The sequence below is a fragment of the Onychostruthus taczanowskii genome, unplaced genomic scaffold, assembly GCF_017590055.1.
Source record: "Onychostruthus taczanowskii isolate IOZ18803 unplaced genomic scaffold, ASM1759005v1 scaffold47, whole genome shotgun sequence".
Taxonomy (NCBI): Eukaryota; Metazoa; Chordata; class Aves; order Passeriformes; family Passeridae; genus Onychostruthus; species Onychostruthus taczanowskii.
In genome coordinates, this window is record NW_024502236.1 from 3,876,583 (window position 1) to 4,006,029 (window position 129,447).

At 38.9% G+C, this 129,447-nt stretch overlaps 1 protein-coding gene across 3 annotated transcripts; it reads right to left on the bottom strand.

The window, feature by feature from the left end:
* Window positions 1-30,806: 30,806 nt before the first annotated feature.
* On the bottom strand, window positions 30,807-116,268 carry USP25 (ubiquitin specific peptidase 25). 3 transcript variants are annotated; one of them, XM_041414775.1, is made up of 26 exons: window positions 116,203-116,252; window positions 98,342-98,419; window positions 97,096-97,240; window positions 88,018-88,141; window positions 81,834-81,996; window positions 70,207-70,293; window positions 65,513-65,650; window positions 64,571-64,647; window positions 63,776-63,849; window positions 62,174-62,322; window positions 59,814-59,941; window positions 58,947-59,042; window positions 58,494-58,655; window positions 55,227-55,435; window positions 54,945-55,015; window positions 51,308-51,536; window positions 49,873-50,070; window positions 48,290-48,429; window positions 45,416-45,529; window positions 43,546-43,641; window positions 40,094-40,272; window positions 39,270-39,348; window positions 37,403-37,482; window positions 32,742-32,865; window positions 31,850-32,045; window positions 30,807-31,405 (listed from the first exon to the last, which is right to left on the bottom strand). In XM_041414775.1, exons 7-26 carry the CDS (start codon window positions 65,627-65,629, stop codon window positions 31,233-31,235), a joined length of 2,691 nt encoding a protein of 896 aa, XP_041270709.1. In that variant the 5' UTR covers window positions 65,630-65,650; window positions 70,207-70,293; window positions 81,834-81,996; window positions 88,018-88,141; window positions 97,096-97,240; window positions 98,342-98,419; window positions 116,203-116,252; the 3' UTR covers window positions 30,807-31,232. The 3 variants fall into 3 exon arrangements, with proteins under 3 accessions (XP_041270709.1, XP_041270710.1, XP_041270711.1); XM_041414776.1 differs by lacking the exons at window positions 43,546-43,641; window positions 45,416-45,529 and having other exon boundaries at window positions 116,203-116,268; XM_041414777.1 differs by lacking the exons at window positions 64,571-64,647; window positions 65,513-65,650; window positions 70,207-70,293; ... (3 more) ...; window positions 98,342-98,419; window positions 116,203-116,252 and having other exon boundaries at window positions 62,174-62,320; window positions 63,773-63,849.
* Between the last annotated feature and the right edge of the window lie 13,179 nt (window positions 116,269-129,447).

Sequence of the window (129,447 nt, forward strand, 5' to 3'; positions counted from 1 at the left end):
TTCCCACCTCTGCCAAAGATTTCTTATATTACCTTTTTAAAATCAAAAACAAGCAGATTTCCCAATATCCAAAACTCAAAATCTTCAGCCAGCATCTTCAATTCTTTTCAGTAATTATTTGGTAATTGAAATACAGAGAAGATATATATATAAGGAGCCTACTGTGATGGGGAAACTTAAGTATGAGTGTTCAGAATCTGAAACTCTAAAATTTTAATCATCTGAACTCCTTGTGTTGAGGCCATGAAAATCTCCCTGCATGTATTTTCTATTTTTTTTTCTGAGTTTGATTCTACTCTCTCTGCAAAATAAGCAGTACTATTCTTTTTTCATCTCAGAGTCTTGTGTAATGATACAATAAAAAAATCAAGTTTTGCCTCTTTCCACATAAAGTGAATCAGCAGAACCATAGCTGTAGGTGGAGTTTTCAAGCACAACTACAATAAAAATAGCACTCTAGTAATTTCTGTTTATAACTTTTTCTTAAGTGTCTCTAAGTTTGAAGGAAGTCATATAAGGCATGTAGTAAGCCAAAATGTTTTGACAGTAGTCATTGATAAACTCCATCTAAGCACAAAAGATGAATAATTTGTAACTGACTACAGAATATATCTTTTAGACAATACCTATACAAGGAACTGCCTTGCAGAGGAGAACAAAAGGCTTTCTAAATATAGCTGAACTTAGATGTAGATCACAGGAGAGAGCATATGATAAGCTGTAAGAGCATTCAAGGTAAGCACAAAATGGTCCTAAGAGCAAATCTGTGAGCAACACAACACTGTCAGTGCTCAAATTGTTTCAAGTGGACAGTCTTGCCTATTATTTCTACATAATGCTATTACACACATAATAGCCACCCTTCCCTGATGTATATTATATTTAAACATGTGCTACTGTATTTGCAGCACCTGCTTCCTCCTCAGGAGGAATAAGGATAGGTAGCTTCTAATAAAATTGACTACAGGAAAATGATTCAATCTTTCTAATTTTTTCATAAAAATAATAAAAAAACAAAATCATATGCAAAATCATACTTATACATAACACCAAGTTACGCAACTATGGAAGAAACAAAACAAACAAAAAGAAAACAAACAAAAAGACCCAAAATCAGCTGCACCATAACTAGATTTTCCTTTTTTTTTTTCCTCTTGAGTCAGCATCTCCTCCTCACAACTTTCCACATAAAAGCTGTAGGATCATTTTTGCAGTATCATTATGCTTCTTCCCCTTGCTCTCCTACAATAAGGAACTCAAGGAAATATCAATCAAGATACCACCTTTCAAAATATATTTTCATGTCTGAATTTGCATGTACTGTAATCTTCAGAAACAGAGACCTGCCAAAAATGAATCTTCAATATGTACACATAAATCCAAGCAGGGAAACCATCATCAAATCTGAAACTGCAAGCCAGCTCTGGAAGAAAGCAATCTCTCCCAAGCCTTTTTGAACACTCAGGTGCATGATTTTTTTTTTTTTTTTCAGACCATTCTGATCATCTTTCAGAAGTTCAGCTCGCTTTGGCTCACGAGTGCTATCAAGTGGGACCTTAAGGCATTTTCAGTGGGGTTGAAAGTACATGGGAAGCAAACAGATCAGAGAGCACTGTACAGAGAATGTTAAGGGTAAATTGCATTCATGTCACAAAGCGTTTTCACTTTTTTAAGGAATCTAAGCTCCAGGCATTTTGCTGTCACTAAAATAAAAGATTTTTTCCTGAACATCACATTTGAAGAACAGGATGTTAAAAAAGCACATTACAAAACAGCATCAACAGCCACTACAATTTTTTTTCAAATCTGAGGGTGAGGGGCAATACTATCTATTGCAGATCACATAAACCATATGAAAAAAAAAACATACAAAAAACCCTCTTTAAATTGTGTGGAGCTGCAGAAACAAGGGTAAGTTTGGTGAATTATAAGTTGGGTTTTACGACTGTGCAGTTTGTGCTTGTGTCTCCTTTCCCACCTGCCCTTTCAGTTCCTGGACAACTGAGCAAACACATTTTATTTACCGTCTAAATTGTCCTCCTACTGAGAAGGACAACATTGCACCTCTCAGCACAGCAAGATCAGTATATTATTTATAGTCCAATTTTAATTATTTAATTTTTCATAAACCACTAAGAAAAAACACTAACCAAAAATACAAGCAACTTAATTGTCCCAATTTCTCCTTGTGCACACTTGGGAGGGAAATTCCCTGAGGTCTACCACCTGAGGAATAAAAAAAGTTAATGCTACTCCCCAAAAAGAAGAGCTTGTGTGGAGGCTATCTGAAAAGCATGATGTTATATCACTGTCACAGACTAGTACTCAATGGTCTCTGAACTGTTTAGGATAAACTAAAATTCACTTCACCCAGATAGCTCTAAAATGCATGCACCTACTACTAGACGGACAATAATTTTTTGTTACAGAAGTAGAGTTATGCAATCAGCTCTGTTGTGGAGAGCCACCTTTTATGTAACTAAATCAAATCCTCAATCAATCATCCACAAAAATAAATTAAGACCCCTTTTCCAAACTCCAGAAGAATATTCATTTTCTTCTGTTTTGTTTTTATGAGAGCACAGAGCGTCTTAATGTATAGATAAGAGGAGTAATACTAACCCTGTTTTACCCATAAGCTCCAAAATAAATCTATTAAAGCTTCAACAAAAATGTTTGTCTCAATCTTTGTGAAATAGAAATTAAAAATATATTAACTAAATACTGCTGAACAATACTTAAGAAAGCAAGCAGAGAAGCTTCCAGTAAATAATGAAAGCATCAAACAATTGACAAGTTTTTCTACATTTAAACCAGAATAACGTCCCCTTTCTTCTGTGTCTCTGCTTCAGTATAGTTTTAAAACTAAATGGAGTATTTTAAATGACACTAAAATCCAACTGATTTATGAAACACAGTATAAACAACATCATCTTGAACAGGCCAGCACTAAAACATCTCATGGTGACTGGTTTGTGTCATTTACATTTTCCCCTTTCAGGGGAACAAAGATTTACAGGGCTTCATTTGAGTACTAACTTTGAGTACAGAGACAAAGTGGCTTAAGTGCCTTGTCCTGAATGGATGAATATTGAAACCCTTTCAACACAGCAAAGGCTTGCAGTACGTACAACATTTACAATTACGAATGACCAATTATCTGCTAATTAAACATAAATGGCATTGCATACTAACCAATGGCTGTATTGGGGTACCACAACATTTCTTTATTCTTAATGTTAATTACTGCAAGCTTAATGTAAGGCTGAGGAGGCAAAGTTTGAATATTGGTGTGTAACTACTTACAACTGAGTAACAGGAAGTGCTGAGACTGAAGGAAAAAACACAGCTCTCCAATCTTATGTCTCACCTGGACATTAGATATTTTAATCAGAATTTCAAGAAAGTATGTATATTCTCTGGGGATCCAAAGCCGAAAAATTACGTCCACAACTTTTCCTTGAGTTTTTTCTTGTGGCTTTCCGGCTAATTGGTCCTTTTGATATCTCATCTCTTATCTCTTGCTTTTTCCTTCTAACAAACTTGGAAATTTCCATGAAATTTATAGTAAAACCAAGATAGACCAGAGAGGGTGCAACAGGTAGATAATATAGTTACTATAGAACTCTACACATTCTATAGTAAAGAGAAAGATGGATTTGAAAATGCAAGGAAAGCTGCCAGATGCCTTGGCACAGTTTTATTGTGAAATTTGACATATATCTCAAACTATTTTGTTTTATTAATTTTCTGGCATAAAATGAAATTTTTGCAAGAACTTAACATTTCTCTGTCCTAAAAAAAGTACACTGAATACAGGCAGTAGGAAAAGGGCTGAGGCACCTGTGCAGCCTTCCTTCCATTCTACATCATAACACAGCACAGGAATGTTGTGTTCATGAAGGGATGGAATGGCAGGAGACACCATCCAACTAGGAAGTCTGGACACGGGAGGCAAAATGAAGCATAAGGAGGAATAGTGAATAAACTTTGTGATTCTTACGTAGAAGTGGAAATTTTCTTACATAGAAGTGGGGTGAAATAATTATTCTAATCATTCTCCTGAGTGGTTCATATTGTAGTGACAAAATAAATAAACATTTCTCTCATTTCAAAGAAAACTATTTTTTTTCCCCATGGTATAAAATTCCAAACCCTGATATAATATCCTGATCTCTTTATCCTAACAGGAGAGTTATTCTCAGAAGAAGAAAGTTCTTCCTAAAGTTTTGGAGCTATTCATCTGTCTGAACTCTTCCCTTACCTAGTTTCCTCCCTCATATGAATTGTGAAAAGATCTCTCAGCCATATGCATAACTTCATACTTTGATGGAGTTTTAAATTCCTAATTTATTCTACACAAGGGCAAATCACTCTAAAAATAAGCATTCTTTGGCCAAAATCACATTAAAGCACAACATACTCAGCAGTTTCTCTTGTAGGTGATGGGAAAATGTACAAGAAAAGGCAGAGCGAGGAAGAAACGACAAAAAAAATCAGATAAAAGAAAGACACGAAGAAAAGCTAAAGGGGAAGCCATAGTTTCCTAGGGGCACAGGAACAGTATGTGTGTGTGTGCAAACAGCAGAAGGTGTACAGGGAGAGAGTAACATAAAAGAATAAGGAGTCAGTTTGTTTTGCTTGTAAAATATACAATGATTTCTTTCCAGAAATGATACTTCAGGCTAATCAGTTACTCTGAGTTTTACATGCTACTTGTTTGTTTGCGCTTTTTTTTCTCAGAGCACAAAACCAATAAAATGCTGAAGAAGTTCTCATTCAAATTGATATCCCAAGACCTTCTTAGCAGTCAGTACAGAGAATTCCTCTGTAGCATGGAAAAATAAATATTTCTGTCTTTTTGTAACAAATCTGTTTAATGTCATGCTATAGTTTAACTATTAACAGGACTCTGAGACGATTAATTCAACAGCAAGTCTCCTAACTCAGAAAATACTCTATATTTTATACTTGGGTTGCACAAAAACTGTCTTCTAAAACAGATACTGACAGAGACTAATAGTAAATGCTGTAACTTAATCTCAGAACCCCAATGATGTCAAACCTCTTGAGCATCATATACAGTTTATGGTAGGGTATTATCACAATCCTTCAATGGAATTACAGTTTTGTAACTAATCTCTGCCTATCAGTTACACCACACAGAAACTGTGAAGTCCAAATACAAAGAGGCCATAGGTGTGAATGATTGCACTTGAGTCTTTCCCCCAAACCATATTTCTAAGCCCCAGAGTGATAAATGGCACAGCAGTTATAAATGGGCCATAGGGTCAGTGAAACTAAAAGCTGAGAGTTCAAAGAAAAGTCACAATTCTTCAGAGTTCAGCAAAAGGCCAGAGACTGATGTTGCAATGCTTAATGATAAATGGCCAGGGTTGTTATGCTCCAATTAGAGAAGATAGGAGATTGGCAAACAACCATGGCAATGGGAACGTTACAGCCTCAGACCATCCACATCACCTTGCAGGTCTCTAAGTGTTATGGCTTTCCTGCATTAGTCTAAAATTCTTCATTGACAGAAGCTTAAAAGTCACAAATAAACCAGCCACAAGACGGAAATTAACCACACAAATTTAGCATAAATCGATCACATCTACACAAGTCCACAAAACAACTCTGAAGTGTGAGGAGAGGGACTTTGTCATGAACAAGAATTATCACAGTAGACTGAAGGCCAAATCTACTGACAATTTAGGTACCTAAAGGGAGAAAAAAAAATCAGGAACTAGAATTGAGGCACACATGAGTTCAAAAGGTTGATTCAGGAATAAACCTGAACAGACACCTGAATCTCTACCTGTACTACTCAGAGAAGTGAAGGCCAACAGCATCTTTCTTTCGTGGAAAGGGAACCACATTTAGACCATTTTCTTAGGCACTGAAACTACCAGATTCCAGACACATGCACATCTTACAATATACTCTTACAATTCAAGTGAACACCCTTTCCACCAGGAGTGTTTTCCTTCCTGCACTAGTGTGCAGTTGGGAGATGAAAACTGGTGGATCTGTAAGGATTGCTGGCAGTAGGACCTGGCCTTTTGCCATTCCTGTGCAGGAAAGAAAGATAATTTAAATTCATTTAAACTCCAATGTTACTTCTACTTTTTAGACAACAGACTAATGTATAAATAGTTGCCATTGAAATGAGGCCTGGAACAAATCTCCTTCCTGATAGATAAGATTCAGATTCCAGATAGGCTAAGTTGGAAAGATCTCCAGGCATCTCTAAAAAAGATTTTTTGAACAGACTTTCCAAGTGTTTGTTCATTGCTGAAAGCACCAGATTCCCAGAATATTCTTACTATGATCTTTCATGGTAGAATTTTAAGGACCATGGTCTAAAACTGGATCACAAAAGTGATCACACACTGATATACAGAAATATTTGCAATTACACATTTAGGAAATCATCACTATACAGAAAGATTTCCATTAGGAATTAAATTACATGCATTTTCTACATCCTGCTCTCCAATAAAAAAACACCGAATTAATCTTCCCCTATTACTTTTCATTGCAACTCTGCAATAACAACAAAGAAATAGTTTTATGTTGAATATTTTTACATAAAATCTTGAACAGCAATGAGCCAAAAATAGATACCTATTTGTCAGAAGATTCTTGGAGACAGCATATGAGGAAATTTTGCGTGAAACAGCTATCCAGACTGCCTGAAAGTATTCTCCAGAGATGTGTATCAGTGCCTACAATGAAATCACATAAACAGAATAATTGGTCATCATCACTTTTGTATTATTGTCTTACACAATGGATTAAATGTCCTACTAATGCTAAATTATTCACCTATAAATGAATGATCAGGCCCCAAGATTTAAAAGAATTTACTCACCTTTAAATACTAGAGTTGCAACAGGAATGGAAAACACTGTTCACAATATCCAGAACACTTCTTAATGTTTTTTGAAATATGACTCTTTGATTTCCCCTATCAAATCACTTTTTACCATCGGACTTCACCCTTGTTTTCAGAACTTAACTAAAAATAGTACAAATGTTCTTAAGTAAAACATTCATAAGGCAGGAAATGGGAAAATTAATTCCCCATCTCATTGGTATATACAAACTGAACAGACTTTCTTTATGTGCTCATATAACATTTGCTAAATGAGAGTTGACTCCCTTGCTACAAATACTCAATGTGTAGCTATTTAGTTTTTCACTGCAGAGTGAAAAACTAAATGAACCCCTGGTTCATAAAGTTCCTGAACCACAAATTGTTGAAGGTTAGGAAAATATTCCTGGGAAGTTTTACTGTTAGCTGATAAGTTCTGCCTTCAGCAGCCAGTGCTGGTAACTATCAGGGATGGAACACGGGGCTCTGTGGTCCCAGTAACCTTGGATGGGTTAAGGTCCTGCAATCACACACACTGCACGTGCAGTTAACACTGCTGCCTTTATTTGCTTATGTCAGAAAACTGCATTTACTGCACCAAGTTTTTTTTTCAGCATGTTCTGGGTGCTTACCTGAGAGCAAGAAATTTGTCTTCATCTAGGTGAATATTTTGACATTTAAAAATATTTAGAGGTAATTTTCAAAATAGGCCTTTCTCAGGAAGACAGAAAGCCCAATGGATCTGCAAATTCTCTGCAGCTTAAAGTGCAATAATTTAATTTTATATTATTGAAATCATTGAAGCATGCCTGAACACACACCTGGGTACAGCATGGGCAAATCTTGCTCAGCCTGATTTCATGGTTTGGGTGGGAAGGGACTTTAAAGCTCATCTTGTTCCAATACCCCTGCCAGGGAGAAGGACCTGTCACTAGACCAGAACTCCAGGCTCAGAGACCCATCCAACTGGGCCTTGAGCACTTCCAGGAATGGGGCATCCACAAGTCCCCTGGACAACCTGTTCCAGTGCTTCACACAGCAAAGAATTATTTCCTAATATCTGGTCTAAACCTACTTTCTGTCAGTTTAAATCTATTCCCACCTTGTGCGGTCACCACATACTCTTGTAAATGGTCCTCATGCATTCTGCAGGTTCCCTTCAGACAACATAAGTCTGAAATTAGATCACCTCAGAGCCTTCCCAGGCTGAACAATCCCAATTCACTCAGCATTTCTGCACAGGAGAGGTGCTGCATTCCTCTGATCAACTTGGTGGCCCTTGACAGCAGTAGCACAGGCAGGGCAGACAAGGAGGCAAGGAGCAGGTGGCAGCTGTTTGATTAGAGGCCTGGAGTGGACAGTGAGGGAATAAAGCAAGGAGGATGCGATGAAGGAGACAAGAGAACACGGCTAAAGTCACATGGATGTCTCCCAACAGATTGATCTATAGGAGGAAAGTGGATCCCATTTACTGAAATAAGAATCAGTTCACAGAAGTCCATTATCATGCAGTCATCCTCTATTTAGCCAGCCAACATGTGCCTCACTTAGTGGGGACCACCCTTATTTTAGGCAGGAATTTTTAATTCACTGTGAGTGGGATAATATTTAATTTATCTATATTTCTTTGCCTTCTTTTCACTTCCATCCTTTTCCAGTTCCCTCATTACCTCCATACCTTTCAGGGCAAAGCTGGGATTTCACAGACAGTCTAAGACCCTCCACAACTGTGATTCACTCCTAGCAGGTGATGGCAGCAGCGCCTGGCATTTAGCAAGCATTCTGCAAGAGCTAGGAGGGAGAAGGTCGTGTGGTCACATGCCCGTTTCATCCTGTCAGCAATACCCATGTGGTGTTATTACAGACTGCCCTACAGACTAACAGAGAAATCCTGTAGTAGGTAGATCAACAGTTGAACAACAAGAGTCTCGTCAGGACAGAAATCAAGGAGATCAAATTTTGCCATTCGCTCACAATTATAGTCCCAGATTCAGAACACCCTGGTTTTCAGGGCTCATCTGGCCTTCTGAGACAGAGGCACAGAGACACATCTGATTTGCTCAGAGTGCGCTTTTACATGACAGAGAAACATTGTGCTCAAGCTGTTCCAAAAGGGAATTCTTCTCAGTGATTCAGAAGGAGGTTTTGAACTCTGATCTCCAAGATCCCAAAGCTGTAACCTGATCACCAGTTATTTTGGAGAAAGTACCTCTGGCTCTGCTGGAGCTATCCCGCTTTGTATAAACAGTGCAAGAAGACTCTGCCTGAATAGCTGGTGCCTGGGGAGTCTCTCCACTCATGCAGGCAAGGCAGAAACCTCAACATGAACCTCAGCTTCCATTTTCACAATGGTGTCTGTCACTTGCTACTCCACAGCCCAACCTTTCTCTCTTCTCCTCTTCCACTCACCCAAAGGGTAGTCAGGAAGATTTCTTATGAATCAGATCATGTTTCTTTAACTGGAAAATTTCCCATCATATCCACTTGTACAAAGCAGAGCTGCGCAAGCATCCTGACAATTCCTACCTGGAAGCAGTCTGCTGAAATGAAAGCTAGAATTCAGCTTAAAGAGGGTCTGGCTTCTCTCTGACAATTTCAACCTCTGAGACAAAATGAATAATTTTGAGAACAAAGATCAACCTCACTTCAGACTCTGGACGACAGAAACTGGCAATTGTTACAAGGCAAACACTGAACTTTGAAGTCCTGCTCTTTCATTTAGTACAGCAAAAAGTCCTTACCAGTCACACTTAAACCACAGTGACTTTCCTCCAAAGTGCACATTGCACTGAAGCTCTCCTGCAAAAGACTCTGAACTCTTATCTTCCATTTTGAGAACACTGCTTGAAAAAATACAATTTGACACTTCAAAAGAGACATTTGACTTTTCCTTGTCTCAAATGATTGCCCCTTATAGCCCTTGAGCAACTGCAGCTTTGGGAGCATTTCAAAGATAAATGCTCTAGCATTTGGTATCAGAAAAAGCAGTTTGAGCTACTGTAATTCCCCATTATCATATTCTTTAAGAATGTACTATTACTTAGCGAGACACAGCTTTTTCTCAGTCCTGTTTTTAAGCTGTGGTACCTAACAAGGCTGATACTTAAGATGAAGAAAAGGTAGTGTAATGTATTTCTTTTCATTAAATCCGAAGAAAATAATAGCTACATCCATTTGGGGTAGGAATGGATAAAAAACATTATTAAGCTGCTAAAATTTGTGTTAAAATGCAATTGGTTATCCTTAAGAAAACAATAATTATCTTCCATCTCAATGAAATATAACGTGTGTACACTGATACATATGTATGCCAGTGCACAAAAACATGGGTTTTTATTTTTTAAATTTAAGTGACAGCATATAAAAACAAACACACTCTGATGTACACACTTATGCTCTAAAATCATTTACCATACTTGAAGGGCCAAAAACCCCAACAACAAGAATAAAATCCCATCCCCAAACTGAAAGATACCAATATTTCTCTGCTTTTCATTTAAAAAACTTCATTATCTATTTTCCTTTCTATTATATTCTCAGATATGCTCCATCTGACTTAAAACCTTATAGCAAGGTTACCAGGAGGAACAGAATCAGGTCAGCACATTAAACTAGATTTTTCTTTTACAACACCTTCCAGGCAAATCTTCAGATTTTCCATGTTATTTACAAGGACATTAAGAAGGTCTTGTGCTTTCTACCTCAGTGATTTATTCTTCCCATATGCAGATGCAGTAATTCTTTAGAAGCTAGTTAATTAAAAGTTCTAGCAATAACAGTAGGATCTTGACAGACTAACTTTGATTTACCAGCCTTATAAAAAGTCTGTCCTTACCTTTCAGAATCTGACTTTACCAGGGGATGTGCTAAATGAGAGTAATAATTCTTAAAATAAATTAGCTAAAAAAGTTAGTGTATTACACCCCAAGATATGGCTGCAAATACAGTAAATGCTTTCACATAAGGATTTGACAATTTCTTATAAAATATTTATGAAAATTATTTGTAATATCAGGAGTATCAAAAGTTAAGCTACTATTAGAAATTACTTGGTGATAAGACATGCTCTTAAACAGACACCTACTGCTTTTGTCAAATACAATTGGCATAGCAGCAGTACTCCCACACAGTTCTGTTAAGAGAGAAGGGAAAACAAAATCTTCATTCAGATAAACCTTTTTTTTTTAAAAAATATTTAAATCCATTTTGTATTCAAAGTAGGTCTAAGTGGTTTTCTAAACACCATTATACTTAACCCCAATTTTGAGGAATCAGTATTAAGGTCCAAATGACAAATTTTCTTCTATTCTCACTTGGACGATGTGGGCTCTCTTCATAACCTTGATTTGTATCAAATCACAGAACATCTGGAACCACATGTGTTTTCCTGACTTCCTTCATGCTGGATTTAAATATTTTTATTTTAACTGATACACAGTACATAATGTAACACATTATTACCACTAGAAAAATTGTCAGAAACCATCTCCTGTGTATCCTGCCTCTCCTTTCCAACTTCTTCCCCACATCCCCTCTGCGGCAAAAGACTGATTGATTCACCAGGATTATTAAATGTTAGATGTAGTGATGTAGTGTGAACCACGATGCCCCTCTTGCAGAGTTGTAGGTTGGTTGGTTGAAAGTTTTCAATAATTACTGGGGGGGTTGTATCATAACTAAACGATAAATCTGGAGTTACCCATTCTCATTCAGTTTATTGACAGAGGCAATAGTGTTACGGATCTAGACAGTGAATTCACAAGAGAATTAATTGCTTGCAAAACCTTTTAGACAAGAAGAATTCCTCTAGAAAAAAATATCTGGCTAACATCAGATTTCCATGAGAAGAAGAGCAAGTGGCAAATGCACCAAAGTGCTCTGAAAGATATTTTGGTAGAGGTATCTTCTTCAAGAGGCTATTTCCTGGGAGTGTGATATTTCTGTATTTACATATTCCATCAGGCCCAGCAAAAAGTTCAAACCTTATCTACATTGTAACAGCCTATGCAATCAAGGAGCATGTTCTATAGCAAAGATGCTAATATTTGTTTCCTTAAATGCAAATTGGAAAGCTGCAATTTTTCACATTAGATAATGTCACACCACCAGTCAGTCATACCTACAATCAGATTTTATCTATCAGCTTTATCACCAGACTGGCAGTAACCAGAATACAAGTACTGGGGTCCTGTAATTAATGATGAGATATAAATCCCACCACTCTTGCTGCTACCTAAAGGTGCTCAGCAACTTCCACAACTGGATACTAACCACAAGACCAAAATGGGACAGAGTCTTCCCTAGGCTGCTTTTGTTTAATTTTAGGAAAAATAATGTTCTTCAGTTACTCTAAGTTATATAGCTCAAAAAAAAAAAAAAATTAACATTCTTCCTACAAAACTTAATAGTACATTTATATCAAAGACACCATTAGCTTGTCTGGAAAACCCCTTAGGAAAAGTCTTAAAAGTCTTACCTTACATGGAGGAGACAAATTAAACCCAAGTTTGCAGTATGAGACTTCCTTTTTTCTTCTAAAGATGAATTTATCTCTTTTCAGTTCAGTACCTCTGCGCTCTCTTCTGACCCAATTTTGTCTGTGATATATGCCAGAGTTTCAGTGGAGTCACTTGAGCTTCTGTAAGAAAAGAACTGAAGTAAAAAATGAATGCTCTCAACATTCCTGCTCTGACAGATTGCTTGACAGGACACTAAAAGCCTTGCAAGGCTATATGTGAGGTAAAGCCTCAGAACTGCCCAGAAAAATTGCATTTTGGTTTTCTGATAATTATTCTGTACTAACATAACAAAGTTAAAGCTCACGCAGATTAATCAGGTCTACAATTTGTACAGGCCTGATACAGGCTATTTTGTAAGATTCATTCCCAGGGTACTGCATGACAAGAAGACATTCAAATTAAATTTAAGCCTTAGTTTAGACAGGAGAAAGACAAAAAAATGCTTTCTGCTGAGAGGCACTGCAAAGCACAGCTGGCATAGAAGTTTCTCAATTTAATTACTTTCTGTTCCTCCCTTTTCCAAGCACCTTGCTAGGATTGGTTTTTCACTTGTTGATGGAGGGTCAGCAAATTGCATGGAAGACTGAGCACAGGTGCACCTGCTCTTGCAGAAATGGGCGGAGAACAGCCACAGAAGGTGCAGGGAGGTTTTCCATCCCAGCCCTTCTGGGGGGATCCCAAGGTGTGTCAGAGAACCCACCACAAAAGTCCACATTGCAGGACAAGGCAGGCAAGATGGCTCAGACCCATCAAGTAACAACAACATTTAAAGGACTCTACTGGCCAGAGTCAAAAGCTTTTCTAGCCCCATATCCTGTTCCAAATGCTGTACTAGGGGTAACACAGGCAAGCACACCATGATTTTTACTCTACTGTTTGCTCCCAGCTTCCAGCACCCTGCAGCCTTGGGGCTTACCGAGCCAGCAGGCATTTCTTTCCAGGGCTAGAGCAGGGCTAAACCCCTCCTGGATTTATAGGACCCATTTATCTCCACCTCAGCAAGAAAACTCCCTCACAGAGCAATGAATTCAGCTGGAGGGGAAAACTGAAGAAATTAGATCAGATAATCTCACCACCACCTGACACATTTAGGAAGAGGAGTCTTTTTCTGGAAACTGAACCGAAGCATGTGACACTTTATGAAGTAGTTGCTGGGGAACCAACAATTAAACAATTGTGGCTATATGTTATATAATCTTAAGCCTTAAGATGATGTAATAAAAACATTTTCAAATGTTTGTTTATAACAGAAACTTTAAATGTTTGCTTATAGCAGAAACCAAGTTGGGCTATTTTAATACCACGATCAGTTTCACTGATTCACTGCAAATGCTCTGAAGTAGTTTTACTTCATGCAGGTATATTCTGAAGTCTTAGTCTGTTGAACAGTCAAATGTTTTGTTATGTAGGATCAAGGAATGCCCAGTTCCACCTTCTATTAGCAAAAAAATTCCACAAGATACTTTACCTGAAGCATAAGAGAACAAAAACTGGCTGTTTACACTGCTAATGAACACTGGCTTCATATCAGATGAGCAAGAAAACATATTTATCACAAGAGCAAGCCTTCCTTTACTCAAACTACTCCATTTTTTCCTAGTGTCTCCTCAGTCCTCTGGGGCAAAAAAAAAAAAAAAACCCAAAAAAAAAAAAAAAACCCAAAAAAAAAAAAAAAACCCAAAAAAAAAAAAAAAACCCAAAAAAAAAAAAAAAACCCAAAAAAAAAAAAAAAACCCAAAAAAAAAAAAAAAACCCAAAAAAAAAAAAAAAACCCAAAAAAAAAAAAAAAACCCAAAAAAAAAAAAAAAACCCAAAAAAAAAAAAAAAACCCAAAAAAAAAAAAAAAACCCAAAAAAAAAAAAAAAACCCAAAAAAAAAAAAAAAACCAACCAAAACCAAACAACAATCCAAGAACACCCCAAACCCTTTTTTTTAAGGAATAGGATTATCAGATCTTTGACCTAGTAGTAAAACACAGTATTGTACACATATTAAGAGTACAGTGTTTCTCAAGCCTATGCAGTAAAATTCCTCAATGTCTTTAAACAATTGACTGAGGCTCTGAAAAGTCAATGTTTAAAAGTCTGACTTTTAGATGCCCAAGTGATCAGGAAAAAAAAAAAAAAATCAGTATTTAAAACAGTACAGCCAGAGCTTCTCCACACTCCATTATTGTTAGAAGATTGGTACATTCACATGAACACCATAAAACAGGACACCCACATTGTTTAGGTATTGTCAAAACTTGCAGATCTATGCAAGAGGAACAAATTTATGAAAGCATTTGTAGATTACATTCTTGTTTTTAAAGGAAGAGAAGAGAGTTTTCATGCATCCTACTGCTTAAACACTCCTTCAATTCATAGAAAACATTTTGATTTTTAAAGTTTTAAGGAAACTTAGTGTTGTTCCCCAATGTCAATGATGCTAAGGTGTTTACTGAAATAGTGTCGCTTTTGAAAGCTCACCTTAAATTAAAAAGAAAATGTGAAAGGTATAGACAGATGCAGCAATCATTAGTACTCATTCTTCACCATTCTTCTCCATCTTTTTCACAGTACTTAGATGTCTAGATGAAACAAAAGCAATCTGATCACGTAAAAATTTACATTTAGGACACAGACAGCTGTAAAAACCAAAAACAAACCAAACAAACAAACTCCCCCCAAAAGCAAACAAAACCCCCACCCAAACAAAACAAACAAAAAAGGTGGGGTATGACTGGGCATCAGAACTGTTTTGCAGAAATGAGAGTTAAAAACCTCGTTGTTTAATTCACTTCTAACAGCAAAGTAAGAGCATTTCTTTTCTAATGTACTTTTCTTACAGTGAGAAATAGAAAATATAATCTTGTATAAATAATAAGTAACAGTAATCAGAGTACCAGCTATAGGAAACACAGCAACAATATATCCATCGTTTCATATTGCTGCTGTATCAGTTTTCCAGTTTTGGCACTCCTTTTATAAACACTTTTTACCCTGTGCTTGAATTTTTCAGGCATTTAAAACTTTTCCTCAAAGTGCTGAAAGGATTTTAGAAAACGCAGTTGGGACTGCACCAGAGAAAGGAAAATAAGGTCATGTTGTACACATGTGTCTAATGTTGCTCTCTGCCTTCCACAATTATAGAAAGGACAGAATTTTCAAAACTAGTATTCAAAAACTACTTGTTTCCTCCACTTCCACATCAAGCAGAGCATTTAGCTCTGAAAACAGGAGGAGAGGTTTAAAGGAGTACATTCAGCACTGGTTTTGTAAAGCAAAATGGTAATAACTTCTGTCAATATCACTATTCTTATTTTAGAAGGAGCACTTTGTGATGCCTCAGGTTTTAGCTTTTATGTTTTTCACATCCTAGTCTGCTTTAGTGTGTAAGTCTAGGCTTCATATTAGGGGATAGTAAGCTCTCTTCACAGAAGAGGTAGACAAAACAATTCCTTCTCTAGCTGGGGACCCATGGACTGATCCAGATCTCAGGCCCAAGAGCATAAACAACGGTGGACTAAAGAGAGAAAACAAGAAGGACGGGACTTCATGTGTTAATGCAGTAATTGCACAATTAGCTCCAATATGCTAATGAACCAAAACTTATAAAAGTGTGAGACGCTGTGATCTGTTGTCCATTTGGTGCCATTTTGTGTTGTGCTGCTCAAGGCAGATCTATTTGAGGCCTCTTAATAAATACCTACTTTATACTTTAGCTACATCTAGTCTCTGTTCTAGGTCAGCCTTCACAAGGCATCATTGGCACCAAAAACTATCAGGGCTAAAGATTGCTAAGGCCCGTCCTGCTAACTCATCAGTCCCTGTAGTCCTGGTGGGACAATGGGCCTTACTATTAATTGCAATTACTATTACTATGATTGTATCACTGCTATCAGCAGCACAGTGTTGAAGATTTTTTGCAAGGAAGCATTCCCTATGTGAAAGCATCTGCTGTGAGCCTCTCTGTTTTCTGCAGCACCATCAGTACCATGCCAGCAACTCTCCATTCAATTCTGTTTCCACTCAACTTCCTGAGGATCATGGGATGGGAGTTGTTTATTGTGGACTTCTTTATTCCACCTGCTCCCAGGAGTCAGCACAGTGGTTTGATTTACTGTGAGACGCTGAGAGTAGCTCAGCTGGGCAGAGCACTGTGTCAGTAATGCCCAGGCTGTGGTTTTGATCCCTGCCCAGGCCATGAACATAAGAGCTGGAATTGCTGATTGATCGTTGTGAGTCCCTTCCAGCTCACAATATTCTGTGCAATCTGAAACAGGACTGAAAGGACTGGAAAGCAGCTCATTCTGACATGAGTGATGACAGAAAGCCTCTTCCCCTCTTCTTCCTTCAGGAGAAGTACAACTAAATAAGGACTAAAAGCTGGGTCCTAGGACGAGTTGTCACTAAATGGTCATTTGAGCAAGGGTGTTTTGCATTGGTATCCAAGTGGCTGCTGCTGTTTGTGCAAACAGTGATCCATGGTAGCCATGCAAAAAGCCACACACAAAACACTTCTGACCTCTGGAATCTTACAGTTCACTTGGAACACCAAGGCTTTAACAGAGAGAAAAAAGGTACAAATTAGAAGCTGAAAATGACAGCTTAAGTACACTTTTATCTTTAGCATTTACCCCCCCCCCCCCCCCCCCCCCCCCTCAAAATAGCTTTTTTGAAGTTCCATTTAGCACAGAACTGGCTAATAGGTAAACAATTCCCTGTGGTGCACTCACTTCAATAGTTTTAATATCAGCATAATAAACCTGAATTTTAATTTACTTTGACATTACAGTTACCCTAAAATTACTTATTCTGCTTTCAACTAAATCATAAGTAACATTTTCTTTATAAAGTGACAACATTATTCAAGACTTGTGATGTGAACATTTCAGATACCCATGATACCTAACATTCTGGAGAGTGTTGGCTCCACACAGCACTCTAAAATCTGGACACTTGTATTTGACCTATGATCTCTATAGATTTTTTCAGGTTTTTTTATGCTTTTTATATGGTTCATTACTTTTGAAAGAGATTTTTTTAAAGTATTAATTTTTCAGAAGTCAAAACAAAAAAACAATCTTTAAGGTTATTTTTAGGCTGTGTGCTTGCAGAAGTTTGAGTTGCTTTGAACTAAAATATTGATTATCAGCTTTCAAAGTAGAACTATCAAGCCCTTGCAAGCAAATCTGCTGGAGTGGCAGCCTACAGCCATCCAGGACTGTTAAAATGCTAGTCTGAAGGGTTTTGCCTTTTTCTGAACACACAGCATATTCCGTTTTCTCCTTTGTGGAGGAAGAAATAAGCACACAAACACATGCATGCATATGTGTCTATTCATACACACTCATTTGTGCCAATCCCAGATTACAGACAGCAACTGTTCTGTCTGATCTATAAGAGAAGCAGATGAAGACTGACTTGATAGCACATATTCAAGACTTTTTGGTTTTAAACATATTTTCAGTTTTCCTGAGTGGGAAAGAAGGATCATTCAACCAGCCTCACTAGAAGCTTGCAGTTCTAGAAGGAAGACAGCACCCCAAATGGAAATATAGTCCTCAAACACATAGCCCAACCTTACCCTTCTTTTATTTCTGCTCAACTTCCTTTCCCTACACTGGGGAGGACACATCTTTCTCCACTGTGTCTTTTAAAATTTAAAGATGTTCAAGATCATTATTCACTCTTACCATCACTGCTTTTACTACGCTAACAGCAGAACTTTTCTCTCAGCTGGGGTTTCAAGAACATATTCTAACACAAACCAGAAGGTGATGGTGAGACTACACATCCCCAAGTCTTGTGTCCCTCCCCACCTCAAGTGAGTGTCAGGTCCAATTGCAGGGTTGGGTTTGCTCTGGGGTACCTGCTCATAAACCACAACTTGGCTCTCCAAAATTGAAACCACATTTCCAAGAAGCATATAATCAATCTTTCAGAGGAGGAATAGGGCAGCAATCTATTTTTCATGCTTTTATAACCCCTCATGACAACATATCACATTAAGATTTTTTCCAAGTGTGCGTCATTTCAGACTGTACAGGTCACAACTACATATTCCCAGTGAACGTTTCCATTACAGCACAAACTCTGCTGAATGAAGCACACAGAAGACTTACAAGCCTTGATACGTGAGGGGGGAATAGCACTGCACTATGTTACTTATAACACATAGGACAACTAATCAGTGCAGAATTCTCCCAATATATTCTAAAAAGAGTTTAGCAACTGCAAGAACAAGGACTATAATGGAAAAAAAAAAAAAAAAAAAAAAAAAAAAAAAGCAATTTACTGCATGTTTTGGTTCTGCAACAAAACACCAATGTAGCTGGAAATAACATAAGGGAAGGCAAAGTACTGGGGGGTTTGAGTTTATATTAAGAAAACTGTCCTTTTTATTTTACTTTTTCCACCAGTGTAGGTGCTCCATTAAGAAAAATTCCATATCTCATCCTGCAATTCCATAGCTACAGGTTTCTCACTCGGGGTGGAACTAGACTGCATTAAAAAAACAATGATAAAAGAACTGTTATCAAGGAGTGCTACTACAGCACACATCAACTCCATCCTTGACTTTTGGCACTCTTCTCTCTGAATATTTCACAGTGAGTACATATAATGTGCAGCTGAAGAAAGTTCCTGATGCTTCTCAGCAAAGCATTTGGAAGTGAAACCATGGAAAAAGCTCAGCACCAGAAGCATGACATATTTCCTCCTGTTCTGTGCTAGAGAGCAGGCTGGCAGCTGGGGTCTGCTGTCAGCCCTGGAGCTTTGAGCACTGACAGAAGTCCATTGTCACCAGGCTGGCAGCCCTGTGACGTGCTGCCAGCAAGGCACGGTGTGACATGGCTGGGAAAGTCAGGCTGAGCTCTCTGGAGCAGGTAGAGCATGAGCAGCATGAACAGCAGGAAGGGGAGCAGCAAGCATGGAGCAGCTGCTAATTAAATCCATCAAACAGCAGCCTTTAGCATGAACACAAATGGCTCAGTGCTGGCCTCAGGTCCCCAGCTCTCGCAGAGTAACTTACAAGCCATGGAAAATTATGATGGCAAGAAAGAAAAATGCAATAGGTCGTGAGAGTTGGGGGGGGGGGGGGGGGGGGGGTGGGTTAAACTCCTTGTTATATGAAAACTGAATATCAGAAAGACTTTCTTCTGTAAGTTGGCTTCTATTTCATAGGGGAACTTTGAGTAAACACATGTCCATCTTCTTTCTTGCCCATACACTGCACACTGGGAAAAAAAGAAAATTTCACAAGTCCTGAAGCACGCTGGGTAAGGAGAACTGCCTGCAGGAAAGCTCTTGTAGACATCCTACAGCAACACAAATTCATCCCTCTCTATAACTTTGACCATGAGTCATGATATCTAAACATCTCAGGTTATCTCTGACATGTTCATGTAGGGCTATTTTGGTCTTTCACACGTGGGACTGAATGGCACAGAATCACAAAGACTGAAGGACCCTTAAATTCATCAAGAATTAAAAAGTTGCTCACAGAGCTGGTCCAAAAATTGTAGAAGACTAATCATACCTTCCAATATGCCCAGAAAATAATATTATTCTATTTTTTAGCTTCTCACACACACACACCCCTTCCAGTCTGGCCAGCCATTCTCAGTACTGTGTAATGTGCATCTCAGGGAGAACCCCTTTTATAGTTTGTGGGATGAAGAAATGCAATATATGCCACAAGAGGAGCAAACACAAAGGCAAGACAGCATCAAAGGAGAGAAAAAAAAAAAAACCACTTTCTTTGTGAGAAAGATTTTCCTTGTAAAATCTCAGCTGGTTCCATGAGCAGGAAGTGATGGAGAATGTAAGGCAGCAACTACTTGGGCACACTGAGAACCTGCACCACCTTCCTCTCCTGCACGCCTGCCACTGCAGAGCAGGGACACAGTTTTCCCTGCTCTCCCTTCCCCAAGGAGCAACTCAACCCTGCCTGCCCTCTGCTTGTCAGCCCTGCAAGTGGAACCAATAGCTGGCTGCGCATTAGCTCAGAACATGCTGACATGCCACTCTGGAGAGCCTGTTTGAAAGGTTAATAACTTTTAAAATCCAATTAGAGGGCTTAATTAGCTAAAGCAATCTTTGGTCTGCCTACTGAATCTCAAACTAGGTGAGCACAATAAAGATTAATCTGTTCTTCATTCTTTTGCAGGCAGCAAAGAGGTTGCTGGAGCTCCCGAATGCCTCAGCACCGGAATGACCTCAGCAAGCTCAGGTCTGAACTTCAGAGCAAGTTCAAACCCAGCAGCAAAGCTCAAGCCACAAACTTTGTGTTCCATTGTCATGACATCGTGATGCTGATACTTTGATTGTGACAAGCACTGCCACACATGCTATTTTTCCATTCTTGAGCACACAAGGTCAAAATTATCTGATTTGTTAAGAGGAGTAAAAAAAAATCCAGCATTTTTATTTCTCACTCAAGTAACTCTGGAACTTTGATGTCAACTATGCCAGATCATCTGGTATGCACTATTGCTTCTTCACATGTACACATTTCCAAATACACAAGAAATCCATCAGTTAGTTACTAACCCACTAATTACTAGTTAACCTGTTCTAGGCACCCAGCTGAAACCTTATTGCATTATTTCACAAGCTATGCTTTCTTTCAGAGGAAGAAGACCGGTTGCTAAGAGCACCACCCCAGGCTGTTTTAAATTCAGAACGCAGCTTAGTATGCATCTGCCACAGGAACTGCAGCCATTAGAACAAACTACTGAAAAAAAGCTGCCTGTCCTAAAATAGTCCCTAATCACTTCAGGCTTTCCCTGGTAAAATCTACATCTCATTTCCAGCCCAAGGGAAGAAAGGAATCGTTCTGATTCACGCGAAAACACCATTAAGTGTAAAGGTCTGAAGGGTTGCGGCAGGTCTGAAGCGCCGAGAGAGCAAAAACAGCTCCGACCTCTCCGGAGCCCTTCAGCCCAGCGGAGCTTTCACTGCGGGACACACCAAGTGTCCGAGTTTATTTACACAGCCCGCCCGGGCCCCGTCGGGCTCGCAGGGCTCTGGTTCTCCCGCGGGAACCATCCCGGAGCTCGGCCCCTCATGGAGCGCGGGATGCCGCCCGCAGTGCCGGCCGCGGCCCGGCAGGTGCCGCTGCGGCCCCGCGGGAGGCCCCCGTGCCCGGGCTGCCAGGGACCTGGAACTGAGCCCGGTTCCAGCCCCTGCCATGGACATGGAACCGGAATGGCCTGACTTGGAAGGGACCTGGAACTGCACCCAGCTCCAACCCTGCTACGGGTATGGAACGTTCTGGAACGGCCTGGGCTGGAAGGGCCCTGGAACTGCACGCAGCTCCAACCCTGCTACGGGAATGGAACGTTCTGGAACGGCCTGGGCTGGAACGGACCTGGAACTGCAACCAGTTCCTATCCCTGTCGCAAGCAGGGACCCCTCCCACTGTCCCAGGGTGCCCAGAGCCCCATCCAGCCTGGCCCTGAATGCTGCCAGCGATGGGGAGTGCACAAGCTGCCTGGGCAGCCCGCAGTTCTCACCACCCAAATCCAGGCTTCAATACTCTCGGTAAATACATACAGACTGAAGAAATTCAGAGTGTTCCAGAATCCTTTTACCCTGGAGGTGGCCACAGCCTTCCCAGATGGCAGCTGTGTCCATGGTTGAGGGCAGCATTGATGTTTTTCATGGAGCACAGCAGAGATACAATTCTGCCCTCGGCAGCTCCTATTCCCCGGGACAGTGCAGCATCAGAGGATCTGAAGGTATCACTGTCAGCATTAGGCTCTTCAGAAAACATAAAAAGGCATAAAGGCAAACTAACCCCAAGCCAGACAAAGCCCCAGGTTCTGAAAAAAACACAGCATAAAAGTATTGTCAATAGCACACATATTCTGTATATTTACAGAAGAAATGCTGTCCAAATTAATGCATTCATTTTAAACTATTTCCTATTCAGGTCAGACGAAAAGCTCAACAAGTTTAAAAAAAAAGATCAAAAAGTATCTACGTTGCCACTGAGCACTCCAGTGAAAACTTCCAGATTTTTAGTTTAACTAGATGGGCATATAAGAAATAGAAACTTTTAAAATATCAAAATACAAATTGAACTTCAGGTCAAAACTGAAGTTCAAGTATTTTAGCTGCATTCCACATCATTAGGCTGTCACCATGTAAGATTTTCAGACAGCAAAGGTTTCAGTTTCATCACATCTGTGTTCATTTGCAGTGTGTTTGATGTCATATTAACCTTTTTATTCTTCTCCAGTGAAGGAGGCCTGAATCAGTAGGACTGATGCTGAAATTTGTTAACTCAGGCTTAACATGTAAAAGTAGATTCCTATATGCAGTCCTGCTGCACGTGCTGTTGGAACATTTGCTATCACTGCAGACCTGTGCGCACTGTGCTGGTGTCAAAGAAAGCCTAGTGCCAAGTCCAGCCCTACCAGGTGCTACATGGAGCTCCATCATTCCCTTCAGGGAGACCACTAATTGCCAGAGGAGTTTTCCCATTACATTCTCATAGTTTTTAATGCTGAGATGGCTGCAAGATGAAAATTTATGATTTACTGCAGAATCACAGACTGGGTAGGGTTGGAAGGGACCACAGTGGCTCATCTGGTCCAACTTCCCTGCTCAAGCAAGATCAAACCAGAGCTCATGGCACACAATTGCATCCAGATGGTTCTGGAATATCTCCAGTGATACACACCCTCTCTGGGTGATATGTTCCAGTGTTTGGTCACTGCACAGTGAAGAATTTCTTCCTCATGTTCAGGTGAAACTTCCTGTGCATCAATTCCTGCCCATTGCCTCTTGTCCCATTGCCAGGCACCAGTGAGCAGAGCCTGGTCCCTGCTCTGACCCCTCCCTGCAGGCACTGACAGACGTGGATGAATTTCCCTCTCACTTGTCTCTGCTTGAGGCAGAACAGCCCCAGCTCCCTCAGCCTTTCCTCATAAGAGAGACACTCCATCCCTTCATCCTCTCTGTAACCTTCACTGGAGCTGCTCCAGGAGCTCCCTGTCCCTCTTGTCTTGGGTAGCCCAGGACTGGACACAGCACTCCAATGTGCCTCACCAGGGCTGAGCAGAGGGGCAGGATCACTCCCCTAAGCTGCTGGCAATGCTCTTCCTAATGAACCCCAGGATGCCATTTGCCTTCTTGGCCACGGGGCACACAACTTTTTTGTTTATTCCATAGACATTTTTGTGATGTCATGACAGGAGGGGTTTCTTCTTACTAAGAACTTCTTTCCAGAGGAAGCATTACTAGTGAAGGGAAGGAGTCACATCCTGCAGACCTCTTCATCAGGGAGCTGAAATATAAGCAATGACTATAGATATCTGGAAAACCTGAAGGATGCATTTTGCCATGAGTCAGTCAGCGAATCACAAAATGTAGCTGAGTACTCAGTGAGCTGAATTCAGTTGAGTGCAGGTTTAAAACAGGATATGCCCCTTCACTATTTAGAAAGTAAGGCCATCCTTTCCTTATCCATCAGGGCTTGTACGCTAGAAAGGAGAGGTTCAGAAGGGACTTGAAGTAAAAATGACCTCACAGGTGTGACACTAAACAGGAGTGTGGCAAAGCTGGCACTGAGCTGAGACAGCAGACTGAGAGACTCAGCTGGTGACAAGGAGGGGAATAGCCAGTGTGCAGACAGTGACTCTGGTGGAAAAGATGGGGTTTTGCCAAACTGTTTTCAGCTGTCCCTATTCCAAGAAAAGGCATGCCTATCCCCTTAAGGTTACTGTCCGAAATACACCTGTTTCCCCTCTCCTACAGCAGGGAGCCCCACTCCATCATTTCTCACGAACAAACCCAGCTTTGCCTACATTATTGAGAGGCACTGAGTCTCCTCTGGGCAAAGAGCCTGTGGTTAATCAAACACAGGAAGAGGAAATGAAGCCACCTGCAGAAATCCTGACACATATCTCTGTCTACTCACACCTCTGAGTGTCTCTGTAGTTGACACCCCCGTCATGTCTTTTCTGAACTCTGCAGGGATCAAACTCCACAATTCCCTCCCTCTGGAAAGAGGTGTTAGACTACAGTACTTAGAAGCCCTCAACATTTACTCATCGTCCAGCACTTCCCTGTAGACATTCTTTGCACAGCACCCTTTTATAGACGGCTTGTGAACAGCATTTGCAACCACTCCAAATTATTCAGTCTTAATAGCAGAAATAGGACAGGTAAGTTTAAATCTGGCTGTGTTACCTGGCTGTGTCTCTTCCTCTCTTAGCCAGAGCTTACCAGTATTTGGTATCTATCTTAAAACTCTTGTAGCTCTCTTTGCCACACAACTGGTCTTTTCCTTGAAAAAAAAGAAACAAAAAAGACCCCTAGCAATCAACAAAATTATAGTTTGCCCTGAGCCCACTACTTAGTTTTAGAAGTGGCTTGATTGGGGACAGTAGGGAGTTAACCAGGTAATAGCACAGACATAACTGAGAATAATTACTGCAAATTTTCACAGCTTCACTGAAGTGACAGAAAATTCCCACTGGAATGCATCATACTTTCTTGCTCAACACCAAGAACTGGCATTAGGCACTTACAAAACAAGTCTATCCAAAGAAAATATATAAAATTACTACCAAATAAGCCAAATAAAAATCCATCATAAATACTTTTAAATCAGTGTGTTTAGAACAAAGACAGGAGGACAAGCACATTATCTATGCAAGCACTCTCCTGAAGGGATTGTGACCAGTTTGAACACATACCAGATCTTACCCAGAAACTTCTACTTTCCTAGAAAAGATACACAGCTTTCCTAATCTTGTGGGAATATGTGTCAAGGGAGAAATTATTTCATTTTACTTTATTATTAAATAGAAAACAATGTTATGGCTCTTCTCTGTCAACTGCAACCAACAGGCAATTAACTCCATTGCCATCCATTTGAAACAAATTCACAGAGCACAAAGCACCATAAAATCTCCTAAGAAGTCCAAGTAGCACAGAGATGTCACTGTCTCCAGTGGAGTAGAACACTGGCAAACGGAATCAGTGCTGTTTCACTTGCTCAATGCAAAGCATTTGAATAACGTCCTTGAACTGACCCAAGATAAGGAGGGAGTAAATTCCTAAAACACAGCAGTATAAACCTTAGTATGCAAAGAATGTTGAGGATTACATACTACAGAAGGAAGCTGAAGTAACATCATCTCTTCAAGCTTCTTGCAACAACCACATAACTAAAGATCACCATCAGCTGAGGGTGGAACAAGTGCCAGTAGTGCCAAATACAATGACAGGTCTTGATCTCACATTGAAAAGTATCGGAGATGACAAATTTTCCTTCAGAAATTCAAAGAGAACTTATATGCATTCCAAAACATAATGTACATGTTCAAACAGACTGAGCAAGGGAGGGAGGACAAAAGTTTTTTGAATATCCAAACTAATCTTGGACTTTTCAGAAGACTATTATCTTCCTGGAGGAATGGGGGGTGGGGGGTGGTTATTTGATTTTATGGAAACAGTTGGTTTTTTGGTTTTTTTACTTTCCAGACAAAAGAGCTTCATAAGCAGATTACAAGAATGTATTACCTTGAGCCATTAAAGGTTACAAGTTTTTCAGTTTCACCAGTCAAGGTTCCTTACAAAAGCCAAACACTCCAACCTCTTCCCTAAGAACACAGGAGGTTTTCTTCAAATTGCATTATGTAACACTGACTTCTTGGCTTAAAACTTATTTCAACTAATGATTTTTTTCCTAATCCACATAAAAGTTTACTATGTTTACACAGCAATTCCCTCCATGTCATGATCCTGTATTATCAATATTTTGTTAAAAAAGCAACCCCTCTCCAAACTTCCACAGGTTTCCCAAGCCCTTAGTCCACATTCAATTGAAAGTTCTACTGTTACAGATTAAAGGTCACAGACAAATGTAATTTTTGTTTCTTAAGAGTATATACAGAATTAGTGTCCTTCCCCTTTTGTCTGTATAAGCACAAAGTACAAAGGGGTCCAGGGAACTTCAGCACAGATAACAAAGCAGATACAGTTCCGAACACTGATAGGCAACACCGAGACACAGAACACAGACATGGGTAAGGACTGCAGAGTTACTGACTGAAATCAGCATAGCAGGAAAAGCTGCTTTTTGCCAGAAGTTGTTTGAATGCAGTTTTAATAATTCAAGACAAAGTATAAAGATCGGGGTAAACTGAAAACTATTACACAAGAGGAACAGCCTCTATGACCTCCATAAACCAGGACAGTGCTGAGATACAATGCACAAGACACCACCCACACTCCTTAAGAGCTCAGTTAAGTCAAGCTCCAACAAATTATTTTTTTTCTTGACATGCCAAGACATGGTACAGAAAAACTCTGAAATTTAGTTAGCTTTGGCTAACTATCCATAACTTCCCTCTTTCAGGCTTTCAGATGCTGAGCTGCCAAACAGTATGTGTGTGGATGGTGTTATATGACCTGCACATGCATTCCCAGGAAAAGCAAGACAGAAACTGAAGACCACACTAATCAGTGGAAGCAGAGGAATCCTGGTTCTCTGTCTGGTGGTGAAGGTACAGTTCACACTGATGGTGAATCAAAGACTTGATCAACTACAAAGACTGAAAAGTCAATATTTACGTGACCTTCACTTGAGAACAACAGGGGAGGCGGAAATAAAAAGTGAAAGAATGAACCATGGAACTCAAACTTTATTTAAGAGGTACTTCAGTTTAGATATGAAGAGAGTGATGAAGAATTACTATATCCTTAACATTCATGATGAATCCATCATGTGACCATCATCCTGAAAACCAGCCTTTCCCACTATGCATTTCCCAGCCTGTGAGAAGGGGATTTGGGTTGATCCCAACCGTCAGAAAGCAAGCCAAGCTGTTCTTTCAAACTGCTACTTCAAACAGTTTTTGAGAAGTATGAGTCCTTTCCTGCTATTTACAGCAAAGATCTGAAATTCGTAACTGAAAACATTCCATGGCCAAGGCCAAGTTTTTTAGGGCATGACAATAAAGCTGGAGCAAACATGTGTACAGCAGTGACAGACATGTCTGCAAAAGTTCAGAGACTTTGCTCCCATATGGATCAGAACTGAACTAGAAATGCTGAACCAAGCAGGAATGTTCTGCTGATTCTTACCTATAAAGATACTCTTTAGGAGTTAAAAGTGTTTCCAGTTAATAACTTATCCACCAAGACCAGGACCTCAAAAGATCTTCAAGGACACAGTACATAAAGAAAAACTGGATCTCAAGCACATGAAAAATAGTTGTTTCACTTGAATCACTCCTCTTTGGAATTCTACCTACTGCATTTTTAAAATACCTCTTTAAATAAGAGCTTTTTCATATCCATATTACTGTCCTCTCCTGAAAAGAACAATGGAAAGAAGCAACCACTTTCCTCTCACTGCCAAGACTGATACTCACTTTTCTTGCATTCTTATAGGCTCAAACCTAGAATATGTGGTTTTTTTTAAAAACACACATTTATGTTGAAAAATGCTGCACAGATGAGGTGACTCATTGCAGACCTAGAGTGGTGCATTGTTCCACCAAAATTCTTTACCTTGTGCTTATATAAGGCCTCCCACAGACATCTGGAGTCACTGGAGATTGAGAGAAGGAAACGTGACAATATGAAGAATATGGGCAGCAACCATTGTCTCCCTTTATGAAACTTTATGTTTGTTGGACAGTATCCAGCTGTGTCCTGTGTGCTATTGGTGGTGTCCAGTTCCTTTCGGGAGCTGCAATCTTCACAGGAGTAGCCTGAAAATAACCTGAAAGATACTTAATGTAGATATTATGAAATTGTGGCATGTTAATGCTTGAACACAAAGCATGTGCTTTTGACTCTGCTCATACTTCAGGTTTTCTCAAGCAAACCTGCTCCCTGCAGTAAAGCACAGACTGCCCACAAAGCAACACTGACTCACTAGCACAGGTCAAGTTCTTGGTGTCTGGTGTGATTCCAAATGTCCCACATCTAAGTAGTACAATCTGACTCCATCCACCCATCTTCTTCATTTGTTCAGCTCAATTCTGTTGCTGCTCATGGTCGTCTGCTAGGCTGAGACTGACAGACCTGCTATGGTATACTACCAAAATATCACTGCAAGTAAAGCAATAGGATCAGGCAGCTAAAATGAAGACACGTGTTCAGGAGAGATTAAAAGAGAGGCATTTAACTGAAAAAGGGTAAGTTCAGGCTTTTTCTCACTATGAAGCAACATCTGGAAAAACCCACACCTTTCACTTGATGGTACATACAGGTGATTTTTTGGCTAAATTTCCTTAATCTTTCTGTGTTCTATTGAGAAAAACTATGATAAAACCCTTCATAATCCCCATGCTGAAGAGACCATACCTCCTTACATAATTAAGCCACAAATGTTCAGGTAGCCAAATGGACTGTATTCTTTACTACCTTACAGTTACTTGCAGAGTTACTTGTACACTTGCTTGTGCTGGGCATTGTGAATCCAAGCTATCTACTGCCTTACTGCAGTGACATAAGCAAGGCAAAGTTAATGTAACCATTAATGATTTCACATTAATGTAATCATTAATGATTTCATTGAAGGTTTAAACTCGGATATTAAAAATATATTAAATATATTAAAAAATATATTAAAATAGCAAAATACATATTTATTTCTGCTCTTCTACCTTCTCAATTCAACTCAAAAATTTGTCTTTGCAAAGGAATACACATTTATCTTCACTACTATGAACTTCAAATGATTACTTTCATACTTTCAGAAACTGAATACAAAAAAAATCCAAAACAAAAATCAAGTCTCATCCTTCTTGTCTTCCTTTTAATTTAAAAATCTTAGGTATTTTTCCCAAATGAAATAAATTATTTCTCTTTTTTAGAAAGAGTGCCTTTCTTTATGTGTTTTTTTGTGAAAGATTAAACAGATACGGGTAACTGGTTCCTTTGGGGTAAGAGGGGAGCTTTCCTTAAAAGCTTCCACAAACACTCAAACTCAAAAGCTGTTAGCCATAATGAAATAAAGTTGCCCTTTCACATCTAATTCTTTTTACTATTATTAAAAAAGTAGGATCTGCTCAAAACCTTGTTTAAAAATACAGTGTTAAGTAGGCATATTCTTCAGCTCCAAATCAAAGTGGAACAGGTGCAAAATGTAAAAGCTTTTAAAATATATCCTCTCCCACTTCATAGTAAGCATACCTTTTTCTTTAAGAGGGATATTTCACACATCAACAGTCTCAGTAAAATAATGCTCCTTTGAAGTATTTCACTTCTAAAAGGTCAATGTTCTTTTTAAAAAAAGAATTTGATAAAATAAATGGGTGGTTTGAAAAAGCATGAAGCACTGCAATACTGAAAAAAGGAGTGAAGAACAGCCCTGAACAGATTTGGAATTGAAGGCCACATTGTATTCCCTGTACATTGTGATCCAGTGTCTCTCCAGAGCAAACACATTCTGAGACTGATCTGTGCTAAGACTGAACTCTGCTGCCTCTTGCATATGATGTCCACATTTCTGCCCACTGCATTTCTAGGTGATCTGAACTTCATCACTCCGTGCCTTCCCTTCCCTCTGTGGCTTTTTATTAGCAGATATTCAAACACCACTTGAAAACCTGTAAGAAAAAGTTGTGTCGCTCCAATAAAAACATACAAATAAATATTCACATATTTTACTGATCTAACACAAAACGTTCTCTAAAAAGAGAAGGAATCAAAATAGTGTCAGGTAACAGGATTACCTAAGGACACATTAAATCTTTTTCCACAAAATAATTACGTTTCTTCATTAAAACCAGACAGTATTTCAATTCTACAAAACAAAACCGATAGATATGTTCTTTTACTTCCCACAGAAATTTAATTAGGACAGATAAAAGATTTTTGAGATATTTTGTTGCAACAATAGCAACCCATTTCAAGTAAAGAATTAAAATTAAGATTTTATTTCTGGTCATTTACATGACTCAAATACCAATTAAAAATTGATTAATTCTTAAGCTTCATAAATTCAGTTTTTTAAAATCTTTATTTTCTCTACTTACATTAATTTTAAGAAGTTTTACTTAAAAGGTGTAATATATTTATACTGAAAATATTTTAATTTTTTTACTTCAATTTTTTTCTAAGAATAGAAGGAAGGTGCCATTATTGTTTTGCTTCAGAAGCCAGTCCCTACCATTAGAAAAGGCTTGGCATGGCCATTCACATGCACACTAAAGTGCTCAGGTGCAGTATCAAACAGACCAGTGAAGAATATACAAAACACCATTGTGTATAATACTGTGACAGTTTTTCAATATATTCACATACAGTAATCTCTGAGTACCTGAAAGGAAACTGGCCATAAATCCTAAAGAACCTTGTCTATAAAATTGAGTAACCCATCAATATACTGTATCTCTTCTAAAAGTACCCGTATTTTACAATAATATACAAGGTATCTGCTTGCAAACACAGAAGTAGCCATAAATAAAACTTTATTCTTTCTTTTCATTTACAAGCTACCAAGTACCATGTATTTACACAGCACTGGACACTTAAAGTAGTTGCAGTCACAAAATGATCCAGACAGCTGTTGGTAAAGTAAAGGATCTTAAGATAAAAAGCAAAGTAATACTGTAACAGATAAATGGCAAAAAAAGCAGTTTTGCCATAATGATCAGACTTGCATGTTGCATCAATTCTGGTTGAAACGACTGAGCGCCATGCGATTCTCAGCTTTAATCGTTTGCAGTCTGGCTAAAGTTTGTACAGTCATTTCTCTTTTGCAGTTATTAAAATAAAAAAGTTAAAAACTATAGCAGCAACAAGCAAACCCTGTGACAGGAAGGCAAGGTTTAAGAACTAAAAAAGTTTATACAATGTGCTTAGGAAGGTCTGCAGAATTTATCTTCCATCGGCTGGAGTTCGACTGAGTGACAACATGATTCGGGCATATCTTTCACACAGTTCATGTGTGGAGTAGGAGGGTAACTTTGGCGGGTCATTGAAACCTTTAATCTCTGTAGAACAATCTAGCAGTTTTGGCAGGAAATCTGTCAGTTTTTCTTGCAAGTTGGCTGCAAATCAAACCAGAAAAACAAACATAAGCATTTATGTCTGCATATAGAATTGTCCTTTTTCTGCCCAATGCTGACTTTTTTTTTTTTTTTAATTAGTGGGTAAGAGTTTCATTTGGAATAATTCCGATTCTTTAGACTTACCAAGCAACAACTGGGACAAACCAATTCTTAGTAAGACGTCGATGTAAATTCTCCTTTAGATAGTCTAACACCACAAATGTTTTCCCATTCAAAAAGTGTGTTTCCTTTACAGCCTGATACCCCAGTGCAATATACGGAAAAACTTTTTGTTTAAATGTGTACAGAATTATTCAAAAGTCACGGCAGCTAAAAAAACATTACCGAGGCACAAAAGATACAGGTTTAATTCCAGATATTGGAAACATGACACTTATAAAAAAGGCGCACAAGGTCCTTTTACCTTAATAAAAAATTACTTACGTTCCATTTCTTGTCCAAGATAGGAACACCAACGGTTTCTCATATCTTCCACAGCAACAATATCTTTCTCTTCCATTTCATCCACCAGTAGTAATGGCAAACATGGGACAATAAGTTCGTTCATTATGATCAGGCCATTATTTACTTCCTGATCATCTCCCGATTCAAACAGTGCTGCAGCATGTTCGTTTAGTTTCTTCAGAAACCACCATAAAAAAGGAAAGCCTTTAAGTACACAGCATTTCATTCTACCATTCAGTCTACCATGCATCATTATCAGTTTGTTTTAAAGCATAGTTTTCCTACAGAATTACCCGGCAGTTTGTATTAACCACAGCTGTATTTTTAACATTTACTCCATGATGTATATGCTGTACTAATCCACTTGAACTTGTGCTGTTCCTTAAGCCACTTCTTTGCACACCTGCCAACTCCAATTTTGCAGCTATTTTATTAAGACTGAGATTCTATCACTGGCTTTTATTTTTTCACTATAGTTAAAAGTGACATAACAAGGAAAAAAAATCTCTTGTTTCAGGCAAGGCATCATTGCTGATGCCTTTGCCAATATTTGTCTCCCCGTCAAACCATGGCAGCAAGGTGAGTCTGCTCACCAGCACTGACAACCAATGCTCCCACCTAGCCCAGACATGACCGCAGTGAGCCCACTATTACAAAGAAAATGATTGGCTATTCACAAAAAAATGGGGGGAATAATGTTTTCTTTTTAAATTTTCCTTTTTTTTCCTCCTACAGCCTCAGTATTAAATAACTAATGCAGGGAGGTTTGATGTTTGTTGTATGTGATAACAACACTTTTTTATTAATTAATTTTATTAGAGCTATGCAGCAAACTCAACATTTTGAGACATATGGTTCCCCCTTCACTTACTAGCAAACACTCCCGTCTGTAGTGAGATATCAGCTCTTCGTCGTGCCCTCTGTAGGGGCCTTTGGACAAGAGTTCTTTGTTATTCTGGTAAGCATAGATAAGGTAGAGCAAGGCTTCCATGTAACTGAAGTGAAGAAACAAAAGCATTAGGTGCAACATCCACATACCACCTGCTTCAAGGTAACTACTGTGTTCCTCCAAGGACAGGTAACTCCACTTGCTGGATAGCAAGTCCACCCCTTCCCACCAATCACTTCATAATTTTTTTTTAACTATACAATTTTGTCTTTTACATACACTAGAACAAATTGCTTTATTATTAGGTTACATCATTACACACGATGTCTGATCGCAAGTTCACTGAAACCAACAGGTATCATTTCACTCACTTCAAAAACAACTTTAGATTGGTCTTGAGTATCTATGAAAATTTAATTTTTCCTGACTGCATTTATGTCACATTGGGTTTGAGTTTCCATTGCCATGAATATCTTGATAACATTCTACACCTCAGCATAAATAAGATTTAAAGCTGTCACCTTATTCCTAAAACAAAAACTGTGAATTTTTAAGCTTTACTAATTGAAAGTTCTTCCAAGTTACTTGAAACCTAATGTGATGGAAGAAGCCATCACAGCATTTTAACAGCAGAAGTGCTGTCAGGCTGTTGATATTTCCGTCTTTTATCTGAATGCAGAAGACAAATGCAAGTCCAATTGGTAGAGAAGGAGTAAGAGAGCACCCAAGAACCTATCAGTTAGTAATTGACAGAGATCCCTTCACGCACAGATGAACAATCTCCCTCATGCTGCTGCACATCATCTCCTGCAAACACCTGAAATGGTTAATTCTCTGATTTACAAAGACAGTTATGACAGAAAAGCACTGAAAGCAGTTCTGGTAGCTACCCTAAAAACAGACAGTTTGATATCTCATTTTTACTCAATTAATAACAAAAAAAAAACTAGGAAGAGAAATTTCCTAAGGGAGTGGTTAAAGGAACATGAAATTGTGCACTCACTCATGATGAGAGTATGAGCTCATGTGTTAAGGTGAAGCTACCAAAACCAAGTACCAAGCTACTGAGAAAGGCTAAAAATTATGTGCACACAAGGAGCATATTTGAATACAAGTCAAGAGTTTTCTGAAGTAAATAACTCAAGACCTAAGGTAATACATCCCAATGAGACAATATAAAAATAAGGGAAAAGGCTACTTGAAGTCCATTTCTCCTAGCCATGAAAACTCTTCATACCACTGGTCACCAGTAAAACTGACCAGACAGCTGGAAATTTAATGTAGGAGGAAAGGCAGAGAAAAGATGATTACAAGAACTGAAACTGCTGGTTATAAAGCCAGAAGAGGAGGACATTCTCTCATTCTTAGTTCAGCTATTTGTGAAACTGCAGGTTGAAGCTACAGTGTCAATAGCACTGTTGATGCAAATTAAAACTCCGTGGTGGTAGTGGCCTTATTTCCAGTCACCCTCTTCCTGTTCCTTCCCACCTATGTGTGACCCTTTCCTGAAACAACTGTGGTGCCATTTAACACCCAGGTAAGTTATTTTAGATTATCATGACTGTATATCCAAGCTGAGACTCCTTATATATCTTGGGTCTGAGGAATGGGACTACAGTAAAATTAGCAAACAGATCCATAGAATCATAGGGTGGCCTGGGTTGAAGGTCATTTGGTTCCAACCGCTGTGTCATGGGCAGGGGGACACCTTCCACTAGACTAGGCTGCACAAAGCCCCATCCAACCTGGCCTGGAACGCTTCCAGGGATGGGGAAGCCACAGCTTCTCCAGGCATCCAGTTGCAGTGCCTCACCACCCTGAGTGTAAGGAATTTCTTCCTGATAACTAATCCAAAGCTCCTCTCTGTCAGTTTGAAGCCATTCCCCCTTATCCTGTCACTCCATGCTCTTGTAAAATGTCTCTCTTCATCTTTCTTGTAGGCTCCTTTCAGATATTCAAAGGTTGCTTTCAGGTTTCCATGCAAACTTCTGTTCCTTCAGGCTGAACAGCCCCAAACTTTCTCATCCTGTCTTGACTGGGCAAGTGATCACCTTGGTGCCTGCTCTGGCCTGGCTCCAGCAGCTCCCTGTCCTTGCTGTGCTGGGAGCCCAGAGCTGGATGCAGCCCTGCAGGTGGGGTCTCAGCAGAGCGGGGCAGAGGGGCAGAATCCCCTCCCTGCCCTGCTGCCCACGGGGCTTTGGATGAGCCCAGGACATGGTTGGCTTTCTGCCTTCTCACAGCTGAACTGCACAAAGTTCAAGCGTGTGCAGCCTAAACCTAAAATCACTGAAACTGCTCACAAAATTCTGGAGCTCACTAGGTTGAGGATTTGGAAAAGACACAGAAAGGCAAAATTTTAGCACTGCTTTGAAAAAGGCGTTTCAGTAAAAACTGAAAAGCTGTAGTGGCTTTGCAAGAAACTTAAAAGGTAACTGGTAAAGCATACAGTTTGTTCACTTTTAAGTTGCTGCCACAAGAGTGAGCTGCAGGCAAAACTCCTACCAAGGCTCATTAGCTGCCTGGGCTCATCTCAGCCAAAGCAGGTTACTACTTCACACTAAAGTCAGAGATCTGCCTGAAAGAACCCTTAATTCTCCACCTGCGGTGAAAAGTGGACCTTGTCACCCATCATCAGGGATGACAAGTGACCCCTGAAAGCAGGCATGAAAAAGATACACCAAACTACTTTAATGTTGATTTCTGTGTTTTATTCAACACATTACAATTAAAGAAACAAATACTGCTTGAATAAAGGTTCAATTTTGGCTCCATCAAGACATCAAATGCTGCTCGGTTATCACTTAGTGTTATTGAAGCTAAGAAAAGTCTGTCAACAGAGAAGTGGGTTTACAGGGGAAAAAATCCTCAAAACAGTCCTACTAATGAAGATCGTATTTCTATTATGAAAATCTATCCTTTTATGAATATTTTTGAAGTTATGTTTTTATGATTTTTTATTTTTATGTTAAAGGAACTGACAGGGATCAGTAGTTTAGTCTTGTTTCCAGCATAAGGATGGTACCCGTTGCTCTCTCAAGTGTGCAAGGTGGGAATCTCTGTAAATCTCTGAAACCTCTGGGAAGCTGAAACACAGATATGTATTTGCACAAGATGCCTTTGGAGCAGGTCACTGGATAGCCAGATCTCATTCATCCACTAACTATACTTTAGTCCTACTATCTTTGTATCAGAAACAACATGAAGCACTTCTGAAATTATACCTCTTATTTCTGACCCATATTAGAGTGTATTATCACATTGGTGATAATAGGCTTGTTTTCTAAATTATGAAGGTGCTTTCGAACAAACACCTCACCCTAATTCTGCAAGTTATTGTAAATAGTGGAGAACATCATTTAGCACATAGCAGAAACCTGTGCTTCCCTCTCTCCTCCATGGCATAACCAGAATATGTTATGGCAAGAAGGAATTTATTGAAAACATTGGTATTTTACAATTGAAGGTGCCACTCTGGAGTCCCAGTGCCAAAGAACTTGAAGATGTTTCACCCTGCCTGTAATATTAGAGAATGCATAAAGAGGTTCCCATAAAGCACACCAATGCCTGTGACATTTTTGCCTCTTTAAGGAATGAAGCAACACCAGACGTCAAATAAGCCAGGCAATCTTCTGACTAACCTTAGTACACAAACTTTTAAAGACCAATAGTGTAGCATATTTCAATTTAGATTATTAGTAAATGTACTATTTATTACATGGTGCTAACCCACACACAACGCAAGAGTCTGGGCTCATTGTTAGTCAGTATAAAAAGATGTATCATGTCACAAAGGCAAGGCTGTGTCTTTTGCAATCAATTTTCTTGTATTGTTTGGGGCCTTTCTTTTTTGGGAAGATACAAGATGAGAAATATGGAGCAATTTACTACTCAACAAAGAGACAAAGAATTAAATTTGACTCCCGCTAGAAATTTCCCTACCTATTGTTTTATACATGAAAAATCAATGACTGACTACATTTATACTGTAATCACCATTCTTGTTGCATTTGTAGATCAGAATAAATATGAGCTGTTCTGAATTAAGTACATAAATGTCACCCATTTTATACAGCCACAGTTTCTGACTTGGTTCAAAAAGAGAAGGGAATGAATCACCATAGAGTTAAGGACAATCAGCTGCAACTATGACAGCTTTGCATGACAGTTTTTCTCAAATATGTTCTGTTTTCCTGACCTTTAAAGCCCATCATAGGTGGAGTTTTGGCTCAGACTAATGCAGAACTGCTTCAGTGGGAAGACTCAGCCAAAAAGCAGGAAAGACACAGACATGACTAATTGTTTCTGCTGATGAAAGCAGATAAATGTATGTGCACAGGTGGTGCCAGAGAAGGAGGATTTTCATGGCTGAGTGACACCCAGAGCACTTAAGAATAGAAGAGAAGGAAGAATAGAGGTGCATGTGTAGGGTGCTCTGAAAAGAACACATGGATTGATAAAAGATTGGAAATGGAAATTAAAAATAGGAAGATTCAAGACTGAAGACAATAGTAGACTGAATAAATGCTTATCTGAAATGAAGACTACATTAAACACTTCTTAATTTAGAAAACAGCTTTACTTATCAATATTACATTTTGCCTTCACATTGTTCCACTGTATTTGAGTTCTATACTACCACTTACCTCTTTTTTTGGAAAAACTCCAATCCTACCATGAGAAACATGGTTGTTTCCCTGAAATGTCTATAGTCTTGATGCCATCTCTGCATGTAAGAAAGGGTAAATAGAACTTCATCCACAAAAATGAAATATAATTTTTTTAAACACAAACCCCCCTCCAGTTATATTTAGTGTCCAACAGTCACCAGGTAAGTATTAAGGATGCCAGTAGGCTTGTATATGAGGAAAGTTCACCAGAATCCTCCCTCAATTAAAAGAAAATTCTTAAATGTCTTAAACATTTCTAGATGAGATTATTCTTACAGAACCTGTTACCATTTGAAAGGAACACAAAGCATCTTTGGAGAACCACAGTTAAAATTATATAAGATCTTTTTTTTTTCTTCCCTACATTACTCAGGAAGTGTTGGAAAGCTTTTTCATATGCCAGATATTAAGCTTAATTTTCAATACAAGAATGACATAGAAAAAGCCTTAACACTTTACATGGGAAGTGCTAAAAAAACCCAAATGCAACACTGATGAGATATTGGTGCTGAAGCAGAACATTTATCCTACTGCATCACCATTTATACCAAGTGATTCCTGGTTCACTTTACAGGTAAATTATCCAGGTGAGAAAGGCACTTTCTCTACAGAGGGTTAAGTGCTGACTTCCAATTGTGTATTAAAGATAAAATAGGGGACAGCACACCATAAGCCACAGATACTAGCAGATTCAACAGAAAGAGCTTGAAAAAGCATCCATAAAATGCCAACTCACTATACCAGACTGACACAATCTATGGAGAAACCCCCAACTACCTATTGCAGGAGCTAAAAAAGGGGCACTTTTCTGCAGAGGAACAGAAGATAGCTCTAAGAGTAGGGAGCGGGGCTAAGTCCAGAATTGTTTGTTCTCTCTGTGCAGTATCTTTCATAAAATGGTAAAACACTGAGCCCTGCACAGCCAAGAAAATGCAACTAAAATGCCACTCTGAGGGTCCCTCCCTATCAGTGACTAGGGAGGCACACTGTAATGCAGTAGCATCAACTGTAGGTCCTAAACCTGGTAGGTGAAGTGGAAATTAAAATATTTTTCATTGGATTTGTGAGGGAGAGATTACTCCCATTGCCCTCCTGATCAAGTTGTTGGGATCTATCAACACAACAAGGAGGTATAGAGATATAGGTGGTGCACTGGAATCCGCCCAGGACATAAGTACCCACTGCTAATAGGTCTTAATGAACAGTATTACTCAGACTTGAAACTGATGCTGGAAAATCAGCTAAAGGCTTAGCTTTGAATGTGAGATAAATTATTTTAGCAACTATTAGTCACGATTATTTCATGTCCAATATTCACTCTCACTTTCTCTCCAAGTTTTTCTAAACAACACAGGAGGAAAAATTAAATGCATAAGCTGGTTATGCATGGTCTCAGCAAAGAAAATAATCTGCTGCTCATGAAAATGGGAATAGCTGCAGAGGTAGCTGGAGGAGAAGCACAAAGACTGTGCCTGCTATGCAGCTTTCAAGATGAGCAAGGCTGGGCACAGACCACTCTCCTCCTTCCTTGCCAGCTGCCTAGAAAAAGCCATGTGGCTCATGTGGTGATAAATTACAAAATATTGTTAGTGACGTCAAGACTCGTTAACAAAGTAAGGACAGATTCCAACCTGACACTTATTAATGGCTCAAACAGTGGAATTACAGATGTAAAAAAACCAGCTTGAGCTCAAGAGCAGCCTTTAGACAAATAAGGGCTTCAAATAAATAGTCAGTTTTAACATTTCAGTCTGAGACAAGAAGAAATTTGTGAAGACAAAATTCAGCTTTAGTGATAACAATTCCACATTACAACTTAAACTAATATATAAGAAATACTGACCTCATATTCCTCCATGTTTACTTCATCTGGCTTTATCATTTCAAGTTTGGCTTGAGCAACCTTCATTATGTTACGGCACCTTACAAAAAAAAAAAAAAAAAGAAATATTACTGGAAATTCACAGAGGGTATTATCCTTACAAAGACAGGAGCATCAAACAGTATGAGCTACAGCCTTATGCAAACCAGTATGAAAATGCCTTGGAAAATGTACATTTTATTATGCATGGTATAATCAGCAGGAGAGAGCACACTTTTGAAGTATGCGTGATGGAGGCCTGTGCTACTTAAAGGATTATTTCTTTTATTTCACTATATTGCCACATTGCTCAGTTTTTCCTTTAATTTTAAATTTCAGATAGTCTGAAACTCCCTGGAAATTACTTTGCAGAAGTTTAGAAGATTATTCCCTACACAGAAATCGGGCTGTTTCCTAACTTTTAATTTACCTATTTATGTAAGTAAGTAGATGAAATTTTGAGGGGAAGAGAGACATTGTCTTGCTTTCGAGTCAGTCACTCACCCAGTTGGAAAGGCTTTGCTCTCTACTACTGGCTTTCAGGGCAGTGAGAAAACAAAGTGAAAGAAGGTACAGAAAACTATGTGCAAAATTATGAACAACACTGAGCATTTCTACTTATTTTCCATGAGTAGAAACTCAACTTCTGAATTAGTCTTTTAACAGGGATTTTTACAAAGATGATTTGTTTTACAAAGTAAGCGTGCAAGCTATTAACTAGAAGATAAAGCCAAACATGAAGGGGTGTTTCCACACCTCAGAGAACATTCATGAATACAGGAAATGAGATGTGCAGATCTTATTACCTCTCATCAAAGCTGAGATTGTGATCTCCAAACTGCTCCAGTAATGTCCTCTCAATTATCTTCTTTGGTGCCTGGTTTTGGATGAAGTAAACAATTGCATGACGCAAACGATAATCACATTCAGGTGGCGGATCTTCCTGGGCTAATTTTAGCAGACGCGTGTATTCCAATTTAATTGCCTATATAATTTTAAAAAAATAGACATTATTCCTTCTGGCTTTCAACTCAAACACTACAGATACAAAATACTTTATGTGCCACAGCATTTTGCCTATAAAATTTTTTAATAGTTCCACAGACCACCCTTCTAAGAAGTCTAAACTATGTTTTTAGAAAGAAAACAAACAAAACCACAGGTAAATTATCAAGTTGATACTTTCTCTCACCAGTTAAGCCTGACAAAATCTCAAGTAAACCTTCCCTTCAAGAGTAGTTCCAATCCTGTGCTATGTCTCCCTGAGAGGAGATTTATCCAATCCTTAGAGAGGCTGCTTTAAGTCCAAGACAAGTATAAGATTTCAGACACTTGACCTTAAGAAATTTTCTGAAGTCTCATAAGGTAAAAAAGTACCTCTAATACATGGTTAAATGCAAAGTTTAGTGAACATGTATGATTTGGAAAATACTAAATGGGAATGAAATATGTCCTTCAATGAAAAATAAATGATAGGATTCTGAAGAAAATAGTAATTCCATATGAACAGTACTGCCCTATAGGGGAGGATGCAGCCCTCCCTGAATATTTTAGAGACATTTTAGAGGCCATCAGAATCATTTACTTTTCCAGCTTTGCCAGCGCATTAGGTTTTAATGAACATCATTTGGTATGTTCATTAGATTTTATTCACCGACACTACACAGCATGAAAAGGAACAACAAGAAAAAGAATTAGAAAAATGGTGACAAATGTTAACACACATTCCATAAATTCCCTCTGAAAATGGGGAGGTTATCAGATGGTTTCCTAACACATTAGCAAAGTTTCAATACAACGTATGCACAAAATAAAGCACCAAAGCAGCCATGAAAAAAAAAAACCCTGCTCAGTATTTCAAGTGTCTTCATGCTGTAATACCTGACATTTAGCTATCAGAAATTTGGGCTCCCATCCTCTGCTAATAACACATTTTGTTTCAGGACTAAACATGTAGGGTAATAATCATACAGGTTGAAACACAGAGCATGTGGAGACCTTGAAAACTTAGGAGAATGTTCTGCATCAATACTTTTAAATACCTATGATTTGCAGTACCATTGAAAAGGATGTTTAGGACAACATTATAAATGCCAAAAGCCACAGAGTTTCGATTATCTTATATCAGAAGTTCTGCCATTAGAAAGTCAACACGGCTAACAATTAAACCTTGTTTATTGAGGAAGCAAAAATAAACTGCTTTAGACATTAATTTTTCATATAATTACTTAGAAGTAGGAAAAATGCAACACAAACCCTATATTTTTATAATAATTTTAAAATAATGTGGTATTCTACAGATTCAGAAATCTTTAACAAAATGAAAAAAAAAACTATTTCTCTACACAAAAAAGGGACAGTAGAAAAAAGTATTATATGCTTTCATTTTCTCACTAAGGATAACAAAGATCTTAAAGGAAACATTCTGCAAGGAGCTGTCTATAAAGGTTAAAGAATAATGATTAGAAGAGATTACTGACCAAGAAATATCTAAATGTTAGTCATGTCTTAAACCTGAGGTCGAGAGGGGGAGTGGAACCTTGGCTGTAACAATGTCCCACACCAAAGGAGTTTCACCGAGTAACATTAAAACAAAGATATAGAACCCCCCCAGTTTTTTGAAAACACGAATTTCATCAAAAACAAGTATATAAAGGAACACAGAAACAGTATTAAAAGACACCACAGAAGCTTTTATATGTACTTATATATGCATATAAGTCACGGGAAAAAGTGAGATTTCATCTGATGCATCCCAAAACAAAAATTTTGTTCCCAAAACAACCCCACTTTATCTGCATCCATTCATACTAATGTATTCCTTCAAAATGAACCATGTTTCACCTCTTCTAAGCTATTGTAAACATTATTCAGCAGAAAAAGAGTAAGGAAAGTTTTCTACTTTATGTCAAAACATTTTCTCAAAGACATTCTGCCCCTGTGAAGCCTAAACATTTAAGGACTCAAAATTAAAGACTGAAAATCATTTCAACAGAGCATTGTTTTGATAACTCTAAAGCATTAAATAGAATTTTATTTTGAAGTAATTTTCTGTTTTAAAATTATTAAAACACCCTTCATATTAAAAAATATAATTAGATATAATTGAACTTTCTGGTTCCAATCAAGGAGTGATTTGATCAAATGAGGATTTTTTTTCAACTTGAAAAACACTTTACATATTTTCATTAACAAATTGGAAAAAGGAAAAAAAAAGCAACCAACACTGAATCCCAAAACAAGCCCAGTTACACTGAGCAGAGGCTGTGGCAGGTGTCCCTCCCTTCCCTGAGACAGGCACAGTTAACAGAGACAGCCCCGCACACACATTATGGTTATAACCCTTCTCTAAGTATCCATGTCAAACACCCACACAGACAAACCAACCAACCAACCCACGAGGTTTCAACTTCCTTACCAAGGGGTTGCTGAGCTTTTTGTTGGTGATTTTAGGGTTGTTTGTTGCTTGTATGGGGGTTTTGTGGCTTTTAGAATTTCTTCTAGAAGTACACCATAACAATAAAGAAGAAATCAGACCGCTACTCAATGACAAACAAGAAACTTCTTTCTCCTCTCCAAATCACATTTGAGAGGATTTTACACTTTACATCATGTCAAAGCAACTCCCTTTCTAATACCCTGAAAATTCAAAAGGCCATGAGCTAAGGGTGCTCAGAAGTTTGTGTATTTAAGAAAATGAACACATTCTTAAATCTGGTGTCATAGTGAAGACTAATCACCATAAAAAGCCTAACGTCTAACTCCCAGTAATAAAATACTGCTTAAATAAGTAGTATTGACACCCATGCAGTTACACAAAAGCAAGCAATTTAAATTTATTAAAAATATTTTAAGGAGTACAAACCAAGAACATCTCTTTGAAATAAACAACAAATGACCAAAAGTCCCGGGTAAAAAAATCCTGATGTTCCACAGTCTAGCAAAGGCATGGGTTTTATTACTAACAGGAGAAAAAAACCCCATATACCATTATTGTGTAATCACATATCTAGGTTTCATGTTACTATTTTGTTACTACTATTATTAAAAAGCTAAAATGCAGAAAGGTATATGAGCTGCTGATATCAACAGGGCAAGTATCTGTGTTTTTCAAGGGATAAATATCTAAATGAGGGATTGATATAGACAAGTATGTATAAATACTGGAAAAGACTTTATAAAACAGAAAGGGATAGAGGGAGTAGCATATCTTACAGGAAAAGTCAGAGGAGAAAAAGTTTGAAAATGTTAGTTGTACCTTAAAGAACCCTGCTTCTGGCCCACACCTGTCATAAACATTCCTGGCTTTACCTATAGCCATGATAATACCTTGCATGTTCGGGGTCAGCATGACCTGCCACAAGGGATTTAAGGTAAAAGTTTCGAATGATTAATATTTTAATGACTAAATTCAATATGCCTTTAATCTCATGCAAGATGAAAAAGCAACTTAATGCATGCATACATTGATATGGCACATTTCAATACAGATCTGGTGAGCATATTCTGCAAATCAAATCATGGCACGTGTATATACAGTTTTACTGTAACAACATTAAAGAAATCTTACAACAACAACAACAACAACAACAAAAAAAAAAAAAAAAAAAAAAAAAAATCTGTGTCAAAAAAGTTACATGGACCAAACTTCCCAGGAAAGGAACATGCACAGTTCAGCATTAGTACCAAGCAGAAACTGCACACTGAATGAGTGCTACCCATGGCCATCAAAGGATTAAAAAAAAAAGTTTCAAGTAGAAAAATTATCTAATCACATTTGAGATATACTCCACTAAAGCAGCCTGTATTTTATGCATATTTCAAGGTCAAAATAAGAGACTCACTGCTGCAAATGCAATCAATCCCTGAAACAGCTGCAGACAATTTCTTAAACATCAAACCCAAAACAATTAACAAACACCAAGCCAAACACAAGACATCTCTCACTGTAATTCACATAAATTACATACTATTTGATACATCCAAGCTACTCAGAAAAGCCTTTCTCCTTTTTCATCTGTAAGCAAAGGAAAACACTCCAAACCTGCCCAAAGTATTGCTGGTGCAGCAACAAATGATGAAGGATATTAAACTCCCTGTGAGTCTCCCACACATAAAAACGTTTTAGAAAAGTGAATACACTCATGAAATGAATAGGGAAATAGGCAAGAAAGTTATCCTCTGGAAAGACAAAAGTAAAAACAAATGAGCAGGTCAATCTACGAGGTTAAATCCTCATTTCTTTCAAGTTGGAGATTACATATCTGTGAGAAGCTAAACTCATTCTGATGATGTCAATTAAACCATTTTATTCCCCACCCCATCCTTCCAGTTGTAACTGCTCACACTTCCAGGGCAGAATGACCTGAAATATGCATTTGCCTAGGGAAGCTAAAGCTGCCCAAGAATCCACGTTCAGAGCCCTGAGAATATGGGCTGCACCAACTCTACTGCCAACCAAAACAAATGTGAGGTAAGTGGTGACAAGGCAGGGCAGTTTGATGACCGGCACTGTTGCCTTCTACTGCTGAAACTGGGCAGCGAAAAATGTCCCTCAGAAAAACAACAGGCCCCTCAATTAGTCCTCAAGTAGTAGCAGGTACATGTACCACCATGAGTCTGAATTATTTTTAAGATTTGCAAGATTCAGTTATACCAGCTTATCAGTTTCAGGTTATTTTCTTGGCTAATTTAATCCCCAGTGCCTGAAAAGCTTAACCTTGGCAAATAAGAGATCAGACTTTACTGGACTGACAAGAAAGCATGAACATTAAGAACATTTCTCAGTGTCCTGTCACCTTTTAAATAATGCAGCAGTGTGCAGTCTATCACCAGCATTTTAAAGGCTACCTGGCCTAACACAAACAGTCAGCCTCCACAGCTGAAGAGACAGATACACGTCCAGTGTAAACGGCAGCATGCAAACCGTGCCCAATTAAGAGTTTGTAGTGCTCGCCTTCCATATTTCACAACAAACTATGACATTGTTAAAGATCACATATCGCTAAGCACTTAGTTTTGCAGAAGTCTGTTAGGTGTCACAGTGTGCAAACATGCCAAAAATTCTCATCAGGCAGCACAAGGAAGCACCGAGGAGGAGCGGCGCACACAACTGCAATCCGAGGTACCTCATCGTCATAACCCCCCTCCTCTGACTCAATCACAAAAGTCCCTACATCGGGGATCGCCACCTCTACCACTCGCTGGGTAGGAGCTGCTTGAGCTGGGGCATTATCAGAGCTCTGCAGAAGAAAACCATTATCAGTACATGTTTGGGGAAAAAAAAAATAATACTCATAATAAGTATCAAAAATACAATAAAATTATAGAGAGAAGCAAACTGACAGGCTGATCTAGTACAATGATGTCCACTGCTGAAATTCTGAGAAAATTCAGAAATTGCATCTAGATAGAGAATATAAGGGATATTTATATTTTTTTAAGCAGTACATTTAAAAATTAAGCCATAATTACTAAAATTATTTCATTTGTTCTTTATTCGCTAATTCTGTCTTTACAAGTTCGTATACCAGTATTACAGCTCTTAATATCCATTACAAATCTAAGTCACTTAGCAAAGGATGAGTCTGTGAACCACCATTTTTTGTACATTTCACCCCAAAATTACTAAGTATATCAAAAAATATCAGAATAGTTTAGGAGGGATCTCAAAGATCATCTAGTCCTAAAGATGCCACCCACTAGATCAGGTTGCTCAGGGACCTTGAAGAAGGCCTGGTCAGATACTTCACATCTGAAATATCTAATGAAGTCACACTAAAGGATAGAAACAAACTGAAAGCTAACATTTCCCGATGCTCTGGGAGAGAAAAAAATACCAAAAAAAAGCCTCTAACAATCAAGATGTTTTGAAGAATATTTAAAGGAGCATTACATTAAACTGATTAATTTTTTAGAAGAGTAATTAAACAGAATATCAGAAGACTATCCTAGTTACTAAAATTCTTGATATGCTAAACTAAGTTTTAAACAACAGAGACAAATATTGGCTCCTACGGTCTATCCCTGAATAGGAGCCAGTTTGCAACATTTGCAGAACTTAAACCTTGACTCTAATCCAAGCACTGGCCAAGTGCTATGCCACTTATTCTGCAACTGTAACAATAGCCTCAACTTTTAACAAAGATTCCAAAAACACAGTATCTATTTACACTCAACTCTGTACAAATACAAAGGAGGGCTGCGTAATCAGAAGGCAGAAAACAAAAGGCATAAAATGGATAGAATTAATATGTGGTGAATAACCTGCAATCCTGTTACATGTGCTGATGTTGGCTTTCCTTCTTTTATAAATGGACAAACAAAAATGGAAGTAATGGAATTTATGCCTGCATGTCTGAATGCATATGGAAGCAGAGTAACTAAAAAGCATGCTGATACACTGAGAAGGAAGCACAATTCTGCCTAAGTAAAATTTGGGGATACAGAGAACAGCTTATCAATGTTAACAGTTTGTTAACACTGAAAAGACATGGAAATCTGTTAACACTGAACTCTGTTAACAAGAGTACCTTCAGATTAACTAGAAATTTACTTTACATTTTAACAGCTGAAGTACATTTGTTTCTAAATAATGTTTGCACTGTTTGTTTTCTTTCTTTTATCTCATTAAACAGATTGTGGTGCTCTCCACAGTCTTGTGAAGTCCCAAGGCTGACCATTGTGCCAAGTGCCATTATCCTGAACTACAACACTTGATCCATTGAAAAAAGTCTAAGATTCTTTCATATCCTACTGGGATGGTGTCCACAAACCTGGAAGAGGACAGCATTATGAAAAACCTTTTATCATGTATTTTATTATCTTCACAAGCCACCTCTTCAGCTGGAGCAATACGTATTAAACAGCCTCCCACTAAGCTGTTCTGAGAACTCAAAAAAGGCCAATATGCAGCAGCCTAAGGTTTTAGTGGCTGAGTTAATGTGCTTCCCTGTTAGCTTCAATTTCAGTTTAGCAGAGGAAGTGTGCTTTCCTGCCTTTCTGACAGAACAGGAGGGGTGGAAAACACAGCAGGTCAACAGGGTGCCAACAAGCTACCACATAATTTTCAAAGATTGTAAGGTAGCTGGGGCCAGACTGCTTCTGTTTAATGAGGATTCACACCTGATCTTAGGAAGCACTTTGCACAGATCTAAACTGTTCATATCCACAGTGGTTACTAGGGATGCCTAAGGAAGCCATACTGTACATTTATGGATATAGTTCCAAGACAGATGCATGTATCGTTTTAATGGCACATAGTTTTGTGGCAAACACATTTGTCATTTATCTACATGCTTATAGGGAAGGAAGGAAGTATTTGCTGAAAGGAGAAAATGTCAAATATTAGTTTCATTAATAACCCATAAAACAGTTAATGTCCCATTCCTCTTAGTATACTTTGTACAAAATGAAAACAAACACCCAACACTGATTTTCATAGAAATTTTAAATTAATATAGGCATCCGATGAATCACAAAACATTATTTTTGTCAAGTTGTAAATCCGCATTAAAGCTACAGAACACTGTTGAAAAACCCCTTATTTTTGAAAGTTACATTAACTTCCACAGGTCTGTCAAAGGAACTCAATCATATTCTTACATTTCCCAGAAAAAAACCTGAATGTCTAAAGCAATGTTTTTCAAGTCTTTTACATGGACTGTCAATGTTTACCCCTCAAGAATACATGGATTCATCTAACATTTTTAAAAGATGGTGGGCACAAACATCTGATTGTAATTTGAACAATATGCTGTACTCCTGACAAGCACTTTAATCCCATAGAGAACACCTATCTTAGTTTTTTTTTTCTTTTTTTGCACTACACCCATTACTGTGGTACACAGTTTCTGGATGGACTTTAGTGTTGGACAGTCCTTGAAGAAAAAGCAATTGTCAGTTCAAAGTTTCCAGACTCATACCCTTTTATCAGTTTTTGTATCATTTTTACTTGCAAAATAAAAGCAAAATAAGCATTTCAAGCTTCAAAATGTCCTCACCGTATCCATTATAGCTTCTGGACCTTTATCTTCTTGTTCAGCTAAAGCTTTATTGATTGCTTGTACAGAATCTTCTTTTAAGTGCTTTGAAATATCAGTTCTTGATGGCTGCTCTAAATACTCTGGTTCTCCTGCTTGAACTTAGTGACAAAAATAAGACAACAATTTTGTGTGTTAACATAAGCATGAATTTTAAATTGATTAGTTTTATTTGGATCACTGCCTAATAGATAATTAAGCACACAGAAAATGCAGGATAGGTCACACAATTCACAAATACAACTTTACACCAGTCTGTGCCTCATGTAATTTCAAACACTTCCCTACAAATGGATGCCTGATTTTATATTAGGAACAATACACCTGTCCTGTCTATAGACCCATTAAGGCTCTTGAGTGAGGGGTGTTCATCAAGCAATAATCAGGGATGACTGAGAAAAAAGGTGAGATTCCAGCTGGAGTTTCTGTGGGATACAGACTCACCACATGGAATGACCTCCAGCCACTTGAGTGCAAGATCTATTTTTGCTTTGTAAAATAATAAACACATTCTATTTTTCTGCCTTAAGGGAGATCTCAGTCTCCTCCACTTGAGAGCAAGAAATTGATTAGTATAAATAGAGTCTTATATTCCTTATGTGATAAAACCAAATTTTGGCATACTAATTCATTTTGTACTTTCCATTACTAACAGAAGAAATAGCATGAATCTCAAAGTGTTTGTGAACTCAAAACATAACAAAAGATGAAGCAACTCTGCATAGAGTTTGCAAAACAAACAATCCCATTAAATCACTGCACTTCTTACACTCATTTTGCAGTCACACATAGCTATGAGAAATGTACGCTTAATCTGTAGGACTCAAATACAGCAATAAGAACATCTGGACAGAAAATTCATCATGTCATCTTTCACATAATATACACAGCCTACTGCAATGGAGCAAAAGGTGAATGTTACCAAAAACCTGGCAGCTCTGGTTTATAATTAGATTGGTCCAGTGGTCCTTATTAGCTGGGTTCCAACAAGCATTGGCCTCACAGTTGCTGGTCAGAATCTTTTCCACAATTTTAACACCCTAATTGCCACACAGTACTTTCTTAAGCAGGCCCTACTCTCATTATTGTTAAATCTGTTCAATGCACTGCACCGAATATATTATTCTGCTCTTCAGCTCTAAATGCTATTCTAATTTAAAATGTGAATGTAGGTCTCATACTAAATCATCTTGAATAGAAGAAATACATCATTTACAGGCTAACAAGTCCTCAAAACAGATTGGTGAGACCTATCTTAAAAAGACTCAGTTTCTATGGGGAGAAAAAAAAAAGCAGCTCAGGACAACTGGGAGGAAAAAGGCACAAGCACCAATGAATAATTATTTTCCTTAAATAAAAAATGAAATGCAAAAACACAGCCCAACAGGCTAAACTTGAAGCATAGTTACCTTGGCCAAGTAAATAGCTGTAATTCAAGATTAGACAAATTAACCTTTTCTTCCTTCTTAATGTTCCAAAATATATATATAAGCCCCCGTGAATTTTGGTCCTACTCCCTTTCCAAACAGGTAGAAGCAGCTAACCTGGAGCAGGTGAGGGTGCTGGTGCCCTGGGTATCTGAGATAACAATTTCTCCTGCTGTGCTTTCTGAGCAAGTTCTGCATCCCACTCTTCAAGTTCTTTTTCAAAACGTTTATTGTCTTCCTTGACATAATCCCTTAGATCAGAAGGCAGCGTGTCCATTCCAACAAGCATCTGTCCCGTTTCTTTGTTAAACTCCTCTGCGGTAACATGAAACAGAAGTTTCAGGAAAAGAAAGAATAGGACAAAAGAAAGTAGAAAGTATATTCAACAGATATCCTCAAGTGAATTACCAGGAATGTACAGTGTAACACTAAACCCCTAAAACTATATTAGTTTTAACTGGTTTTACTATCTGTTGAGTATTCTATGTGAATATTCAGAGAATACTCACAAAATCCCCACCATTGCTTGACTGTATTACTGCCACAGAGAGCTGGACACAACTAAACTTCCCAAGAGAAAAAGGGAAGGAGAGCAGGAGAGTGGACCTACCAGAATTCAGAAATCTAGCTGATAAGAATACTAGCTAAATTGAGTAATCTTTCTTTTGCATTGAGAATGGTCTCTGCAGGGGTATCCCACATCCCAGGGCATCCACCAGCAGCAACTGCCCCGCAGTGAGCAAGCCTCAGATTGAACTGGAATGGCACAGGGCCCAAACACCCTATGGATGCAAGTGGACCACCAACCTGGCTGCCTAGGGTAATATTGCATTTAAAAACTGAACAAATGAGCACTTGAGCCTTCTGCCCTATGAAAAAACAGGAACCTGAATATTTTCCATGACCTTCTACTGAATATCTGGACACTTTCACAGACAGCTCTCTGTCTACCATTATCCAAAACTTTGTGTTAAGGGATCGCTGTCCTCTCTTTAATCACTTCCATACAAAGCCTTATAGCTGCATACTCCTATATGACCTGAAAAAAATTTCCCAATCCATGTATTACTTAGGTTTGATGTGTGGTTGGTAGGTCTAAGTTATTCATATTCCAATTTACTGTATAAGCTTTCAAGTTTTCATGCTCCAGCAGAGTGTATCAGGGCTCTGAAGCTTTTGGGGAAAAAAGCAGTTACATGAGGATTTTAATGTCAAAAGGCTCATTTCTCTATTTCCATACTTCTCTCCTAATCTTGAGATAAACCCTCCAAAATTCTGCAATCCCTTCTCTAAAATATTTACAAATTAGCAAACAGGGTTGGTTTTTTTTGTAAATCTGAATAATGCTGAAACACAGGCATTCTCTTTGCTGATCTGTAAGCTGAACAGCAATTGTTCCACCCACAAAAACAAACTAACAGTTAAGAGCAGGAATAAAACTTCCAATAACTATCAAAAAAATCAAAAATATAGAAATCCATCTGAAAGAAGTTTGTTTAATCAATGTATTCAGCTATTCTATATCATGCAGAATCTGTGTAGATAACATTACCTTGTATCAAGTACTGCTCCTTGTCATTGATATACATTAAACAATATGCACTGGCATTCCTGTAACCACCAAAAGAGTCCCGTTCCAGCTCTTCCCAAGTTGACTTTGTCACAGAAATATCATTATATTTCATCCATCTGTTCTGGTGGTGGTCATAAATATATGCCCAGTAGTGTCCTGCATTTGCTTGACCCTCATGAACTAGGACAGCATGCAACCTATAAGGAACCTTAAAAAAAACAAAACAGGAAATAAAACAAACGTCAAACCCTCCCTGACAGCATTTAGTTCCTATTGTATGTCACCAATAATTGCTACATAAAATAAAGATAACTGAAATAAAGTTAATCAGAATCAAAACACAACACAGAGGAAAAACAAGTAAAACTAGCAACCCACTAAGCATAAGGACTTGGAACTATGTTACTTACCACTACTAGTTACAGGAGATCTTAAAATATTAGTATATGACATATATGTCTACTCTGCTGCCTTTACTGCCATTCTTCCTCTTTTCTTAATTCCTTAATATTCCTACCTTCATTGTATCTACCAAAACAACCCTCAAATAAGTCAGCCTTGACAGTCTCTGATTTGCTTCAGTTTCAACCTGGCAAACCTGTCAAGAAGTCTGGAAAGGCACATGCAAATTCAAGGTAAATTCAGTGTTTTCTGTACGACAGTAAAAGAATTTATTTAAATTAGTATCTGCTTCAGTTACCCAAAAATAGAAACCTCACAGTAAAATAGGAATACAACTGTTTTCCAGTGTTTTAACTGTGTCAGGAAAAGCTAAATAAAGCATGGAAGACCTGAAAAGGTCCTCTCCTCATCCTGAGGCAAAGGACAATAGCAGTTTCTAGGATCACTGGAAAATGAATTCCAGGCTACATCTGTAAACCAAAGTGTAAGAACAATGGGAAACTTAGTTTCTACCTAAATAATTGGGAGTTTGAAGGAGAGAGAGAAGCAGAATGAATGAGTGCTTTCTTACTTAAGTCTTTTGAGAACATCTTAGTGATTGACTCATTTTAACCTGCTGGAATAGCACATGCAACATAAAAGGGAAAGCTAAGATTCTCTGCTATGCACAGTGTGTCTCAATGACAACAGCTCAGCTGGGATGAAAAACGCCAAAACCAGCTTGTGCTGGTGTGACAATCTGGACTGCAGATAAACAGTCTCTTTAACTCAAGGTGTACTCTATTTTTCACATCATCTGAGTACTGCAACAATCATAAATACACACATATCTGTGACTGGAGAAACTCCTTGAAGTTATTTTTAACCTGATCATTCTCTTCCAGGCGATATGCAAGTGCTGCAGATTTTGCAACTCCCCTTGAACTGTAAAGCAGAGTGACTGCACAGCAGCTGGAATCAAACGGCCTGTCTTTCCAGAGACAAACCACACTCTAAATCTCCCAAACACAAGAAGTATACACAGAAGAAATCCTGGCAGGTCCTTAAATCTGAATGCTCTAGGCTTTTTAACATCTGTTATTAAACCAGTGTGAAAGCCTCCTTAACATGACTGCAAGCCTCTGTATATGCACAAAAATGCATGCAGATCCTGATTTAATAAAAAAGGTGTCTCTTTAGACTTTGTCAAAACAAAATTTTCTTACCCTAAGGTCAGGAACTGAAAATCCCCATTGAATTTAAATTGTTTTACTTAAAATCATGCAAACTGGGTCAGCTTGAGCATCCCCACCCTTTCCTCCAAGCCAGGAGTAGCAGCTATCAGTCATGCACACTAAGCTTTCAGGAAGGTGCCCCACAGAGGTCTGTGACCAGGGGACAAGTGAGTTCAGTGCCAACAGGCATCTCTTGTGATAAGCCATGATATCAACAGTAATTAATAGCACAAGGCAACACAAACACAGATGGCATTAAACTCCTCAGTTTACACTTACTACTTCTAAACCAGGAATGGAGCTTCACCAACCTCATCACATGTAGCTAGAGAACAGATATGTCAAAGCTGCTATAAACAAGATGAATTCCCACAGAAAAAACAGTTGTGTCTCTTTCCCAACAGCAAGTTCACAGAAGGAATGAAATAAATAAGCAGCTGATAAAACATTCATTCCAGAGAATGAAACAATAAAGATTTAAGGAATGTATCTCATATGACAATTTGACAAAGGTTTTATGGACTACTGTATCTCCTTAGAATCCAAAAGGACAAAAAAAGAAGACAAAGAGCTTATCAAATAGTTCATAAATACACTAGGAAGCATCCTGCAAATATGATATGCTTGTCTTAAAAATGTGTCTAGTTTTATGTGCATAGAACTTGACTTCAAGACTGCAATCCTGCAGCTGTATTTTGCAGAGGGAAACTGTTCCCAGGGAATGGGGCAATACCCAGCAATCAAATCACCTAGAGAGAGAGGAAGCAGGGAAAAGTAGACAGCTCTGTGCACCTGCCTCCTTCCTATTGTGCCAAAACAGCCACAGGGACAAACCAGACGAGCTGCAGAAGGGCAGCTTCCCTGCTAGTCTGTGATTTCAGATGGGTTCAGCACCTACTTTGTGTTTTACTAAGTAATCTCTTTTTTCTTTTGTAATGACAGCTGACTAGTATCTTTGCTATCCAGAGATATTTCTTCCTGTAACACCTAAGCCAACACAGGTAGAATAGTCAGATGCAAATTACCAAATTAATTAATTTTACTGTTAGATGACATGTAGCCTGTGGCCTTCTTCTCAGAACACAAGTATTAAGGAAAAAAAGTTCCTGCTAGTAGCAAGCCTAAAGAAAGTCATCTAGGCAAATCTGCCTGAAATCCTTAACATCAGAGTTCAGCTGCCAGTAACTCTCAGGAGCTATGTACAAAATGAAAGCATACCTCAAGAAAAACTGTAAGCTGAACAGATCTTGCTTGGAATGAAAAAGTTCCTTTTACTAAGAGAAAGTAACAGAGGAAGTAATCCTTAACCTTAAAACCTCTCAGAGTGAGAGAACATGAGTTTGTGAATGTAAGAAACAGCAGAGGAGCCACAATTCCACAGCAAAACATTCTAAAAACACTGTTCAGGTTACACAGAATAAGAATTTGCTAGAAGGTAGCTTAGACTAATAATCAGAGTTGTGAGTGATACAAAATCTAGACAAAGTTAAAAAAAAAATAAAAAAGAGCCAATAGTAACCAAACCACTCACTGGAATTAACTACAAATCTAAATCAGGAGCCTTGAATTTCCATGTATTAGAATGGAGGCTGCAATATGCAGTGGCACTAAGCAGCAAAGTAAACAGTATTTTCCTATGTCTAATGCTTCACCACCTTAAAACCATAAGGTTAGTGAGTAATAATGGGTAAATCAGGGCAAAATAATTTTGTTGTGCAAATCTGCATTCAAGTATAAAGTGGGGATCAGAGGTAGAACATATTTGGACTTTTCATCATAGTTGCCTGAATTTAAGCATGTCACCAGTAAAATGCTGTAACACTGTCTTTCATTTGACTGTGCACAACAAAAGGGGTTACAAAACCCTTTATGACTTTGCAACGAAATTTCTCAAAACACTACATTATTGTACGCTTGCTCTGTTTTCAAGCATCTAAGAATTTTTAAAAAGTGCCAAAAATGATATATTTTCAATTATCTCATGCCAAAACTGTACTTACTTGGACCATTGTTTTGTCAGAGTACATCAATTCAATTGTCCGATGTATTCGAGATATACTTTCTTGTAGATCTGAAAGACAAAGAAGAAAGAACCTCTCTTCCGCAAGGCTGTATCATGCACATGATTACCTCTTTATCTCACGAAAAGCCTAACAGGGGTGCATTTCACACATGGTACTTGTAGATACAAGCCAAATGCTAAACCTTCTGGGACAAAAGATTTCCCCCATTTTCACAAATCCTTTCCTACAGCAAATGCATCCCCCAGTGTGTGGCATTACCTCTTGTGTCATTCTCAACTTCAGTCCTCCAGCGATGCAAGCAGCCCTCCAGGACAGACAGCTCCTCCTCCGTGATGTGTCTTGGTGCTGGATGCATCGGCAGGTCAGGGGGAATCCGTGATTGTGTGAATGGTTTGTGTATTACTGATCTTTGTACAGGAGATGTGCTTGGGACATCTGATGAGGAAGGCCCCTGCTGCTCTATTGTGCTGCATTCATTCAAAACATGAAATATAAAAATTGAATCGTCACGTAGACAGACTAGAAGTTACGCCATAAAAATAAGCTTTTAATCTGAAAACAGGCATTTTAAAGGTAGCAATTTCCTAAAGTGCAATCCAGAACTCTGAGAATCTCTGTGGTCAAGATGACGCTGAGATGTTAGAAAGTCTCTTTTTCCCAGCCCAGTGATTGAAGGAGCTGGGATTCCTCAGCTCTGGTTTTCAAGGTTGTTTATTTTCTCTTATCTAATACATTCCTTTCCTGGCCCGCTGAGGTCTGTCCAGCAGGTTGGTTCATGGCACACTGACCGTCCTTGGGGTGGTGTCAACATTTTATACTAAGAACTACGTGTACTTTATTTACAGTAACTTTCCAATACTTATCACCTATGTTAGACAGTCTGTCTCTACTCTAAACCAATCCAAAAGTGCCACCATCACACAGAAGATAGAGGCTAAGAAGACGGAGGAAGGACAGGGCACGCCCAAATCCCTCCATCTTGCCTCCTGAACCCCCATTCTAAAAACCCCCAAAACTCCACCTTTTCACGCTGTGGCAAACTAACTATTATTCTACTTAAACTTTCATGGCTTGTAACTCTTCACATCAAGTTGGTAATTTTCTCCATGGATTAAAATTAAAGGCACAGGTGTCTTTGGCTTCGTGCCAAGGTCTCTGAGCTTCCTGCCAGGGGCTCAAGCCATCCAGGGCAGCTAGAGGAATGTCCTGGGTTCCGACACAGAACACGTAACTATAATAGCAATATGGAATTAGTATTTAAATTCTGAAAGCTTTGTGGTGCATTATATATTAGCAAAACAACAAAGTTTGCTTTATTTGAAACACTACTGAACAATTTCAAATCATGTCATACATGTAAATAACTGTGGTTTGAAACATTTACAGCCAAATGGCAGAAAGAGAAATCACAAGTAGTTTGTCTTATGGCCAAGGACCATAAAATCCAAAAGCACAAATGCTCAGTTAATAACTTCCTTCATGTGTCATATGCCTGGCAGACATACCTTTTCTAATGTCCTACCTACAGTTTATGCTAGCTGAACAGCAATAATGAAGGGACCTCTGATATTTATGCCGCATTGGAAATGCACTACCAACTGATCTAAATTTGTTCCAGACTACTCTAATTTGAACGGCAAAGCAGACACCTTAGGAGAATTCTGCAAGAGCAGCAGGGTAATAAAAATGAAGACTTGTTACAGATTTTTCTCTTCCCATCAACAAGATCACCTCTATATAATTACACTGCGTAAGAGGAATCTGAAGATCTTTCTTGCATGCCTCTGAATTTTACTTTGTGTACAGCATCATGATACAGCCTGAGGAACTCATATTCTTCAGGAGTTTAGAAAGTTCTGAGAACATTAAGAGCTGAAAATGTCACTCCATATAACATGCTGTGGTGTTTCTATAGATGGACAAAAAAGCTACAATACTTACATTTCTACAGAACAAACTTCCTGTACAGGAGTTTGACCAGTTTATTACTTTTGATATTACATTTCATAGAAGCAATGGTAACTTTTAAAAGTTTGTCTCTCTTATCAATCATCACAATTTCTGCAAGCATTATACCAGTAAGGCATTGGACACCTTTTTAAAGCCTTGTTAGATTCATGTACTTCACTTCTCTGAATAAGAAATTTAAGAACCTTGACTGACCCAGAAGACAGAACCCTACTGTCTAAATACAACATGCAAAGCTATGTTACAAACTGTTAAATGTCCACTTAGCCAAAATTGTACTCTATTACCAAAGAATTATTTACGTTGGAGAAAAATTCTAAGATGACGAAGTCTAACTGTTAACCCACCACTGCCAAGTCCACCACTAAACCATGTCCCTCAGTGCTACATATACACATATTTTAAATACCTCCAGGGATAACTCCATCACTGCCCTGGGAAGCCTGTTCCAACATCTGACAACCCCTCCTGTGAAAAAATATTTCTTAGTACCCAATCTAAACCTCCTCTAGTGCAACTTGAGGCTGTTTCCTTGTGTCCTGTCACTTGTTACCTGGGAGAAGACGCTGGCTGCCACCAGGCTACATCCTCCTGTCAGGGAGTTGTAGAGAGTGATAAGCTCTCCCCAAGCCTACTTTCTCCAGGCTGAGTTCCCCCAGCTCCCTCAGCTGCTCCTCATCAGCCTTGTGCTCCAGACCCTTCCCCAGCTCCGTTGCCCTTCTCTGGACACACTCCAGCACCTCAATGTTTTTATTGCAGTGACAAGCCCAAAACTGAGTACAGGATTAAGGTGTGACCACAGCAGTGCCCAGCACAGGGGCACAGCCACTGCCCTGGTTCTGCTGCCACACCACTGCTGATCCAGGCCAGGTGCCACTGGCTCCCTTGCCTACCTGGGCAGAGCTGGCTCATGTTCAGTCACTGTCGACCAGCACCCCACACAGTCCTTAACTGCTGGGCATCATCTGCAAACTGACTGAGCATAAACTCCATCCCCTACACTGAGTTACTAGCTTAAATAGGGAGGAAAACAACATTTTTGGACATTGATGTCTCTGGTACTTTAGCTACTCTACATTTATGAAGTCAGATTATTTAGGTTCTTGACAAATTTGGTAAAATATGCAAACTGCATGGCAAAAAAGGAGCTTAGCTCCCAGGCAAAAAGTAACAGATAAATTGCACACCAAAAACCTTGATGCTATGCAGCACATACACACTGCCCTATTCAGATTCTTAAACAATACACATGGGAATGAATGACCTCACCAGAATCTTCTGTCTATTTAGAATTGTAGATGGAATTGGGCTGTGCTTGAAAATGGTATCTCCCTGTGAAGACATTTTTGTAAGTGCATGAGACAAACGCAGATCATTAACATTTTTTATTTATTTAAGCCTGCTGTACTGAAAGAAAAGAGCAGAAACTTTATGTCAACCCCCCCCCTTAGAATGCCTGGTTTTATTGGTCTGGTGCACAAAGCAGCTGAACGTGCTGTGCTCCCTGTCTCCCAGAGGCTGGTTTGCTCTGGCCTCTGCCCAGGGAGCAGCCCTTACCTGGGGGGGAGCTGTGGTGGCAGTGTGCCACTGGCGGGGGCACTGGCACCCAGGTCATCCACGGGGGACGTGCACACCGGCTTGCTGGAGGCGAACTCCAGGGCATACTGCAGGACATCTACCAAGGGGAATCGTTTAGGACCAGAACCATAGCTTAAATATCTGTTAACCACAAAATGTATTAATGCCATGACTCACAGATACAAAAAAAAAAAGAAAAAAAAAAGAATTTTTTTTTTCTGATTGACAGCAATTAATTAAAGCAAATCTTTTCTAGCATGTCTCATGAATCAGAATTACAACACTTGTACACAGCTTCCAAGGAAAGGGTAAAAGGAAAGAGATACAGAAAGGAAATCTCAGTTAAATAACTATACACAAAGTGTATAACTGCATAGAGTTATTCTAAGTAGCCCACAATACTATTTGCATTTACACAGTTATCCATAGTACCGTTCTAATCTCTGTTGTAAAACTGTGAGGTACTCTTTGAGTCTCTTGATTTCATCTCGTTTAATTCTTGTTATTTCTCTGTTTTTGTGCATATACCTGTAAAACACAAAATTTAGAAAGCAGTGTCAGCCCATAGTATTCCAACAGTGAAACTGAAGTCTGTCTCCATCAGCCATGCAGTTCAATACTAATAAAAACTCACACCCTCTAGAATCTACAACATACTCAGCACTAAAACAGAACTGAGAAGAAAATGAGCCTTCCCTTCCAAAACTTTCAGAAGATGCTTTTCCCCCAGCTCTGTTTCCCAAAAGTTCTGTTGATACTGTGGATGACAAACATGTATTAGAAAGCCACTATTAGAGATAGTCTAAATTAAGTAGTTTAAGTGGCAACCCTAGAGCAATATTCCTGTTTCATTATTTAGGTTCACAAATACCTTTCAGCAGCTAACTGAAAGCCATCCTGGTATTGTTGGTCTACGGAGAAGTTGCATGTACTTGTGCTGAGAACTGACTGCATGTTTGAAGAGTATCTGGAACACCACAAAATATCCAACTTGTCCCCCTGTTTCCCAAAGGGAAACATAAATGGTGTGGTTTTTCAGAGTACTTTGCCTATGTATACAAGTACCTAGCAATAAATGAAAGTGGAAGCAGGTTTTTGACACAAAGCAGCAGTATGTCTTAAATTGTGATCTGTGTGTATTTTCTGAAAAAGATGAAACCCATGAAAACTCTAACTTGAGTAAACAGAACATAAATTTACTGTGATTCAAGTAAGCATAAGACACATCATCAACTTTAACAAACTTACAAGGTTTATTTTTATCCACACTAGAATTTTGTTGATAATATCATACCGTACCTGTCTAGATACAAAATTGGAGGAAATTCTAATTTGTTGTGTATCTTCTCTGGTCTCCCCAAAGCCTGATTAAACTCAAATCTTGATAGCTCAAAAGTTAAGACAGGAGGAAGCTCTGTGAACCAGTGCTGGATGAAGAAACAGAAATCCCCAAAATTAATGCCTTCCAATAGCAGAAATTCAGTAATAATGATACAATACTTGCAGACTGACACAGCTATGACAGAAACTGGTTTTAGAGTGGGTCAGCATAAGTTTTCCAATGCTACCATCCTCTCCCTTCAACATAAACACAGACTATTTGTTGTCCATGCTGCATAAGAGCTTTGCTATCTGTGTTCAGGCAGAGGAGGCAGAAATACTTATTCCACTCACATTTATTTTGCTCATACAGAAGTCGGCTCATGCTTGAACCTACCTACCTTGCCAACTGTTCTGTTCCCTTAACCCCTCAAAGATATCAAAAGGGCTGTTTACACTGTTAGCAAGTGCTCTTCCTGCTACAGTTCTCTCAGACTCAACTTCCTGATCCTTTCATTCACCTAGCAACATTCAAAGCTTCTAATGATCCCCTTTGAAACAGGATCAGTGAGTGTTTGACATTTCCTCCATACTAACAGCTTAAAGCTTCTACTCATGTCTCTAATCATCTTGCTATCATCATCTTACCCCATTTGTCTTTGACTACTCAGCAGAGGTCTATCCATAGTCCTCATTTCTTTTTTTACATACGTTGTTTCTCAACTACAATACAAATTCAGCACTGAAGATCTTTTTTTCTCCTCTCCATTCTCACACATAACGACCACAGTCTACCCATTTAAGTAAGTTTTGGGTGTCTAACCACCACCCGAAGTTTCTCTGATTGCTGAGACACCATAGACACATTTGTCATCAGTGCCATAGCCCAGATATGGCATTTGACTCAGAGCTCACTTCAAGTTCTCCTACCCAGCCAAATGCCTTGAATAGTCTTTTCATATAATAACTGGCAAACAGCCTTTTCTTCCTGTGCTTGTGGCTAAAATTCTCTTGAAGCAGGATTTAAGTTCCTCAGGACAGAGAATGTCTCCTTTTTCTGTTCCTACATTAGCTAACTAGCTGATACCCTGCTCTGTAACTGAGGCTTTTAGGTATCATGAAAACAATACAAATAATAATACTAATAATAGTCAAGCTAAATACCCCATTACAGTCAATGGTAGGAAAAAAGAAAAAAACCCAGAATGTTACTTTGAGGATCTTTCAACACATTTGCGTACCACATTATTATTCTCTCTAAGCTTTGATATCAATCAACTCAGAGAAAAGTTACTTGAAGTCTTTGTTCAGTTGAGACAGACCATGTTAAAGCTACAAGAAATTCAGTGTTCTTTAGTACTTTCAAACCTTCCAATGTACTGTAACATCTATCAGGTGTTATATTTAAACACAGCTACCAAAAAAAGCAACATCACTATGGGCTATTTCAGGGAAACATAACCAATTTACCTGGCCCTAACCATAATGAAGCAATGTTTTTTCTAGAGTAGAACTTGACACATTATTTTTCTTGCTTTTCCACCACTGTCAATATGTCATATGACTATTTCACTTGTATTTCCACATGCTAAGAAGCAATGCTGACAATTTCACAGAATTCAAAGCTTAACAGTATAGATCTGTACATCACTATCTTGCTGTTTCCCAGTTTCTCAATATTACAAGTTAAAAAAGACTCAAAACCAAAACAAAAAAGCCCACAACACCCAAGTCTGACATTTCTAGTCAAGCATTTATAACAGAACTGGCATTTTATGCATGAATACACACAGGCTATAACTGCAAGACAACCTTTAGTTCATGAGATGAACAGTTATGCTCTTGTAGTAGGTACATACAAGGTTTCACCTTGCATGGAGAAATTAAACTTGGGATTGCACCATGAAATTTATGACATTTTGTTTTCTTCAAATTACACTTCAGGAAATATGACTGTAGAAGAGATGCCATAAAACATTTGTTGTAAAACACAGAATTGGTACCAGAACTTCAGACTGGAGGATGATTTCAGTTTGTGTCACTAGGCTTCACAATTAAACCCTGTGTGTACTTTGATATGATTAAAGGAAGCAGAATTGTATTACTGCAAAAGATTGACATCAAGAAAGAAATTACACCTGAACTTTTCATGTAAGTAGGAAAAAACCTCCTAAGATTTCACATCTTTAAAATAACTGTGATGAAACATGAACAGTTGAACAGTGTAAAGAGAAAGTAGCAATGGGGAATCCCATCCATACAGCAGGTGCCATGAACCATAAAAACCAGACAAGAAACCCAAAGAAAAATAAAGGGCACTACAGGAGCTCTTAACTCACCTCCTGACCAGACTTTGCAGAGTTTTCTGAATGGAGAGATTCAATTTCCCCTTCAATCATTGCAGCTTCTAGGCACTCATGCAGATCTTTAAAGCCATTAACCTGTAGTGGATACTGCCCAAACATTTCTGTGTTTTCAAATTTTTTACCTTCACATGAAAAAATCAAACAGTTAATGTTTTAGAATAAAAATTTACCTTGAAAAAATCCTATCAATCCTAGGTCAATTGATCTATTCTACTGAACAACGACCACATTTTCTTATTGAACAATTTAATTATATGTCAAAAGTCAATTTATTCTAAAATGCTGGTCAAGCAATATTGAAAATCACTGTATTTTCCTCTTCAGCGCATTTTTGGTTTTTTAGCATCTTTTGGTAATAAGCAATACTCAAAATTACTTGGCACCACAGATGTATGGGAAGTTTTACACATATAAATCAAAGCCCTCCCCTGCAAATAGGAGCTTCATAATACAAATGTATATTGTATCAGCAAAGTCAGTGGAATTGCTGGCATGAAAGAGCCCTTTGTATAAGTACATTTTGCAAAAATAAGCCACAAAAGAACATTCATTTCTGTCCTGAAAACAAGATTATAATTTGGTAACACTGTATAAAAATGTAAGGGCAAAAATGAGGAGAAATATGGGGGACAAGTGATTTCAAGCTAGAAATTCAATTATTTCAACCTAAAGTCTTGCATCTCCTAGAATCTTTTCATTTGTTTGATTTTTACATATCTCCTCTGTTAAAATGAGAATGTAAGGGATGAAAGTTGCTAAATATAAAGAAGCAAGAATGCTACTAGCAAGAAATCTGCAGAATGGTTCTGAAATCTGACAACAACTCATTAGAAACAGAAGGTCACAGAATAACCTGGAAGCCACTTAAAAGACTACACCTGCTTCATTCAAATGCAAAAATCATTCATTTGGATGGGAGGCAGAATCACCAACATTAAAATGACTCAAAAATACTTTGATGGCCTTTTGGGAATAGAGAACAGTACAATTCTGCAGATCTACTAATTACATACAAATAAGGTAAAGAGAACTTGTACAGTCTCTTCCTCCTCAGCACTCGCTCCAACACTGCCCTTGAGCAGGTTTCCACTGACTTGTTTTCCAACAAACTGTACTTTCAGGAGAGTGAGTTTTCCATATAAGAAACTGTGCATAAGGAAATGCCATAACTGCAGTTTTAAATTGCATTAAATGAATCAGAGGGAGCATGAGAGAGCGGCTCAGTGAAATAGTGTATCTTGCCTTCTGTACACTGTTAGTAAGTGGCAACAGTGCCCCAATAATTTCTTCCAAGCATCTTCCCTCAGCATCTCACTCCAACTTCTGCTGCACTGAGAACATACACTCAGCTCCTGAAGGTTATGAAAACAGTCTTTGTGGATCCCTGCACCTCACTGCATTTCTCCTCAGTCTCATACCTGACCAACCGTTTGTCACAGACAAATTTATATATGTGTTTTCTCCATTTCTGCTTCCGCAGAAATAGCTAAAATCCTAAAAATGCATCAGTCACCTGTGTTTGGACAAGCACAGATCATACATGACCAGAGAAGTCCAATAAATTCTGATACATACCTTCAAGTACACCTACTGCTAGAAATCGCCCGTAAAACAACTCCACCATTGGGTTCTTTGGTTTCTCTCCATCCCTAAAAGAAGAGGAGCTGTGTTAATGCAAAAAAAATCCAAGTCAAAGCTCAACCTTTGATTTATAAAACTACAGACAGACTATTCCGAATTTGTTATAGAAATGATGCCCATTTTACTGTTAATTTATTTTTGTACTTTCCTCTAATGACAATAACAATGATTCAGATATTTGCAGGGAAAAGTTTATTCTGAAAACTAATTTTCAGAAGCGTTTCATTTTAAGACAATCTATGCAAACCAGATTCAATAATGAGTGTTTAAACTGTACAAAACCCTTGTAAAAACTGTCTCTTGAAACATTACATAAAAAATCATGTATTCAAAAGAGTTTCCAGATGTTCACTAATACAAACAATGAGTATTTTCTTCTGAGATGACAAAGAGGAGCAAGGTTTTGAATTACTTAAACTACAGGACCAAAAAGCAAAATGGCATTAAATAATAAAGCCTAATTGACTATCTACAAAATACCTCTTTACTTTACTCTTTATATACTCTGGACTTCATGGAGCTAGATTTCTAACATTAAATAAGAGGGTGAAAGTATAAAAAAATAAAAAATGGATAAAACTCAAAACATCATGTGTATGGAAAAAATCACCTTAAACTAAAACAAGCTACAGTTAAGATTTTTTCAGCCATATGGAAAATTGGATTTTTGGTCATTTGGTTTGCTTTTCTCTAATCTAAACATTCAGAGCTAGGAAAAAAAAATCTTACCTCTCTTCTTCAGCTTTAATTTGGAAGGCATCTTCTAGCCAATCTAATAATTTGTGTGTGAATTCACTAACGTCTTGCTGTTAAAAAATAAAGTGATCAGTATACATATGTAACAGACCACAACAAAGTGTCACCTTACAAGACCAGTTTAGCAGAATTCCCTTCCCCCTCCACCAGTGTTCCAGAATCACACAATGTCTAAGACTATGCCATGATTGTTTTTTTTATGAGTGGCTGGTATTCCTCAGCAGTGACACTGTCCTGTGATCCTTGTTACTTGAGCTCAGCATTCACACCACGCTAGTCCAAAAGCATCTCTTGAATCCCATTGTTCAAACCCTTTGGTATCTAGCAAGTGGTGACTAATATTACTTTCATCGAGCACTAAATTCAGTGTGCTATTGTAATTAAACACCTCAGCCACATAACCTCATGTTATGAAACAAAGCTTCTGAAGAAACAGAGTATTTCTCAAAAAAAAAAAAAGGCAGAATATGCACATTAAGATATGGGTAATAATGCTCAATATGAACATTTAGACCTTCCAAACCAGTATCTAAACAAGCAATATAATGTCATTGTACATTAACAGTACAGCCCTGGGTGTACTGTTAGATTGGAACAGTGTTTCCCTTTCAAAAACCCCCAGACTCAGAAGCTAAACTAAATCCTAAAAGCAATAATGTTGCACTATTAGTCCATTTCTAAAATAATAGGAAGAAAGTGTATTGAATAAAATAGTCCCATTGTCTGGATTTTTTTTTTTTTTTACATCTTTCTAATAAATGTAACCAGAAATCACATAAGTTCAAAGACTGTGATAATTAGAAGTTGCTTTTCTCTGGACATTTTGAAATTCTGTTGTCTATGGTAAGTATTTCCTATAACAATACAACTACATAAAAACATGCATAAAATTGATTGAAAATACTTGGAATTTACCTGTTGGGAATCATTTGATTTAAAAGCATCTTTAAGGATTTCAACTGCTCTTGATGGATCAACATATTTTCTCTTTGAACCAACTAGAAGTGCAAACAGGTACCTCAATTCACGCATGAAAGGCAGATTCCTATGCTCCTGTATGTGAAGAATAAAAATATTTAACAAAGTGATAACAGAAATCTACTGAATAGAAATGTTACCCAATAACCTGAGTAATGTCATAATAATACAGAAGGTTACTTGCAGTACTACCAAGGTAATGCTGCATGCCTTTTACTTGCCAATGTTACAAAATAATGCAATTCTCTGGGAAGAAAATTCCTTTTCCTAAATCAGAGGTTCCCCGAAATCATATCTAAATTGTCTTGAAGTGGGCCTGCATTGACAACTGGACAAGCAGAGCTACACTTAGGACAGAAATGTTTCTCTCGAGACTTACAAAGCCCTAAGCAACACCCTGCAACAATATGCATTCTTTTATTGAAATCAGTATTCCTCTGTACCTCTAGAAGAATTTCTTGTGAGTCTACACACTACTCAGCACCTTTTTTAAGCTTACTTTTTACTGAAGACTAAACTTCTAAGGTCTACATTAACCTTTATTATTTCTCTTGACACAAGTGAAATAGCCTGCTCTCCTTCCAACCCAATTTTGTAGTACAGCTCATGTGACTATTTTTTGCTGGTTTCCAGAAGAGAAGAAACCCTTTCTGCCTGCATGATGAAAAACAAACTGAAACACAAATACCAAAGATTAAATCACAGGTTACCAATGCTGTGGCGATTGGATATCTACTCCTGAGTAGATAATTGGCAAATACTTGTGAAATTAAACCCTGCGTAATATCCACTTGTATTTAGAACAAAGCATCATTCAAAGACAGCACAGATGTCTGATACTGGTCAAACTGGAATTACTTGATGACAAACTATTTCACATGCTCATCAGACAGCAGACTTGTTTAGTCACTCCTGTGTCAATCCAGGAGGCATAAAGCTTTTTGTATGTAAAATATGGTTTACATCAGATTTCAAAAGTGCACAGTGAATTCCATGTGTTCCACATAATACCTAGGAGACACTTCTAGTCATGTAAATCTCTGAATTCAACTTGGTCTTCTAGTCCACCTTGCAAAATACCTGCCAGTGATAAACACTGTTCACAGAAAAGGCTACACTTCAAGTGCCACCCTAATTCAGCATCAAATCATCCTAATTCAAGAACAAAACAGTCTCCCATTTTGATACTTAAAGCATAATATAACAATAAAGGAGAGAAACAAACAGCAAAAGTTGTATTTTTCTTGCTGATTTCTTGAAGTGTTCCATTAAAACAAATGGAATTTCAATTTTTTGATACATTTTATAAAGATGCTTCAATACCAGTGATAGCTCATATGAAAATAAATTATTTACCACAGAACACTCTTTTTATTAAATCTGAAGTACATAGGTATCATTATAATGTACATAGTACATTACTGCATTACCCAAATTTACACTACAACTTCGGCTGAGTTTTAGCTGTACTTGTAGCCTTAGCTTGAACAACTGCCTACCAATGTAAGTAGGATTACTCAGAACAAATATCTACAAAGGCTACCAAAGTTCTCTAAAACTAGTTAAGTACTTGCTGCTTTTGAAAAAGCTCAATTTAACACATTAGACATAATGCTTGACCAGAAAAAACCCTAAAATCTTCAAAATAATGTGGGCCAATCCCTAAGATAAGGTATTGAGTTCCACAAAAGGACTTGCACATCAAAACAAAGAACTGATAAAGTGATCACAGTACAGCTGTCACCTCTAAAGCATCCTGTACATGCACCAACACAAAACAAAGATGAAAATACGTTTTTAACGAAGCACTGTATGGAAATTTCATAAGCTAAGAAATTCTCCATTTTATCATGCCTGCATAAATAATTTCTTAATACATGTCAGAATAACTTATTATTATAAATGCTTTTAAAGCAGTCATATTCAATACATGGCAAACATTCACTATGGCAAATCAGTTCTCAGAGTGAGATAATGATAATATTACAATAATATCAGAACAGGTGGAAGGATGTGCTAACCTGGAGCACAGTAACCCCTTTCCTCTGATAATAAAATGTTTCCTGAAGATATCACTGAGGCCAAATATTTAGCTGGTCTCAGTGTGTACAGCAAAAAGGTCTGTTCATGTAACAGCAAGAGCCAAGAGAACTGGGACAGCAAAGAAGCTGCAGTAACTACAGAGAACTGCATTTGTTCTACAGAAAGAAACCAAGGAAAACAAAACCTTTTCAAATTAAAAAGAGCAAGATCAGATTGAAGATTTTAAGTGTATGCCCAAATCCAGAAAATCAAAGCCCAATTAGCTGAGACAAATAGGGTGGGGCTGTTGTTTGTTTGGGGGTTTTTTGAAGTAAAAATTTATACCAATGACTTCTGGTTTAAAAAGATACATGCCAAATTATTCCTAGCATTTGGATTCAATATATTGGTGGGAAAAAAACAAACACCCTACTCTGCAATATTCCCTGAAGTACAACCACATGCTTTAATTCTAAATCAAAAGATTGTCATGACTCCAGGATTAAACTCTAATTCCCATCAACTAGAAGAACAACAGGATGTAAACCCAAGTATTCAAAATCTGGGATTATTAAAACATATCCTTTATTAGCAAAGAAATTTGATCCTGGAGAATGTCAGTCACATATGGTAGTTAATATTGGAATAAAAATAAAAACAAAACCAAAACTTGAGGCAAAAGTTTTAAAATAAGTAAGCAGTCAGAAGTAAATTCCAGGGCTTTACTTTTTTCTCCAGTGTCAACTGGTAACTTATATTACAACTCTGAATCAATTTGCCTCTAGTTGTCTTCACTTACAAAGAAATAAAGGCACCATATTTGGGGGCATGCATGCTTATGTCTTCTATCTGTCTACATTCCAACTAGTCGAGCAATCCCTTATCCTAAACTCTCCTCAATCCTTTTCCAGCTGTAGATAAGACAGATGAGTACACCAAGTATTAATGTTACTTCATTCTGGAATGTAAGTTAAGGAAGGAGAGGACACAAACTACTGCCAGAGATTCTTTCTAGCAGACCTGCAGAAAGCAAGGTTTCTGCCCAAATCCATGTATTTATCTAGTGTCACACCATTTCACACAAACTTATTGTCTGTCATGGTCAGAATTTCTAAAAGAGAGCACTTTGGAATGGCTAAAAAGGCATTTGGCTGCAAGTGTCAATGCTTGGGCAAGATGTTTATGAAGCCAACAGCTTGTTATCAGCTATTTCATACCACTTCTTAGATGCCAATTGCTTTTAACATGCTGAAAAATGAACATAGAATTTCCAAGTACTGAAGGATATTACTGAAACAAATTGCACTATGAAAAATTAAACACTGAGCAGAAAGTCAATCTAACAATAAACATTAAAAAATTTAGTACAACTATTTGTAAAGCATGACTGATCTTTCTTATTAAAATACGCTGCCCCATCCCCACCTTGTGTTGGGAACACTACCCATGTTTTCTGTTCACACCATCTCATGACCTAATGCAAATATGCTTTCCAAACAAAAAAAGTGATCTCTTGCACTTTGAATGTGGTGAGGAAAGAAGGGGGTATGGCAGGAGAGAAATTATCCAGGCCTGACTGAACATTCAACTTCCCTTTTATGGAACATACCCAGAGGTTTTGAAAATGGACACTGTCTTCTCTTTGTTTTCTTTTGCTTCTCTAATTACAGCTCTTACTTTTGATAGTGAACATTCCAAAGAATCCTGAAGGGACAAACAACTAAGAACAGGCTGACAACACACTTGCTGCTTTAAATCTCACAGAAAGGGGCAACAGGCAATACTTTAGTTTACTGTGAGGGTGCTGAGACCCTGGCACAGGTTACCCAGAGAAGCTGTGGATGCCCCATCCCTGGGAGTGTTCAAGGCCAGCTTGGATGGAGCTCTGACCAACCTGATCTAGTGGAAGGTGCACCTGTCCATTGCACAGGGGCTAGAAGCAGTTAATCTTTAAGGTTCTTTTCAACCTAAGTCATTCTAATTTTGGGGTATGCAAAAATTCATTGCTCTATAAGTCCCTGCTAAAAATCAGGCAACAAAGCATCTTCATAAAGCCACTTCCTTTTCCATTTTTTCCTTCTCATTTCGTAGCATAGAAACCACAGGGCTGCCATTGCATCTGTCCTCAAAGGAGGTCCATGAAGGAAGAAAACCTGATCTGTCTTGTCCCCCACTCCATGACCATTCCCCCTTGCCAGTCTGAAGCCACAAGAAACCTAAGCCAAGGTCTTCCCCTCCCCAGTCCTACATGAATACCAGGATAAGCATGAGAAAATTTATACTTATAATCACCTGAAAAAGCCAGAAGAGACAAGCTAATAAATGAAAGCTCAATGTCAGATCATGAGTGGGAGGGAACTGGAATAAAATACATTTGCTAAGACAAGCTACACTGACATGAGAAATGCTCTGCCTCTCTCAGCACTCTGCCCCATATTCTGCTGAGAGGCTGATGCCATTTACGTAAGATCCACAACAGGAAGCTGAGAGAACTGTTAACTGGCACCTCTAAAACCCACGCTGATATGAGCTAGAGAGCAGTGCAAAATTCAAGTACAAGACAGAAATGCCCTCATCAGCCACGAGAGGAAATCAGCTTCTCATTTTACCTTTTGGTTTCGGGGTAAATCTTGAGCATTTGCAGGAGGATTGAAATTCAAAACTAGTCTTCGAAACTCCAGGAGGTTAAATAATGACTGAAAAGAAAAAAATTAAGAAAATCTTTAAGCACTTACAAACAACACAAAACTATTCCAAATAAGCTTTAGCAAAACAAATGAAGCATCAAACATATGCAATGTTAAGTTTTGTTTCAGAAGGCAAAGTATTGCTAAACACATTTTCACCAGAAGACAATTACTTTTGCCAAGAAAACAGCGTAATAAAAAATATCTCTGCACTTAATCACATAAAAGGAACAATAATTTTACGTAATAGGCAAATTACATTTTACAACAAGAATTTTATGAATTGTATAACTGTCAGTTTTCAAAATGACATGAAACACGGTTTAGCATCTAAAATTTATCTTGTAGGCCCTCTATCATCTACTCCTCAGTGCACAGAGAGTACATCTCTGCATGTGCAACCTAATTCCACTTGCATTAGCTGAACATTTTGCATTCTGCCCTCTCTTCCCATTCCTACAAGATCTGAAGGATGCACATTACAGTAAGGAAATTGGGTTATACAATTTAACAGGTAAGGGACTGATAACATTCCCGTTTTATGGAGACATGAATAGACAGGTATCTGTCTGTCTAGGACATGAAAACAGGCATCTGCAGGCAAAGAACTCCACAGTGCCTGGAGCCAAGAGAGTACAAGAGCAAGATGACTCTGGGCTGTAAACAGTAAAGGCCCAGTGCATTGGGCTGAGAACTGGAGGCCTCAGAACATGTGGAACTGCAGCACCGCTTTTCTGTACAGATAAAAAGCATCTTCACTAAAAATCACTTTGTTACAGTAGAGCATTCTGATGAAGACAAGGTAGGAGGAAAGGTCTGAAGTACCTTAAACATGCTCATCAGAGAAGCACAGGAAAGATCTGCCTTCCTATTTGTATTTTATTTGGTTTACAATCTATAATTACCTCTCCTCCCACTACATCACATATCTTAGCTATTTGTTTTGGAAAGGCAGAGTTTGCTTACCCCAGCAATAGACTTTGATCCCAGAACTTGTCCACCCGTGTAGACTTAAGTCACAGATCACATCAGTTTAACAGGTTTTTAACACCACAGTGCCAAATAAGTGAAACACAAATTGTGAAGAGGCTCTACATTTATTCCACTAATTCAGAACATATTGGTAGGGGAAAAAAAGGTTGTAAAATACTGCCATGTTCCTGATTCTCCTTGTGAAAGAGCCTGTACGGAGTCTAACCTTTTCCCATACCTCACAGTATACAGCATCCCCAACAAAACAAAGAGGCTACCATTGTTACACTTCTTTTTAGATTAAAAAAGTATCCAAAACATCAGCTAATAAAAGATCTCTCTGACCTTGCTGAATCAAGGTAGACAACTGAGAAGTCAAACTTTTGTCCTATTTTGCTGTTCAAAATACCTGTTTCCCTTTTATCCATCCTTGCAGAGAAGGGAGATTAAAACAGAGTCCTTTGTTTACTTACTCAAAGGACAGAAAATGTTAATATTTAATTCAAGTGTCAGTCTAGAAGCTGATACTAATTGAAGTTATGTCTCATGATGTAACAGCATTCCACTGGTGGGCTCTTCAGCAAGCAAAACATAGCAATGTTTTATGTACAAAATAAACCAGCTGCTGAAATATAATGTCCAAAGGCTGAATTCTCTCCATAACTAATCCAAGTGCCATCAAAGTGCCAAGCAGCTGAGCAGGCCAATTTCATAATACAAACACACAAATTATATACAGAAAACTGTACTCAAGTTTAGCATTTTTGCCTGGCATTCAATCCAACAAGTTTTTAATAAAAATTCCGTTTCTTAAATTCAGAAGTCTACCGAACATAATTCCATGCTTTCTGACTGACCTGAACAAACCCATATGTGCAATCTCCTGAGAGTAATTAAGAGGATTGTCTGATTTGCTCTTTTCTTCTTCAACCTTGTACTATTCAAAATTTCTTATGCAAGATGTTTAGTTGTTAAACTTCTTGCCAGAAAAGGTTACTATGTGCATGGCTGTTGTGAGATACAGCAGAACCCTCACAGTTTATCTGCTGCCAACACCACTAATGCACACAGGACAGTGTCATGCTGTAGCTCTCCTATAGAGAGCTAAATCAACTTAAGGAAACGTCTACCTTCATTTAAAAAAGATAATTTCCCAGTGTAAGTGTAAACAAGTGCCTGAAACCAACTGTTTTAGTGTCTGAAGTATCTCAGTGAGGAATCTGCAGTTCTTCCTGAGGTAAGGAGATAAAAAGGAGCCCAGCAGAGACCTCCTAAAGCCAACCACCCCAGAGGTCAGAAAGGGGTGAGGCAAAACACTTTCCAGTTTTCTGAGCCAACTTCTGTCCAGGCTCCCTGCACCCAGGGTAAGTGGCCCATGAGGCAGAGGCTGCTCTTCTGCAGCCACCAAGAGACAAAGCAGAGACTGTCCCTAGCCCAAGTGTCACACACTGGCCCTAGCCTAAAGCTCCAAGCACATTTGCTTTCCAAACACACTGCATGGAGCATCACCTCACCTCTTACCCATTCGGCTTCAGCTACACTGAAGGTGTAGGAGTCCCAGTGTAAGAAAACAGGCTGCATCTAAGAGGTGGATACTTCACATCTACTGTCCTTGATCAAATACCTTTACAGCTGACTAAAGTATGCAAAACTTATGCATGAAAGAAAAACTCTCTACAAGGTGGGTTTATGGGTTTTTTCCCCAGTGCATTTAAACCATCTAAAAGCTGTCATCTGGAAACTTGACTGAGCCAAGCTAAGTCATACCAATTCAAATTGCCATGAACATAAACATATTTTTAAAATACTGCCTTGTATACTGTCAGAACAGAATACAGAAGAACAGAAATCCAGTCTCAGTTTAAGGCATTCACACTAACAACACTGAATAATGAATACAAGACATTGTGGCTTTCCCCTGCTATAGGTGGCTATTATGCACTTTTAGTCATACCAGAAAGAACTAGGTAGAGTTGTAGTTTCCATACTGTAAGATACTAAAAAATTCACTTTCATGAGTAATGTTTACTTATATTGAGTTCAAATACAATTTCTGAATGTAAGTTGTCTGGGGTTCCCTTAAAACACTCTGCTTACCCCTTTTTCCCCCCTTAAAGTCTAGGATTATCAAATATAAGGACCTTGCCAAAATTTAGGGTGACTGAGTAAAAAATTAATTATTAACACTCAAGAACAGTGATGCAGAATACAAACAAAATTAGTGCTGCAACAATTTAAATTAGTATATTAGATCTATAAATGCCTGGCATGCAACACAGGTCATTAAAAGCCACCAGAAGAGTCCTAAATTAATAAAGTTAATGACACCAATAACACTTAAGAGAGTAGGAAAACACTGCTAGGTGCAATGTCACCCAACAAGCTGCTGCAGAGAGCTTCAGACAGGCTCTTGGTGGATTCTTGCAAGCTTGTAAGCATCGGGAACTAAAACCAGCTGTTTCACTAACAGATTGATCAAAACATTTGGTTCTCTTTGACTACCAATTCTGTATTTGTCTCCAGAACTGAAAACAAAAAAACAAGATGAAGGCAAAAAAAGTCCACAGGAACTGTGCACTTTTAAAATGCATCACCTTGACATAAGTTTGCATGAAAACCTGAAGTTCATAAGACCATGAACAGGTAGAGAGCTTCCCATTGCATTTGCAAAGGTTAAGCTAGGAAGGACAGAGGGAAGACAGGACAGAAGGAAGAAACTCAAAAACTAAATATATCTTACTAGGAGAGCTTGAAAAGCAGCTCTTGGCAAGGAAAAAGAAAAGCATGCATTCCTACACAGCTCCTAAACAAATTCCTTTAGGTACTGGCATTTAGCTAAAACATGATCCTGTAGAAGTTGAAAACTCATATGTATTAGCACAGCACAACAACCATTTTCCTCATTTACTCATCCGCAGCCTTTTATGCACTTCAGTTTGACATTTATTTATTTAATTTTTTCTTTAAAGACACAAAGCCAAGACCATATATACCTTTGTTTTGTGTAACAAGCAGAGAACAATCTTAAATAGTGAATACATCATTACTGTTCTAATAATGAAAAGCAAAAATATAGCCCTATGTCATAAAGTACATTATTTGAAATAGTTTGCCTCTACCAACATGACAAATCAGATTTATGTTCTTATTTCACTTTATAAACAATTTTGGTGGTTTAAGGTATATAGTGCCAGTTTTAGTGGGGTAAATTGAGTATTATTAGGGTTAACATTCGATTCATGCTAATAACTCAAAGAAAAACAGAGCTATGGAATATATGGTATATATGGTCCTATCTGCGTGCATTGCCATGTTTCCTCCAACAGAATAAAGAATTTGAAATTTACTAGTTATCAATATTTGAAGTGCTAAGGTTCAAAGTAAAAGTACTCCTAAATATTGCACAAAACAGTGATTTAATACTCTTGCATGCCTCTAATTGAATATTCCTGTCCAAAGCTCCATACTGCAAAAACATGAGCAGCTGAGAGCTGAGTCCAGTTCTCACCAACTTGCAAGACTTTTGGACTCTATATCCCTATATCTTGAGAGAATTGGGATTGTTCAGCCTGAAGAAGAGAAGGCTTCAGGGTGACCTAAATTGTGGCTTTCCAATACCTGAAGTGAGCCTACAGGAAAGATGGAGAGAAACTATCCTGGAGTGACAGGACAAGAGGGAATGGATTCACACTCACAGAGCAGGTTTAGATCAGATATTAGGAAGACATTCTTTACTGTGAAGATGATGATGCACTGGCACAGGTCCCATCCCTGGAAGTGTTCAAGGCCTGGTTGGATGGACCTCTGAGCAACCTGATCTAGTGGAAGGTGTCCCTGCCCATGGCATGGGGTTGGAAACAGATAATCTTTAAGATCCCGTTCAACCCAGGCCATTCTTTGCTTTGGGAGAATCACTTCTCTCTCCTCTTTAACGCTTTCCAGACTTTTCCTGTTTTTTGATTATTTTTCCTTTTTTGGTTCATATTCTTGAAAGTACTTTCTCTCACAACAAAGTCCATAAAGTGGCTGCTTGTTGCTACTGCACCAATTACTCTGCTGAGCACAATGCTCCCTTCTACCCTGCTCCTGCTTATAACTTACTCTGCGGTTGTCTCCCATCCCACCTGTTTGTGTCTTATTCCTGGTAAGTGGTAAATCCTGTTTCCAGAACAGAGACTAATAACAGGCATTAAAAAAATTAGGAAGTCACCCAAAACATAGTTTTGTGCTTCTTTATACACTGAGGATTTGGCACAGTCCAAAGCTTCCCTTGCATTCTACAAAAAATTTACAAGGAAGACAGAATGGAAGTGGGCAAAGCAGCTTCAAAGCTGGGACTTGAGCAGATTCCTGTTCAAACTTCACTGTGAAAGTACAGGAAGTTTTCTTTTTCTCTTCCCCTCTGAAAGAATAACTCTTATAGACAGATATAACACTGCCTGATGGCTGAACTTCAGCACAACCACCCCACATGTACAGTGGTAGTGAGAATCACAGATTCAATCCCAGGTCTCAAAAGCTTTGGAAAGTACCTCTAAAAGGACATTTCTATTTATAAACAAACAAACAATTAGCATTCCAAACTGCTGAAAATCTAGTTATAAATTGCAGTTTTAAGCTGTCATGTCTTACATCTTCAGAAGGCTGAGGTACAACAAGGAAGATGGAAAACAGCTTGCATACTGTTTGAGCTTGAAAGTCAAACTAAGACCTCTAGCAGGCTTGGGTTAAGTCAACACTTTAAACAAACAGCTCACCATGGAATTACCAGCCTGCATTTAGAGAACATTTACTTGTTTATAGCAACAAACTCAGAACATTACTACAATTCAGAAGACAGCTAAGTATGCTATGTGTCCAGAAGAATTCACTTTATGCCTGTGTCTTGGCACATACTAAGAAATGCCATCCAACCACTCCTCTACTACATGGTCAAAGCAAGAAAAAAAAAAAAGTTAGGACAAAAAAAATCACAGCCAACATTTCCTTACATGGTTACAGTTTTCAACTTCTTGCCCAAATTAAGTGATGTAAATTTAAATAACACACCTAAACAATGCATCCTGTATCCTTTCTTTTAATTAAATGAGCAACTATTTATGAGTCAAAATGACAGTCACGATCCATTAAAGCTTTCCACACCTTCGCAACAAATTCTGTGCTATTACAAATCACTAAATGTAAGGTAAGAGTTTGAAATATCACACAAGCAACCTGAGGAAGCCAGAGACTACAGAAGCACAAAAAGCAGGAAAAAGCAATACCCTGTCAGCAAATATCATAGGATGACTGAATTTGGAAGGGACAGGTTCACTTTTCAGAGGAAAAGAGGGAGTGACAGAGCAATGGAAAGCAAGAAACTAGATTTCCAACATCATTATTGCTCTGCCCATGAAACACTACAGAGCAGTTTATATCATATCCCTCACCAACCTCTGCAGCAGGCAGCAGTGAAAATAGTGGAAAGAAAATATTCCATCAATGACCATTTCAAGTCATGTGGGGATTGAATACTGAATGTTCTTCAGCCTACAACTTTGCACTATGCCCAGAGAAGCAAGGGATTCATGTACAATGTATAAATGTGCACATTTAATAATATAATCCTAGTTTTTTTTGGTATTAATGCACTACCACATCATGCATCACAATCCTTTCCATCCGCATGACAAATAAGAAACATAAAATAATGTAAAAGTTAGACACTTGTGGTAGGCTGTTTTAAAGAAGAACAATATTGGCAAGTAGCTGAGCTACCAACTGGGAAGAAAATACTTGTTTGATTCTCACCCACCAAGTTGGCTCATTTCTTCCTAGGCTTCCAAGTCTAGGATCAAAGGAGATCCTAACCCCAAATATACTGACATCAGGAAAACAAGAAGGCTGCTCCCAAAAACAATGCCACAGAGTAAAATACCAGAAGTGGTGTTAGGGACCCTGAAAATGAAAGTTAAAGAGTACCCTTGGAGATTTATGCTTGTTAACTTCATTCAGCAAGCTATGCACTTTTGAGGAAAAAAAAAAAAAAAATCTCATCCGACTCTGACAGACTCCCAGGGAAAAGTGTGTGGGGATGCCAAGCCCCAGCTGTCCTGTTGGGATACCTCATTTGGTAAAGGGAGAAGCTGCAACTTGGCCCTCTGGAAGTAATGAGACTGAGGGAAAGAGTGCACATGGTACATGAGGAATGGCACTGGAGAAAGAGGAAACAGCAGTATTCACCATACAGTTTTCACTGATTTCCCCACACACTCTCCCTCTCCCACAGAAATCTACCTTGGCACACTGTGACATCCTCTGAACCATTTGGGCATTTCCCATGGCACCTTTTCCACAGGGCAGGTCCTGCCAGGACATTACCTCCTGTACATGACCAGAATCCCACTTGGGACTCCAAAAGATAAAGTTTGTCTGGTGCAGTGTCTTAAACCAAAACACCTGGGGGAGAACTTGCACAAGCAGCAAGCCTAAGACGTGATTCCAACAACATATCCATGTCCTGTCCTTACTTGCTTTCTACGTCCCATGTCCTGAAAACTCAACTTCTCTTAACTTGTGCTCAGCATGGGAAGAAGAAACCACTCCACAGGCTCCATAAACTTATTATTTCTAAGCCATTTTCAGGCTGTAGACTCTTACAGCCAAGAAAAACTGTGATGTTACCTTTTCATAAAGGGGCCACTAAAATCTACTGCAGAACAGTAAAAACATACAGTGGTATATGTGTGTTTTGTTTATTTAAAGAACTTGATGTCTTAAAATTTTAATTCAAGAGCAGACATATGTAGTTACAATAAAGAGAATCTTAAAAAATTAATAAATAAAAAACCAGCATGTAACCAACACAGAAATATTCTAAAGCCTCAAGACTTATGGGTCCTTTTATAAATGTTCCTCTAACTAAACAGTAGCAAAATCATGCATGGGTGAACTCCTGCTCAAATGTAGGTTTATTTAAAGTTCAAGAAGAGGTAGGAAAAAGGTTGAGGAACTTGATTCATTTCTTGGCAGGTAAGGAAGAAATGAATCTGATTTAATACAGTTTTGTTTTGACATACTGTCTTGGGGACCCAGTTTTAAATTCATGTTGTTACCAAATCAGAAGTCCTCAACAGCAAGGCAGATTTTTAGAAGTTAGACTGTGGAAAAAATATTACTGTTCATTCTAATGCTGCTGAATGTAACTGTTGAAAGCAAAACTTTGTTTTGGAGCTCTCTGAAGAGAGATTCCCCTCTTCCTGTGCAGAAGAGGATGGCTTCCACATGTGCCTATTTCTCTATGGCACAAATAAATACAGGGTAAAGACAACATTTCCAGTGATGTTTGAATCTCATTAGACTTTGCTGTCACTCACTATGAACGTATCTTCAGGAATTTCATACTCTTAATGCAAATACACAAACCATTTATGACTGCATTTCACTAAGTCAGTTAATTGGTGCCTATAAAAAACATACATTGCAAAAGGAACGCATCAAAATGTCAAAATCTTTTTTCCTTAACAAGCATGCCTTAAATAGAAGGATGACTTTTCTTTCTTTGCAATTTAGTTTTAGATTATATTACACAATATATCATTGTGACTGACAGTAGTTAACATTTAGATATTGTTGACCTATGTGATGTGTCAGGTTACAAAAGCCTCCCAAAGAAAGCAAAAAAAAATACTTCTACATAGTCAATGCAACCCAAGCAGTCAATCTGCCCCGTGGATACATAAGTATGGTATTAGCTAATGTTCTAAATTAACATGCATTAAATTTCCTGGGATGGTTGCTTGAAACATAAATCTTCCTGGCTGACAGATAATATTAACAACCTAAATTTTCAACCAACTGAAGTTATAAATCTTTCAATTGTTTGCTTAAATTACATTCCATAGCTCTAACTCCAGAAGTTTCACTATCTTTTAGGATCAAGCCATTATAATTCCAGACACCACAGATTTTCACATGGTATGGCTGGTAACCATAAAAACTAGCTAGGTGTCTTTCTAATCTGTTTTCAAGGTATAAAGTTGCACACTGGGTATAAATAACATGAGATCATAGGTCTAGCATAGGTTTTTACATTCTCTATCCTCTGCTCTCATCTCTGTGACTAACAAATTAAAAATGCAATTTTCCATAAAAACATTTATCTAAAGATTTTCAGTTTCCTATATAAAAACATCTTTAACAGAAATGCACATGCACATAAAATCAGTCCTTTAGATTTGGGACTGCTAGGAGTATAAAATCTGATTATGCAACAGAGAAGGTAAAACACCAAGTCACATTAGCTCCATAAAGATCTTAATGGAAATAAAATGTTTGCTTCTGTTAGGACATAGACAATGTTTCTACTATTGCAAAAAGAGCTCTATGCATGCAATGGAATAAGGAAAGGAGGAGAGATGAAAAGAGGCCCAAGAACATAAGAACTTCAGTGAGAAGTGGGGGTGGGGGGTGGTCATAGAACAATTAAAGAACTCTTTCAATTTCATTATCTACAGCATTACCTAAACAGAACCTGCAGGTAAGTAAATCCTTCCCATTAAAGAAAAAAAACCAAACCAACACACAAAATGACCCACCTCAAACAAAACCAAAAAAAAACTCCAAGTCAAGCAGAACATGCATAACAGTAATCCAATTTATGCAGTCTACTGGGATTTTAGGGCAACTTCGGAAGAATTCATTCAACAAAAGCTTTTAACTAAGCACCAGTGAGGTGAGATGGAATGTTCAGGTACAAACAAAGCGGCAATCAAAAATTAAGAGAGAAACAAGAGCCAACCCTCTGCTCCAGCCTGAAGAGAGGTTACTGCAAATTTACCAACTCTGCAATGGTAAGTAAAATTCAGAAGTGATCGAAAAAGGACAGCAAGTTTTGACCATGTTTGCTCAGTAACGAGATTTGCAGAGTAGTAGAAACATCAAACAGAAATATCATATGCTATTGAGTATCTATGTAAGAAGAAAGCTATATTCAAAATTGCTGTGTACAGTGAGGTACATGGTGGAAAGCAACTCTGGAATTTATAGAAGATGATGGGCACTAAACTACCTAGCATTATTCACATTACTGACCTGTGAGATCAGACCACGCTACTCATGGCTTTTTTTCAGGCATCCTGAAACTTTCCAAGATTTGACCAACCCTGCACAGCCACTCTAGGCAACCTCCACTGCCTGCCTGTATTTATGGCAAAAATGCTTCTTTATATTCAGGCTTTATCTTCCTTATCTCAATGACTCCTATTGCCTCTCATCCTCCCAGTATGCACTGCTCTAAAAAGCCTGGCTCAAAAAACCTCTTTGATTTTCCATGACTTTGCAAAAATGAGAAAGAGTTGCCTTGCTAAGACTTCTTCCCCCTGTCTCTCATCACCACTTGATGCAGCTCAGTGGGTCCTGTGGACTTGTATGGCTCAAGTTTGCACAAGTAATCTCTCACTCAAATCCTTGTTCAGAGTTCCCTCAACTATGTACAGGTCAGGTCTTAGAGATGGATCTCACTGGTACAGACTGCGGCAAAGCAAGGCACTGAATACCTCACCTGTTCTATTCAGCAACATTCTCCTCGCTCAGCCCTTTATGCCCAGTATAACATCAAAACCTTTTCTTGTTACCTTAGACAACCTTTTAGGCACCAACTCAGGTCAGCTTTCATTTTAGTAATACCATTCCTTCATGCCTGGACAACATTTCCAGTCTCCTCAGTAGCCCATCTCTGCTTCCAGATCCTGCACACTGCCTGCTTGGCAGTGAAGCTTGGCTATGAGCTCCCTGAGAGCAGAACAGACTCTTCTGGCAATCAGGGAATGCTGTTAGCTTTCCTAAGCATCTCTGCATTTCCACCTGTGGAACCCCAGATATCAACTTCTGGAAGAAGACAAAGTCTGGTCTCCTGAACTGGGTCTGGGTCCTGTTATTCTTTTCTCACTCCCAGCAGCATCTTGAACTCTACTCTTTCATGGTTGCTGCAGTCAAGAGTACCCACATCACTCCACCTTCAGTTCTTCCATTTTTGGTGAACAGCAGATTCAGCTCTGCATCACCCCTAGCTGGCCCATGAGTGCTCATACCAAGAAGCCGCTCCTCATACCCTTCAGAAATCTAGTTTGCTTGTGTCCTGCTGTGTTGGACCCAGCAAGGGTCAGGATGTTTATTGAAGTTTCCCATGAGAACCACAGACTGTAATCCAGAGACTTCCTTGCCTTTCAAGAAGGCTGTGTGCACATTCCCATCCTGAGGAGGGTAGTCTGTAGCAGACACAACTGTCACTGATGTCAGCATGAGCTGCATACGCTCAGGATCTTCAGACAGTCAACTCCTTGTCTTCAACAATTTCTTAATAAGAAACATTTTGAAGCTTCACTTATATATGGTACCAGCACTTTCGACATTTCAATCTCACTTAGGGATAGACAAATTAAGAGATGCAATAAATAAATAATGTGCAAAAACATCTTATGCAGTGGCCTAAACTTCTCAGGAAAAGAGATTATTTTAAATTATTCACTTAAAATGAGCTGACTCACCTCCCAACAGATACAGTGAAAAATGCACACAGCTAATTGCAGAGTGCTTACCTGAATGACAGCACTAAACCAGCACGTGTTGCCAACATTCTTTAATCCTACCGGGCAGTTGTCTTGCCGCTTTCGATCATAAGGGTTTGGAGAGTCACTCCATACCTCTGGATGCGTCCTCTTTAAACTTGCTTTATTTTCTGCAATACTGGCTTCTAGAACTCTTTGAGAACAGAAGGGAGGGAAAAATGTGAGGAAAAAACAAAGACCCCAGAAAAACAAAACAAATAAACCTCCCACCAAGTAGTAAAATACATTCAGGTAGCAATACAGACATCATAATGACATCATTCACTTATTGTTGCTAAGCAATATATGCAATATATTATATTATATGCAATAACATGTCTTCAAAAATGCTACTTTACTTTTAGCTATGCCACAGCAATTCCATTACCCTTTAGAAAAGAGTATTGGTGAGTGCATGAATCTCCTGTGAGAGCTTCAGATACAAGAGCCATGTCTACAAGTCATCAATTATTTAAGAACCAGATTCAAACAGGATGGACAAATTTTAGGCAGCCCTAATAGTACAGTGCTTTCATCCTCAAATGCTTTTATTGCTATGCGAAGCACAAAGTCACCAATCTTTCATTTACTGACAGGAAGCCAAAGCTAGCAAGGCAACTTCCAAAAACTAAGGCAGTTTTCTTAGTTTTCATTTTTGCAACTTATGCAACTGTGTTAATACCTTTGCACCGCAAGTAATTACTTTATGAGCCATGGAAAGACCTCTCCCTGCAATTTTCCAAATGCCACCCAACATTTTAATTGTATGCTTCAATGACCACTTTCTTTGCTGGAAACTGTTCCTGTGTGATTTATGCTGAATATCTGTATTTCACATGACAGTAAGACCTGATGGGTGTGAAGCTCTCCACCTCGAGCCTCATTCGATACATTATTTCTGTATCAACAGGTATGCTTAGCTTGGTGACAAAATGCACCTTAAAAGTAATTTGTGTTAGGTGTATTCTAAACAGGAAGATGGAGATGGATGTGTTGAGGTCATATAACAGTGGCTCTAACTCATAAGCCAAGAGTGTGGCTTGGGCACTAGTGACACTGTAGTCACTGTCCCCAGCCATCCAGTCCAACTCTCAGACAAAAGGCTGAGGTCCTCTCCAACACCAAGCACAGGATTTCAAAGGCTGCATCACAAGCATCTAAGCAGTCTGAGCAGCATGAAGAGTTGCGCCCTCTCAGTTCTAGATTCACTAAGCACCAAAGAAAGGCAGGTTTAGGTTGGTCTGTAAAGGGAGCTCCAAAAGGATAAAGTCTGAACATCTTAGAAAAAACACAGAAACAGACAACCCCCCTCCTCATAATCTCTCCATTTCCTACCTACATCTTCATTTCAAGCTATGTTCCTATCAAAGAAAGAAAAGCTATCTTACCAAAAACTATGAAGCACCATATGAATTTACTGCAGATAACTGTTCTGGGAAACACACTAATTTGTCATCGATACTTATTTCGGAAAATATACAGTAAAGGAGAGGCATTTTAAATTTAAGAGACAATTTGATACAAATACCACTTTTGTATCTGTCTCAGAAAGAACCTAAGTCTGGTAGTTTCCTAGGGACTAATCGATTTATTTTTTTATGCCACCCTGTAAACAGCACTGAAAGGACAGGTATATAATCCACTAAGAGTTTCTGTTCTGACATCTCTTCAACACAGCACAGGGATGGAACCTGACCCTGATTGTGCTAAGAATCTTTTCTGATAGTTTTTCCTAGTAAGAAAACCCCAAAATGTAAAGAAACAGTCAAATTCATTTTCCTTTTTATTAATACAGTCCTTCAAAATTGTTGGATGACCTGTGTATCTCTGCTTTGAGAGCAAAAGTTGGTCAATGGGAACATTAAAAAAATGCCATACATAGTTCAAATAATTTGTCATGCAGGTAGAATTGCTTAAAATCTTGCTTAAACTAAATTGAAGGGACCTTTGAAACTGACAGGAAGATTGACAGACTGGAATAAATTTAAATGCTGTTGTAACAGGATTACAATACCTACTTCACACCACATGTGTTTCAGGTAAAAAAACCAAACTTCTTTTTTTTTGTTCCTCCCAGAAGTTCCAAGAATATTTCAAGGTATTTCAAAATTCAAGTTCAGAAAAATAAATACTCTCAAACTGAAACAGCTCCCTGACCCCATGAGTATCACCATTCATCAGCTTAATTACCTACTAAAATTTCTTTGTATTTGAGTTTGTGTTTCCTTAGCAGATAAGGGATTTACTCCCCTCTAGCTCAACCTAAGACATGTTTCCATGTCTTAATAAAGTATTTGCTTCTGAAGGCATCATAGTATTTTTTCCTTAATTCTACTTATAACATTATCTGTCCTCAGAGAGCACATGTAATAACTGCACATTCTATGTGCTGAATTAATTTTCCAACATAATGATAGCTGTGATGCACTTAAATCAAAAATGTAAAGTGGAATAAAGTGCAGTAGGCACAGCAAATGGGAACCTAATGATCAGCTAGAATGCTACATAAATAAATGTATTTACTAGCACTGTATTTACTAGCACAGTGAGGATATCTCATATAAAATGCTCACTGTCTTACATTCATAGTGTCACAAATTTGGGACATCACCTGGATTGAGAATTTTACACTGCTTGACAAAACAAGCATCCTTCCAGAGAGCTATTACAAGGATTTAGCAATCTTGATGACAGAGCTGAAGCCCCACTTGGTAACCCTTGGGGACAACAGCAGAGTCTCCAGCACAGAGCCATCAGCTAGCTGTGTGCAGAGTTTGACAACACTCCCCCCGGCTCCCCGCCCCGACTCACAGGACCTACAGCTTCCCTACCTCCAAGGGCTGGAATCCTGTTTGGAGGGAAACACTGCAGCAAGGGTTAGTTAATGCCAGGCTTGGCTTGAGACTTGAAAGCAGTGTTTTATTTCTCTGTAACAAGCTGGGCGTAGCCAAGCATCTTTGCAGAACTGCAGGGGGTTCACCAGCCAAAACCCCACAGCATGGCAAGTCCACAGCACAAAGATTCAGTCAAACCACACTCTAAGGGAGCCCACTCAAGATGCTGCAGAAAAGCCCACTCTGTCAGGTTACTCAGCTAAAAGAGCATAGGAAGGTATTTGAACTGTGACTGTCTTACATCTGGACATCCAGGAATGGATCCCTGACTCTACAACATTCCACAACCCCACCTTGGAACTACACACACAATGCCTAACCACAGTGCAGAGTCCTGAGCAGTTTTGATGATAGTGATTTTCAAGAAAGCCCAGGGGCTGTGCACATCCTTTATGCATTGACAGCATGGACTCATTTTTATAGGGGCAGTACCACAGGCACAGCTGATTTCTCCTTCCAGTAATATCACTGGCTTCCCTAGTGAAGCCCTATTTCGCCAGCTTCAGACTTCAAACCACAAAAAGTAATATAAACGGGAGAAACTTCTTCACAACAGGAAATACACTGATCAAGCACATTTCTCTAGGAGATTTAAAGAGGAAACAGGAAAAGACTTTAAATGTGCCATGTACAAGATGTTCAGCTCGGACACTCGGACATTTCAGATGCACTCTCTCAACACCTACACAGTAATCACATCTGTCCTTATTAGGTAGCCTGAAGCAATTACATTCAGGAAGACAAATTCCACGTGCATTACAACATTAATTACACAAGTCAAGAAATTCCATTAATTCTCCCTTGGAAACCCTAACAAAATCTGTGCAAATTAGATTCCAAACCACTATGAATACTTTTGAAAAAAATAGCCACCACAGCAAAAACTATTTAAATATGCACATGCACTACATTTTTTAAAATGAAACATTTCCAGTTTAAATTTGTTTATTACTGACCTCCTATTTGATTTTTGCTTCTTGTTTTATCTAGAAAATCAAAAGTAAATGGCTGTAGCTTGACTTGTTTACAACCACAGCGTTCTACTTTGTTTTGCGAAGCTCTGTACAGATCACGCACTTGCTGTTGAAATGCCAGCATTCTTCTGTGGGGTGTTAACTACAAAGTGGGGTGTAATTTTTTCTTTTGTCTTTTTGTAATAAAACAAGTCTAAATTCTGTCCTTAAGGAAACTGAACAGTTCGGATCACGAATTCTGAACTTTCTATATTTGTTCAACACTGACATAGTTTGTCACTGGCTCAGGGTGCTTCTTGCTACATTACTGAGTTGATCTAATGTGCCAAAACCTTCAAGATCCTCATTCTCCTCTGCCTCCATTCACAAGCAAAGTCCCATTCCCTTCCTTGTGCCATGAAATACTATGAATCCTCCAGTGAATATTTTTGTATGGCTTTGTGAAATGAATTTGGGCAACAAATGATCCAAAGAATCCTCCAGCAAGCATAGAAAATGTGGTGCAGTGCACCAAGGAGGGTATGACTGGCAGCAAGCTCTTCACTTGACATTGCACACGTTACTCTGTGCAATTTTGCCATTAGATGTGAGTCTCTATTTCATAGAGACCAACATTTTCACTACAAATAAGCAAACATTGTCTAGATGCCTTTGTACATATAAAAAAAAGGGCATCCTTTGTTATTTTCTGCAGCCAGAAAAATATACACTGTAATTTAAGTAAGAAGTATTTATAATACATAAATACTAAGTATTTATAATAATAATAACACTATGGGCTAAGCAGGTAGGACCAAAGGAGGGGGGTTTTAATTTCAAAAGTGAAAAACAAAGTCTACAGCAAAAATCCTAAATCTTCAAGGCTCCCAAGAACTGAGCACAGCAGAAGCAGTTGAGGCTTGGGTAAAGAAAATGAGGGAAAAAATTTTCCATCTCCAGAAATAGGTCCATCTTTCTGAATGCCGGCCTAAATCACAACTCTGTAATTATGGCAATTCTGTCCTTCAAAAAGGAACATGCAAGAGCTGACCTTCTGAAAAAAAACTGGACAGAACTTCCACCATCCTCTTGTATACATGCACATACTGAGGTTTTAGAAAAAACAACCCCTTAAATCTTTCTTCCAGTTGTTGATAAGAATATAAATCCCTTTCATTCCCCCCTCCCTCCTAAAATATGCTATCTTAAATTCATATAACAAGCCGACTTTTATCACAAATGGGGAGGCAGAGTGTTATGTTTATTCTCATAATTAGCATATTTGTTTTTCAAAAGGGAAAAGAAAATTACTGTTCATAAAGTAATACAAATAAAGCAATAAAACATTCATATGCTCGGAGATGGAATTTTCTAATAAATAATTCAGCCTGTCAAACATAATGAACTGAGAAAAAGAATAATTGTGGTTAATCTCCCCCATCTAAATTATTTTTTTATAAAATTGGTCTTTTACAAGGAGGTGGTACTTTACCTCCTATCAAGGATCAAATCATTGCCCGTTTCCCTTAGAACAAGGCCAGCCACAAATGAAAAACTCAACATTCCTCCCAAGGCCAGTGACAGATGGAAAAAAAGAAACAACATCCCTCCCACACAACCCTACACCCAGGCTTAGTTCAAGTCCCAAATATTTCATAAGTGTATCAACATTACCAAAAAGCACACACTGTACAAAAAGCTATCATAAAATCTGACCAAAAGTTAGCTCAAAGACTCTTATCACACCCAAACTGAGTTATACTTCTAAAACTTGAAACCCAGAATTTCACTCAAAGCCTGTAAATCTTACTTGTTAAATAGGTTAATAATATTATCCATCTGCTAAAATAGAGCAGCTGCTCTTAGTATTCTCAAGTCACAATATAATACCCACAGCCTCAACCTCAGCCTTAGCAAAGTGGGAAGAAAATGTTATTGTAAAATGAACACTGTAAAAAACAGGACAAAGTATTAATTAGCTTCTTAATTTATATTTTGGTTTTGTTGCTTTTTACCTGGTACACAAGAGAAACTTCTGGGTTTAGATCCTATTTAAATATGACCACACATTCTCTATCTCCATCCACTTCCTCCATATTTAAAGAAATACAAAAATATGAAACATATTATTAAATCCTAATCCACACATAAAAGACTATTTTCCAGTGTAAAACATACAATACATTAAAGCAGCATCCTGAAGCCAGGCGTATCAGTAGCACAAGTAAAAGTAAACAAGTTATTATTTGTTAAAAGTTTAAAAAAGCAATACAGGCCAATCTCCAACTGTTTAATTTAATTTCTGCTTTATATAAGTTGGTTGTTTACCTGCTAATGGCTTGTTCCTCATCTGTTATTCCAGTCTCCCTGAATGCCCTGTTTGATTCCTCCAAACTCAAGGCAATTGCCCTCTGAAGATCATCTTTATCATCTCCAGTGAGATCAATCACATCTGAAAAGCAAAACTATCTTTCTCAAAATTAAAAGTGAAACAGAATGAAAGGTAAGTCTTACTGCAGAGGAGAGAGCCCACATGGATTGCTGAGCACCATTCCAGCCCATCCCTCCTGTGCCCTACGCTCTTGCAACCACTAACCCTGCTAACAGCTCCCTTCTGCCTCCAAGCCAGATAAAAACCTCAGCAGCTCACTCTTGACATGATGGGCTGTAGTTCTCCTTGCCCCTAATGTCCCTTAACTTTCATAAAGCTATGGGACAAATTTAGGAATGCATGTTTTCTGAATGCCTTCTTAAAGCAATACACTTAAATGCATTGCTTCAGCTACTGAGATCAGTTGCTTCAGGGAACACATAATGAAGAGGACCTTACTTTAAAAGGATACCTTAATTGACCACAGTTGATTTTTCCTCCTCATGAACGAACATGTAACAGTGCTTTCCCAACACAGCTCCAAATTCTACAAGTATTTTTGTACCCTGGTAAGCCAAATACTTTCACATAGTTTCATAACAAGTGGAACAGTTTCTTAATCAACCTAATTATTTTCTATCCTGTTTGTGCATTCCTTTTCTGAACATATTTAAATTTTATTTCATCTACTGAAAGTATCACATCTCAACATGAAAAAAACAAATACTGGAGAGAAAATGAGGATCCATACTTGGATAAGTGGGGAATTATGGATGGACTACTCACTGAAAACAACTCTACTTCTGCCTTCTTCATGAGCTCTTATTATACAAAGGATCAAAGACTGACATCCCCCATAAACCTCCTTACTTCCTGAGGGCAACAACACCCCTGCTCCTAATTCAGGTGGGATCCTACTACACACCACAACACAAATCATGTCCCCATCAGGCACAGCCAAGCTTTTACAGCAGCTAGAGCCTACAGGAATGTCCATCAGCTGCACAAGACCTTCAAAAAAGTCAAGGTCACTGGTTATCACCATTTCAAGGGTCAGAAGTCTCATTTTCCAAGTCAGACAGAAAGAAAGGAATAGTGTGGAAGAGACACTTGCGTGAAGTATCAGACAGACACACACATGGAGCATCAGCTGGTTTGAGTCTCCCTCTTCCAAGGCAAAGTTTACCCAAAGAGTTATGAAAGGGACTTGTCTCCAGCCTGGGCTTTGGCCGTTAGAAGAAGCTGAAAGGCTCTGGGAGAAAGAAATACAGATTTGAAAGTGGCAATTGCTCACAAAGCAAGACAAGAGGCTTGTCAGCATTTCTCCTTCCACAGGCGAACTCAATTACTCCAAAGAGCTTTATCTGTCTACTTCTGACTTTTCTCCTGATTGGCCAGCCCGCTGTAGAGACTGTAGCTCCCCTGTTCCTCTGGGCTTTCATTTTTGGGATGTTTCTCATTGGATCAGAACAAAACACTAAGCTTAGTATACAAAAGTCATTGCCATAGTCACTTACGAACAAAAAATGGGATAACCTGTCCTTGCCAAAGGCTGAAACCAGAAAAAAGTTGTAAAGAAACTTTCCTGTTAACACCAGCATCTTCAAAACCTAGTTTTAAACTCAGCCCTGTTTTCTCCAAATAATGGTTGAACTTCTATTTTATTTAGTGGGCCTTTAAAAAGAACACTCTTACCTGCAGAGTATACTAGGCAATCTGTCATGACCTGGAAGTATGGAAAAACAGTATTGCTATAAAAGCAGCACTTCCTAAATTTCTTCTTGGGCCTTCTACAGTCAGCTCAGATCTCCCAGTGTAACAGAAGCGTATTTCAACTCAGATGCCTGAAATTCTCCTTCAGAAATACTAAAGTAATTACAACCACCACCAGCACAAGTATCCTCCAGAGAAGTTTTGATAAGTATGCTGCCATGCTGAGAATAACAATTTGGGCAAAAATACCATGTCAGCCTGGGTCACATGCAAACCTGGCTCTGTCCTACAGCCTGACAGCAGAAGGAGATTAGAAAGGTTGACAGATGAGAGGATCCCCTCACCACACACACACTACCTATTATGCTCTAAAATGTGGTGTTTGTGTTGTATTGTCAGCACATTTACAAGGAGCCACACACAGCACCTCACCTTCCCTGAAGTCAAGATGTATTTCTCAAAGTAGGAAGAGTGGTCACAACCCAGCAGCCACACATGCTGATGGACAAGTATGAGATTGCTCTGGTCCCTTCCTTACAGAGAGGAATGTTCCTTGAGCAAGCCTCTAGTCAGGTAAGGGTGATGACATTTTTACATGACAATAAAGAAAGTTAGATTAAGAAGCCAGCTTCTCTATATGGGGACTATTTTCTAGAAAAGAATTCAATGTAGGTGAAAATTATGTATTTAACAAAACCTCCCTCGTTATACAAAAGTCTATCTGGATCAACTCCAACTCTCACTTCCATTAAAACATTCAACTTCTTTGCAACTCCTTAGGTCTCTAGTTTTTATTAATCTATACCACCACCTTATGTGTTTAGAAGTATATTACCAGTCATATTACCAGAAGTTACATAATTTTAGTATTAAAACCCCAAAGCTTTTACTTCCATTTGCTTTCCAAAAGCAGATGAGCCAAAAGAGTTTGTTTTGGCATGCAAGGGTTTTGGAGCAGACACTATAGGATTCTCTTGAGAAATGTTCTATCCATACATTGCTCCTGCTCTGCAGGAAGAAAAAAAGACAGAGTGAAGATACACTCCCAGATATTACCACTATGTAGTGAGTGGTGCAATCAGTTCAAGTCACAGAGGGTTTACTTAGCATAATTTATGTCAAAAAATACATTTATAAATATCAGCTCATCCATAGTAACCTATTTCATGCAAACTTTTAGTTCACAGCAAATGTAAAATAAAAATGGTTTTGACATTTAAGCTTATGTCTTTACAGGTCACACAGTAACTCATTAAGCTGCCACACCTCATATAGAACTTGAATCCCAAATCGTAAAATAATAAAGAAGACTTCAACAGAAGTCACAAAAGAAGAGTAAGTCTGAGATTAAACTCTTTGTTCTAAAAACAAACAAACAAAATTGTATATATTACCTTGTCTCCGCATTTTGCATTCCTTTCAGATGGTTATACATTATACAAATGTACATATAATACATGAAATTAATGTAGTTTTCTTTTTTCTTCATTTTTATTTTAAAATATCTTCATGTTTTATAAATTCTTGCATGGGGATGTTAATGCTGCAGCTATGAGTAGTAGAACTCATTCATGAAACTGAGCTGCTGAAGTTTCCTTCCCATCTGACCAACAGATTACTGTTTTAAGTACAAGTTTGAAAAAAAACCAAAAAATATTACTTTTACTCAAAGTTTTTATCAGACACACAAGTTTTTTTTCTGTGATAGGCTGACGGATGTGTTTCATAAAGGTGTGGGACTAATGCCTCGTCCAAATTTAGTTATGTGACTTTAACTCACACATGCCAGCTTTGTAATGCTCCTTTCATTTAGCCCACAGAACACTTCAGTTCCCACTGGCTCATCGTCACAAAGGTACTTATCACTTTAATGTCAAATAGTCTTAGAAAATGCAAACATTCTTAACCAGGCCATGACTAGTAAATAAAGTTTGCTTACAAAAAATTTCTCCATAAGTGAAGAAACTTCTCAGCAACAGTCTGATTTAGTGCATGTGTGTTTATTCAATGAAAACTAACATTCATAATTAATCATCTGTTTTACTAAGAAATGTATTCTTGGTTTACAACATTATTATTATATAATAATGTGTCCTTCTGATACATAAGATTCAGAGAGTTTGACATTGTTTGTAATTTTACAAAACAATTTTAAAGTTGTATATTGAAATTTGGGACAAATACTAGTGTATGTATAATAAAGGCACACACTATATCTATCCTCATAGATCTTCCTTTTTTTAAAAAAAAAAACAAACTTATTCATCTGTTTACTTAGGAAACTTCTATCATCATTTAAATAAATGGTTCTTACTTGTTATTGCCTAGGTCATTAAAGTAATTACTGTGTTGTTGACTTGCTACTTATATGAGGAGGAGGCAGAGAGTAGGAACTTCAAACTTAAGTAGGCTGGGAAACTCAGCATGAGAGACAGATCAGAAGAAGCAACTGAACCCAGGGATAGGCAATAAACATCCACAGTGATGCAACAACTGGAACAGGGAGAAAAAAAATGAAGGGGCAGCCTTGATGGGTTTAACAGTGCCAAGTATGAAAATTCAGCAGCAACATTCCAATTTCAACACGTAAACAATACAAAAGATTTTTAAAGGGAGTTGAGACTACATCTGGTATATTTACTACAAGCAGAACTAAGCAAGATCCTACATACTGCCACCTATTCTGTGATGTTAAATTCACAGTGGCCTCAGGCTCCTAAGGTGAAGATTTAAAGGAATTTAGGTGGCTTTATATGCCAGTTTTGGTTAAAACTGGATGTGGGGAGAGCACCCAGCACCCCTGCAGCAATTCAGCCAACTCAAACTGCTGCACTGGTGCAAGAGCTTGTAAATATTGGCCACCATTATCCCACAGCTTCCTCATCTCAGCTATATTTACAACATTCTGCAATTATAACACCTCAAACCGAAGACTCTCACACTGATGGGGAAGAGAGCCAAACACGACACAAAGCAACACGTGAATCTGTAAGATGAAAAGAGGACCTCAAGGTACAAGACTCCTGACATTTTAAAGCAGGGACCTTGACATACCAAGCTGGCAAAACTCCCAGGAACCTGGATGGAGATGACACAAATAATCCTTGAAATAGAAGGAAATGTCATGAAGACACATAGTGATGGCTGAGTTAGGCAAGGTGACAGAAGAAGCCACTGTCAAATCCTACTCACAGAAACAATAAACGAACAGCTAGAGAATGAGGACTGACTAGGACTTGTGCCAAGAAGGATCCAGGAGCTACAGCCGACTCATGTTCAATCTGCAATTCACATCATCACAGCACTGAAGAAAATAGGAAGCATTACACATCTGTCAGGGTACTACGTGGATATTTATAGAGATTCACCTATTTTTCTCAAGAACTAAGCTGCTGTCTTCATTATAGTTTTGAGTGCTACAGCTCAGGAAAAAAGCATACTAAAGAAGGCCTAGATGAGAAGAAAAAAAATGGCAACAGGTATAGGAAATGCATCCAAATACTTGAAAGGAATTTAGGCTGTTTCGTTTAGATCTGAGAGAAGTCTTTTGATACACTGTCTTCAAGCACACAACACGTCATCTGAGATAAAAGGAATGAAGTGTACTATAATTTCCACAGGAGCACACAAGGAGTAAAGGACTCAACCTGAAGCAAAAGGGATTTAGGCAAGACACTAGGAGTCTAAAAGTAGGGGCAGTGAAGCTCCAAAAGAAATTATTACCCTATAAACTTTTCAGAGTCTCTAGAATAGAACAGTAAGAAATGTTTTATAAACACCACTTCAAAAGGATTTAGGTACCATTGAGCCTAAACTCTACCTCACTGGAAAGGGCTGAGTGACTTCTGAGACATATGCAAAGGCCCAAAGTAAGAACAGGAAGATAAAAAAAGCCAGAAGCCATGAAGTCTACAATCTTCAAATTACTGTGTGTGGCATTTCATAGTTACACTGTAATATGCCCTTATAAAAGGGCTTGAAATCTTTTGTTTTGGCTATGGAATGTGCAATTGCAAAGACTAATAATTCAGTTTTAATGAAAAATAACTGCGTTTTCAAAAGAAGGAAGGAGAGAATTTGTCCTGACAGCTGTTTCACTGGAACACAACACAACTTCCAAAATACATCTCTTCACTCGGTTCCTTCCTTTAACCCTGGGTTCTTCAAGTTCCTTCAATAATAAGAAGAAAATGGATACATTCTTAGCAATCCAACAGTTCTGCTGTGCAGCCACAGATGGAAATACACAAAATTACTTCAAATGGGAATAAAAAGATTTCTAGAGAAATAAAGTGAAAATATTTGGAAGTACTACTAAACTTCTTTTGTTCTTCTTTAAGTACAATGCCTAGAATTTCCTCTACCAAGTGGAATGCTGAAATTACCTTGGACTAAAAAGTGTGCATCTGTACACTGGAAACCTAATGCTTAAGCACCTTCTTCTCACAGAGTGCAAGAAGGAAAAGAAAGTCAAAATGTTAAAACCACCTTTGAAAAGGATCAGATTAAGCTTGCATCACTGTTGATGTGAAAATACTACATTTGCAGGTGCTTGCACGTGCCATTTTGAACAGACAAAAAGGCAAGCATCATGAGTAACACTGATTGTGCAAGTCAGTCTTTGTTTAACAGATGGAGCAGGTTTAATGAAAACCTATTATTTTTTTGCAGCTGATGAAATGTTGCATTTCAGGTCTCCTTATACCTCCTACCATCCAGGATGCAACTCTCAAACCACTTATGCCCACTGTCACTTTTGGAAGAGCCACTGCATAATTCAGGCTGTTATGGTACACAGTAACATTTTCATTTTACCCCTTTAACTACATAACCACATTAAAGAAATGTAGTCAGTCAAGCTCACATCTGATACATCTTTATGCAAGGAATACATTCAACAGTCTTTGTAAATGGCTGGAGGTTTTCTGTGGCATAAAAGAGCTCCAGTATTTATCTGTGACTCTCTCATTCCCAGTTTGGATGCTTTAACTTGGCAGGACCACAAAGCTCGGTGACTCTTAACATCCCAAGTTCCAAATGCACAGAGGTAGTTAAGAAGTAAGGAACAGTAAGGGTGAGTTTTAATTAATTAATGTAATTATACCTATGTGGGATAATAAAGGGAGTAAAATTTGAGAGACAAGATCCTGTCATTAACTCAGCATAGCCACTGAGAACTGCTAAGATGTGTTATTTTGCAGAAGGGAGTGCTGATGGTTAAAGCCATCTGCTGAAGATTTCCCATCCTCTGCCCACCCTTCCATTCTCTCCTCACAAGTCACTGCTCTTTCACATCCCCTTACACGACAGTGTTTACTAATACAGGGCCCTGAGACTTGGCCTTTTTGGTGCACTGCATTTTTTAAATCTAGAATCCAAACAATTACAGGCAAGCACTTTACAAGGAAAGGTTTCTTCCAAGAGCATTCACTAGATCGCTACAGGAGCTTGGGGGGGGCTCCATGTCACACTGGTTTTGACTTTTGTTCCATGGTAGGTGTTCAGTTCTTACCTTGTAAGTCCTCCAATATGAAGAAAAGTTCACAAAGATGCCTTTATCTCACAATGTGTTTTCAGTCTAACTAAAACAGCAAAGGGTTCTCATCTTTGTTGCCAGTGAGGACCTGACCAGATATTAAAGATGCTAAAAAACAATTCAAAGCCTACTTTTCCCACAGCAGTTGATGTTTCTTGATCACTGACTTGTCGTGCTGTGTAACTGTACGGAATCTGCCTCCAGCCCTCCAGAGAAGAGAATCCTGAAATTCACCTTGGAATGTACAACTCAAGACCTGCCCTTCTCAGTTTGACCATCTGTCATGGGTAATGCGGGCTCTCGCAGATTTCATTCACATCCCTTGTCACCTCATTTCTTCAGTAAGGTTGTACAGCACAGTAAGTGACAGCAAAACTAAATACTTCTATTAATGGGATTGCTATTCAATCTAATTAAACACGGACTCCAAGAGAATCCAGCTTACTATTCCACTGCCATAGTAGGCTGTCAGTACTAGAAACTATGACACAGTGGTGAGCTTGTTCTTAATAGCCTTCATTCCCTCAATGGCAACTTTCTAAAACTGAAAATTAAACACATGGGGAAGGTTGTGTGTGTTTTCTTTCCAAAGGAGTGAAAAGAAAAAAATACACAAAAAACCCCAAGCCACCCACCACAACTTACTGCATGGATAACACAACTACCTATAATGAACTCAGGACATTTTATACAGGGTTGCTAATAATACCAAGGATTTAAATGCAGTTTTCAGACTGGACATGCTGAGAATAAACTCATTTCTAATTAATGAAAAAAGTTTAAAATGTTCATGTCAAGGTTCTACAGACAAAAGATAACTGCATAATTCATAAGGAAATCTAACTAGACTTCTATACATTGAAGCCACCATGAGCAACACTAAGGAGGAAAAAATCCTACTGCAAGAGGCACCAAAAAATGCTACTTGTTTAATAAAATCTACATAGATGTACTACATATATGGCCAAAGAACTGGTATGTAATTAAAATATTCTCCATCTGCATTGCAAACGGTGTAAAGTAATTATAGCACCAAGAAACTCGGATTTTACAGATATCAATCCCACTACGAAACTTACTTTGACTTTTATTTCTATGTTATTTCCTATATTTATTTTATTTATTTCCAGAACACCTTTTTTTTTTTTTCTCCCCATAAAAATAACTATACACTAAAGCAGAGGATTAGAACCTACAAGACTCAGAGAAATGTAGGTTGTGGGACCTCCTGCATGAACTAAATGAAATAGTTTAAAAACAGGTATATTTAAGGCTAATTTCATATATAAAATACCTACTCTTTTAGTACAAAATTCACACTTAACCTCCCACATCTCCCATTGGGAAAGTCATTCCTGTCAGGGAGGAGCTACTCTTTAACAATATTAAGCTTTAACATATTAAGACAAACAATGACAGACTCTTCTCCAATTTTGTTTTGACAGAAGAGTACCCAGCTTTTGCCTTAAATTATTTACTGCATGACCCCAAAATAAAACCCGTAATATGGGGGAGGAAAAAAAAGATACAAAGAGATGGAAAGCCCAGTTACTCACCCTTTGATCAGTACCATACATATATGTAAAGGTAATGCCTAAAGGTAGCTCAAATTAAAAAAAAAAAAAAAAAAAAAAAAACTAACCAAGAACAAACCCCAATGAAGTAAGAAGAGAGAGAATACAAAATAATCTAAGAATTGATAATCTGCAGATTAACAGTTATGTCACAGGCAAGATTTTATTTCCCATGCCTTTAAACTAAACTTATGAAAAGAAAAGATACCTACTGGTGTCTGCCTGGCTGCCCACGCTGATGTATCTGTCATTCCCAGGAAGGGCTGTTTGGTAGTAAGTTGCCTCCTCTAGCTGGGGAACCTTGGCATTCTTCGCAGTGAGAAAAGCCACAGCCAGCTCCAGATTACCATTACTGTCCTTTAAGCATATTTAAAAAAAAAAAACAAAACAAGTGAGAGTCCTCTCACCCTTTCTTTAATTTTTCTTAAAAACAAAAGACATAATTAGCAACTTCAAATCAATAGCCATTGTACTATCAGGTAAAATACTGACTCAAAAAGAAAGTTTGCAAACTTGACATATGCTGCATATTTCACTATTTTTAACCACAATAAAGATAAAACAACTTATAAAAAATTGTTTTGGTGGCATTTCACTTATTTCAGGAAAAGAAAATAAAACATCTTGCAGTGTAGGTCAACCTCTCAACAAACCAGCATATCCACTGGAGTCAGCTTCAACAGCAGTCAGACAAATTCTTCTGAAAATATACAGTTTCATTTTTAAAGCCAGAGATCCCGGCTTTTGAAAAGCAGTCGTGCACATGACTTAGGCTAACAACTACCTGGTTTTGTGTAGATATATACCTTGATTTAAATTACTAAATCCTCGTTTACTATGTATAAATGGCTAAAAAGTTCTGCTTGAGGGAGACAAACCATTTTTAAAATTTTTATATATATTTATTTATATGGAAACAGAATAGAGAGAGATCTGTCATTTTGTCCTGCATCAAAGAACTCTTCTGTGCTGTGAAATAAATTACAATCATTGAAAAAACATTGAAACAATACCAAATTAGTAAAGGTTGCCAAGTTCAAGCAGTTCTTCATTCTACACAGTGAGCAAGGCCTGTGCATGGTAGTAAACAGCCACACATTGATAAGAAAACACCACTTGGTTCCTCAGGAGCTGATCATCTGTAGTAGCACCAACATATCCCAAAACAATTCACACAAAGGTTAAAGGCAAATCATAACATTCCTGTCTTTTCATTTTTGAACACTTGATTAATTTTCAGGTCAGTACCAAAAGAGAACAAGATTCCATGCAAAGTGAACAAGCCATCATTATTAGCTTTTTTTTCTCCCTCTGAAATAAATTCAAGCAGGGAAGGGAAAGGAAGGAAGGAAGGGAAAAAAGGGAAGGAAGAGAGGGACAGAGTAAGAAAGGGATGGATTTATGGCTTTCACAGGCAGTTAAGATGCATTCTGGTTCATTCAGGTACAAGTCACTTACCTTCAGTGCCTGTTGTAGTACCTGGATGTCATTGATACCGGTGATCTCCCTCAGCTGATTTAAAAATGTTTGCTGGTGCTAAAAAGAAAACAGATCATCGAAATAAGATTAGAGCCAAAAAACAGCAAAACCATGTCTTAAGTGAGTACACTCCTCCACAAACATTAAAGGCATCTCCATATGAGGTTTATGCACCCCAAAGCAGCAGAACCTACATTACTTGAGTTTATCTTAGTTTGTCTGGAATTTGGGCACTTTTTTGGGAATCATTAATTCCAAAATGTAACGATTTTGCATTTTACTGTGTTTGCTTGGTTTTGGATTTTTTTAAACAAAAAAATGGGTAAGATTATGCAACATAGGTTTAAGAAGCCTATATAAAGCCACAGTTAGCCCTTCTAAACAAAGAGAACTCCACAGCTTTGATCTCCAGTGGCAGTAGTGGAATAGCTGACTGAACACCCACCAAAACCAACTTCTTTGACTCCCAGTAATTCTCAACCCCATTATTTCCTTAACATAAACAATTCCTAATCGTTTCAAACACAAAACCTGGAAATTCAATTTTGCTGATCACTGAGGTGTTTTAAGAGAAATACTATAAAATCCCCAAACAAAACAAGTTTTTTGATACTGAAACAGAACTTCAGGAATCCATCCAAACTGCCTTCCTAGACCAGTTGAATCCAACTCTCCCAAATCACATAAGTCAGCACCCACAACTGAGTTTAAAGCAACACTTGGAATTAGAAAAAGAACAAGAGGTTCTGGGCCTCTTAAATATTCACTCCATAAGAATTTTGAGGCTTGGTTTTGTTTTACTTTAATAAAAATCTGGTCCCACCCCTGTTTAGAGCCAACAGATGATTCACTCTGGTCATGCTCAGCTATCCCATCACAGAAGCAAAAAGCAGTCACTAAGCTGGAACAGTCCTTGAACTCCTGTAAACCATTAAAAGCATCTTAACCATTAAAACCATGAAAAAACAGAGCATTGACCATTGTTCCATACTAACAAATTCAATTGCTCCTTTGGCAGATGGGAAATGGAGAAAAAATGTTTGCACATGGTTTTTCTTTTTTATTCTTTGCCCACCACATCCTGAACTCAAAATAGTAATTTCATCTATGAAAGAGAAAATTTTTGTAAAGTACAGGGTTTTGTTCACATGACAAAAAGCATATTTCCTATCAGGAACAAATAAACATTCTCCTGCTACTCTCCAAATTCAATTTAAAATAGCAACTATAATTGTCTTGCAGCTTCTTCTAAAAGACTTATTTTTTAGCTGAATTATCTGGAATCAAATATTCAAATACCCTTATTCTTCTCTTATCACTGCTTTGTATAGAGGAGGAAATTAAGATCTGCATGAATCCTGAATTCCCCAGTGAGAAATTAACCTGGTAGGCACCACTTCATGCCCTAATAAGTTGAAATAGAAGGTTCAGGATGTTTATGAATTACATACACAATCTTCCCTTCATTTATGATCCTAAGAGACACTGCTAACAATCCAATTTGCCTCTTTCTTTTTTCTTTTCCTTTTAAAAACCCTTCTGTTGGCACAAGAAAGTGAAGTGATGAAGGAAAACAAACTCCCACTCTATCCCCATCCCTCACCCCTTTGTTTGTTTACTCTGTGCATTTCGCAGCACTGTACAAAGCCACAACTTGTCTTCCCTATAAAGTTGCTTTCCTGCCCCTAAGTCTGGCAAGAATCAAAGAAATTAAATAGAGTATTTGGGAAAAATAATTACAACAGCATTAAAATTGGCAGCAGCAATTCAAGGGCACAGCAATAAAGTGGATTTCTTTTTCTATTTGCCACCAACATGACAGTGAACAAAACAGAAAATAGTTTCACTATAAATTATTACATCAACAAGTTATAAGAGATTTCTGTATCTTCCACAATATATACAACACTTGGAAAGGCTGATTGGAGGATATTCATCGTTCACAGAGACTGGGAAAAGACAGAAGAGACAGTTTACCAACAAACAATCTCTTAGCAGTTCAAAATATTGGCTGTTAATTTATGAGCCCAGCTGTGACTTATAAACTTAGACATCTGTAGTTTCCATCCACATTTCAGCATTCCACTGTAAAATCTGTGTTTCAAGGTCCCCTTCCCATGGACATACACGTTTAACAGATCAGAACTGCACTCAGAGATGCTCCTTTCTCATCAAGAGATGATTTAAGTATCCAAGTATACTTTTTTAAGAGTTTAAGGTATTCAGCTCCAGAATTTCTAACTGGTAATTAAAAGAACAACATGGAGAATCCATAAGCACCATTGTTAAGTGACAGGAATTAAGAGAAAAATTAACAGTTCTCCTGAACACCTTAAATGGAGCTTTGGGGCATTAGTCTGGTTTAGACATTACTCTTTCTTCAGCTAAATGTGGACAAGTTGCCACTAATTTCTAACTGACTTCAAATCATGCAGAAGTTAAGTAATGGACACACTCCCTTTCTAGGAGTAGCGTAATTGACATTATTTCTACCTGATCAACATGTTCTTTTAATACTTGCTAACTGACTAACAGATCTTCAGAAACAATTGTAAAACTGCATAAGGTAGCTAAAAACTCCCACTGGTGGCCTTCTCTTCCACAAATTCACCACCTGCCCTCATCCTCACAGATCTGATGTAACTGCTTCCATCATCTTTACTATGCACTGACCTCTTCTGCAACTGGATGTTTAACTTGTCATTAGCCTCCTTCACTGTTATAATGACAGTATGTTATTACCCATGAAACTGTATTAACACAAGTAATTCTATTTCTTTTCATTATAAGTGGCAGAGCAGGCAACTGTCAAACCCTCTCCTCATTCACTATCAGACAATGAGATTCAATTTTCTTTTTGCTTTTCTTTTCACTTAAGACACTTACTAAACAATTGCAACCATATTCAGAGAGCTTGTATTACTGAATTCCTGATATGACTTTATTTAGTGCATCTGTACTACTTTGCAAAGTCAAAATGGCTGAATTTTATTTGTTTTGAATAGAATTCCTTTAGCTCTAGTTACTGTGGCATATAGAAAACTGATGTTACTGTGACCCATGACTGAAGCTTAGAGATCAATTTCTAGTGCAACTGCTAAACAATTAAGTCTTTTCTGTATGGTAAGAAATATTTAATACTACAGACAGACTTCTACATATGAAGCAAGCCATCCTCCTTACTCCTATTAATGCTCATTCTGATTACATTTACCCTAAAAGCTCAAGAAGCTTGGGGTAACTTAAGTTGAAGTGACTGTAGCATATAGACCCTCAAATGTCTAAAAACACACACACACACACACACACATATATATATATATAAAACAATTATAATAATCATTCACTCATAGGCTATAACCAAAAATACCCAAAAGAGCTCACCCTATGCTAAAACAAAGACAAAAAATTAAGAAGGCAGCAGACAAGTATTTACAAGTGTCTGAAGTACCTACACCAATATATGCTCATGCAATCAGGTCAGTGAGAGAAGTTTCAGATCACAACTAACCATTCTAACATAAAAAAGCTGCCGTATCTTTTCAATGCAGCTCTCTCCTGATTCCCTATTTTTTCCAACCTTGCCTCAGCAGAGGTTCAAATTCTGAATTATAACTCACTGTACTTTAATTCAGTTTAATAAGCAGCCTCTCTTTTCAAATGGACATACAAACCAGATCATTCCAACAGAACCAGGTGCTAAGAAATCCACCTCCGTTCTTTCAGGTTTTCCTGTACTCATTTCTGTTTGCTATCCTATCCTCAAATTTACATGACTGATTCCGTATCTTTCCTCTAGCAGAGATCCTCCAGTTTAGTGAGTCAAGGCTCCAGTGATATCTGCAGTGTTAGGACGTATGTGCACACATGTCACACACACACATGCATTCTCCATGAAGCCTGAACAGCATTTCAATCAATTCTAAAAAGCCCCCAGGACCTGATCTCCAACACCAGACTGTGCTGGTGCAGCTGCTGCAGGGTACCCCAAGTCCTTGGCCACACAAAGGAGATGGTTCACAGGAGATGGTATGGCTGCTCTGGATCCACACCCCTCAGTCCCACCACATCCTGCAGCAGTCTGTTCCCTGGGGCTTTCATGCACAAGCTATTCCCAGCCTTTCCCTTTCCTCTGGCTCCCTGAGGTATGTAGGCACTATGTATCTTCAGGCTTTCAGCTCTTGGAAGATTTTAACTAACAGGAAATTCTCCCATTTTCCTGGATGGAAGCCAAATTTGCGTATTAGGAATGCATGTCCTTATTTCCAAGTCTCTCCTTTTTCAGCCATCCCTCCCTTGCTCTCAGGAAATGCCCAATTAAGATTATCTGGTTTATAACCTCACACAATAGCATATTCAGTAGCTGTGCCAGCACCAATGAAGCAGAAAAGGATCTGCACTACTATCAGCTTAGGGAGATACTGTACCCAAATTAGTTCCACAACAGTACTGTAAACTCTGATAACTTCCTACAATCAAAGCAAAAAGCTAAATTACACAAATGGGTTTTCTTAAACAAGGCAAATCTCATAAACTGACTAGTACTGAATTACAGTGAAGATAAATTTGGGGGGAAAATTAGCCACCTTTTGATCTGTTTATTTTCTCCTCTATGTAGCTTCTGAAGAAGCACATGTAAACTTTGGCTATATTCACGGCAACATCCAAATATTTGCATTTGCAACACAAGCACTTAAAAACTCAGAAGATAAAACACCCCTTTTCCATTTCCAAGCGCAGATAAAGTTGTGTGTTCAGGAATGAATGAGATGATCCAACCATTAGGAGGACAAAACAGGATCTATGGCCTCACTACACAGTTCACATTTCAATTATGGACTACATAATGAAAATGCACTAGGGGCACCAAGCTGATTAAAAGTATGAAACACTTCTCCTGTGGGGAAAGGCTAAGAGAACTGGGATTGTTCAGCCTCATGCAGAGATGGCTTCGGGGTAACTTGCAGCCTTCTACCACAGGACAGGAGCCTCCAAGAAAAATGGAGAGAGATTATTTACAAGAGCCTGGAGTGACAGGACAAGGGGCAATTGCTTCAAACTGACACAGAGTACATTTAGATTGTATTATCAGGAAAAAAATCTTTACTGTGAGGGTGGTGAGGCACTGGAATAAGTTGCCCTGGGAGGTTGTGGGTGCCCCATCCCCAGAAGTGTTCAAGGCCAGGCTGCTGGATGGGGCTCTGCACACCCTGGTCTAGTGCAAGGTGTCGCTGCCACCAGAAGCAATCATCTGGAAACAGATGATCTTTAAGGTGCCTTCCATCCCAAGCCATAATTCTGATTCCTGAGGGATGAATACTTTTACTAGAGACAAAAAGAAAGAAAGAGGAAATGCAAATGCTGAGAATGGCATTTTGACTCAGGCCCTCCACACAAATCCAACTTTCTTTACTTTCTAGTGCAACACTGATTTATAAGATTTATTTATTGGAGGAAAAGTCAAATGACACTGCACAAGTATTTTATAATAAAGACAATTCTAAGGAAGTCTGAGCTGCAGAGGACCTGCTAATGGCATTGCTTGCAGACAAGTAGCTAATAAGCTGGTTTCCTCATATGATGCTGCTGTAATGAGAAGAACGCTGAGAGCTTAGAGGAATGTAATCCTCCATAAAGAGGCTTTAAGTTTCTGCTACAAACAAACAAACAGAAATAGTTTAACATACAAAGGACAAGCATACTAAAGACCCTCAATTACTACTGTGAATATAATTTTCTGCCACATTAATCATATCTCCCAGGAATAGTTAAAAGGCCCACAGACACTACTGTACATTACAGCTTCCAGCACTACAGATATATTAACCATTTTCTAAATATGCTGTTGGTCAAGTTCCAAATAGACAAATAAAACCAAACTCCTCCCATTAAAATATTGAGCTGAAACACAGGAAAAACATGCAGTCAGCTCCAGAAGGCTTTGCTTTTCCCAGCTCTGTCCTCATGATTTTTCTCCATGTATGTGCAGAATAAATGTATTTATAAAAACATATAAATTAGAAAGTGGTTATATGTATACTTTTTTTTTAATAGCACTATTTTGCTAATGCAAAGACCAAGTTAAATCTCTGCAGCAGCTCTAAGGTGCTCCTTAAAGTACAACAGAATTAGGTTCCCTTGCCCAGCATCAGCTATCTGGGCTTCCTTTTGTTCGGATATGAAAAGAGAAACCTCTTACATGACATCGTATCCTCTAAGAAAGTAGGTAAAGATATATTTTTACACACACTGTAATGCAAAATGCACCTCAGTTTTGGTTCAGACAAAAATCACCTGTGGAGAGTAAAGGACATGCATAAAGACAGCAGATTTTCAGTCTGGGACTGCTCTGCACAGGCTGCCAAAATCTGACAATTACAGCACCAGCTTGCACAAAGTGCAACTGGACTGAGAGCAAAAACTTACTTCAAGGAGCAAAAGGACACAGTGTATGGCAGGAACTTTCAGCCAACCACAGCCTAACCCAAATAAAACTTGCAGGTGGAAAAGGCTTGAGTGCCTACTTTGGTGTGTACACTCTTCTCACAAAAATTAAATAAAGCATTCTACTTAATCATAGCTTTACATAACTTATATTGATCCTAGACAACACACAGAATACCCTCACCAAATTTCCATGGTTTTCCTGCTTTAACTTGTGACTTTTCAAGGAATTTCAATGCCTGATATTAAGGTTTCCACACAACATGAGATCATGCATTCATATAAACACTCACAATTCCAAGCCTCATATGTGGTCAAAAAACCAACTTTTTCACTCTTAGCATATACATTTGTCTTTATTCAAGCTGATAGTTAAAGATTTTGAGATAATATTTTAAGGAGAGGTTTGAGGACTTTGGTTTGTATTCTCTGACACTAAATACAAGGCAAAACCCACCTATGACAGTTATTTACATAAAACCATCCAGAAGTTATGAGCCAAATAATCACCTGCATGGGGAATACTCCCACCTACTCAGTTCACTCGGTTCAGAGGCACTGGCATAGGCTGTCCAGAAAAGCTGTGGATGCTCCATCCTGGGACTGTTCCAGGCCAGGCTGGATGGAGCTATGGGAAACCTGGTCTAGTGCAACGCGTCCCTGCCCATGGCAGGGGGTTGGAACAAAATGAGCTTTGAGGTCCCTTCCAACCTAGATCATTCTATGATATTTTTCCAATCCCTCCTGCCTACTTTCTGTTCTGAAAGTTTATTTCCTAATTTTCTTCTTCAATTCACAAACAATTACCATCATGCATAAACATCCCATTTTACAGTGTCTGACCAGGTAGCACCACCAAGACTTAAGCTTTCTCCTCACAGGAAAGATTATTGCCTAGGGTATAATTTTACTGTAGCCACTATTAAAAATGTTCAGTCTTGTCTTTCTGGTCTAAAACAGCACTGCCGTGAGATCCACATTTTTATACTTTGAGATATTTTCCTTTGCATCCCAATCACACCTTAACTCATCACACCAAATACAAGTTCTTCTGGCTCATGTCTGATGCTCTTCACAGTCCTCTCACAGGCCTAATTCTCACTAGCCCCTTCAAACACTCATCACATTTATAGGATATTTATAGGGCTGTTTTTCCCCAAACAGACATCATGCCTCACCCTGCTCTGCACAATACCGAAGAGCTCCCAAGGAAACACCAAACTAGCCCCTCACTATCACCCTGCCGTTATGATAACAAGGGCTACTATTCTAGGAACAAACAAACCAACTCTGGAAATTCCAAGTGTCTTCAGATTAGTGGGATCCCAGGCTCTGCAATACTTACAAACAGTGACACTCAAAGGGACTGTCAGACCACAAGCTGCTTCCAAGGAGTCAGCTGCTCTTCCCAGGCTATAGTTCCTGCCAGTGCTGGCCAGCCCAGCTGGTGTTGCTAGATGCCACTCATTCCTAGGAGCCAGCACCGCCACTCATCCAAACCACTGGCAAGCCAGGCCAGGGTCCCAATAAACCATCAGGGAGTCGCTCTCTGCATACACTGATTTCCTGCCAACTTAGTCAGAGCCAGGGATGGGACAAGGGAAGGGATAAGACTAAGATTGCACCAACTTCCACTGGGTTCAACTGTTGTGGAGCAGCAGCCTTAAAAGAATTAGTTGTTTCTCTGCCATTATTTTAATCCTTCTTTTATCTAGTGAGAGGAATTGATGGGGGAAAAAGCCTCCTGCAGTTCCCATTCTACTTAGGCACTATAGCAGAAAACTTACACCAATGGGAGATGAATTAAAAATCTCACAGTGGTAGAGATGTGGTGCTCCTGGTGTACACTTCTCACAAATGAACATACACAATCAGACCTGCTCCTGCATGGGCTGAAATGCCATACACTGTTCTCCACTCCCTGCTTTAGGTGTGCACATCCAGAAGGATCTCATTTACTGCAGCTGTTTGGCACAAAGATCAAAGCTTTTCCTTCACCTCAAACTACTCTGCAACATGCCCTAGGAAAGCGATACCAGGAAGATTTCACAATTTTTCCACACAAAATTCAGCATAGTACAGCAGAGAAATTGTAAATAAAATTTAAATTGCACTTTTTCACAGACAGGTCTGTATTACAAAGAGTCCACTGTATTCAATAGAAGGGACGCATCTGGGGAAAAAGTTCAGCTGTCTGTTTTGAATAGGAAGGGGAAAAAAAAAACAACCAAACTTAACAGAAAGCCTTTCAATAAAGGTCTTCCATTTAGTCCAATTAAAAAAAAAAATTAGCAACATGATTTCCTACAGAAACAGGCATTGTGATCACAGAGTGGGCACATACCCAGGCACGTCTACCCTCCTACCTCTCAAAAGCAACAGCTCAAGGTCAACTCCTGAAACTTGGCCTGGCCTCAGGGATCCTCAAAAGCCTCAGCAGCACTCCCAGGCTTCCCACCACCTTGGCCAGCCAGTATTTAGCTCCTGATCACACTGCCTGCTCTTGCCCACATCTTGGGCCACAAGAAGTTAGAAGAGACAACACAAAGGGCTTGGGAAGAACAGAGGGGGAGAACCTTCACTCCACTGCAGTGAGGTCTGCCAGAGGTGAACTCATCCCACAGCCTCACCTGGTCACCCCCTGCAACTGCTGTGCATTACAAGACAAAACTACATAAGGAAATTCACACAGCGCTATTTGCAGCATTCAGTAAAATTATTTGATAGCTTATCCTGCCCTCCACTAACCATCTACAAAGAAATTGTGTGAAGAGACATGAGAGACATGTTTTTAGCCTGGCAAGTGGCACACGGGCACAGATAGACACAAGGCACAACTCTGCTCAAGAACACAAAATCTGGGGCAGTGTTTAATAGGTTGCCGGGAAGGTGACAGGCTTCTGACAGCAGTTCCAGCTTCTGGGGTGAGACAGCCTTTCCCAGCTGGGTCAAGCACCAGGAAGGTGCTGGCACAGGCTGTGTCCCTGCAGAAAGGGACCACACCACAGCCTGTGAAGGGCAGCCAGCAGCTTTCACTTGCACTGGGTAATAACCACCATGCAGGTGATGTTAGAATTGAAATGAACCTCAAACACAACAGAGCCACCACAGCATTCAAAGACGTGATGAGATCTGTACCGGGGATCAGTGTGTATGTAAATTTACTACCTCACAATTAAAGAAATAGTAAATTCAGCACTCCACTCCACAGAGGGCAACTGAAATCGGCCGTTTTCTTTCACGGAGAAAGAAAGATATTGCTTAAAGTTTGGGAGGCACTTTTTGATGGACCTTATATTGAAACACACATTTGCCACCCCTCCCACAGAAAGCTGAAGGTGCTATATTCTAATACCTTTGGACATGATCTCAAGAAATCTACAACCACCTTGGTTAGTAAGCACTGTTCGCTGTAATTTAGCCTGCTAGTTTTCCCTGCGTCAGTGGTGTCGTACCAAGAACGACTTTCTGCCATCACCACACATCTACCTGAAGCTTCAGAAGCTGACTTGAATAAAAGGGGTACAAAATATGCCCCTAACAAGTTCACATTTTTGGAAAATTATTTGAAACAAAAATTTAAATTCTGTGCTGACTTCTTAGCAGCAGCATTATGCCAACGCATTCTCCATCAAACGACAGAGACAATAAACTCTGATAGCAAAATCTTCAATCCTTTTCTGTTGAGTTAGGTCACAAAGCACTCAGTAACTTCCCTGGCCTTTAAAAACGCAGCACAGCCTGTGCACTGCACACACCCTCCACTCAGCACCAGCAGCAGGTGGCACATTTACCAGTCACCTTAAAATCAGCCCCAGAAAAAGCTTCAAGGCAACACGGCAACTTAGCAAGAGCTGGAGCTGGTGATGATGAGGAAATCTGTCTGTCTTCACCATTAATAGAGCTTACCCTGTAGACCTGCAGACTGTACCAAAAAGGCATATCCGGAAGCTTCAGGCCAGGGGACAACTGTGGTCCAGACAGGGCTGTCACATTCTGTGGCTTTCAGCACTAAGTCCCATAAAACACATGCAAGACCAGAGAGAACTTTTAAAAGTTGCCAGTAAGCTGTCAGTTATTTTTTAATTTCCAAACCAGTAATGGGATACAGACAGAGAAGAATTAATTCTAGTACCCCATTAAAAAAATGTTATAAGCCTTAGATGACAGAATTAAATAAAGCTTGCCAATTACTACCACCAAATAATTAAAAGGTTCTAAAGTAAGAAAACTACACAGTAGTGGGAAAGTCTCTAAATGAAAAAAAAAAAATTATTCAAACAGGTGGAAAATTACATAAGACATACAAGCAGAATTTGAAGAAAAGTACCTGTCAGATGGGAAAATACATAGTACCAAGAAGGGAAATCCCTGTGCAAGCCATCTATAAAGCTATTTAGGTTTAAAAAAAAAAAAAAAAAAAAAGATATTTAAGATATTTACAAGCTTAAAAATGTTCTCCTATATTTTCCCACAGTTCTATATCAAAACAAAGCAACAGTTAAAATCCACAAAGTATAGGAATGCTTTCTCAGTCACAACGTAAGATTTCTGGGATACGATATAGTATTCAGTCCTCTAATCAGGCCCTTTATACTATGCAGTGTAAAGTGTTAGGGGGAAAAAACAAAAGTACTTTTCCAACAACTGTGGTCCTAGGAGAAATTTCTGTTTCAAAGTAACTACCTTTGAGAAGAATAAAATAAAACTAGAAACAAAAGGGAAGTGGAGTCTGTTCCTGCCATCTCCTCTTCTGAAGAGAACAAAGAACTTCATGTGCACACCCAGTCTTTTCCAGATGCTTACTTTAAAGCCCTCTCACAGCTCACACTTGAATGCAAATGAATACTATTTTCAATTTCCATGTGACACTCTCCTTTTTTTTTTTCCAGCTTAAACCCAGTAGAAACACAGCTAAATTCAACTTTTCAAAGTGACTTTATGTTTTAATGGAAATTTGATTAAAAATCAGAAAGTGTAATTTTTGGTTTGAGAATAGAAATTTCAAGCACAGGTATCTGACTTTCCTTGGAGTCACACAGCTGTGAGAAGAACAATTATCACACAGACCATGTGTGACCTCAAGCCCACCATTTACTATTCAACGAAAGTAAAAATCAGCATGAAATACAGCTGCATAAACCACAATCCAAAAGTTTTACACCTCAGACTCAGACCCTCATGTTAAGTGAACATCCTCTTCTAAAGGGAGCCCTCTGGATTTTGGGGTACAACCAGTGAAATTATGATAATCAGCAGGATGAAGCCACAGGGGGATAGAATACCACCATATCAAGTGCATTTATTTCCACAAATTCCGTGTATGGTAAGATACAAGGATCAATTAGATTTAAATAGCTCCAGATGCTGCCTTGAAAACACTAATGCCTCTCTGACAAACTTTTATTAAATACATTGTTTTGCCTACCTCTGCTTACCGTAAAGCTGAAAATATGCTTTCACCTGATGGCTAAAAAAACTGTAGTCAAGGATATTTTAAACACAAGGATATTTTAAATCTCCATTGTCTTGGCACCTAAACTTTGATAAGCTTGACTGTTGCCAATTAGTTGATAACAGAAACATTTTAAAAGAAATACTGTGTAGAGTATAATTTTTTTCAGCACGAATCCACTTGGTAAAATAACTCAGAATCCAGTTATAAACAAAAGCATCAAATCAAAGCTGGCCATCTCAGAATAAAACTTGTTCGAATTAGCATACCAATATTTCCTTAAATGCCCTTAAGAAAAGTGGTTTACATAAACAAATCTGTGTCAGGTAATGTTTTCAAAGTTAACCTAGTTGCACTCCAGCCTTCAAGCTGTTCTACATCACACGTCCTTTGGATTCCACCTCTCTAACACCCTTAGAAGAAGAGATACTTTAAAACTGTGGACACTCAGTGGTGCTACTGCTCACAACAATGCTGTCCCTGTTGAAGTCCCATCACCAGGTAACACCAGATTTCAGGGAAACTCTCATGCTGATGGCTTTCAACACGTTCCTGAATTTCATCCTTTATGGCAAAGAAAAGCTAATGACATTTACAAAACAATGAAAACTACAAAATCCAACTGAAAAAAAAAAAAAAACAAAAAACCCCAAAAAAAACAGTGCCTTCTTAAATTGCGAAGTCCAGTCTGAATAGATTATTTTCATTGTGATTTTCAAATGCTTAGAATGAATGATGCTACTAAATACATGGGAAAACCACCCTATAATTAAACAAAGGAAAACTCAGAAAGCCTGTCACCGACAACTGAAGTCATCAAAGTGTCCAGCTCATGATATTTTGTGTCAATCTGTCCTTTAAACCATCTTAGGACACAGTTCTTCCTCTACAGCATTTCACAGCAACCTCAACATTTCCAGTCAATGTTGCTTCACATTTCACTCAGATTAAAGCCCAAACCCACAGATTCTGCACAACACCCACAGGAAAACTACTGTGTAGTTCAGTATGCTAAAACCACCCCTCTACCAGAAGATAGCGCCCTGTCAGTGTCAGCAGGAGTCAGCACACCCCCACAGCCACTCCAGAACACAGACTGGTATACTAGCCTCAAATATTGAGGCAGGGAGGTGTAATCCTCTGCAGCCAAGAGATACTTTATCCACTTCTGAAAAATGGGGTGGTAACAGAGTACAAAGGTGGTATGGACAGGATCATTCCAAAAAGAAGTTTCATGAAAATTTTCCACTAGTGGTCTGTAGAGCTTTTAGTCAATTGCAAGTTTTGAACTCCTACAGAAATGTAGCACTGAAAAACTGTGAACCCTGCAACACAATGAGAGAGAGCAAACTGCAATGCTGGAAGAAATCAACATTTTAGATGGTCACCACAGCACACACTACAGCTGCTCCCAATTTTACCTGCAAGCTTGGCTGAGGTGTGCAGGCACAATACAGCTTATGATAACATCTATATTCAACACAGTATTAATATAAAGTAACATGGAAAAATGTGACACGTGCTGCTCAGAACACATTTGTTGTGGTGCACCAGTTTAGTTGTTCTCTTGCACTGGATGATTGGGAATTTGCACAGAATAGTTTTGTATTGCACTGTATAGCTTATGTTATATCATGTGGTTTGTTACCCCGTTTCCCCATCACATGGTCTTTCCCTCACCTGTCCCGGTACCACCTGGTGGTCTCTCCCCTGGGTTACCCCTCCCCTCTCCACTCGTCACTGGTGTCCCACTGGCTGTGGACCACTCCCTCTGTCCCCATCCCGGCGGGTATAAAAGCTCCCTGCTGCCAGGGAACGCCCTCTCTTTTCTCCCATGGGCTTGTCCGCCTGATGTGTGTCTTGGAATAAAGGACAACGTTTCCCACTTGGAGGAGAGCGCTTCTCAATCTTTTACCATCGTCTATGAAGTATCGTGTGGGCAAGGGTCTATAGCTAGCCGGAGTGGACCCCAACAGCCCAGGAAACACGATTCTTCACACACTGTTGCCAAGGTAAGAGTTACAAGTGTTCACAAAAACCAGCAAGAGACAGCATTCGGCAACCTGAGGAAACAGGAAGAAGTATTTCCTTTTGCTTGGCACAAAGCCTGAGTTTGTACCTTCACTTGGCACAAAGCCTGAGTTTGTACTATCATGCAAGGTATGCTCTGCAGGAAGGCATCTCAGCACCTCATCTTTCCTTCAGCCCCACAGCTTTAGCATTCTCTCCCTTTTTAAATAATAAAAGGGATGAGCTTACAGAAAGCTTTCAACTTGCATGGTTTTGCAAGCAACTAACTCCTGGGTTTCACAGTATCAGCTTTTCCCTATTAATCATTCTTGACCACCCATTAACCAGAATACTGGACATATCACAGTCCCAAAGGGAACGGAGGGAGCTTTTATCCCACATATCTCACAGCTCCCTGGCAGAAATCACACGTGAGTGACATTAGATTCACTCGACTACTGAAACTGAATTTTCACTCCAGTCAAATATTTTCCACTCTTGGCAGATGTTGACTCTCAAAGTGTAATCATCAGCTAAGAAAAGCCATCTTTATTTCATTTTCTGTGAAAAGAAGACTGAACTCTACCCTGAATTCACAAAATCCTTTCGAAATACATTGTCACAACAGCCTGTACTACATTACTCGCCTAATACTCTTAACCTGTGATTTGAATAGTGATATTACACTGCTACCCCTGGCACAAGCCAACAGGCTCCTGCTGAGAACCTGAATTCTTTCAATTTAAAGGTGTCTACCTGCTGACTGAAGACCATCCCATTGGTAGCTTAGTCACCAGGGTTTGATGGGCAAGTTTAATAACAGAGCCAGCTAAAAAAAAACCCAAGCAAACAAAGAAAACAAAAACAAACAAACAAAAAACCCCAACACCTATACACACACAACCCTTCACTGTGACTCAAGACAACCTCCACCCACTTGAAAATAATCATAGTGGTTATCACAAGAGAACTAGAAAGTGAAAGCCACCAGGATAGTTTCATTTCCGAGAAAATCTGCTCCCACATCTTTGGCTTTTCTACTTAAAGTAGAAAAGACTTTTCTCTCTCAATCAGGTCCTAGCAACTCACACACACACATCCCCATCAGATTTTTAAGAGTTCTGTTCCCTAGCAAGAGCATAAAATCGATTAAAAAAAAAACCACAAAAAAAAAAAACAAAAAACAAACAAACAAACAAAAAAAAACAACACCACAATCAACTAAACAAAACTGAAAATTCAGGCTGTTAAAAGGAATTTATTCCTACATGAAAACATGTAAGTGAAGCTTACACAGCTCTTAAGCTTTTTGTTTATTTTTTATGCTATGGAATACCAGGAATGTCACATTTGACTCTTGACCAGCTGGGAATTGAAAATCAGTACCTCCACTAGAGAAAGTCTATCTTAATGTATCTTTAGGCACCCCAATAACCCCCCTGTCACTGGCACTGACAACAATGGCTGTAAGGGGGTGACTGATGCAGCTCCTCAAAGAACTCTTGGCACAGGTGGGTGTCAGAGACTGTCCTGCTGGTTCTGCAAAGATCTGGGCCCAGCCTGAAAATGCAACCTGCAAGTCCCCTGGAGCCTCATGCTCATTTACCAACCTGGCCACTCGGTCCCCAGCACCTGTGACATCCCTCAACCTCACCATTCACATCACTGGAGCTATAGAGCCACCTTCTCAGGGAATGAAAAAATGGGCTGTCTGCTCTTGGATGGGTCCTTCAGCAAGGAAGTGGAGAAGATTTAGCTAGAAACAGAAGAGAAATTCCATCTTTTGTTCTGCCTTTCACTCCCCTTCAGCTACTCAAGTCCATGGACACCAGCTGAACAGAATTAAGGAGATGCCGGCCACAACATATCTTATTAGGCACAGGAGTGTAAGAAAGGCAACTGTTCAATTACCCTTCTACTTATCTTTATGAAGCACTTTTAAAACTGTTAAATACTTTTCTATTTTAAGACATGGGTAATTTGTTTTTTTTGACCTTTTCATAGAAGCTGATGGGTTTTACCATCTTTTGTAGCTGCTGCTCATAGTAGCTGTGAATACAGGGTTATCCTAAAGATATTGGGGGGAGGGGGGGAATGTGTGTTAAGAATTCGTTAGAGATATTTTAAAATAATACTACAAAAGGTTACCGGGAAAATCTATAAACTTTACACTTTCATATTCTGAAGCAGTGTTTTCCTTTCAAGGTGTGGACCTAACATATTTAAAGACATTAATTATTTCAGACAAATTCTAATGAATCTACTATACTTGTAAATGCCTGCAAGCACAATCAAAATCATTACTGAATTTCTGTGAAAGGTTTTCTGAAAGCAAAAAATTTTAAACTGCTGTTAAAGGTTTCATTAAGATGCTGATTCATATCATATTATACCAATAAACACAACCCTCCAAGATTCAGCAAGCTTGCACAGATACTAAACAAAAAAAAGACAAAAATACCTCCAAAACTAACCACACACACCTCCACCCATTCCCAACAAAATCCATCAGAACAGTCACAAAACCAGAAGGCATTCAGCAGACCAGTTTGACAAGGGCTTTCAAAATTACTTTGAATCACTGGCCTTTGCACCTTGCTCTAGCTTTCAGAAATACCAACAGGAATCTGTGTCAAAGGTGTAACTACAAGTATTACCAAGTTTTTTGATATGAGCTTCTTAAATACAGAACAAGATGCATAAATTTAAGAGCATAACTCCACAGTACTTCCAGTAATGTTTGCCAATTACTCAGTAGTTGGTGCAAACACTTTCAGTAAACCAGTGTTGTTATTCTGCTCATTCTGGACAAAGAGGTACTAAAGCTCTGGCTACCAGCACTGGCAGCTGTAACCCCCATACTCAAGCCCTCCAAGCTCGCCTGTCACACAGTCCAAACACAGACAGCTCCCCATTCATGGGGAGATGCAGGAACCGTCCTCACTCCATGACCCAGGGGCCATTTCTCGGGTGCAGAGGGACACCTGCACGTTGGTCACAGGCAAGGGTGGCTCTGGCCTTGTGATGAGAGAGGGAGCCTGCAGCGTCTTGGATCCACCAGGCAACTCTGAACTCAGCTCTCAAAATACAGAGATTTTAAAGATTTGGATTTTAAATCCTTGGAAGGTTGCCAAGGATTGCCAAAAAAAAAATCCCTATTAAGACAGGGAAAAAAAAAAAAAGTGTACACAGCTCCCAAGATACATTCTTTGTGTACCAGGTGCCCAGTAGATACTTTGCAATCACTTCCTGCCATTTAGGACTGCATCATGTCAATTGGAGGGACAGATGACTCTATCATCCTCTGCATGAAGCAGCTATTGCTTTTAGGGAAAAAACAACTCAGTGCCATATTATTAGCTAAATCTTTAAATAGTAAGTACATCAAAACCACCGGACAACCACAACAGAAGCACACACGAGCTAGCACAATTTTCACCTTTTTACCCCAAAAACCAGCAAGAGAGAAGAATTTAGTATCAGACCTCGCTCTAAGCCAGGCATTATTTCAAGTGGTAAATATCCTTAAAAGTTTGTACTTCTTTTAGAAAAAGAAAAATTAGCTGATCTGACACAGCTCTATTCTACTATTATTTTACTATTCCTGAGATCACACTGCCAATGCACTGCTGAATCACAGGTCTGAAATAACAGTGGGTGTGGGAAACCAAAGGACAGATAAAACAGCCTTTAAATCCATGTATCAACCAAATGTCAGGCTCTCTCCAGAAGCAGTAGAACTTGATAACACACATTGCTGAGAGGCCAGCTAAGTGCCACCAATTAAAACCCAACTTCTTCAATCTGCTGTTCCAAGATGACCATCACAGAAATTATCAGAGCTGAGACAAATGCTGAAGCACGTTTAACCTCCCCACCTCATAACTTCCAGTAACCAGGAAAATCACCATTCACCAGCCCCTGAACTCACTGTGTAGGGGACACTGGCCGAGGGAAAGGTCTGCACAGCACAAGGGGCAGCTTGGGAAGATCTTCCTCCAGGAGGAAAACTGAGGTATGCAGGCATCAGCCATGTAGGGCTGCCTGGAGTATGGGAAACATTCGTGCCTTATTTCCTCAGCAGCAAAATGCCTGACCAAAAAAAAAAAAAGATTGCACAGGACAGAAATACAGATTGGACAAAAAAAGAAGCTACTTTTTTTTTATAACTTCTCATGTTGTTTACCTTTATTCACATGCTTTAGTCTGTGAACATTACCTATAACCTTCAGACACCGAACAGTGTCAGAGAAGCACACAAGGCCCATGAGCAACAAGAATAATTTGATTAATTATTTGCTTCAGGGCATAATTTACAAGTTTTAACTAAGGGTCAAGATGACCAGTAGAGATGAAAGAAAAAGCTTTTTTTGACCTGACGCAGCAGCTGCTTTAACTACACAATAAACTAAAGATAGCTTCAGTGGGAAGTGGGCTGTTTGTAGTTATAGCATTTATTAATACAAACCTACATCTCCAAGTGCTGCTGAAGTTTGACACACGCTTCCTGTATGACAGTAAGAAAACATCTGATGAACAATGTTTGGAACTACAGCTCCGAATAAGGTATGCTGATGACTCAGGCATCTCTTGTAAACCCAATATATTTCTGCTTGTATGTGGTTTCTTCATGCTAACAGAAAACAATTGTAACAAACTTTGAGGTCTCCAGAACAAACTCCCCTATTTGTGGACATTGGGTTTTTCCTCTTTCAAGGGAAAACAGTAAGTTATTGCTGTGGTAGCCGCTCTACCTTTCATCCATTGGTCCACCGCACCTTCACCATTTGCCTTCTTACATACAAATACCAGATCAATGTTAAAGTTTGTCATCCAATTAGCTAGTCATTAGTCTCACTAACAACGAGACACTCACTTTGGAGTCAAATAAAGCTTTTTTACAAAGTACTTTCAAGGTTTGCCTTTCCCTCATTCCCTAAACGCATGCAATTAGGGATAAAACAGGTTAAAAGCAATTGCAGATAATAAAATAATCACATGATTCAACAGAAATAATAATAAAAAATCCCCACCATGAAAATACCTTGATATTCTATTCAGTTTCTCTAGACACTTAAAAAAGTGACCAACACCCACAGATGCTGATTACAACTTCAGAATTATTGCTAGCTGTATTTTTTACTGCAGTGTGGATTACTTGGCATATACCACAATCAATCTTCAACCTCCTTTTGGGCCTATCCTCAATTTGAAGCTCAAGTGAATCTGAACTACTCACCCACAAGCAGTAGTTTAGCTGAAAACTAAGGATCCTTCTAGTTTAGCTGAAAACTAACACTACTCCTTCAGGATTATTGCCAGAAAGCACAAATAGGCAGCACTGATCAGGGTCCAGAAGGCACTATGTATCTAGGTATCTGATGTGATAATTACAATATATTATGTAAACCACTGACAAGAGGTTTTGTACAAGATAAACTTGCTCACAAAAGTTGTCAGATGCACAGCAGCAACATCAGTTTTCAAACACAGCAGGCACACGTAGCAGCAAATCTGCTACATTAACCTGCGAGCACACCCCAACTGAAAACACTGAGAGAGGAACAAAATCAGACCGTTCAGCCCTTGCCTTCCTGCTGAAGCCGCCAAAATCACTGCTAACTACTTCCAACTATGAGAGCAGTCCTCGGCCAGACACGCCCTCCCTCCAAAAATGCTTCCTGAATGCGAGCTGTACCACTTTAACCAATTATACCCTAATCAGCACATTCCCACTGTCCACTCTTACGGCTGCAGCCACTGAACTTCCACACCGACTATACCAAAGCACATATACCTTTATCCTCTTATGAAGGCAGTACATGCCATTAAAACACTAATAAAAATCAGGGAAGAGGCAACAGTCTAACACTAACCACAAGAGTTGTGTTAACCTACAAATTACCTTTACAACACATTATTTAAAAAGCGTTGCAATTTAATTTTAGACATTTCTTTTGACAGTTCAGTTCAAGCGAAAGAAAGCCTTAGAAGGTATCTTTTTTTTTTCTTCTTTTGACAGAGAAACATTCTCCGTCGAGTCCTGGCGCACAGTAAAAGACTGGTAAGCGCCGTCATTCCCTTAACCCCGTTCCATGATGCATGTTAACACGAGTCCCTAAACCCAGCACTTTTTCACTCCAGCAGGAGCGCGTCACTCGCTGGAAATAGCGTTCACCTTTGGCAGGCGCGGATGCCGGCGCTGCAGGGTCACGCCGGGCATGTGCAGCATCTCCCCACGGGCCCACGGGGGACTCGGCCGGAACCCCGCGCTCTTCCTGCCCAGCCCCGGTCCCGCCACTCCGCCCGGCAGCCTGCGAGCGCAACAGGCCCGCTCGGGGCCGCGGGGAGCGCGCCGGGGCTCCCCCGAGGGCAGCGCCGAACCCGGGGCCGGGACGACCCGTCCCGGCGGCGCCGCCCCGCGCACCTGCCCCGGGCGCAGCCCCCGCCCGGCCCCTTCCCCGCCCTGTCACACCGCCCGCCTCCATCTTGGGAGCTCCCGGCGGGAGCGAGGCGGCCGCGCCGAGCACCCGCGGTCGCCCCGCTCCTCCCTCGGGAAGGGCTCCGCGTCCTTCGCCGGCTGCAGGGGCGGCCCCGCCGCGTCCTTCCCCGGGGAAGGCAAAGTTTGCCCCGCTGCGGGGGAACCGAGAGCAGCTCGGAGCGGTGCCGCGTTCCTGGGGATCGCCAGGGAATTTCTGACCCAGCGCTGCTTCCAGCGCTGTCGCTGCTCGTAGCGACAACAAACCGTATCGCCAAATGAATCACAGGATCGTTCGGGTTGAAAAGGAGCTCTGGAGATCACCCTCCCCAACCCCCCTGCCAAGGCAGGGTCACCCAGAGCAGGTGGCACAGGAACGTGTCCAAGTGGGTTTGGAGTATCTCCAGAGAAGGACACCTTCCCTGGGCAGCTGCTCCAGTGCTCTGCCATCCTCAACAGGAAAAAAAAAAAAAAAAAAAGTTTTTCCTCGTGTTGATGTGGAGCTTATTGTGTTTTAGATTATGGCCATTGCTCCTTGCCCTCTTGCTGCGCCCCACTGTTGCTGACTGTTGCTGGGCCCCACCATCCTCTTGGCACCCACTTTGGAGATCTTTCTTTGTATTAATGAGGTCCTCTCTCTGTGTTCTCCAGACTAACCAGGCCCAGCTCTCCTCATAAGAGATGCTCCAAACCCTGATCACCCTCTCCAGGAGCTCCTTGAGGAGCCCAGAACTAGACACGGTAATGGTGCATCCTAAAGTCTTCCCTGTCCCTAAGGTTTGCCTGGGTGAGCCATGGGGTGATGGCGTTCAGCATTCAAATGATACGGACATGTCATTAATGTATGGGAGGTGCAGGGTAGCTGGTCTTGGCAGCCCACAGTGAATTTTGGCACCATGGATAAATGGTATTAGGGAAGAGATTGTCCCTCTGTCACCCTGCTCTGGGGTGTCAAGGAATGGGTGAGAAAGGACTCTGCTTTGGGCATCAGCAAAGCAGGGCAAAGGGACTTGGCTGGCCAAAACACACTTGCCCAGAAGCAGAGAAGCCCACCCCACATTTTGAATGCCTGCTCAGTGCATGGTACCTGTGTCCCTGTTCCATTTCCAAGGCTGGTGAAGCTTAGTCTCTAGGAAAAGCTGCAGAGAGCAGCATGGTTCTGAGAGCCCCAAGTACCTAAAAAAACATGAGCTGGGAGCCTAATGCAACAAAATTAATTGCAGCTACTGCTTGTCTGTCACACACAGCCTTTATGACTCTGTAATTCAAGGCCCTCCTCTCCCCACTGTAGAGTATGGATCTTTTTAAAACTGAGGTTATCAGGTAATAAGATCACTGGAAGATCCTGGACTTTAAGTAAAACACAAGCACAACTCATGACAACCTGCAACCACTGCTTTATTTCACTGTAGCTTCTGTGCGGGAGATGTTGTAATGTAATCAATATTTGCACTTCTCAGGTTTGTTGCCCATAGATTGTATCAGTTTTAATGTTTTTTTTTTTTTCCTTTTATGCTGCAATATGCGAGGCAATTTTTAAAATTAATGTACCCAAAGAATTTATTGTGCAAAAGACAAGAAAGTATGCAGATAATATAACGGGATCAGAAATGGCTTGCAAATTTACTGGAGATAGGACTGGGAATTCTCTCTGCTCAGTCTGATGGCTACATGTAAGAAAGACAACAGTAGCAGCTTGGGGCTTTTCTTAAAAACCTTTTCTGTAGCAGTTGTGTGGCCGTGCTAGTGCAATTCCTCTGTCCTCCTCCAATATATAATCATGCTTTTTCTTATACATTTTTACTTCTTCTTCACCCTATTTTGACATGTGCTATGTTCAGATAACTCTCATCAAAAATATTATTTATATTATTTGAAAATATTATAAACAAATTAGCATTTAAATGAAATACATTTGTTGTGCAATATTTTTTCAAGTGTTTTCACTGTTTCATTTAATAGCTTTCCTGTGTCAAAAAATAAAATGTGTCCAAAAAGAAAGAAAAAATCATACATTTTGTTCAATTCTCTTTAAATCAGGATAGGATGACAAAGTATCACCTCCCATTAAATTCCTCTCCACAATAAAATTATCACTTTTAAGGGCTCTGGCTTCCTAACTTTCTTTAAAATAAAAGAAGGCTGAACAATCCAATACCAAGACAGGGATTTGCCATTGAAATACATAATATGAACCACAGCCATACAGATGAGGATTCTGTCATACTTACAGTGTTGCTGGGAACCAGAGGGAGCAGAGTTTCATGTTCTGTTTGCAGAGCTCAAGCTCTCTATGAAGTACATGGAGCAGAAGACTGGAATTTGTACCTCATCAGAAAACACTAATGATTTTTTTCAGGGCCAAAGTTTAGGAGGAATAAATATATATACATATATATATATATATATATATATATATATATATATATGCATATTTTCACATAAGTTTGTCAGGTTTCCCCTTAGTTGCTTCTCACCTTTTAACAATATTACAGGGTTTGGCTGTTACCAAACATGTTTTGGTTGTTAAACAAACACATCACACAACCTCTGCCTTCAGCTGTTTGGTCCCCTGAGCAAGGCTCCCCCTCTGCACCTCCTCCTCACCAGCAGTGCTGGAGACATGATTCACCTGAAACACAAGCAGAGACTCCTCTCCTCCCTAAATTGGTTGTTTTCTTCTGCTAGATCAGTTCCCCAAAATGGTTCACTGGCTGACTGCAGGAACAGCTGTGCTGGCCCAGAAGAGAGGGTGACCCAGGCTCAGCGATGGTACCCATCAAGTTTCATTTCACCTATTTCTCAAATCAGTAAGTGATCATGCCTTCCTGATCTGCACTCTGTCAGTTGGAGGTAAAGCCTGTGCCTGCTCACAGGACTCCTTGTTTTCCCATTTTTGCAAAGAGCAGCCAAACATCAGCCAACCACAAAACACTTTAGCACATGCTTTGTTATATACAAAGATCATGTACAACAAGAAATAGCTCATTATTTCCCTCCATTTACAATAGACTTGGGCTTGTCTTTAATTAAGTACAACATTTATTTAGGGCTTTAATTAGACTGTGGCTGCATAAGTTACATCTGGGGAAATACGAGTCAGGACTTCTTGGTTTTCTTTTCCCAAATGTGTAACCTGCTATACTGGGGATGAGAAAGCACTGCTTTAAAAAGCGCAGTGAACACTACAAACACAGGTTTCTCTCGTTAACCCTGGACAAGAGCTGCCCTGGATTCACATTTAAAAATCCCATCTCGGAGCACTTTCACTCAGGCCTTTTGGCTCTGCAGTAAATAGTGCAGCCAACTGACAAAACCGTGGCCGTTCAAGCACCTTGTATAGTATGACACATTTGAAATCATCCTTTGGCAATTACTCTCTGTGCCACTGGTAACCATTGCTTTGGCACCTGCAAAATCTCCTGGTGGTTATCATCCAAGGCAACCAAAACAAAAACTAACCAAAGCTGTATCTCAGGAAAGAGAGCAATCGTCTTCTGAAAACCTTTTGAAAATCTAAAAGTAAAACTAAAATGAGGTGAATGTAGGTTTTGTTGCTATGCAAAACACAACTTCATATTCCATTGTTTATTGACCTTAAGATGAAGGTTCCTGACCTTCTAATTGCTTCCTGACAGCAGATGTCTGTTTATGTGCCTTCTTAAAGTCAGGTGCTACATTCAAAATAAAAATTCTCAGATTTAGACTTCTGAGTTCATGTAATTGCAGCTGAATTCCACAGAAATTATGGATTTTACAAGAACCTCATTAAAGTGCCCTTTTTACCCTAGCTATCTTAACATTTACTTTCTTGACCACCCTTGCACATTGATCATATTATTTCACACAGCTTTCCTGAGAGGCCATAACATTTTTTTTGTATGTAGCTGAAAGTAATTTAGAGCTCAGCAACAACTACTAGTCCTTCCAATAGGCATTACCCAGTGTTTTTCAAGGAGTAGAAACTTACAGAACTGTTCCCAAGATACTTCTTTCTGTCATTGAAAAGGTAACTCATTTAAACGAGCATGTTCCACAACAAATCACTATTTTCACTGAATTAATTTTAAGCAAAATAATAATTAATATTCCCTCTGGTTTAGACTTTACCTAATGATTACTTATAATGGTTATTTTGAAACAATTTCAGCTCAAACATTTATTACTTTTAGCACCATAAGTGTGTAACACTCATATTCAAGGTCTAAACAATTTATTTTGGATTACAAAGTAATCAAGCCAGTTCTACATATTTTTTTCCCCATTCTTACTTTACATGTATTTTTTCAAGTGGCAAACTCCCTGTTCTTCTCTTCCATTCAACTTCTCAGTCATTGCTTGCTTTTTTTTTGAAGCAAAAGCTCATTGAGATGACGACAGCCTATCACAACTCCTGGACAAGATTCCCATACATCCAGTCATGTGAATGCATGCTGCACTCTTCCTTAAATAAATAATGACAATTCTTTTCTTAGACAATGACCTTACATTTGATGGTCTGTGTGGATAAACAGGGTTGTTCTCCATGAGGATCACATAATCCACATATAAATCTAGGAGTTAAAGCTGACAGGACTAGCAGAAAATTCCCATGTTTTGCTTCTGTCATTTTGGATGTCCTTCTTTCTAGCCACCTACAATCAAGGATAAAGAAATTAAAGGCCCCAGACTGTAATGCAGAATTTCACATAGGTTTCAGGTATTGAGTTCTTAGGGTGATAATAAAATATCTCAGCTAGTTACACAAGTTCTGCATCCTAGTTATGGAATGGCCTTGGATGCTTCAAGCTGGTATGTACAACATCCAGCAACCTACAACCTTCTAAATTGCTGAGGGAGGCACGTGCCTAATATCCTAGCCCTGCTAGGGACAGGAAAAATACTTCTGAATGGGTGGGAAGATGCTTTACCTAAGGATTCATGTTTCACAACTAAAGCTTAATGATCGTTACTCAGGTCCAACCAGCCCATGTCCTTATCACCGCCTGGTCTGCAGCCTCTCCTGCCTGGCCACTCCTCTGGAATGAGGGGAATGTGGACACCAAACCCCTGACAGTGTAGGAGGGAGCAGCACTCAAATCCTCCATCTACTGGGACAGTACTCTAAATACGAGGTTCTTAAATAAGGAACAAACATCATTACTGCCTCCCTCAGTGGCTGTATTTTTAAATGAAGAACCCAAGGCTCTGCATGCCATGTTGATTCACCCTGTCAGCATGCTCAGAGCTCAGCTATCAAGTGCTCTCCGGGAAGATGAACTGGGGAATACCACTGCTTCCCGTTTAGGGAATGTTCCTGGGTCTTCAGTCCTGGCAGGGTAGAAGCACACACAGAAAGAGCTTCCTCAGCACACAGGAAACTTTTCTGATAACTATTTGTTTCTCAACAAATTTACAAGGCAGTTTACCTTTTTTTCTGTTTGGTTTTTGGGTGGTTTTTTTTCTTTTTTTTTTTTGGTTAGTTGGTTGGTTGGTTTTTGTTTTGTTTTGTTTTGTTTCCTTTATAAATCTTAATTTTCAGCCTACTCAGCTGTAGACAGGCAGGTTTCTATAGACTATGGTGGGCATTAGCACAAGTTTAATTGTATTCAGCCAGTAAAAAAGTTAAGGAAAGATCAGAAAAGACCCTAACAAATGACTATGACTTCCATAGTAGGATTTAATTACAGCTTCTGGGTTTTTTTTTCCCCGAATAAAGGATTTTAATAGGATCTTGTAGGATTTTTATAGCCTAAAATTTTCATGCCCTCAGCCTGTTTAAAGATTTTTTTTTAACTTAATAGCTCTCAGTCTGGATTATACAAAACTACTGAGTAAAAGGTGTAGAAATTTTCTCAAAAGGAACTGCATGTATGTTTACATTTTTACATTCCCTGAGTGGTTGCCTCTCTTTTATATCCAGGTATGTCCTTAATTTTCTTAAATACGTGTCAGTTTGGTTTGTATCTTACTACTGACTGTAAGATATATGCAAAAAAATCGATACAAAATATTAATGACGTCTGCATGGTCAGACTCACACCATCTTGTATTTTTCACCTGCATATAGAAACTAAATGCTTTCTAAAATATATTTTTGAGCAGAAAATAATGTATTATCCATGTTACTTCAATGATCCATGCTTTCTGACCACATTTACGGAATGTAACAATAGCAGTTTTGTAAGTCAGAAGGCATAAGAGAAAAAAAAAAAAAAACCAACAAAAAACCTGTTTTATTTTCTTGTCATGGTTTTAGTCAGCAAGCCTGCTTTACCTAAATGGTACAGAAGAAAGCTGACAGTTGCAGATCATTTCGCCTGACATATCTGACTTGTTTCATCTGAGCATAGTGCTCATTTGGGTGATCAAAAAGTTTTCATTTCAATAATTAATTCTGGGGAGGTTACCTACCAGAAAAGAAAGAAAAAGGCAGTTTTTAATATATATATATATATCTATATATATATATATATACCCCTTTAGCCCTTTAAGACCCCTTTATTGCTATTAACCTTCTTACAGATGCATTGAGGGTGGTTGTGGCTGTTGTCAGTGGCTGCTCTAGACACAGCTGTAGGCCAGCCTCCAAATAAATATGCAACTTTACTCTTTGTATATTCACATGAAGGACAATATTAGGCTACAACAGTACATTTGGCACTGAAAAATCTATCACTTTATATATTCTAATGAGATTTCCAGTCCCCCTTGTCCTGAGAAGACCAACCGAAAGCAAAGTCATTTAATATGTTCAGCATTTAAAGCTGATCTTGTCAACAGATTTGACTGTGACTCTTCCTCATCATGTTTGGTACATAAAAATGAAACCCACCTAATAATAAAGTCAGCTTAGTAACCTTTACTACTGCACTATGAGGCACAGCTCATGCAAAGCCTTTAAATGTAAAAACAGGGACAGCTGGGGTGAAACATAAGATTGAAAGGATGACACATTAGCTAAACAGGAGCCTGAGGAGATGAGACAGGGTCATAAATTGCATTAGTCAGGTTGTTTGAGAAATGATCTCCAGTGGCATTTGCTTCTCATGGGGAATTTTCATTGATGATCTTTAGTATTCACTAGTAAAACTTTATTCAGCTTCTTATACTATTGCAGATTTGGTAAATGTTTCCAAAGAAAACCATCCTCAGGATCAGCTTTCCTGTCACAGAAATGAACATGCAAAAGCGAGGGAGTGCTACACTAGCTAGGACTCCATGCTAAACAGCTACAGCAAGGGTTAACTTTGGAGAGGGAAACTCCATAGCTTAAAATGGAGACAGGAGCTGAAGTGGTGAAATTAGGCAATGCTTTTGGGGAACTTGGGAGCAGTGGTCTCCTCAGAAACACTGTGTAAGGACTGATAGCAGAAGCTGCTCAGAACAGCAGTTCATGCATGTTTCATTGAGGCACACTACACATGGGCACACTTTGCAATTTAAAACAAGCTCAATATAGTATTCCAGAGAGTCAATGAAACAAGAAAATCTCCAAAGGCAAAAACTAAATGGAAGTGTTCTTTATAAAAACGGACAAAATTGAGACCGTAAAACAGTTCATCACATGAAAAAGATGGAGACTGATTAGCTAAGTATGAAGGCAGAGACAGAGGTTTATCATCAGTAGCTGGTCAGCATTACAGGGACATGATGTCTCATACACTTAATTTAGTTGTTCATGGAGAAATGTGGGCAAAGCTGTTCATTCTGAGGGCTCACTCTACTTTTGTTAACCAAGGCTGGGAGATGGAATAGCTAAACAGAGCTCAGGGATGGCAAAGCATTAACTGTAAAAGGACACAATCACAAGAGGGACTGTGGGAAAACCCCACACTAAGAGGGCAAGCAGCTCTCTGCACCAGGTTAGGCAGGTGACTGGTGTGGAAGCTGTGCAGAATGCAGCCTGGGAAGTGGCCAGGATACAGTGTTCCACCACGCTGGGAGCCTTTGCAAACACACCTTCGCGGCCTGTCAAAAAGTTACAATGCTGCACTGGAAATACGAGTTCCATACACATGGTGACAGAGCGAGAGAAACAGGACAAGAGACTCGGGACTACCCATCCCACCAACTGTGTATCTACAGTAAGGTGAAAAGTTCAAGTAAACACATCTGTATTATATGGGAGTTTCATTGCTGTTGTTTTTTTCTTTCAGCTGTGTGATAAAAAATAATTCAAATTTTTCTTTAGTGGTCACCACAGAGGAGACATGTGGATCAATATGTTGTATTGTGCTTTTTGTTTTATTAGTAGGTTTATGGTTTGATTTGTGATTTGGTGGTTTTCCTTGGTGCTGTTTTCCTTTTGTCTCCGCCTTTTCCCAGTTATTTCGTCAGCTAGTTTCTAGTTTCTATTTCTCCAAACTTTACCCGTTTATTGAAACCGTTTTTCCTCCCTTGGAAGTTTATTGGTTCACTATTGTTTTCCCCACCTAGGTTTTTTCCTCCCAACTCTCCTGATTTGTTGAAAGTTGTGCCTTCCCCTGACTTTCCCCCAACATATAATTCTTTGTTTGCCCCTTGATCGCGGTCCCAGGAGAGGAAAAGGGGAAGTCTGCCATCAAATAAAGTTTCCCTGGGACCCGTGTGCACTGCCTGTGTTTTATTTTGGGCCAAAACAATTGACATTGTTCAACGGAGCTCCAGGGGGAACCTGCCGCCCCCCCCCCCCTCTTGTCATCAGCTAGCCGGGGAAAGAGAAACAGCAGTAATAGACAACAACATTTTTGTGTAAGGTTCAAAAGGTGTATTTACTAATTCACACAATGACACAAAAAGTTTGGATCTTCACTAGGTGAATTTTAGTGGAAGGAAAACTTTGGCTCTCGGATCTTTACTTTAAGACCAGGTTTTATGGATTGTAAAGTCAGTTTGACTCAAGTGGTCATGGATTTGATGACTCATCTAGAAAGACTCTAGATGAAGGCATCTATTTCCTCAGAATCAGTATTGATTCCTAGATGAAGGAATCTGTTTTCTCAGAATCAATGTTGCTTCTTCTGGTACATTCAATTTTGATCCATTCTTTACACCTGCTATATTTTTCAAAGTGATCTAAACTCAGGTTCATTAATGCTGTGTTTTTACTGGCAGTCACATCCCTAAGACTGCCACAGATGACCAGAAGAACTTATAAAGGCCAATGGAGACTCTTAACTTTCAAAACCACTATCCCCCCGCTTCTGTGTAGTGGAGCTTGGACCCCAGCTTGTCACTCAGACTGCAGGGAAGCACTCTGCCTCTGTCAAGGCACGCATTTCCTCCTTGGCTGCTTACAACTGCACATATTTCAAAACTGAAGAGTCTTCCGCTTTCTAGCCCTTCCAGACTGACACCCTCATGACAAAGCTGGAAAAGACAAACTAGGGAAGTGGATGGCATCAACCCTTCTATTATTACTACTTAGGAAGTTGCAACACCTTCTGGTTCTGACGCAGCTATCATTGCACCTGCACCAACTAAAAACACATCTGAAAGCCCTTCCATGCACTTTTCTGGAACCTTTCAAAACACAAGCAGTACAAAGCCAGCTCATTGCACCAACTGATAATGGACATAGGGTTTGCAACCTGTATAAACTTGTATCCTCCTCCTCGTCTTTAAGGCAGTTTCACTCTGAACTACAGTGCTGTAACTTCAGCCCAGCTCTCTGGGGAGGCTGTGTGAAAAACATGCATCGTGGTACAAGAGTAGGCAGCACATATAAACTGCCATGGCTGGAACAGTCCTGCTTTCTCTGGCTATGCAGCAAAGCACTGCAGCCCAATGCCACAAGACCAGTTCTACTTGCCAGGAAACAGAGAAAAGACCGTAATTTGGAGAAAACCATAACTATCGGTGTTGTTACTGCTTTTAATTGCACAAGTTACTATTTGTGTCTAAGGTGAGAAATTATCAGAGTTTAGCTATAGGCCTGCTTTGGTAACATCTGAGCCATCTAAAACTGGATTTCTTACCTTGCCAAGTGAAAAGCTGCAGCAAAACTACTGTCATGTTGTCACACATGGAGGTACCTCTGCCTTCTCCTATAACGTCTCTTTACTGTTTCAGCTTGGAAGAGTAGAATCTCTTAGTGGTGAAAAACATAAAACCCCCAATCCCCACATTAAAGAATTCATTTTACTAGGATAGATTAACTTGTAATTCAAGACTCAAGCTATTGCACGACTGTGGCAATAATTTGTTTGAAAAGACTGTCTTTCTCGAATGTGTGCATATGTTATGTTGCCATTTAGGTGGCGCCACTTTTTGCATAAAATTTACTTTGCATAATTACAGGCAGTTTTGCAAAATATATATTTGTAATCTTTGGTATTTGCTTGCCACATATTTTTTTCATTTGGTTCAGCATGTTTGTAATAGAAGTCTGTTGTCTGTTATATGGGGCTAAGAACTGACTTCTGAAATACGGAAAAAAGTCCAGAAGTCTCTGAAAATTCATTATTTATTTCCTCTTTCTGTTTCTAGGCCCTTCACAATTTGCTATCACATGTTTGCCAGGGAAAACCATCCCTGCAGAAAAGCAGCTGCTGGGGCTGTGTGTACATGACTCAGATGCAAAGTCCAGCAATTTTCTTTGAAGTGCTGACAAAAGCTGTTTTGGGCCAAGAAAGAAGACACTGTGCTGAGGCATGTGCAGGTGCTCCACCCCTGCAGGCCAGCTGTGGAAGGGACAGGACAGACAAAACAGCTGCAGAGGTTCTGCCTCTCAACAAC

What these genes read in the sequence shown, in the direction of transcription:
- USP25 (XM_041414775.1), bottom strand. Translation starts at nt 65,629, where the DNA reads ATGCGTGAATTGAGGTACCTGTTTGCACTTCTAGTTGGTTCAAAGAGA. An exon ending in TAAACATGGAGGAATATGAG is followed by an intron (nt 37,483 to 39,269) that starts GTCAGTATTTCT and finishes TCTTACATGCAG; the next exon opens with AGATGGCATCAAGACTATAG. An exon ending in GAGTTTTTCCAAAAAAAGAG is followed by an intron (nt 32,866 to 37,402) that starts GTAAGTGGTAGT and finishes TCTTCACTTCAG; the next exon opens with TTACATGGAAGCCTTGCTCT.